This window comes from Panthera pardus, unplaced genomic scaffold, assembly GCF_024362965.1.
Source record: "Panthera pardus isolate Hobbes unplaced genomic scaffold, ASM2436296v1 HiC_scaffold_23, whole genome shotgun sequence".
Lineage (NCBI taxonomy): Eukaryota > Metazoa > Chordata > Mammalia > Carnivora > Felidae > Panthera > Panthera pardus.
Genome location: NW_026526799.1, coordinates 5,946,873 through 6,068,768, shown reverse-complemented (window position 1 = coordinate 6,068,768; position 121,896 = coordinate 5,946,873). Strand labels below are relative to the sequence as shown.

Here is a 121,896-nt window from a genome sequence, read left to right as displayed (position 1 = left end):
AGGGCCCCCCTTGCCAGATCACATTCCCTCCCCAGGGAACTGCTGGGGTGGTGTGGATTGCACAGGTGGGGTGGGTGCCAAGGCCAGCTCAGAGTCCTGGCCATGTCCACATGTGTATGTCACTGGCACTTCCATCCCCCACTCCGGGCATCCTCAGATTCCAGAACCATGGATCAAGGTCAACAACTCATTACACCAAAGCTCTGCCAGGACCCAGAGTCAGTTTCAGAAAGCTGGGCTCTCAGAGGTGCAACAGAGTGGGGGCCGAGAGGGTGCTCACAGGCCTGAGGGGAACCTATGGGGAATGTATATATGGACATCCAAAAGGACTGACAGAGGGGCGTCGAGGTGGCTCAGTTGGTAAAGCATCTGACTTTGATTTCGGCTCATGTCATGATCTCACAGTTCATGAGTTGGAGCCCTGCATTGGGCTTTGTGCTGACAGAGGAACCTGCTTGGGACTTTGTCTCACCCTCTCTCTCTGCCCCTCCCTTACGGGGGCACGCGCACACACGCGCACACACACACACACACAGTCGCTCTCTCTCTCTCTCTCTCTCAAAATAAATAAATACATATTTAAAAGGACTGACAGCTGCAGATGACAATAACAAGAAAAACTGAGTTTGGTTTGGAAGGTTACTTGGCATCATCTAACAATATTTAAAACGCACATACTCTTTTACCCAGCATGTCCTGGTTCCAGGTTATAAATTTCTCCTATAGATTATCTACACATCAGCATAAAGCATTTTGTATATAGACATTTATTGTAGCACTATTTGCAAGAGCAAAACAAAGGAAACAACCTAGAAGTCCATTATTAGGAAACTAGTGAAGTCAAAGATAGCACATCTATATCACGAAGCACTTACTGGATGGTCGTGAAAAAGAGCAAGGGGTATTTGTGATATGGATACAAAAAGATCTCTCAGATGTATTGTTACAGGATAACATCCCACAGCTGTGTGAACAAGGTGGGGAGTGTACAAAGTGGGCTTGCACACGCACAGCCTGTACCTGGAAGGATGCACAACAGACTGACAGCACAGTGCTTTTTGTGAAGGGGAACTGGAGAACTCAGTGAGGAAGACACACACCCTTTTGCAATATTTGAATTTTTAAATTGTACGTATCCATTCCCTAGATTTACCAAATACTGCCCTTTTCAAAAACAGGGCTTGAAATGAACCGTGGTCACAGAGCCCATACACACAGTCTGTCTAGGTTAGACTTCAAGGAGGTGAAAGGTCACCGTTGTCCCCCAGCACCAGGGCGCCAGCGGTCAAAAGGCGACGGAAGGGTGAACGAGCAGATGGAAGGAAGGCTAGAAGGACGCGAACGGAAAGGTGGCTGTGAGCCAGAAGGTGGCGCTACAGAGCGCAGGCCGGGGCTCAGCCTGGGAAGAGTAGCGGGTCCTCGGAAACGCGAGGCTACTCTTTACAGAAACGTACAACAGCTTTCGCACCTAATCGTTGCTCCCTTCAAAGGAGTCTGCGGAGAGCCCGGATACTCAGGGGGAGTCTCTGAGCTCAGGGCTTAAACATGGGTCACAAACTCCTGCTTACTATTGGTCTACGGATGCTGGATCTACATTTTGGAAACAAACGTCATTTGGCAACAAATCTGGTTAAAGAAGTGAGACATCGAGTCAGACAATCCTTTGGAAAAACAAAAACAAAAGGCATACAAGCAAAGCAAGCTGCTGCTCCGATGCTTCTTAAGAATAGGTTCTGACAGCTAAGCCCAAAAAAGGTGCTGGGAAGATGATGCCGCGGGAATGGGGCCCACTTGGAAGAAGTCTGCGCTCACTTGGAAGTTTGTGCTTTGTTTCTTGGCTGGAGAGCCCGCGGGGGCCTCGCCGCCGTCGGGGCCGGGGGCCGGGCGGACGGACGCGCGGGGCTCAGCTCTTCTTGCGCAGTTGGCTGTACTGCGCGCGGCCCAGGATGGGCTCCATGACGCTGGGCCGGAAGAAGCTGTCGCTGACCCTGCGCGCGGGCTTCTCGCGGGCCACCGCCGGGAAGACCGGGCGCGGCGCGGCGGGCGCGTCCGCCCTGTCCTCCTGCCCGGGGCCGGGGGGCGCCCCGGGACTACGCGCGGGCCGCAGGCTGCCGCGGGGCTGCGGGGGGCGCGCCGCGGGCTCCGGGCCCGCGGGCGGCGCCCCGGACGCCCTGCGCTCTGCCTCCCGGCGCTCGGCCTCCGCAGGCGGGTTATCGATGTCCCGGAATTCACTCTCGGGCTCCATCAGCGACAGCCTGGGGAGCTGAAGGCAGTCGTGTTAGGGCCCCGGCCTGGCCGCCGTCCCGGCGCCTCCCGCCCACCGCTTCTCTGGGACCCTCGCATCCACGCCTCCCAGGAGCGACCTTCGAGGGGGAGGGCACCGCCTGGAGTGTAGGACTGAGCCTTTAGTGCCCTGGGACACAGGCGGGGGGAAGGGGGGGCCCAGGGGAGATCAATGATGTCTTGCCCTCTCTCTCCAGTGGTCTCCACAGGCCAGACCCTTATGCAAAGCAGGCATCCCCTCCTCCAGTTTCTGGACACCTTGAGCCTCCCTCAAGGGTCCCTCGGTGGAAAGAGAGTGGCTTTCCCACCTTTCCTTGGGGCGGAGTTGTGCACTAAGCATGGCCCACACGTTGTCCCCACCGGGGTCAGGGTGCCCAGGCCTGGCCCTGTTTGGGGCCCAAGGTGAACAGGCTGGCTGCCGGGACCCCTGGCCTGCCTCTCGAAAGCAAGTGACTCAGCGACCCCTGCCCCCCAAGCCTTGCTAGCCCCGAGGGGCCCGGCGCCTGGCTGGCAGCCATGGAGCCCACACAACCTGTAACTTGCTCTGGGAAGGGGCCCCGGGGACGCCCATGCAGACAGTACTGGTGTCTCTTGGTTTTTCCTGTTGCTGCTAGGTGCTAGGATTGGGATGGGGCGGCCACTGTGCCCTGGAACGTAGCCCAGCCCCCAGGGTGCCCTGGAAACCTCCCTCCAGCCCCTTCCCAGGAAGCAGCACACCCTTGCTTGCTGAGGTGAGGGCTGGGCCACCAGCAACCCCAGGCTGATGGTCAGAAGGGGGCATGTGGGGAAAGGTCTCAGGCCAGGGTCATGGGCTCTATACTCTTGGGGCTGGCAAGGGCCCCCAGTCAAGGCCGTGGTTTGTCAAAACGTTTCTGGGGCGCTGAGGATCCGGAGGACCGCCAGGGAGATTGGGGACGGGAAGGCCACCGCAGCCGAGTCAAAGCTGCTGTGTCCGTCCTTTCCAGGCCCCTGGGGCGGGACTCACCGGCACATAGTGTACCACCGTGTCCACCACGTTGTCAGTGACACCCTTCAGGGCGTCCGACAGGGACATGGCCCTCCCCTTGGCAGAGGAGACAGCAGGGGCCCCGGGGAGGTGCAGCATCCTGGCTGCCGAGCCCAGCACAGTTGCGGGCGCCCACATCACGGCCGAGATGGTGCTCTGGAGGGCCTTCTGCATGGTGTGGGCCACGCTTCCCAGGAGGCCTTGTGGGCTGGGCAGGGCTGCTACCTGCGGGCCAGAGCTAGGTCAGCACCTCCTGCAGCGGCTCCCCTGGCCCTCCCCCTCCCCACCACCCCCAGAGCTAGAAGGGAAAGAACGGGGGACACCAAATTGAAACAGCCGTAGGCTCGTAGGCTCGGCTCTGCTCTGCCACCAGCTGTGTGGCCTTGGGCAGGTCACTTCCCCTCTCTGAACCCGCTTCTTCATTTGCAAAATGAGTCTGGCAGTCTCCCCACCTGCTGTGCCAGTCAGCTGAGGGAGGGGCACAGAGGCTGTGTGCAGGTGAGGGGAGCAGTGCAGGAGGCAGGCACTGCGTCTCTGAGCCCCGGTGGGGGGGGGTTTGGGGTGAGAGGGGGGCAGAGACCCTGTTTCACCCTGTGCCTCTGCTTCTCGTCCCCTCACTGGGCCGCGGGACCCGGAGGCATCCTGGTCCCACTCAGCTTCCAGCCCCCTTACCTCACTGAGCTTGTTCTCCTCGGTGTCTGACTCCTCCTCCTCCTCCGTCTCTCCCTCTGTGTCCGTGTGGTCCTCGTGGTCCTCCTCCTGGGCGGCCGTGAGGCTGTGCAGCCAGGGCGCCCTCGCCTCACTCTCCCGCCGGGACACCACCTGCATGGCCGCGGACGCGCCCCACTGGGCCAGACTGCTCTGAGGGACGGAAGGCCGCGGGCTGCTGGATTCAGGGGCAGACCCCCTCACCCCCAGGGTCAGGCCCCAGCAGACTGTTCCTAAAACTTGTCATTGAGGGATAACTTCCATACCTGGAGTGCGCACATCGTTCATGTGCAGCTCGGTGAGGTTTCCTGAGCACACGCCTGTGTAACTACCACAGATCAAGACACAGACCCTTTTCAACCCCCCAGTCTCCCTGTGCCACCCACGCAGGCGGGTGGGTGGCACAGGGGGACCACATTTTGACCTCTACCACCATGCCTTGGTTTTGCCCATTTTTGAACCTCATATAAATGGACTCATCCAATGTGTTTTCTTTCACGAATGGCTTTTTATTCAACATCATGTTGTGAGATTCGTCTGTGCTCTTGCGCGTTCAAAATAGCTCCTTCTCTTCCCTGTGATAAGTCCGTGTACACATGCCATAATTTACACATTCTGCTGTTGATGGACGTCTGTGTTGTTTCCAGCTCTTGGCTAAGGATAAAGCCTGATAGGAACATTTCGATGTGTCTTTTGGGGGACATAAGCTCTCATTGCTGGGTGGGTCGAATCGATGGGTCTTAGGGGGTATGTGTGTTTAGCTTTAGCAGCTACTGCTTGGAGATCTTTAAAGAGTGAAAAAATCAACAGGGCCACAGTGTCCCATGGGCGGAAACAGACTTGGGCAGGTGGGCTAGTGTCCCCTTGAGGCACAGCTTGGCTCACTCTGGACCCTAGGGAGCTCCACAAACATTTATTATTCAACTCCAGGGGACACCAGTATGTCTTATGTGAACAGGGTGCCTGAGGTTGCACGGTACAGTAGGGTCTCCCGACTACACATAAGGCTGGCGCACGGGTCCGTCTCAGTCCCCGCTGGGAAATGACCCCCCAGTACAGGGGACAGAAGGGAACTACCAGTCCTGTATCCCTACTGGAGCCACAGAAGCTGGCGCACAGCACGTTCTCAGCAAACATTAGCTTGAATGGATGATCCAGGGCTGATGAGCTTTTAAAAGTGTCACCCAAATGGTGGCTCAGAAATGGCTCTTTTGTTTGCTGACCTTTATGCTGTAATGTTGTTTGTGTTTCCTTTATTTTCCTTTATTTGGTCTTTGTTTCTTACGAAAAAATGCAGTCTATCTCTGCTAAAATACACAGAGGTGGAGGGGGGTATGGTGGGGAGATAGCCCTACGTGCACCTAGAAAAGGAGGCTTTGCCTTAGGGCCAAGTAGGATGCAAATGAGAAGCCTCTGGAAAGGAAATTTTGAAATCTGGGGCGGTCAGGGATGCAGCCTGGCCAGGGCTCTCTCCCCAACAGAAGGAGCTTGGGGCCTGGATTATTTACAGGGGACACTCCCTAGTGTCTGGATAGCAGCCGGGGGCCTCTGCTCCCTCATAGGCAGGAGGGCCCACAGCAGGAGGCCCCCTAGGAGGATGAATTTGGGGGGCGGGACTCAGAGGGACAGGGAGAGACACCCTAGCAAGGCAGGCTTGCCCTTGGTTCATGTCCTGTCCTTTCTTTCCCCTTGCAGCCAAAGGACCGGCCCTCAACGGCCTTAAGGCCTCTTGTCCTTAGACCAAAAGTCCCAGGCCAGGCTGGAGGAGGGAATGTTCTTAGGACCAGAGGTGGAGTCGGGTGGGAGGGACCCAGGCTGGGGGTCAGCCAGATCAGGGCAGACACTCACCAGAGGTGCCACACCTGGGATCCACAGGGCCAGGGCGTGGCCCTGCTTCAGCGCACGGGCTGTGGTCTGGAAGGTGTGTCGGGACAGGGTGTTGGCCAGGGCCCCAACCCTGCTCACAAGGCTCGGCTTGCCTTTGGGAGGCTTCTGGGCCTGCTGGTGTCCTGCAGCAGGGGCTGGGTTGGATTTGGGGGTAAAAGAGAGGAAAGCTGATCAGAGAGGGCTAGGGAAGCTGGGCCTCTGTCTAGGGTTGGAAAGCGGTCACCCTGGTTCCACCACAAGTCTGCTAGTGACTCGGGTCACTCACTTGCCCCACTTACAAATGGGGAGAGGAGGCTATATTAGGATGGCTCCATCTAAATATCTTGCCAGACCTTCCCTGTTCCAGAGCAGTGGCTGGGTGAGTCCTGGCTGCCTGTCGCTAATTCCCAGGCAGCATGGGTAGGCGCCTCCCTTCCCAGGGGGTGGGGGTGGGGAGGTCTGCCAGCCCCCCTAACGATAGATACCTGACTCTTCCTTGGCGGAAGGGAGGAGGTACTCTACCACCTTCTCGACGCCACCCAGGGCCAGGTCGGCCCCTCCGGAGGCCAGCCGGCCGGCTCGGGTGTTAGCAGCATACTCAGCGGTGTCTTTGGCCACCCCCCAGGCGAGCTCGCAGCTGGCCAGAGCGGCCCCCAGGACCTTGTCCGAAGTGCTGGCAATGGGAACGCTGATGCTATTCCTGGCACTGCGAAGGCGGGTTGAGATGGTGTCCTTCAGCTCAGAGGCGATCTGTGGGAAAAGGGGGGAGGGGGGGTCAGGCCTGTGGGTCTGGTAGCCCTGAGCCCAGCTCTCAGGAAGGCCTCAATTAAAGGCCCAAGCGAGGGGCGCCTGACTGGCTTAGTCGATAGAGCATCTGACTCTTGATGTCAAGCTTGTGAGTTCAAACCCCACGCTGGGCGTTGAGCTTACTTAAAAAAGAAAATAAAGGCCCCGGGGACTGGCACCAATATCTGGGCCTCTTGAATACGCTGGGCTTTAAAGGGGAAGAGCTCCAGTTCTCCCTGTGCATGGATCTCCTGGCTGCTTCCCACCCCACTTCCGCCTGTCAAGATCCTCACCATCCTTCCCCCACGGAGGCCCCCTCCTTGATGACACCCGTCTTGAGATTCTCATGCACACAAGGCACCTCCACTCCCAAACTCCTTTAATGCCTTCTCTGTTCTTCCCTCAGAACACCGCTCATATTCCCACCTGTGTTTATATTGCCTCAGAGATGTGGCTGCTCACCCTACCAGTTCTGTACCGAAATAATTGATCTTTCTCTCCTATTAGCCTGGGAGCCCTTTTGTGACAAAGGTGCCCTTTATCCGGAAAGATGTGAAGAGCACAGGCCTCCGAGCCAAGGAGACCCGCTCTCACGTGGCCTCCACTTACGGCTGTGCGGCCAGGGAAAAGTCACTAGCTTTCTCATCTGTAAAAAGGGGATCCCTGCCCTGTCCCAGAGGGCTGACAAGAGGATCAAATGGGAGGGCTCCACAAATCGTATCACGGCCCCTGGCACAGGGTAGGGCTCAGGAAATAGTTGTGGGATGAGTAGATAGTTGGTCAGTGGGAGGGAGCTTATCCCCAAAGCCCTTACCTAGCAAACGCCCAATGCACGTGTATCTAGGTAAAGTGACCTTTTCAGTCTCATGGTCCACAAAGGACTGGATCTTGAGGACATGGGACTGCAGTCCCGGGATCTGATGAGTGTGGCCCAGGATGTTAGGGGACTATAGTTAGCAAGTGGCCCAGTGTGGGTCCACCAGGTGTCATGGGGCAGGGCAGGGGGGGGTGTGGGATCGGAAGCAGTGAGACCCGCCCCAAGCTCCTGTTTGAGTTTGCCCCTGGGCGGGGCCTGCTTTCCAGGAAGGCTGCCTTCATTTGGCACCACAGGGAGAGGAGGAAGCCTGCTGTGTGGACTTAGGAGCCGGCAGCCACCCCCAAGCTGGAAAGACGCCTACCACAGAAATGAAAGACTGACAGTCATGGATCGTCACTCTGTGCCCTCTCCTCCTGAGCAGTGGGACAACGGAACACGGGGCACATTCCGGAAGAGGAAAGGGGCTCACCTTTTCAGGAGGGTACTGGAGGGCTGGGATCTTTTCCTCCAGGTGGTCCAGGCCTCGGCAGGCCAGCTCGTTGGCCGCTGTGACTGGAAGTGAAGGGCCATGGTGGGGTGAGCCGTGAGAACCTAGCAGTGGCCTCCGTGCCAGGGAAGGTGCCTCAGAGCCTTCAAAACCCCCAGCCCTGCTGCCTCCAGCGCATCTGGGAACCTGGGGCTCCCCTGCAGCCCCTCCAGTCCGCGGTAACTCCTGGAGGCCAGGCCCGTGTCTTCCCTCTGTGTAGGAACTCTGGAGTCAGGCAGGTCTGCACTCAAAGCCCAGAGCCTGCACCTGCAAAGTGTGGCCTCGGGGGAGTCACAACCTGCCCGAGCCTCCGGTTCCTCATTCGTAAGACGTGGATCCTACCTTGCAGGAGGAACTGGCAGAAACTCTGTGAATCACCAACAAATACTGGGCTCTCCCTCCCTGCCCTCCCTCCCCTCTCTGGGTGAACTCTGGGTGGGCACGAAGGAGGAGAGGGAAGGCGTGTGAGCAGGGGCAGCAGGGCCCTCCGGGGGCCTTGGTGGGAGTAGGGCGGGCACGGCTTCGTTCTGGAGGTGACCGACTCCTAGCCACGGCCAGCCCAGGCCCCAGACGGTCCTTGCCCTTCCTTCTGACCTCTAGGAGGAAGACGATCAGCAGCGGGAAGAGGGTCACAGGGAAGAGAAAGGAATTGTCCCCAGAGAGCAGGGCAAGTCCCAGGGGACGCAAATGCTTCTAGGAGATTACTGCCCAGGGGCTGCCGAAGATGTAGCCCTGCAGTCGTGACCATGGAGATGGGTTCTATCTTCTCTCACATAATCTTTCACATATGCTTTCTCCAGATAGGTGACATTTCTTCACAAAATTCTCAAGCAGCAGAGAACCCAGATGACTTGGCCATCTTCTGATTGGGCGAAATGAGACCCAGGGAAATTATTTGAAGAGTTTGTAGGCAGGGAGGCTGCTGGCCCAGGGCAGAATCCTCAGACACCCATAATTCTCTAATCAGGATGGTGGAAGGTCCTAGACTTCTTGGTGCTGCTGGGATTTCCCTCAGCCCTGTCAAGAGCCCTGCCTTGGATGTTGTGATGAGCAGCGGGTGATGTATGGAATTAGTGAATCACTATCTTGTACACCTGAAACTAACATAACAGTGTATGTTAACCATGCTGGAATAAAAACAGAGAGAGAGCAAGAGAGAGAGAGAGAGGGCGCCTTGCTTTGGAGACTGTATTTACAAATAAGGCAGGACAATTTGAACAGGGGGGGTCTGATAGCAGGGGCCACATGGACTGTCACCGGCTGGTCCCATCAGCTCCTGGGCCCGGAGAGCTTCCTGTGCCCCCGCTCCCCAGGCCCTGCCGGGCCAGCCCTAGCACCTAGGGACCCTGCCTGTGTGTCAGACTCTATGAGTTCCTGCTGCCGCCAGATTTGGGGCCAAACTGGGTGTCTGGTCTGCCACAGGCTTCACTCCCACCACGGCCCACACGGCTCTGCCCATTCCCCCTCCTGCCAACTCTCTGGCCTATCATGTGATCCCAGGAGAATGCCAACTTGGCGATAGACGAGACATGTAAGGATGAGAAGAGATGTATGTCCATATCTGTAGCTATTCTACGTCTGCATGATCTGTGTAATGGGATGTAGGTGGTAAGAAAGGCGGTCAGACAGACAAGAAGCTGCACAGACATGTCGGCAGACAGACGAGCGAGCTATCGATCGGACAGACTGACGGATGGTGGCCTGCAAGGGCCACGAAGACTCACACTGGGTGGACAGCCTGCGGACCACGGGCTCCATGCTCCAGGCCGCCAGGCTGCTGGCGCCCTGCACACCCTTCTCGTAGGCATTGCACACAGAGGCCACCAGGGGGTAGGCTTCCTTGGTGCTGGTGTAGGTCTTCTGGAAGCACTCGCAAGTGCCGCTCACCACCGGCAGCTGCAGGACCCGTTGCAGGACGTTCTCCTGCTCCTGGAAGAAGAGAAGGCAATCGCGTTGTCCCTCTGCCCTCTCGTGCCTCTCGGGAAGGCAGCCCAGGGTCACGGCGCCCACCGGTGAGGCTAGCCGGGGTCCAAGCGACCCAGGAGGAACTCAGGCCAGAGGGGGAACACAAGAGCCAGGCTGCTCCGCTCTCCTGGCCACAATCCAGGCTCTGGAGAGCTGCTGGGACGTGGCCTCCCGGCCTCTGCATGCCAGTCCCCGCCTTGGGCACTCTCCCCCTGCCCTCCCATGCCCCTTTCTGTCGGGCAAAATGCCACTCCCTCAAGACACGGCCTGAGGCTCACTGGTTCTGTGAGGCTTCTGACCCTCTTCCATCACGTCAGAAGCTTCCACTCCCTCCTGGCTTGTCTCCACACGCATCACATGGTGCTGCGATCATGTGTGTACCTGTCTCTCTCCCGGCCATCCGTCCTCTTTGCATCTCCAGTGCCTAGCCTAAAACCTGCGCAGTAATGTTGGCTGAATAAACGAATCAGCCGGGGCTGTACCTAGAAGGGGTGAGTTTAGATCGGAATCACGGAAGTTCAGATCTCCGGGAGCTTCTGCAGCAAAAATGCCTCCTTCCCATAGCCTCTCTGGCAGACTTGTCTCTAGATGTCTCCTTGGATGGGTCTTGCCCCTCCTAGAGCGGCCGTGGCCCTTGTTGGACAGCCAGTGCTGAGCTACAATGTGCCTTCACCCACTGCTCCACTCTCTGTCCTCTGGAACAACACTGAGCAAACCTATTTCATCATTCATGGGCTGGCCCTTCACATATTTGAAGGCAATATATATGTCTGCCTTTAGTGGTCCCTCCTCTGTGCTCAATAGCTCCAGATCCTAACTTAGCTTACCACCCTGGTCTGCTGGTCCCCTGCTTTCCTTCAATATATGCACTCACACTTGAAGACAGCATTTCAGATGTGGTCTGAGCACATGGGGTATAGTGAAACCGTCACTTCTTGTTATCGGGGAGCCATGTCCTTTCTAATGCGTGTCACCTACGCAGCAGTCACCTACACCGAATTAAACTGGAGGTCACCTGGGACTCTCAGTGAACAAACACAGGTGCTTGAAAGAATGTGGACTCCAGTCATGCACAAGGGAACGTCTCCTCAGTGCCATTATACCCCAGGCACGGATCAGGGTGCTTTGGTGACAAGACCTCACTGAATTCTAACAGCGACCCTCTGAGGTCTAGCACTTTGCCTGCGAGGACACAGACACTCAGAGATGTGAAGTGACTTACCCGAGATCACACAGCTAGTAAGTGGCAGAGTCAGGATTGCAACTGAGGCCTGAAATGGCCTGTGATTTGCTTCAAAATATCGCAAGGCGGAGGAGTGAGCGAGCGTGTGGATGAGGCCAGACCGGCCACGGGATTGATGAGCGGCCGTGGCAGCTAGTGAGGGGTATTCTCTGCTTCTGTCCGCTCGCAGGAATGCTCAGAAACCGCCACATAGGAAGTGAAAAGAGAAAGCTCCCCCGTCTGACTCAGGCGCAGGGGCCCTCTCTGCAGTCGGATGTGTCCCTGTTACAGGGTTCTGCTCTGGAGGAGAGGACCTGGCCTCTCTATTTGTAGGCTGAGGTAGAAGACCCAGCAAGGAGACTCAGAACAGCAGGCCACGGCATTTCAGCTTTCATTTTGCAGGTGAGTTTGAAATTTGAACTAGACAAAGATTATGACTGCAAACGAGAATATTTTAACACTTGGACAGAATCTTCGGAGGTTGTTGTAGGCAGAGCCAATCATTTTATGCCTCTGTATTCTAGGATTTATTTATTTATTTATTTATTTATTTATTTATTTATTTATTTATTTTAACATCCATTCATTTTGGAGAGACAGAGAGAGACAGGACGTGAGTGGGGGAGGGGCAGAGAGGGAGACACAGAATCTGAAGCAGGCTCCAGGCTCTGGCCTGTCAGCACAGAGCCCGACGCGGGGCTCGAACTCACGGACTAAGAGACCATGACCTGAGGTCAAGTCGGAAGCTTAATGACCTGAGCCACCCAAGTGCCCCTATATTCTATGATTTGATATAAAACTTAACGTGGTGATTCCAAGTGCAAAGGTTAGTTTAAATTAGGTCCCCTAATTGGGGACAAGATGGGCAGTATAGGGGTGCACAATTTGTAAGCTTCATTGACTCTTTGAACTGTGCCTAAATCGGAGAGGCCTTGCACGGAGGCATCAGGTACACCTGAAGGTGTCAATCCGCTCCGAGTCGCAGAGAAAACCAGCCTAGACACACAACTCTGGAAACACCGTTCCTCGGCCCCCTTCCCATACACAGCACAGGCTGTGCCGCGTGTAACTCAGAGAGGTGCCATTCGCACAGAACACACACAACGCCCCAGAGTTACAGAATACAGCGGCTCAGCGTCTCAAACGACACCCCACCTGGGTGGACAAAGCAGGGGCTTTTGCATCAGGGTTTAGAACTCAGTAAGTAGCTCCCTTCCCCTCCCTTCTTTACCTCTCAGCCAATATTTCTGTCCTTTCCTCCGAGGTGTTTAGTTTTCATTAGGCACTCACCCGCCCCCTCCTCTAAGAGCCCCCTGCAAAAGGCAGTGAGGGTGAGAATAATGAAGACATAATGGTCAATGAAAGGTGAATATAATCGAGACAGATCTTGTCCTAAATCCCCTGAACCTGTCCTCCCTCCCCCACTCAGTGGTCCCCTCCTCCCTTCTCATAAAGGCCCAAGTTACTTACGGGGAGGTCTCCATCCGGCAAGGCTGGGCCCTTGTTGATGGCCGTCATAGCTCTTCAAGCTGCAAAGCAGAGTGCCAGGTCCATGAGAAAGCTCTCAGCTTGACACTTGCAGGGTCAGTCCCCTACCTCTCATGACCACTGACGAGGCCCAGGCTGCCTAGGGGCTCCAGGTCCCTCAACAGAAGGCATCTGGTTGGAGGGTGAACGTCAAGGACTAGCGGCCCCTCCCTGGAGTCCCACTGGGAGGAGCTGCCCCACAGCCTACTTGTCAAGACTGATGTTTCTTACAAGGGTTCAGGGTAAGAAATGAGAAATAAGGGTAGCTTTACGAGGTAAGAGGTTTTAGATGAAGAGGCTCCCAGATGAAGATCAAAAAGAGACTGAAAGAATAAGTTTCAGGTTTAGTCTTTTTTTTTTTTTTTTTTGGTGAAAAAGTTCTGCATTAATTCTGTTCTTTTTAAGCAAGCATATCTGCCGGTCCTTCCCGGAATGCTCAACTAAGAAAGCAGTCACTCTTAAAACCAGCTATTTCAGCAGCGTTCTGGAAAAGCTAGTGCGCCAGGATATCTATCCTACACTCCTGGTCATTCACCTTGAGTAATCTCTCCCTCAGTGGTTTCCCTGCAGGCCTCTTCATCTTCAGTAAAATTCTCAGGACACCCTTACCCTCAGCTTCTTTCCTTTAACTCTCGGAAACAAAGCAGGTAAGGCAGATGTTCCTGGGCCCCTGCACTCACGCTAGCGGATGCTGCCTCGGTCCCACAGAGCCCAGGCTTCTGAGTGTCTCCCCAGAAGAAACCCTTCCAGCTGCTCCAGAGAAGCCTTGGGCAATGCTACTAACACCTCCCAGCTGGAGGAGGGCAGAGAGGAAGAGAACGTTGGGTCAGCCAGTTGTCATGGTTATTTGAGCCAGGGCCCCCTGAACGTACCCTAACTTCTGTAAGGAGATACGGCCAACTAGGAGGTGGACTGCAGAGCTGATGGAAATCCAGGCCGAGGCGTTATTATTCCAGAGCCACGAAAAATCCATTCTGTAACACATTTCTGGCCCCTGGTTCTCAAAACAAACAAAAAAACCACCTGTCTTCCAGAAAGAAGGTGTTGGAATATGTCATTAAACTCATGAATTCTAAAGGTCTATAGTCTTTGGTTCCTTTTTCAGAGTGTGCTGTGGGACTGTTTTCCACCCATTTCCCTCATCCCTTATTATTTACTATCAAGAGTGAATTTTGAACAGTAAGATTTAAACCTACGCAGGAACAGCGCTCACCCAAATGTACTACTCTCTCTCTGATACATTACTCTCAAGAAGAGGGCCAGAGCTGGGGGTTGACTCTTTGACAATCTAGCCCTTGAGGAAGCAGTTTCAACCTCTGTAAATTCCTAGATTTCAAGGAAGTTTATTGAACTCCACCCGGTCTAAGACGCCACCAGAATATGCCGTGGGAGAGCTAACTGGATTTTGCCGAGTCTGAAACAGTGTTGGCCAGGATCCTCTGACTTATTGAAGCATGCAAACAACCAAGAACTATCACCTCTCATCCCTTCCTTAGTACAAACCAGCCGGGGGCCCAAGTTCTAGCTCCTGGCTTCAAAGATGACAGAGTATGGTGGAAGCCAGTTTTCAGATTATCTAAGGGCCTCTTAAAATGGATATTGGTGGCGGTGGGGGGATTCCTGGCTGGCTCAGTTAGTCTTGATCTCAGGGTCCTGATTTCAACCCCCCTGTTGGGCTTAGAGCTTACTTAAAAATAATAATAAGATGAATAATGGGGGTACGAACTTATTTTCCTTATTGTTTGTCGCATTATCTCTGTCGAGGACTCTCGGCTAAGCTGTATGCTGTGGGCAACCAGAGAAGGGCAGGAGGTGAGGAGAAATGGAGCTTTCTCCATTGGTCATCAATTCTGTATCTGTGATATAATAAAGCAGGGAATGAGAGGTCAGGAAAGGGAGGAAAGAGTCACGCAGGGAGCCTCCAAAAGGAGTAATAAATATGTGGTATGTTCAGTACTTATTGATTTGACTGGGACTTCTATATTTAATTTTTTTACATCATGTTTTAAAACTTATTTTTGAGACAGAGAGCGAGAGAACACAGGGAAGGGGCAGAGAGGGAGGCAGAGGATCCAAAGCGAGTTCCGCGCTGACAGCAGACAGCCCAAAGTGGGGCTCGAACTCACGAACCGTGAGATCATGACCCGAGCTGAAGTCGAACGCTTAACCAAGAGGGCCACCCGGGAACCCTTATTTTTTATTTTTTAATGTTTATTTATTTGAGGGGGGGGAGGGGCAGAGAGAGAGGATGGGAGAGACTCCCAAGCAGGCTTTGAGCTATCAGCAGTTATCAGTGCAGAGCCTGAGGCAGGGCTCGATCTCTTGACCATGAGATCATGACCTGAGCTGAGATCAAGAGTCACTTAACCGACTGAGCCACCCAGGTGCCCCTGGACTAGAGCCTTTTAAAATAGAAGACAGTGATGGAGGAAAGGAAGCATTTAAAAATGGAAGCATTTAAAAACCTCGCCTCAAGGTTCAGGGCAATTCATCCATGAGGCTGTGTCTGGAGAGCAAACTGGGCCAAAGGGCAGTTCCAGGGCTTTGGAGCGGTGGCTCTGGGCCAGAGAGTACAGGGCTCTGTGCCTGCAAGCTCTGCTGACAAAGCTGGTCCTTTGGCCGCCTCGGCCGGGAGTGCGGAATGTGGGTGAGAGGGGAGAAGTGGTGAAAGGGCCTAGGACGGTCCCCCAGGAGCAGTCCATCTTCCAGCCACAGCTTGAAGACGCAGGTTTATTTCCTTTCCTCCCCCCACCCCCCCCACCTGCCCCCTCACCCCCCGACTTGAACACAGGGGCCTTGGTCCTCTTGTGCACAAGTGGTTCCCCAAACTAAGCATGGTATTCAGACATTCGTTGTTGAGCTAATTCTCAGGGAACAATGTTCAGTTGTTCCGTGCGTCTATTAGGAATGAATGTCTTTGGTCTTCAGAATCCCTCATGAATGTGGAGGCTTGGAGGTGGGGATGGTTAGTTAGAAGCAAGAAAAACGCAGAGAGGGAGGTTCTGGGGAACCATTCAGGTTTTCACACATTCTAGAAGAGATGGCATTTCCCAAACTCCCCATCGCTCACGCTAAAGTGCAGAGGACAAAAGCAGCAAGCAGGACGCCACTGTGACAGGCGACCACAGATTCGAGCCCCACTTCTCCAGGCAGAAGCCAGACCACCACCTGGCAGAGCTGGTCCAGAAGACCCTCTCCCGGAGGAGATCATCCTAGTGGTCTTTCAACCCAGACGTTCCAACCTAAGTCGTTCTTCACCCTCCTCCTCAGCCTGGACCTTCCAGGCGGGAGCTCCTTGTACCGGAGCCCTCTCTACCGTGTCCACTCTGATCGTCTCCGGATTGGCTTTCTTTTCGCTCTTCCTCATTCCCAGAACACATTCACAGAGTCAGGAGTCTGTTTTGTCTAGCAATTTATTAGACATAAGTAATCTATGACAGCAAAGGATCTGGACAAAGTAGAATTGGTTACTTAAACTTTTTACTTGCCCTGACCTAGCAGCTTTCATTTCTCTTAAAATTCCCCGAGTGTCTTCTCAAATCCCGTTATCTTGATCAATCACTTTAAAAATAAGAGAGCCAAGGACCTGAGTCTAGTTTTTAAGAATCTCATTCACATTCCTGGGAAATTTAGTGCACGTTTCTTTTCTCATTTCCGTTCAGGTAAGTGAAACGGCTCTACTGGCAGGACTGACACCGGCCTCCTGCCTGATGGCATCCTATTTTGCTATCTCACTGCCCTCAAATCGGAGGATCTGCAGTCACAGCTCAACACCCAAGACGGGAAATAGGACACGAATAAACGGCCTTGTCACGGGTCCCTTATTGCTCTTTCCCACCCCCCAACCTCTCCACACACAGGAGGTCTGATTTATCATAGAAAATTATGGCATTCCCACATTCAGAGTATTCCCAAAAAGTTCTTAACTGTGTACACTTTGATGACAACGTAGCAGTGCCCAAATGATTATATGGCTTTAAATACGACAATCCAGCCGATAAATCTAGCTATAGTTTTAATTTTTATGTGAACCAATGACTAACAAAGTTCGAAAAAAGCCTTTTCGCACAGGATTCTGGAGAGTCTCACACTTCCACTCACCCAGGAAGGCAATGAAATATAATGGAAAGAACCCTGGACTGGGAGTCTGAAAGCCGAAGCGCTGGCCTCACTTTTTTAGCCTCAGTTTCCTCATCTGTCACAGGCTACTACCTCCAGGCGCCCACGGTGACCTTCCATATTAAAAAAATAATTTTTTTTTTTTTTTAATTTTAGAGAGAGAGTGTGAGTGGGAGAGAAGGACAGAGGGAGAGGGAGAAAATCTTAAGCAGGCTTCATCCTCAGCATGGAGCCTGGTGCAAGGCTCGATCCCACAACCCTGGGATCATGACCTGAGCTGCAATCAAGAGTCAGATGCTCAACTGAGACACCCAGGCACCTCTCATGCACATTATTTTTTACCTCAGTCCTTTCTATGTGCTTCTGATTTTTGCTTACTCACTCACTACCTGAAGTCACAGTTTATACCACGAAGGTGGCTGATGCGTTTCTGAGCCTCCTTGTGGACAGAGGAAGGACAGGAGTGCAGTGATGCAAGGCCGTCAGCCCAGCCCCCTGCACCCTGGCATGGGGATCTATGCAGAGGCGGGGGGCGGGGCTGGTAACCGATCAGAGGAACAAGAGGCTCCTACTAGATCTGAGAGACAGCTGAGCAGCAGATCTACGGAAGTGAGGTTCTCGGCCCCAAAGTCACGGTGCATTAGTGTTCAGTGCTTTGGGCCTTTTCTAATTTTTATATATTCGGTAGACAGTAAGCTCCCGCTATGAGCACGAGAGAGGCTCAATAAATGTTAGATGAAAGGGAAATACTCGGAAATTCAGAAGTCACTCCAGCACTCTAAAAAACACGTGTAAATCTTCATGCAGTCCCCTTCTCCACTCTTGGCCCCGCCCTTGCTCACATCACTGGTCACTAAACGCTCACAAGAACCCGTCTTTAAGCACAGTCTGACATGGTCTGCGCCTCACGCAGATGTCCATCCTGAGACGGCGTCTTTTAAAGCAGGTGCCAGTCTCGAGCCCGAAACCGCTTCACTGCGTCTTCAGCTTCATGTGAGGATACGCCACAATGACGATGCCTGCTAGAGACGACACAAGGCCTCCGAGTCCAATGATGCCAGGATTGGACTTATAGATCCCCAACTGGTCCAAGGGGTTCAAGATATCGCAGAAGTTCTTCACCGTGTCCAGGAGCAAGGGAGGATGCTTCCGCAGAGACCGGAACAAGAGAAGGAGAAAGGACTGGAGCCACTCTGTCTCCTCGTCGGCCACGCTGTACCCCGGAGGGTCCTGAGGTGGTGATTTCTCCCTCTCTGCCCCGTCTCGTGCCGCCTGTTCCATCTGCAGGGAGATTTCGTACAGATCCCTGGCCAGGCTCAGCAGGAGAGAACAGCAGTAATGGCGGGCAGCCCACATTCGCCATTTCTCTTTGTTAACGTGTGAGGCGAGCCCTACGCTCCTCACCCAGAGGATGGTATCGCAGATGAAATAAACCACGCGGTTCAAGTTGGCTAACGTGAGGCAGAGGCGGGGCACCAGGGCAGTGGCGTGAATGCTCTGCTGAGTCGCCTGTATGGCATGGACCACGTTGCCCAGCCTGAACCCTGCAAGAGGAACCCGCAACAGTTAACAAATATTTAATTGGTATGTACCATGAAGGCAGAATCCCTGCCTCAGGGTGAGGGGCCAGCACTGGTGTCTTGACAGGTGGCTGCCATGTGAGGCTCAGTCTTTATTCAGGAATAAGGAAGGACTTTACAGTACACGAAGGACACGGAAAATGATTCTGGAAGGCACAGAAGACAGTGACTTTAAATTTATCACCTCCATTCCAGTGGATACCTTAACAGTGGCTTACGATATACTTTAGGCAAGGTCAATCACGAGTGTGGATTGTGACGTCTGAATATTACCAGCTGTACGTCTTTAGGAGAAAAGTACTACGATCACAGGAAGTCTAGCTGTACCATTACTGCGACTATTATTATTATTTTCACATACGAAGCTTTAATTCACTGTGGGCATTTCTCTGACCCAGATGCCAGTATTCATTTGGAGAGTCTGATGCCTCAGATTTTACTTACTTTCCAGACAAAAGATTTGCTTTTTTATAAAACGCCGTTATCATCTTGCCATCTCTGTGGTTCAAACCCTCTTCAGCTCCCTACTGTCAAGAAGACAAAGTAGAGACGGCAGGATGTAGTGGCTACGGAAAGTGTTCCTAGTCGAATGAAATCAACCACTGTGAGGCATATCCTTATCTGAGCATGTAATTCGATGAATCTGGGATGTATGTATCAATCGACAAGTATTTACCGAGCACCTGCTCAGAATGAGTTATGATCCTAAACGTTATGGACCATCCAAAAGAAGTACCTGTACCTTCATTAAAGGACTCTATCTTAGACTGAGCGAACGTTCACAAGTAGCTACCCTCAAGAGACTTACCTCAGAAGAATGCCTGGGATTACTGTGTCAACAATAACACAAAACAGAATATGTAATGAGTAATCCTGGGTTCCAGTTCTGGCTCTTGCACTAGCTAGCTGAATGACCTTGGGTAAGTCTTTCCTGCACCTCGGAGACTAGTGAGCTCTGACACACTAAAGAATCTGAGAACTTCTAATCCTACCCTTCAAAGCCATCCAGAAAAGCTCACCCTACCTTCCAACATCCCTCTGCTGGATAACTGAAGTCTTTTCTCTGTCAAACTCGTTTCTCATTGACCTTCCAATACAACAGTTTGCTCATGAACAGTTTTGAGCCTTCACGGAGGAAATCACCCTTCAAGAAGGCTCTCCTTCCCACTCTCTCTAGCCACACCTCAAGTTCCACCTCCTCCCAAACCTTTCTTTTCCTCTATCCTAGCCAATATATTTGGCACTAAATCTTACACCATTATTTACACCGTGTAATCTTAGTTCTTTCAGAAAGCTCAGAACTATACCTAAAGCAGGTGCTCCAAAATAACTGATCAACATCTGATTTCTACATTCCATTCTAACACCTCTGTCTACCTACTGTAGCAGTATCTGATTCTCATCAAACCACTAAGATTCAGCCATGCGACTGTTATTAGAAGGATGGGTTTCCCAGTACGCTTTATTATTAAAGCAAATCAGATGAGTACAAAACACGGACTTCACTTTTGCCTTGAACGTGAAACCACTCCACAAACAGTCCGAGATCCACCTTAACCGTTTCCTCTAGTAATTCCTCCAGAGAAGAAGGGAAAAGGCAAGGAAAAGGCAAGCTATTCTGTTCTAGAGAACACAAAGGCCTTCCAAGAGCCGGAAGCTCATGTCAGGGATTGCCAAAACATTGCGTAATTCTAAGAACTACAGCTGAGCTAATACACTGCATGTCTGCAGGGTGTCTGTGAATGGTCCGCAGCAAAACTTCAATCTTCTTGGCCTGTCATCTCACGAGGGCAGCCTTACTGGTCAACCTCATCAAAAAACCTGATTGATTAGTAATGAATGATCTACAGAGTATTTTGTAAATGACAAGGTCTGACGATTCGAAACCAGGAGCCACTGTCCCTCAAGAGACAGGGTACTTACATTTACGGCCAGTGCTCACACTGGACTCCAGTTTCTTGAGCTTCATTACCACGTTCTCTTTGCCAGCTTTAGGCTCTAACAAATATCTAAGCAACATGCATGTGTACTGAGTGGCTCTGAAATGGAAAACAAAAAATGAGAATGATTGATAAACCAAATAAAATTTGATTCATGAAGCAAAGAAAGGAGAAATGTGTGTTGCTAACAGCAAAGTTTCCAAGACAATTTCTCACATAAGCAGTTCTTACAAGAGCATAATTCTGCAACAGTGACCCCACAGGGCCAAAGGGTAGATAGAGCATGTGATGCAAATGTGACACAAAGGTGATGAAAGGGAACTCTGCAGTTACGGTGAGCAGCCCCCCAAAACGCCTTTTGCTGGCACAGAGAAATGGATAGAGCCAAAGTGGTGAACTGCCCAAAATCTCCCCCAGGTGAAGTCTGCAAAGATTCACATTCTTTATTTTCTCCTGTATAGTGACTTTTCAGATTCCTAAAATGAACTTTTTATCATGTAGTTAACCAAATACTTATCTAATAGGACACACACTCAAACCAGAACCAAATGAAAAGTTGTTTGCACACTGCTTAATTAAAAAAAAAAATTTTTTTAATGTTCACTTATTTTTGAGAGAGAGACAGAGAGACAGAGTGCAACTGGAGAGGGACAGAGAGAGAGGTAGATACAGAATCAGAAGCAGGCTCCAGGCTCTGAGCTGTCAGCACAGAGCCCGACACGGGGTTCAAACTCACGAACCATGAGATCAGTACCTGTGCTGAAGTCAGACGCTCAACAGCCTGAGCCACCCAGATGCCCCACATTGCTTAATTTTTTAGAAAAGGATCAAATACACACCAATACGTGAATAAGCCTAGATATATTTTTATGTTTGTCTTTCAAAACTAGTGTTTTATATATAGACTATTTAATACTAAATATTCAATAAAGTGATTATTGTTATGACTACAAATAATAATGCCTTACTAACACACGAGAAATTTTATATCACATAATCAAACATCTAAATGCATTTGGCAGCCTATTAACAAAGTAGGTGCCTGTTTCCTACAGTTCTGTAACTGCATTTGAATCCCTTTAGGCTACAAATATTATTCTCAATAAAAATGTGGCACATTTTCCAAAACGGTAAACTTGTTATTGAGGATGAAGTAAAAAGAATATCTTTCCGTCTCTCCTTTTTAAAGTAGCTTCCAGGGTGCCTGGGTGGCTCAGTCAGTTAAGTGTCTGACTTCAGCTCAGGTCATGATCTCACAGGTCGTGGGTTCGAGCCCTGCATTGGGCTCTGTGCTGACAGCTCAGAGCCTGGAGCCTGCTTCAGATTCTGCGTCTCCCTCTCCCTCTGCCCCTTCCCCACTCGTGCTCTGTCTCAAAAATAAATAGACATTAAAAAAATTTTTTTAAAGTAGCTTCCTGGCTAGAGGGCTCAAGCCAGTCACGGCAATGGGTCCCCCTTTCTCAGACCTGGTCGAAAAACAGGAATGCATCCAAAACCAAGGTAGTATTTTGTGAATGCCAGTTTGTTCACAGGAGCCATGGATCACCAAGGGCATCGGGAAATGAATACTACAGATCTCAGATCTTACAGAAAAGTACATCCGAACAATTATTTTATTAACCAACCTCACTGATAAACCTTGCAGGGCACATTCCAAGTGCACTGAAATTGAAGGCTTCTATTTTAATGAAGCTCACATACAATGCGATCATTAAAAAAGCCTATCAAATGAATTACAACAGTAGTATGGGCTGGCCGTTAAAATGGTGGGCATTGGAATCAACTGTGTGGATTTAAATCTCAGCGCTGCCACTTAGGACCTATTAACCTTCTGCTTCGGTCTCCCTGTCTGCGAAAGGGGAATAATTCAGAGTATCTACCTCTTAGAGTACTAATGAGGGTTAAATGAATGTACAGCTGTGATGCACTGAGAACAGTACCTGGCATAAAGTCAGCTTCCGAAAGTCCCAGTATTGGGGCTAGTCTTATTGGACTGTCTGTATTAGTACCTGTACACCCAGAAGAGAAGGGGATGCTGTCGAAACCTCAACCGTAACTATTCTGTTTTGTTTTTGTTTTTTTTTTTTTTTTTTGAGTAAGAATCAACCAAATTTCTAAAAGAAACATCATGACTTAATTAGGATTAAAGCACTATCTCTGCTTAGGATTTTCCGTAGCATGGCATGTATCTTAGAGGTGCTCTCCAGACTGTGCTCTGTTCCACAGTTCACAAAACTATTTCACACTCAGTGTCTTGCAGGGGCCAAGGGCAGGCTGCCCCAAAATGTGCCACTTTGCTATAATGATTATTTTAAACAATTCACTTAAGAAACAACGGTACAAGGACACTCAGCCCCTCCTCTGTCCCCCAGAAAGTAGGAAACACATCTCCCATGTGAAAAATACCCTCCTTCCCTGTACTAAGAAGTAAAAGACCTCCTCACTCAAAAAGAAGGCTTTTATATAAATGCTTTACATAGACTTTACAAAGGCATGAATTATTTCCTATTTTAGCTAAAAATCTCTTAAGGAAAAAAAAAAATCAACCTGTATTCCTTCTCTGTCCCTCAGAGTTAAGACTCTTACCGTGTCTTCAAAATGTAAACACGGCCTAAGATAGCCTGAGACCGAAGAAAAAAGCAGGGGCAACTTTTTAAAATATAAGCTGCTTTGGGGGCACCTGGGTGGTTCATAGGTTGAGTGTCTGACTTCGGCTCAGGTCATGAACTCATGGTTCATGAGTTTGAGCCCTGCATCTGGTGAGTTCGAACCTCACATCTGGCTCTCCACTGACAGCTCAGAACCTGGAGCCTACTTCAGATTCTGTGTCTTCCTCTCTCTGTCTGCCCCTCCCCTTCTTGTGTGTTCTCTCTCTCAAAAATAAACATTAATAAAATAATAATAAATAAAATATAAACTGCTTCTCAAAAATAAACATTAATAAAATAATAATAAATAAAATATAAACTGCTTCCATAAAAAATAAAAATAAAATAAATTCTAAATAAAATTAAATTTAACTAAAAATTTAAATTTAAAAGCTTAAATAAAATAAAACTTAAACATTTAAATAAAATAAAATCTGCTAAAAAGAATATTATGCTCAGGCTCTAGCAACTCTAGTAAGAGACCAGTATGTCCCAAAGAGCCCACCATAGGAGGGGCACCTGGGTGGCTCAGTTGGTTAAGCATCTGGGTCTTGATTTCGGCCCATGAGCAGCCATGATCTCGTGGTACATAAGTTCGAGCCCCACGTCAGGGTCTGTGCTGACAGTGCAGAGCCTGGTTGGGATTCTCTCTGTCTCCCTCTCTCTCTACCCCTCCCCTGCTTGCTCACTCTCTAAGATAAACTTAAATTTTAAAAAAAATCTTTAAAAAAGCCCACTTTAGAAAAAACTTGGATACCTTCTCTATGCCTCGATGATACAAATTTTCTATCCCCATCCGCTTTAGGACCTAAGACCCATTCTTTAACATACAAACTTTAGAGGTGCTGGGTAGCTCAGTCAAACATCTTAACTCTTGATTTCAGCTTAGGTCATGATCTCACAGCTCATGAGATCTCACAGTCAAGCGCTGGTCAAGTGCTGTATCAGCTACTGCACTGTCAACGCAGAGCCTGCCTGGGATTCTCTCTCTTCTACCCCTCCCCCCTTAGCACACGCTCTCTCTCAAAATAAATAAACTTTAAAAAATAAATAAAATACAGGGGCGCCTGGGTGGCTCAGTCGGTTAATCGTCCGACTTTGGCTCTGGTCATGATCTCGCAGTTTGTGAGTTTGAGCCCCGTGTCAGGCTCTGTCCTGGCACCTCGGAGCCTGGAGCCTGCTTCAGATTCTGTGTCTCCCTCTTTCTCTGCCCCTCCCCTGCCTGCACTCTCTCTCTCTCTTTCTCAAAAATAAATAAACATTAAAAAAATGTGTTAGGGGCACCTGGGTGGCTCAGTCGGTTAAGCGTCCAACTTCGGTTCAGGTCATGATCTCACAGTCCGTGAGTTCGAGCCCTGTGTCGAGCCCCGCGTCGGGCTCTGTGCTGACAGCTCAGAGCCTGGAGCCTGCTTCGGATTCTGTGTCTCCCTCTCTCTCTGCCCCTCCCCTCCTCACACTCTGTCTCTCTCTGTCTCAAAAATAAATAAAAACATTAAAAAAATTAAAAATAAATAAAAATTTAAAAAAATGTTTTAAATAATAAAAGAAACAACTTTCAAGGAAAGTAAAATGTATGTTTTTGGTAAGAAAAAGTATGAAGAACGGAAATACATTTTTGGGGGGCAAAAAAATTTTTTATCCTAAAGTGAGGCTAATCATTTAAAGAGGGAAAACTTACGACAAAAATCTGAATATTAAAAAAAAAAAAAAAAAAAAAAGGTTGTAGAAAGTTTAGGGAAAAGGAACCTTTGAAAACGAATTTTATATGTGGTCAGTACTGGCTAAGATGAAAATAAACTTATCTAACAATGAGTTTTAAGGGGCACCTGGGTGGTTCAGTTGGTTGAGTGTCCTCTGATCAGGTCATGATCTCGTTGTTTGTGAGTTCGAGCCCCAAATCGGGTTCACTGCTGTCAGTCTGTCAGCCCAGAGCCTGCTTCAGATCCTCTGTCCCCTGTCTCTCTACCCCTCTCCCACTTGCGCTCTCGCTCCAAATAAATACATATTTAAAAAAAAAATGAGTTTTAATATCAAAAGTATACTGGTGCAAAATTAGAATTTTTCTCTTTCAAAAGGTAGAAGTTTTCAGAAACAAGTGTTGAGGATGTGGAGAAAAAGGAAGTCTTCTGCACTGTTGGTGGGAATGCAATGCAAAGTGGTACAGGCACGCACTGTGGAAAATAGTATGGAGGTTCCTTAAAAAATTAAAAATAGAATTACTATATGATGCAGTAATTCCACTACTGAGTATTTACCTAAAGAATACAAACACACTAATTTGAAAAGATATATGTACTTTTATGTTTACTGCATTATTTACAATAGCTAAATTATGGAAGCAACCCAGTGCCCATCAATAGGTTAAAGGAGACACACACACACACACACACACACACACACACACACACACACAATGGAATATCACTCAGCCATAAAAAAAAAAAAAAGAAATCTTGCCATTTGCAACAACCTGGGGGGAATCTAGACAGTATGATGTTAAGTGAAATAAGCCAGAGCCAAATACCATACGATTTCACTCATATGTGGAATTTAAGAAACAAAAGAGAGAGAGAGAGACAGAGAGAGAGAGAGAGACAGAAAAGACAAACCAAAACACAGACTCTTAACTACGGAAAACAAACCGATGGTAACCAGAGGGGAGGTGGGTGGAGGGATGGGTAAAATAGATGAAGGGGATTAAGCGCACACTTATCTTGATGAGCACTCAGTAATATATGGAACCATTGAATCACTATATTGTACACCTGAAACTAACATAACACTCTATTAACTATACTGGAATTGACATGAAATGAAATAAAATGAAAGGAAGAAGTTTTCTTAGGTTATTGGTTTGCTTTTTACAAGAAATTGTAAAGAGTTTTTTACCTTTCATGTAATCTGCCTAGAAAAACAAAGATTCAATGCTTTGTCTTTATCAGATCTTTGATTATTCAAAAAAACTGAGTCTTCTTAATACCAAAAAAGCTAAGTTTTGCTTACAACTATGTAACCCTTTGTACTTGTCTTTAAAATTTTTTATTGCCTGGGTGGCTCAGTCAGTTAAGCGTCTGACTCTTGATTTCGGCTCAGGCCATGATCTCATGGTTCGTGAGATCGAGCCCTGTGTCGGGCACTTCAAGGACAGTGAGGCCTGTGTGGACTGCAGGGAGCCTGCTTGGGATTCTCTCTCTCCCTGTCTCTCTGCCCTTCCCCTGCTTGTGCTCTCTCTCAAAAATAAATAAATAAACATTAAAAAAAATTTTATTGTCACTTTAGCTAAATTGATATTGTTTCATCATGATCTGTGATCTTATTTAATCAAATGTTTTGATATTTTTTGACAAACTTCCCAACATCAAATTCTAAAATCAAGTCTACAACTTAACTGAAATGTTCCAGAGGGTCCATGGAACATTTCAAAATATTTGGTCTCCTTTTATAAAAAGGAGCTATTACATTAATTAGGTTTATTTGTTGTGTTAAATTACATGAGAAGCATTGTCAAGTAAGTGATACTAAACCCTCTTAAATTACATTTGTATAGATATATATTACTAAGATATGTGTTCTAGAAATTATATGAAACTCCTAGAAATCTGATATGTACTGGTATAGAACTATCTTGAAGTGTTAGATGTCACAGAAATAAGTTTCCTTGTCAGTTGCACTGTAATGAACTTAAAGGGGTTCATGACAGGTCCCCCCAAAATGTACCCCTTTGGCATGTGGATTATTTTGAGCTGAAGGCACTTGAGACCCTGTGGGCTCAAGGGAAACTTCTGCCCCTTCCTTAACTACGTAGAATCCAAATTGAGGTTCTTTCCCAGAATAAGGGTGATTAGCAAAGATACATTTTATCTGAATGACCCTTATCTGAATGACCCATCTGTACCGTAGGGCAAACGTCAAATTACCAAACATCTGTTCTTATCACACTGTAAAAGTACATTCCTTTCCTCTGAAGCCCCAGACCCCTATCCCTTCTCCTTAGTTCAGAATGACATATATACCTCATCTTGCCTGCCTTTGGAATTTCCATGTCTACGTGGATCCCCATTATCAAATTTGATTTTTTTCCTGTTAATCTGTCTCATGTCAATTTGATTCTAGAAGGACCTTTGAGTGGACAGGAATTCTTGCTCCCTGACAAACTCTAAGCAGATCTGTAACCATGGCCATTTTTAATTCTGTTAGCATTTACAGACAGTTAATACTTTACTTGGATGCTTCTCCAAAAGCTTCCTGCAAATGCGTTTCATCGTGAGAGATTCATAAAAAGGAATTTTGACAAATGCAGGGTTCTGATAATTTTAAGATCATAAAACTGAACTGGGTAAGAATGTCTGGAACTAAAGGAAAAACTGAATTTAAGCAGATCAAGAATAACATAAACGAACTGAGGAGGATAATTATAAGTTTAATGACATTTTTGTTTGAAATACTGACTTTTAATGTTTTGTTTTTCCAGATTTAAGAAAAGTTTTTCTCTTAAGCTATGATTCACAACAATTTATCTTTTTCTCCCTGTCTGATCCCTCTAGAATTCAAAAACTCTCATTGAATTCTTATGTTTTTTTGACAACATATTTATTTGGGTAAGTTCAATGAGAGTTTGTTCTCCTTGCACAGGACATGGTTAGAAACACTGGTTATATTACCAAGGCTTTGACTGGAATGTCACATTTGGGAGACAGGCATAAATTCAGATATGGCTAGAGAGTTTTAAGGCACTAATGGTGATCATATGGAGCCAGTAAAGCCTTTTGGAAGAAGAGCCTAATACCTTGCTTGCAGGGCTCCCAGCAGGAGCCTCTCACCAGGTGAGTAAAGGAGGTCACTTCCCGGCGGGTGCAAGAACCTCAGGGTATTTGGGGGACCTCAAGAAGAGAGCAATGAACTTTAACCTATAGGTATTACAGGTGAAGTCTGATGGCAAGTATTTGGCTTGGCTTCTGGCCTCAAGAGGCTGTTTAAAGTTCAACAGCAGATTTAAGTGTTTTTCTTCTTAATGTTTATTTTTAAGAGGGGGTGGGGGTGGGGGGGAGGGAGACACAGAATCCGAAGCAGGCGCCAGGCTCCAAGCTGTCAGAACACAGCCCAGGGTGTGGCTCAAACTCATGAACCGTGGGATCATGACCTGAGCCCAAGTTGGATGCTCAACTGACTGAGCCACCCAGCTGGCCCTGGATTTAAAAGAGCCTGTGTGATTAATCACTATTTTTGCTGTACTTATGTAAATCATCAGGCCAAGTTTATCCAAACTAGATTCACTTGGCAAAGAAATTAGTCTTAATTTGGCTATCTCTAGTAAAATGAAGGTGATTATGGGAAAAAAAACCAAAAACAAAAACGTTTCAGTAACACACCTCTGTGGATATTAGATTCAAATACAATTCATTATAAACTGGACTAGATCCTGATTTCCTTTTAGTTTCTTCCAATGCTTGGCTACAATTCTCCAAACTATTATTTTTGATATTTTCTATCTGTTTGACTTGAAATCATTTGATAACTAAGACCACCCTTTTCCCCGAAGCCCTGCAAACTGAGTATGAACAACTTGATGAGCACTTCAGAAAAAGCTCATACATAAACGATCTTCGTGCCTGGTGCTCTATGGGCCACTCGAAATGATCACCAGAGACACTCAAGTTACAAACCAAGAAACTCCACCAGATTGCCACTGCCTGCCCTCACTTTATGTAAACATGCTTTCGGCGTGACCACTAGAAACCCTCTGGACTGGCTACATTCAGGACTCAGAAACTGGTTTTACAACTTGATCCAATCACTGGTCATTATTTTTCTTTTAATTTCCAGAGAGAGGCCTTATTTATTACCCGGATAATTGAACCACAGGCCTAACTGTGAGAACACACTTGTATCGCCGCCTCCCGAAGTGAGTTTAACTAAAACGACCTATCCTCAGAACTAAGACACTGGTTCAAGCAGACGGGACAATTTATCAGCTCAACTTTTTTTTTTTTTTTTTTTTTTTAATTTTTTATTTATTTTTGAGACAGAGAGAGACAGAGCATGAACAGGGGAGGGTCAAAGAGAGGGAGACACAGAATCCGAAGCAGGCTCCAGGCTCCGAGCTGTCAGCACAGAGCCCGACACGGGGCTCGAACTCACGGACCGTGAGATCATGACCTGAGCCGAAGTCGAACGCCCAACCGACTGAGCCACCCAGGCGCCCCTCAGCTCAAGTTTTAAAGCAAGAAAACGTCCAGGGAAGTTTCAGAAAAGGGAACTGTAGAGGCCAAGGGTAGGCCACCCCAAAATGTGCCACTTTGGCATACAGATTAAATAAAAATTACTTAAGAAACAGCGGTTCAGAGACTCCTCTGTCACCCAGAAAGCCGGAAACACATCTTCCATGTGCAAAATACCCTCCCTGTACTAAGGAAGTAAAAGGACATCCTTGTCGCCAGAGATAGGGACTTCAAAACAGAGAAAGCTTCAGAAACGAACCTGGTTACTTTTTTTCTAACCCTACCAACTCAGCCTAAATTCTGTTTAGGATTCCCTCCTAACTGAAGTTTCCAAACACCTGCTTTCTTTATCCTGTCAATTCCTCATAAATGTATTGTCTCTGTGTCTCAAAAGAAGAAAAAAATCCCTGCCTTGGTCATTTCTTCAGGTCTCAATACCAGCCACTGTGCACACATCCTTGATTTTTTTGTTTTTTGATTTTTCCTCCTGTGAACCTGTTTTGTGTAAATTTAATTCTTTGGCTGGCTGAAAGACCTTGAAGGTAGAGGAAGAATTGGTCCTTCCCTACAATCTCAATGAGGTAGGCAGGACGATGATAAAAGATAAATACAATTTCTGTGTCTCCATAAGCGTTTCATGGGGTATTTGAAACCACAGCCAAGGGGTTGGCTTCCCTGGCCACAAATGCCAACCCAAAGTTCATCTTATAAAATTCCTGGTGGGGGGTGGCGGTGGGGGATGGGGAGATGGGGCAGTGCTGAGTGGCTCAGTCGGTTAACCTCCAACTTGGGACTTGAGCTCAGGTCATGATCTCAGTTTGTGGGTTCGAGCCCTGAGTTGGGGCTTTGCGTTGGCAGCCTGGAGCCTTGCAGCCTTTTTCAGATTCTTTGTTTCTCTCTCTCTCTCTGCCCCTCCTCTGCTTGTGCTCTCTTTATCTCAAAAATCAACATTAAAAAAAAAAAAAAAAAATCCTGGCGGGGACACCTGGCTGGCTCAGGTGTAGCGGTGGAGCGTGGGGCTCTTGATCCTGGGGGGTGTGAGTTCGAACCCCATGGTGGGTGTAGTGATTACTTGAAAAAAAAAAAAGAGGGCTGGGGGACTGGTCCACCACGGTGAGGGCCTCGGAGGCTGCCGGGAGGAGGCTCCGCCGGGGTCCCGCAGAGTGCCAGAGAGGGGCCGGAGAGCGGCTCCAGAAACGAACTCGGTCCCTCCTCCGGGGCCGAACCACACGGGACCAGCTCGGGTTGCGGCACCGGGAAGGAGTGAAGGCCGCGGGCTCCTGACTCACCTGAAGAGTCGGTCCCGGCCCTGGGTCTGGTTGGTGAAGCGGGTGAAGGCATCCATGACGCCCAGCCGAGGCCACGTGCCACCCGCGGCGCAGTCTCGAGTCCTCCAAGGTGTCGCCGGGTCCCCCGCGGGACAGATTGAGTCTCCCCGCCCCCGTGGGGGCGGACGCGCCTTCCGACCAGGGACTTCGCGGACTTCCGGTGGCGGCCGGAAGTGGCGGTTACTAAGGCGACGCCAAGCTGCCGGCGCAGGTGAGCGGAAGCTCGGCATTTGGGCTGGGGTTCAGCGGTTCCCCGCGTGTCCCCAGACGCCCTTTGATATCTAGGGTCTCCTAGAGGGGGGCTTTGCGGGACGGGGGGCCGTCTCCCCAGCCACCGGCTTTCCCGGAGACCCTGGGAACTCAGGAAAAACCCATGTGGCATCCTGAATGCAGATTCCCTTCAGGTTTTGCTTGGGGTCTTTGGGGCCGCATCATTTCCCACCTCTGTGCCTCGGTCTCCCTTGAGGAACAGCAGCTCCAGGTCTGGGGAAGGAAATGGTTAGAGCAGAGATAAGCCAGTTTGTGGCATGTGTTTCTAGCACGGAGAGCTGGGTAAAGTGAGAGAATTGTCTGCTAGGTTTCTTGAGTACTGTAAGAAGATGGCTACTTGAGGAAGTCCTAGAAGGGCTAACATGAACACAGTGGAGGCAGAAGTTAATTATGATGAAACTGCACCACTGAATGGCAGTTTTCTGGGGCCTGAAGATGTGAAATCCCACCCCTTCCATAGCAGTAATTTTATAATGTACCCCCTGTAATCAAAAAGTAAGGTGAGCTATTTTTGTAATCTTTATTCCCTTTGTCAGGCCTGCCCTTAACATTTGCAGGCCCCGGGGTAGGACTACAAATAGAGACCCACATACCATATGTTAATTAATTAATTAATTAATTAATATTAAAGATTTTATTTTTTTAAATTTATTTATTTAGAGAGTGGGGGAGGGGCAGAGAGAGAGAATCCCAAGTGGACTCTGTGCTGTCAGTGCAGAGCCTGATATGGGGTTTGATTTCACAAACAGTGAGATCATGGCCTGAGCTGAAATCAAGAACCTAATGCTCAACCAACTGGGCCACCCAGGTGCCCCAAAGATTTTTTTTTAACTAATCTCTGTGCCCAAAGTGGGGCTCAGACCCATGACCCCAAGATCAAGCCTCCTGTGCTCCACTGACTGAGCCAGCCAGGCGCCCCACACATTCCATATGTTTAAATATTTAAAAGTTTTAAGTCAAGGTAACCCAATTGTCACATTAGATATGTTCTGTTCTTCTATCTTGTCTTCTACCTTCTACCAGTGTCACATTCAGAAGTCTTGGGCTCCAGCAATAGCACTATTAGGAATTTATCCAAAGGATACAGGAGTACTGATTCATAGGAGCACAGGTACCCCAATGTTTATAGCAGCACTCTCAACAATAGCCAAATTATGGAAAGAGCCCAAATGTCCCTCAACTGATGAATGGATAAAGAAGATGTGGTGTGTATATATACACAATGGGATACTACTTGGCAATGAGAAAGAATGAAATCTTGCCATTTGCAACAACGTGGATGGAACTGGAGGGTAATTCTGCTAAGTGAAATAAGCCAGAGAAAGACAGATATCGTATGTTTTCACTCATATGGAATTCGGGAAACTTAACAGAAGACCACGGGGGAAAGGAAGGGGAAAAATAGTTTCAAACAGAGAGGGAGGGAGGCAAACCATAAGAGACTCTTAAATACAGAGAAAAAACAGGGTTGATGGGGGGGCAGGGTAGGTGGGAATATGGGTGATGGGCATTGAGGAGGGCATTGGTTGGGATGAGCACTGGGTGTTGTATGTAAGCGATGAATCATGGGACTCTACTCCCAAAGCCAAGAGCACACTGTATACACTGTATGTGAGCTAACGTGACAATGAATTATATTTTTAAAAAAAGGAATTCTTGGGCTGCTTGGAATACCTGGAAACACAGCTGGAATATGGTACTGTGGGGAGAGCTGGCCCCCTGGTCCTTTCCCACACCCCTTCTCTTCTCATTCCTGGCTGCCATTCACATCACTGAGAGGGGCCTTACATGCAATGTGTGGGTATTCCAAGCCACATCCAAGTTTGCCCCTGCCCCTGCCCCTGCCCCTGCCCCTGCAAATAGCCATGCCTTGGCCATCTTTCACGTCTAGGGGTGCACACATTAGCATCTGGGGCCTGCCCTCAAGAGAAAGCTGGGAAAGAAGTTTGTGCAGGCCTTGGCATCATCTGGGCAGTAAACTTCAGGGGTATAGGTACCTGAACACGGTCTAGACTCCAGAAGGGTGCATCTAGGCTCTGGGTGGGTGTAATCTCTTGGCCCCACAAATTACTCATCCTTTTCAGAGGGAAGTGCTTGGGAGAGAGACAGAAGTATCCTCTAAATTTATGTCCCAGGGTAGGGCAATACTGCAGGCAAATTTATTGAATGTTAGCCATGTCCCGACCACTGTGCTAAGCTCTCAGCCTAAGGTAAAAGGTTAATGGGGGACACGAGTAAATAGTAAACACAACACAATGATACATTAGATGATAAAGATGAGCACAGGGTGCTTCTAAACACAGATTTATATAGTCTGTTCTCCATACCTATAACTCTGCTTTTTCACAATATCAAATTGAATCATGTAGTATGTAGCTTTTTCTATCTGATTTTTTTCACTTAGCATAATCAGTAGTTTATAGCTTTTTATTGTTAACTAGTATTCCATTGTATGGACCTACCATAGTTCATTAACTCTTCACGCACTGAAGTGCGTGTTGTTTCTAGCTTGGGGCAATTATAAATAAAGGTGCTATAAATATAGCACAGCACAGATTTTCATATGAAATGTTAAGTTTTTCTTGTGTAATATGTAGGAATGGAATTCCTGAATCATAGGACGAGTATATGTTCAACTTTGTGAGAAACTGCCAGACTATTTTCCAAAGTGGCTGTGCTATTTTGTATGCCCACTAAATATGGGATGTGACTGTCTGGGAGTTTATCTGTTTGCCTATTGATAAACATTTGTTGTTTCCAGTTTGGGGCTCCTACTAATAAAGCCATGATGAGCATTCATGTAGAAGCCTATGTGTGGATGTGTTTTCAGTTCCCTTATATCATACTGAGGAGTGGGATGACTGGCTATAGTGGTAGGTAGTATGTTTAACTTTTTTTTTTTTTAATTTTTTTTTTTTTACGTTTATTTATTTTTGGGACAGAGAGAGACAGAGCATGAACAGGATGAACAGGGGAGGGGCAGAGAGAGAGGGAGACACAGAATCGGAAGCAGGCTCCAGGCTCTGAGCCGTCAGCCCAGAGCCCGACGCGGGGCTCGAACTCACGGACCACGAGATCGTGACCTGAGCCGAAGTCGGACGCTTAACCGACTGAGCCACCCAGGCGCCCCATATGTTTAACTTTTTAAGAAGTTACTAAACTGTTTTCCAAACTGATTGTACCATTTTACCTTCCCAACAGTAGTTGGAGGGATTCCGGGTCCTCCACATCCTTGACAACACTTGGTGTGATCTTTTTACCTTTAGGCATCCTAATACACATGTATTGTGCTTGTAATTGCCATTTCACTAACTAATGACATGGAACATCTCTTCGTGTGCCCATGTCCGTCGGTTATATCTTCTTTGGTTAAGTGCACAAACCTTTGGCCCATTTGAAAGAATTGAGTCATTTCTTATTACTGAGTTTTAAGAATGTGCAAAATATTCTGGACACAAGTAATTTATCATATATATGAACTGCAACCGTTTTCTCCCAGACTGTGGACTATCTTTTATTCTCTAAATGGTGGTTTTTGAAAAACATACACTTATTTCTGAAAGGTTTAAGTTACCCATTTCTTCTTTTATGGATTGTGCTTCAATGTCATATCTAAGAAATCTTTGTCTAACTGAAGATTGCACAGGTTTCCTCCATATTTTCTTCCAGAAGTTACATGGTTTAAAATTTTACATTTTGGTCTATGATCTACTTTGAGTGAATTTTTGTATATGCTGAAGGTATAGATCAGAGTTCATTTTCTTTTCCATGTGGATATTGAATTGCTGCAGCATTATTTATTGGAAAAAAAAAAACTATCCTTTTCCCACTGAATTAGCTTTGCGTCTTTGTCAAAAATAAGCTGTCTGTTCATATGTGAGTCTAATTCTGGACTTTTTATTTGGTTTCACTGATCTATTTGTGTAGCTTGATGTCAATACCACACTGTCTTGATTACTGTAGTTTTATAATAGTCTTGAACTAGGTAGTGTTGGTCCTCCAATTCTGTCCTTTTTTTTCTAAGTTATTTTGGCTATTCTAGGTACTTTGCATATCCGTATGAATTATAAAATGAGCTTCTTAATTTCTTAAAAAAAAAAAAAAGGCCAGCTGGGACTCTCATAGGGATTGTGTTGAATTTTAGATTTGGGAAGAATTGACATCTTAACAAAATTGAGTCTTCTAACCCACAAAGTATCTCAACCCATTTACTTAGGTCTCCTTTAATTTCTCTCAGCAATATTTTACAGCTTTAGGTGTACAGTTTATACAACTTTTGCCAGGTTTATCCCTATATAATACTTTTGATACTATTATAGTATTTTTTAATTTCAATTTTTGATTTTTGTTGCCAGTATATAGAAGTACAGTAGGTTTTTGTATATTGAACTTATATCCTGCAACCTTGCCAACATCATTTGTTAGTTTTAGTAGATTTTTTGGTAGATTTCATCAGATTTCCTATGTAGATAATAATACTGAATAGGAATAAAGACAGCTTTACATCTTCCTTTCCAATATGGGTAAAACAGCTTCAGCGCCCCCCCAAACCCCCCTCATGCTATCCTTTTTTTAAATAATATTCTTCCTCCACCCATAACTCCTGGCAACTACTGCTCTGTCCCCCATTACTCATTTTGTCTTTTCTAGAATGCCATATAAATAGAATCGCTGCACATAAATTTTGAGACTGGTTTCTTTCACTGAGCATAATGTCTTTGAGATTCATCCATATTTTTGTGTATGTCAGTAGTTTTTTACTTTTTATTACCAAGGAGTATTCCATTATGTGGATACACCACTGTTGATTTATCCACTTACCCGGCGAAGGCTATTTGGATTGTTTTTTTATTTTTGGCAATTGTAAGTAGAGCCACTATAAACATTTGTGTACAGGCTTGTGTGTGAGTGTAAGTATTCATACTCCTGGAGTAGATACCCAGGAGCGCACTTGCTGGGTCACAGAGTAAAATATATGTTTAACTTCATAAGAAACTGCCAAATCCTTTTCCAGGGTGGTATCATTTTGTATTCCTGCCCACTTACTCTGCATCTTTATTAGTATTGTCAATACTTTTTTTTTTATTTTAGCCATTCTAATAAGTATGTGTAGTGATCCATAAGTTATTAAGAAGCGTGTTATTTTTGAGGTTTTGCATCTTTCTAAATCTCTGTTATTGACTTCTAAAATAATTCTGAGTGGTCAGAAAACACAGTTTGTATGACTTGAGTACTTTTAAATTTATTAAGACTTGGCTTACAGACCCGGATGTGATGTGTCTTGGTAAATGTTTCATACGTACTTAAAAAAGAAGCTGAACACTGCTGTCGTTGGCTAGAGTCTTCTAGAACACTGCTTCACTGCTCTCTCACTGGTGCTTTCCTTCAGGAAATCTGCTGCTCTCCTGTATTTTGTTCCTTTATTCACGTCTTTTTTTTTTTCCCCTCTGGCTGCTTTTCAAAATTTGTCTTTATCGCATCTTTAGTTTTGATCACGATGTGCCTTGGTATAGATTTCTTCATGTTTCATTTCCTTAGGACTTGTTTTTCTTCTTGGATCTGTGAGTTTATAGTTTTTATCATATTTAGAAATATTTTGTCTATTTCTACAGATTTTTTTTGTTTCTTCCCTCCTTTGGGGATTTCAGTCATACATATTAGGGAACTTCAGGTAACTCCCACACCTCACTTCATTTTTTCTGGTTGTTTCTATTGCTGTATCTTCAAATTCACTAATCTTCTAATTTATTTTTCCCTGAAAGTTTGTGATTAATCAAACGTGTTCTTCATCTCAGACACTGTAGTTTTCATCTCCAGAAGTTCAGTTGGGGTGGGGCACCTGGGTGGCTCAGTCAGTTGAGGGTCCGACTTCGGCTCAGGTCATGATCTCGCAGCTTGTGAGTTCGAGCCCCGTGTTGGGCTCTGTGCTGACAGCTCAGAGCCTGGAGCCTGCTTCAGATTCTGTGTCTCTGTCCCTTCCCCACTCATGCCCTGTCTGTCTGTCTCTCTCAAAAATAAATAAACATTAAAAAGTTTAAAACTAAATAAATAAAAGTTCAGTTTGGGTTACTTTGTACCTTCCACATCTCTACTTGACTTTTCCTCTTCGTTTTTGAACATGTGGAATATATATATATATATATATATATATATATATATATATATATATGTGTGTGTGTGTGTGTGTGTGTGTATGTGTGTGTGTATGTGTGTGTATATATATATATATATAATGGGTGTTCTGGTTAGTTGAAGACTATACAGAAAGTCTTTTATATTCTGTTGTTATATATATAACTGTTTTTTCCCTGCTACTTCTAATAGCTGTGTTGACTATGAGTCAGCTTCAATTAATTGACTTTTCTCTTCATTATGGGTGTGTTTTCTTGCCTCTGAATGCCAGGTAGTTTTTTTATTGGATCCCAGACATTTCCTTCATTAGATGCTGGATATTTCTGTATTCCTCTAAGTATTCTTAAGCTTTGTTTTGGTATGCAGTTATTTATCAGTCGTTTGATCTCGTAACTTCTAAGACTAGATTGGCAATGCCAGAGCGGCATTTATTCGAGGGCTAATTTTCCCCGCTACTTGGCAAGACTCTTCTGAGCACTCCACCCAAAGCTTGTGAATTACGAGGCTTTCCATTCTCCCTGGTTGTTTCCACCAGGCATTACTCTTGGCCCCGTGGGAGCTCAGTTTACTGTCCCTACCAATTCTTTCAGGTGGTTCTTTTCTCTCCTATTCAGACACCTGGCTCCTCTACCCATGCGCCGGAAACATCACAGGCGTACCCTAGCAGGTGAGGAAAGATGACGGCCATGGGTTTTTACAAGACTTCCACGGCCCCCAGTGCTGACAGTGCAGGACCCCACTCTGCTACATGTTATTCACCTTAAAACAGACCCCATGTGCCACATTAAATGCCTTTATTTAACTATAATATTTGAAAGCCTTTTTTATAATATGTACAGGTTTGTACAGAAACATGATGCCCACATGCAGGCTGGAGCCAGAAAGTTGCAATATTTTTGTGAATGATGAACAGTTTTGATTTTGCGGGGGTTTTGTCTGCTTTTAGTCAATTTTCAAGTCTCAAACATTTCTGTAGCCCCTAGAAAAATCTCACAGGCCCTGGGCACTGTGCCTACAGAACTCCTGGTTAGTAGCTGTGGGCTTAGAGAGAAAGGAGCAAATGAGACAGCAAGGGTTAGAAGTGCTTAACGGCATCTGGTCGGAGGTGAAAGAAACGAAGGAGAGCAGACGTGGCTCGCCACCCAGCTGGCCTGGGCACAGCCATTTGCGGAGATGGAAGAAGCAGGAGAACGTAGCGGGTAGGCTGGCTTCTAGTTGGCACTGAGACGGACGCTCTCTTAGCAGAAGGAGAAGGGCAACAAGAATACCTAAGTCCTCTCCCTGCACCATAGTGCACACACGTCATCTTGGGCCAGCCTGGAAGATGCGACTTGTCAATACCCGTTTCTGCTGCTCTCCTTACTAATATGAAAAGCATATATCCATACTGACATGATATCCATACTAATAGGAAGGGCCCTGTGGTAAATAAGGAAAGTGCCCGTCTCTAGAATAAACAGTCCCCATGGGCCTATTTTTGTGCTAGAAGGGATGACGTGCTGTCTTCTGGTAACTTGCCCTGTTTCTCAAAGTACCTTCGCTTGCTTCCTTTATCAGCTTTTCAGAGTTTCATAGAAGTTTCCAGGGCCGGCTTCTGTGATGTCAGCCCCCGGAGGAAGTCAAGTCCGTAAGATGAGGCTCTCCAGCTTTGTACGAAAGGTGCTGCTGGAGGTGCCGTCCCCAACAGAGCAGGACTGGCCTCAGGACGATGAAAAGGATTTTGCCTTCAAAGATTCAGAACAGGAGCTGGAATCCCTGCCTCAGCCTTACCGAATGATCAACAAGATGGTGAACCTTCTGTTTGACCAGGCTTGGGAAGTGATCATGAAGAGGGATGCGCTGAGGGAAGTGGAGCACAGCCGGGTCCAGCCCACCATCTACCTTCCGCTTGTAGAAAGCAAGGTACGGAACCGCCGACCAGGAGTCCCTGTTTCCCAGCTGAGTACTAATAAATGAAAACGCCTGATCCGGGGAAGGAATTCCTCCAAGGATCCTTCATTCAATAAGACGGGGGCATTTCTGAAAGATTATAAGCATGCTGTCGTTGATTAAAATGGGTCTCGTAATTGCTCCGGGGAAATGGATATTCTGGTTAGTTGAAGACTATACAGAAAGTCTTTTATATTCTGTTGTTATTTAAAAATACTTCTGAATATATTAATCACCCTTTTGCTTGATGGTTGAGAATCTGCCAGTGCCTCAGCTATAGCTCTTTCTGCAGTGTTCTACATGAAAAAAGTACAGGGAATGGGACCACTTGTCCACTCCTCAGAGGGCTCGTGGTCAGGGTTAGTGTTGTGAATGTGTACTTGTTTTCTCTGGCTCCTTTCCCCTAAAAGTAGAATGCTATGACTGTCTTGATGCTTGGCAAGATATTTAGATGAGCACTATTTGGGGTGATGCTATATCCAGGAAGGACCCACATGCCTCTCTGAAAAGTCAGCTCATATTCTTGCAGATGGGGGCAGCTGAAAAGCATTCCTTTCTTCTTTGTTTTTGTTTTCCCAGCTCAACAAAATGCCAAATTGTATGGCTGTTTCCCAAGACTATGTGTTCATTGGAGGAGCCAAAGGGTTCTCCATCTATAATCTGTACGATGCTAAACGACTGTATATTTGGGAGAAACTTAAGGTTGATGTCACTTCCATCTGGGCCGCAGATTTGGGAAGTGAAATACTTATTGCTCCTGTGGATGAAACGGGTACTCGTTCTTTTTATTTATTTTTTAGCCTAATTTATAAGTGTCTATAGACCGTTCAACTAAATCTCCCTTCCAGGTATGGGTGAGGCCAGACATGGAGAATTCTCCCTGACCACGTAGCATTGACTAACGTCTACAGAACAGGATGGTGTGCCAAGCACTATTCTAACGTTACACATAGGTTGGCCCATTTAACCCTCACAGCAGCCCTAGGAAGTAAGTACAGTTTATTATCCCTGTTTTTCAGAAGAGGCATCTGAGGCACTGAAGTTAAATAACTCACTTGAGGTAACATAGAAGGTAAGGGGTACAGGCAGGATTTGAACCAGCCAACGTGGACCCAGAGTCCCCACCCTTTGGGTACTCAGAAATCTTGCTGCTCATAGAAACCAGGGATTGGTTCTTTTCCCTCAGCTTGAGGATGAATCAGGCCTTCATGAGGACTACTGTATATGGAACCATAGAGAGACTTGGAGGGCCCTGTTTCTACAGGAGAGTGAGTGACCTGACCAGATTGGCATTTTAGGAAGGACACCATGGTAGCAGTCTGAAAAGTCAAAATGAGAGGCAGAGATGTGGTCTTGCAGTAGTTTGCTGGTCCAGGGTTGCAATTCTCTACTATTCCCAAATAAACCCATCTTTTGCTGCTTAAAAAAAAAGAAAAAGAAAAAAAGGGCAGGGAGGGAAACCAAGAAGAAGTGTTGCATTCATCGAAGAGAGAAACTATGAAGTTCCGAACCAAGGCACAGGCTGGTAAAATGAAAAGAAAAATGGTGCTGTGTTCATGTAAGATGTTATCACGGGGGAAGTGACGTGAGCGATATATGGGAACTCAACTATTTTCGCAACTTTTCTACAAGCCTAAAATTAGTTCAAAATAAAAAGTTTAAAAAACAAAAAGGTAAACATAATGGCAAAACTCGGCCAGCAGTGGAATATGCGTATGGGGTAGGTGAGCAGGGATGTGAGTGGGGAGGTGAGAAAAATGGTCCTCCTCTCTGCCTTAGATAATGGGGTGGATGATGATGCCATTCCTTGACAGCAGTCATAGGGGAATAAGGCCTCAGCGGTCTGAGCTGACCACGCGCAGCCCTGGGGCAGCAGGAAGGGGAATGTTGATACTCAGGAGGAGTGGGGCCTAAAGATGGGATCGCATCTATCACGCTGCATGTTTACTTGCTTTCACGTCCGTGTGACCCTCAGTGCAGTGCACTTGAGGGAAGAGAGTGTCTTGGCTGTCCCTGGGACATTTGTGGTCATGGAGCAGATATCCCTCAGATGTTTAGTGGGTCGAGTTAGACCTGCTTACAGGGTGGGCCCTTTGCCTTTGCCCTTCTGGATTATGGGTATTGGGGCAAGTTATGAGTGTTTTCCAGAGGCTTCCAGGACAAGAGGATGGGCCAGCGTCGGTAGGGAGGATCCAGGAGGGAGAACAGCCTGAACATGTCATGACAGGGGTGGAGGAAAGCAGGGAGACTGAGATCAGCAGGGGCTGTGGAGGGGCCAGGAGGAGGCCTAAGGACCCATGAGCGCACGATGAGAATTCAGAAAGTCAGATATAAAATTCCGGTTCTTCTCTGACTCAATGGTCTGTCACTGATTTTTCCATTTCAGGTATCGCTAGACTGTTTTATTTTTGTAAGGATGGTCTTTTCCTAATCAAAGCCATCAATGAAGTGGTAAGTTCCTGTTCTCTTACCTGTGGCTGGGCTAAGAGCTGTAGCAGATGAAGTTTACTTTTAATATGGAGGTGACGACAGCTGTCCTAGAGTAGAAAGATAGCGACTCTCTGGACAGAGCACCTCCTCTAAGAGATCCGATTAAAAGATGCCCCGCCATCCAAGGGCACATGCTGAATGCCTTGGATTCACTTACCATGTTGTCCAGAGAAGACGCTTACTAAGGAACTCCAGTCCAGATTGAGCACCAGACCGACACATTCAACAACTACTTACAAGTCCCTGAATTTTCCAGGCTGCTTCACATCCTGTTCCCTCTGCTGGGAGTATTCTCCTTGCCTCCCTGCCTACCATGTGCGCCCGTTAAATCTCCCTCCTTCCTTACATTTCCCTCAAGACCAGCTCAAATATATCCTCTGAGATACTTTCCCTCTTATGCCCCAAGGACCCGGTCTCTCCCTCCTCTGTCTACCCCCATACGGCACGACTTTCTGTCACAGTGTTTTCTCCACCCTCCATCCTATTTGTTTGTATGACCGCTTCTTCTCTTGGACCGCTTCTTGAGGGCGGGGGACACTATTCACCCATGCCTCCCCTGCTCCTAGCACACTACCTGTATTCAGTGGGTTCTCAGAAAGTATTTTGTGACTCAATGAACCCACCGTAAAATTTTTAATTGCCTTATAAAAAATACCATTGTCTTATAAAGAATACCATTGATGGGCATCAAAGGAAGTCAGTGGGGAAGAGAAAGTATTTTCAACAAATGATGCTGGAATGCTAGAATAGTACGTGGGAGGGATGGGGCACCTGGGTGGCTCAATCGGTTGAGCGTCCGACTTTGGTTCAGGTCATGATCTCATGGTTTGTGAGTTCAAGCCCCACATCAGGCTTGCTGCTGTCAGCACAGAGCTCGCTTTTGATCCTCTGTCCCTGCCTCTTTCTCTCTGCCCCTTCCCCACTCATGCTCTCTCTCAAAAATAAAAATAAACATCAAAAAAAAAAGTGGGAGGGAAAATGAACCTCAGCCTTACTTTATACCATATATAAGAATTAATTCGAGGTGTGCCTGGGTGGTTCAGTTGGTTGAGCGTCTGACTTCAACTCTGGTCATGATCTTGTGGTTCATGGGTTCAAGCCCCGCGTCGGGCTCGGCACTGACAGCTAGAGCCTGGAGCCCGCTTCTGATTCTCTGTCTCCTTCTCTCGCTCTCTGCCCCTCCCCCACTTGTGCACCCGTGCTCGCTCTCTCTCTCTCTCTCTCTCTCTCTCACAAAATAAATAAATAAACATTTTAAAAAGAATTAATTTGAGGTGGATTATAGGTCTAAATATAAAGGGTTCTTGAAGAAAACACAAGAAAATATATTTGCTACAATATTTCTTAGGACATGAAGAGCACTGAATATAAAAGAAAAAATTGGTATTGGACTTCATCAAAGTTAAAAACTTCTTATTCTCACAACAAACACAAAAATTGAAGTGGGTCATATGTCTATATGTAAAATCTAAAATCATAAAACCTCTAGAAGAAAACGTAAGAGAAAGTCTCGTGACCTGGGGTTAGGCCAAAAGGTTTTAGCTACAACATCAAAAGCACAACATACAGGAAAAAACTGACAAATTGGACTTCATCTAAATTTAAAACTTCTGTAGATGACACTGGTAAAAGAATAAAAAGACAAGCAATAGACTGGGAGAAAATAATTGTAAATCACAGACCCGAGAAATGACTTGAATCCCGAACACGTGATGAACTCTCAAAACACAAACTCGAAAATGAAGGATTAAAAACACCCAGCTTTTAAAATGGGCAAAGGATTTGAAAAGAAAAGACAGCTGACCAAAGAAGCTATTTGGAAAGACAGTAAGATGCTCCACATCCTTAGTCATTGGTGAAATGCAAGTCAAGATCATGATGACCTACCACTGTGCATGTATTAGCCTGGCTAAAATTAAAAAGACCGACCATACCAAGTGCTGACAGGGACACAGACACAGAACAGCTGGAACTCTCGTGCACTGCTGGCGGTCGAGTATAACGGTACAATCGTTGTGGTAGGTTTTATTTTTTTAACTAATTAATTAATTAATTTAATCTCTACACCCAGCACTGGGCTGAAACTCACAACCCCGAGATCAAGGGTTGCTCACTGTACTGCCGGAGCCATTCAGGCGTCCCTTTGGCAGTTTTTTTTGAAAAGTTAAACGTACGCCTACCATACAATCCAGGCATTCCACGCCTTGATATTTACACAGGAGAAATAAGAGCATATCTCCATACAGATACGTGCACATGACTGTTTGTAAGCAGCTCTACGCGTAAGAGCCAAAACCCAGAAACGCCCAAAAGTCCATCAGCACGTGAGTGGATAAGCCAACTGCGGTATGCCCACACGATGGAATGAACTACTAATATTCAGGCACATGACGATGTGGATGCATCTTAAAATAATTACGCCGAGTGAAAGAAATCAGAAACAAAAAGTACATACTGAATGATTCCATTTATATAAAATGCTAGAAAATGCAAACTAAGGTAGTGACGGAGAGCATCAGTTTTTGCCTGGGGTGCGGTGGGAGGAAGGTGGAAGGAATGATTACCAAGGGCAGGATGAAACTTTTGGGGGTGATGGATATATTCACGGTCTTGTGATGGTTTTAAGGGATATACATATGTTGAAATGTCAAATTGTACACTTTCAACGTGTAGTTCGGGGGGTGTCTGGGTGGCTCAGTCGGTTAAGCCTCATGATCTCACAGCCCCGCGTCGGTCTCTGTGTTGACGGCTCAGAGCCTGGAGCCCGCTGCGGACTCTGTGTCTCCCTCTCTCTCTGCCCCTCCACCTCTTGCTCTTTCTCTCTCACTCAAAAATAAATAAACATGAAACGTGTAGTTAGTATATGTTATTATATTTCTAATAAAGCTGTTTGAAAAGAATTAAAACTCCTCATCAAAAGATGTTATTAGAGTTCACTCTGTAGCAGGAACTAACTGGAGCCCTGAGAGCCTTGAGCAGCCCCCCTCCCCCACCACTGCCGGCACCAGCCCAGTGACCCTCACACCCCAGGAGGAGCCACCGCTGTCACAGCTGGCCCCGGACAGCATGAGCACAATCCCGAGCAGTGAGGCGGAGGCCCCTGCCCACACCACCTGCCGTGTTGCAGGGAGCACTGGCACCTGCTGGCGGGGACAAGGAGGTCATGGCAACGATGGTTAGGGAACAGTCAGATGGTTCCACATGGAGAACAGACAGGGTTTCATCAGCAGGAAAGACACCAAGGAGGATGTATTTGGACGGCAGATTGCCATAGAGAGTAACCCCAGGAAGGGTCCTTTCGGTGTAGGAGATGGCGAGACGGTGAAGTTTGGTACTGTTGGAGAAGAAAGTGTGTGAGGCAGCAGGTGTTAAGGCCCTGGTGGAATTCAGCACAAGACAGTACATCTGTAGGGGAACACAGCCACTGTGAATGCTGTCCCCGTCTACGGCTGGACCTCCATGCAATCACCAGCAGGATCCCACCTAGTGAGAGTGGGGGAAGGAATGAGGGGTCAGAAGGTGCCCCTGAAGGTCAGGCCCCGCAGCATTGGGCCCGGTGCAGGCAACAGTCCCTACCTGTGTACAGGCAGAGACCCGCCATACCACACCGACCCTCCTGCGCAGGAAGAATGGATGGAGGGGGTTGACAAGCAGGGCGCAGAACCAGGTACACCAGTGAGAGAATCTGTATTGGGGGAAAATCAAGATGAGAGCCAAGGTCAGCAGCCACCTCAACCCCGCAACTTCTGTTACTAATGCAAACGCCCAGAAAACCTAAGCCATAAGATGGCAGAGGGACAAAAGCAGCCAAGAATTCAGGCGAGACTTCCTGGTTCCCAAGGCGGAGCAGGGCGGGGCTGAGTAAATGCAGGCTTACCTACTCTTCCACCGCCCGCTTCAGTCCTCTGACAAGACGTGATCAGGAAAAATAAACCACCTGGATTACACCAAGATAAGAGGTGCACGGTGAAGGAATGCTTCAACAAAATGACAAGGCAGCCTAGGGAATGGGAGAAGGTATCTGCAAACGATACACCTGACAAAGAGTTTGGATCCAAAATAAACAACGGACTGATACAACTCAACACCCAAAACCGAATAATCCAATGACAAACTGGGCAGAAGACACGAACAGACATTTCCCTAAAGAAGACATCTAGACGGTCAATTGACACAGGCAGAGATGCTCAACATGACTCATCATCAGGGAAATGCAAATCGAAACCACAATGAGATATTGCCTCGTACCTCTCAGAATGGCTAGACTCAAAAAGACAGTAATAACAAGTATTGGCGAGGACGTGGAAAAAAAGGAACCCTCGTGCACTGTCGGTGGGAATGCAAACTGGTGCAGCCACTCTGGAAAACAGTATGGAGGTTCCTCAGAAAATTTAAAATAGAACTACCCTATGACCCAGCAATTGCACTAGTGGGGATTTAACCAAAGAAAATGAAAACACTAATTCAAAAAGATATATGTACCTCTCTGTGTTTCCTGCAGCGTTATTTACAGTAGACAAATTATGGAAGCAACCCAAGTGTCCATCGACTGATGAATGGATACAGAAGATGAGGTATATATATACACACAATGGAATATTACTCAGCCATAAAAAGAGAATGAAATCTTGTCATTTGCAACAACATGGATGGAACTAGAGAGTATTATGCAAAGTGAACTAAGTTAGAGAAGGACAAATACCATATGATTTTGCTCATATGTGGATTTTAAGAAACAAAAACAAACAAAAAAGAGAAACAAACAGACTCTTAAATACAGAAAACTGATTGGTGGTTGCTGGAGGGGAGGGAATGGGGGGACGGGGGAAATAGAAATGATTATGAAATCCCAGCAGTTAAGGGGCAAACGAAAGATCGGAGCTGAAGACCTTGTTTTTCTACTGTTGACCAGACAACTGGAACTAGTGTCACTATTTATGCCAGCATCTGTTTTTTTTTAATGTTTATTTATTTAAAAAAGAATTTAAATGTTTATTGAGAGAGAGAGAGAGAGAGAGAGAGCGTGAATAGGGGAGGAACAGAGAGAGAGGGAGACACAGAATCAGAAGCAGGCTCCAGGCTCTGAGCTGTCAGCACAGAGCCCAATGCAGGGCTCAAACTCACAAATCCAGAGATCATGACCTGAGCCGAAGTCGGACGCTTAACCAGCTGAGCCACCCAGACACCCCTGTTTGTTTATTTATTTTGAGACAGAGTGCAGAAGCAGGAGGGGGACAGAGAGAGGGGGGAAGGGGGAAATCCCTAGCAGGTTCTGCACTGTCAGGGCAGAGCCCCATGTGGGGCTCAATCTCACCAAATGCAAGATCATGACCTAAGCAGAAATCAAGAGTTAGATGCTCAACCGACTGAGCCACCCAGGTACCCCTGATTTTTATTTTTACCTGAAGATGTCTCTTTTTGGTAATACCAAATGGGTTTTTCAAAAAGCCTTTTTTTTTTTCAATATACTTTTTTAATGGTTTTAAAATTGTTTCGTATCTAGCCAAGTTGAGATTTTTAAGCACCTCATTTTTAATTTGCAATAAAACATTACAACTTGATTTTTTTTCAAAAAGTCAACAAAATGCAAGCACCTGTTAATAAAGTTATTTTTTTTTTTTTTTAATGTTTATTCATTTTTGAGAGAGAGAGAGAAGGCAGGGGCAGAGAGAGAGGGAGGCACAGAATCTGAAGCAGGCTCCAGGCTCCAGGCTCCAAGCTGTCAGCACAGAGCCTGAATAAAGGCCTTAAAAATAATAATACTTATCTTTGGGGCGCCTGAGTGGCTCAGTCAGTTAAGCATCCAACTTCAGCTCAGATCACGATCTCACGGTTCGTGAGTTCGAGCCCCACATCGGGCTCTCTGCTGTCAGCACAGAGCCCACTTTGGATCCTCTGTCCCCTCTCTGCCCCTCCCCTGCTCATCCTCTCTCTCTCAAAATAAATAAACTTAAAATATTACTACTACTACTAATTATCTTTGTTATTATAAAGATACAATTAAGAAAATTAAAAAGCAAGTCATAGACAACCATAAACATGGAGTCTCTCACCTGGCCTGAAATTCGAGTAGATTTCATACTAGGGTTACAGTCAGTCTCTACTTGCTATGGACTAAATGTTTGTGTCCCCACAAAATCTGGGTTGAAATCCTAATCCCCATTGTGATGATAGTGGGAGGTGGGACCTTTGGGAGGTGTTTAGGTCATGAAGACAGAGCCTTCATCAAGGACAAGGGCAAGGGATTAGTGCCCTTATATGAGGCCTAGGAGAGCTCCCTCAACCCTTCTGCCATGTAAGGACACACTGGGAAGGTGGCAGGCAGGAAATCTGTGAACCAGGAAATGGGCCCTTAGCAGGCACTGCATCGGCCAGGTTCTTGAAGTCCTTGGAAATCTTAGATTTCCAGCCTCCAGGACTGTGAGAGATAAAGGTTCATCGTTTGTGAGCCATCCAGTCTATGGTATTTTGTTATAGCAGCCGGAACAGACAGAGGCACTGCTAAGGTCCAGATGGAGCCTTTCTTCAAGTGGCTGACCAGAGTTTTCAGTAGAACTTTCTTCATCTCATTTTGAATAACTGAGTGCTGGCGCAGGTCTTTAGAGTTTGCAGATATGACCAGGAGAACAGATAGTATGCAATCACCACAACCATCTGGAGTATTTAAAAAACCAGGAAATAAGTCCAAAAACGTTCAGGCAGAAAATCGAGTTCTGCTTCTTTACATACGATCTTGCCCAACTCCTGTACAAAAATGGGAAGTATGAAGCATTTCGAGACATCTTTTTTGTGTCACGAGCTTTAAAAGGACTCATGTTTCCTGGTGTGAACCCCAAGAGACCCCGAAACACACTCCCGTCTGTCCTCAGGCTGAGCTCCCTCTTTCCGCCCCTCTCTTCTTCCCAGGACGATATCAGCAAGCAAACCACCTGTCTGAAGACGGAGATCTCCCATGGAGGCGACTTCGCAGCCTTCCTCCTACAAGGCAAGATTAACCAAAGGTGGTTGAGAAGGTTCAGATGTGTAGTCTCTTGCAGACGACCACCTTTTTTCCAAACGTTTTATTTAGAAATAATTTACAGAAACGTTGCAAAGATTTACAGAAGAGCTACAAAGATAGGTACAGAGTTCCCCTGCACCCTTCGCCCAGCTTCCCCAATACCGACATTTAATGTGACCATTTGTCAAAATTAAGCAATGACATTGGTACAATACTATTAACTAAAGTTTTTTTTCCCCCCCAGATTTCGCCAGTTTTTCCACTAATAGTTCTGTTCCAAGGCTCAGTTCAGGATGTCATATTATATTTACTCATCGTGTCTTCTTAGTCTACTCCCATCTATGACAATTTCTTGGTCTTTGTTTTTCTTGACCTTGACGCTTTTTTGAAGAATACCGATTAGATACTTTGCACTATGTCTCTCAATTTCAATTTGCCTGATATTTTTCTCAGGATTCAACTGGGGTTAAGGATTTGGGGGAAATGCCACAGGGGTGAAGTGCTCTCATCACTGTATATCAGGGTGTATGTGCTAGCGACATCACCTGCCTAACAGGTGTCTGCCAGATTCCTCCATTGATAAAACACTTCCCTTCCCATACTCTGTTAGAAGCAAGTCACTATGCCTGGACCACACTCTGGGGCAGAGGATTTAAGCCTCTCTACCTCTTTGAGGTAGGAGGATCAAAGAATTTGGAGGCATATATTGAAACCGCCACAGTAATGATAAACACGAGGCAACGCACGTATCCTGGGTCCCCTTAAAGGATGGCCACCAGTTCTAGCATTCATCTTGGATCCTACCTGCTGTAATCATTACTATGGTGATAGGACATATTTTATTCAAGTGACTGTTAGCTTGATTTTTAACTTTGGGCCTCTATTTATATTCTTGCCCCGGGCCCCTCAAATGTGAAGTGCTTGAGAGAAAGCGTATACTTCATAATGTTTTATGCATCAAAGGAAGCTTTTATACTCTTTAGTAGTTCCTGGGGCTGCCCCAACCAAGCACCACAAACCGGGTGGCTCAAAACCAAAGATATTTATTCTCTCACAGGACTGGGGGGCGGAAGTCTGAAATCCACGTGTCCAGATGACTACTTTCTAGAGGAAACACTGAGCCAGGTGCCCACACCATGGGAAAGCAAGCCTTCCCAGGTTGACAGGAATTCCGGATAGGAGCTGAGTGCGTTTCTATGATGAGTTAAAGCCCCACAGTCACTTCCGTGGGTTGTGACTTCCTCTAATATCAGCCAGAAGAACGCTCTTGAGCGATCTCTCCCAACTCTAGCCCTTAGCCATGCCCCTCTCAGTTACTGAGGCTGTTTCTACCACCGTCCTCCCCAGACGGGAAAAACTGTAAGACAGAATGTCACTGGAGTTTACCATTTGGAGCCTAGAAAACATGGGGACCGGCCAGAGCAGGCAGCTTGGTTAAAAAACGGTCGTATCGGTGCTGTGAGTGGGAGGGGCCCCGTTTCCTTCAGGTGGCAGAGGCCCGTCGGGAGGGGCTCACCAGCTCTCCAGGAGCAAGGACTCACAATGACATCTCCTTCCGTTTGTCAAAGTTGCCGTTCCGAGGGCTCCAGCAGGTCTCTGGGCCAGGGGTTCTGAGACGACAGGCCATCCCTCACAGGAGACTTATCGCCTGCTCGCGATTGCTCAACGGGTCCGTGGTTTCCCAATGCAGGAGCCGGAGATATTTGGCTGGATGTGTACAGATTGCCCAAGGAGTCTTGGCTCAAGGAAGTGGAGCACCCCCAACTTGCTATAAATCCAAAGAAGAAAGTCAGACAGTTGCAACTGGTAGGAGACATCTCCCTTTCCCACGGATAGGTTTCTCCCTACCCTTGACCCACATCCAAACTAAATCCTCCTTGGAATTTCAAGATGAAGGGGGCCCTACAGAGGCTGTAGGAGAGGACAGCAGGTGCTCCGGCCCACGACTCCAAAGTCGATTTGCTTTGGTTAAAATGAGATATTAAAAAATAGAGGTGTCTTCAGCAGTGGGAGCCCCACTCTGTCTCTGGTCTGAGAGTCGCCTCTGTACCAAAGCCGCTCCCAGGCATTTCGGGGAGGGGGTCATCTTTTATCCTGACTCCTGCTTCATTGGTAATTGTTTTCCCCATCTGGGCTGAAATAATCCTTTCATGCCTTGCATTCCACTGAATTTCCCAGATTATGGTATAAACAGGTTGTTCTTGATATATGAGAATACAGTATATATATTTTTCACATTATTCTTAGAAATCAGGAGCTCTACCATTTCAGGTTATTTATTTTTATTTTTTAGTTTTTTTTAAGTAATCTCTACGTCCAGCGTAGGGCTCGAACTCACAACCCCGAGATCTTGAGTTGCATGCTCTACCAACTGAGCCAGCACAGGCCCCCACTTCAGTTTAATTATATGTGGACCTTGTGCTGTGTCTTTAAAATATAGTTCCTCAGTAAATATTATTCTGAGACCTGATCTGCTCATCCATCCAATATGCACTTACTAGTTTTTAACCAGCAACAATTATTAATTGGGTGAGCTTTTAAAACACACTGTATCAGGTGCAAAAGACTTATGAACTTATTAATATAGGAGAGGGAGTTTGAGACTCACATTCACCACTGAGTTCACTGAGTGGCTTCAAACAAATGCCTTTTCTCCCCAGTGAATGTCTTCAAAGAGGGGTGTAGTCCTGATCACTGGAAGAGTTACCAGCCCAGAGATCTTCCTCCTCTAAACTCTTACAGAATTTATTTCTTATACCTCTTTTTTGGCATTTCCCCATATACTACCTTGAATTTTAGTTATCCTTTTGTGCATGAAAGTTTTTTTTTTTTTTTAATTAACTAGATGATAATTTTCTGGACTGTTAAGAACACACCTTCTACTCCTTATTAACCAACCACACAGTATCATACTCTGTATCCAAAAGATACATTTTTTTGAGGGCTTAATTTATTATCCAACTGGGAAAACTACCTTGGAAAGGGGATGTTTCTCACCATAATTCACTCAGTTTCCATAACTGAGAACCAACCAAATATCACCAGTCCCGGGGGTAGTCCTGGTACTGTGAATTACATGTAGAGTTGGTTAAATAAAATTGCCAACATCGCCAATATATTTTGCCAATCAGGAATATTCACTTCGACTTAGATTTTTATAATGGCTTCCTGACTGATCTCCTTACCTCTGTTCATTCATTTTTCCTCGTATCATTATTTCCAGTTTCCCCTACTACATTTTAAGATCTTAGACAGTAGGGATCGTGTGTTAAATATCCTGCAGGCCAGAGGACCACACAAATATTGGTCCTCTGTTTCTTTCTACAGGTCACTACTGCCAACAGTAACAGGGGAAGAAAGAGATTCAGAGGAGGTGGGGGGACGTACATCAAGCCTATTATGAATTAATTTCTCACTTTTTTCCTCAGAATACTCCTGATTCTGTGACTTCAGATAATTTGGAAATGGTAAGGAACTTTATGTATTTTTTTAATGTTTATTTTTGAGAGAGGGAATGAGGCAGAGTGTGAGCAGGGGAGGGCCAGAGAGAGGGAGACACAGCATCTGAAGCAGGCTCCAGGCTCCAAGCTGTCAGCACAGAGCCCAACGCAGGGCTCGAACCCACAAACCGTGAGAACATGACCTGAGCCGAAGTCGGACGCCCAACCGACTGAACCACCCAGGCGCCCCAATGGTAAGGAACTTCAAAGAAAATCTCCAGGGAGACAGATTCAAGTCGCATGCTATAGATTTTTATTTTGACTTGAAATTTACTTTAAATATTAAATATACTAGTGAAATGTTCCAACAGGGTACTCTTTTCAGATACTCTGTGACTTAATCTCATGCCTCATCCATGGAGAATTGTCCCCTATCCTTGAGGATAATTGACCCAAGTCAGTTGTCCAGAGATAGATTTCCAAGAAGACACAGGGGGTTAAATTTCAGGGCCCCTCACTTGTATGGCCCCTTCCAAGGCCCTGTGAGGGGTCTGACCAATGTGTTCACATGTATTTTTTTGTGAAATTAGCAAAAGTAATATTTTAACCAGTCACTTAGGACCACTGTCTGTTTTCACTCAAACTTCCCCTGTCACATTTCCCCCCATATTGGGTGGTATTAGGGTGGCTATGGGCATTTTGTGTTGAAAATTTTGTGTTCTTTCTTTTAGAGACCCCTAAAATGTATATACTCAGGTCCCATGAAACCCAATTTGCCCCTGCCAAAATAACAGCCCATTCCACCAAGCCAAGTTTCTTGGGGGGCTTCATCTCTGTATTGGGATACCTTAGAGAATAGAGTGGCTTCCCCGGGGCGGGGGGCTTCCCAGCTCTCCCTTTGAGGCCGAGAGCATACCATGCTTTCCAGTGTGTGTGTGTGTGGGGGGGGTGCAAACTAATGGAATACTATGGCATCTCATGTAATTTTCACTGATCTCTTCATATTTTTTTATTGGCCACTGAGGTTTTCTTTGAATTGCCTGCCTGTATCACTTGCTCGTTATATATTTTCTTCCAGTTTGTTGTTTCCCTTTTTCCTTGGTTTATGTGCTTTTCTGTTGTAAAGAAGTTATAAGTTTTGATGCAGTTGGAGTTTTTTTTTTTTTATACCCATCGCACGTAAGTAGGCTTTCCCTACCTCAAGGTTATAAATAAATTCTCCTGTGGTTTCTTCTAATAATCTCAGAGTTTCATTTTTGACATTTCCCTCTTTAATTCATAGGGGAGTGTCTTTTGTGAACAGAGTGAGGAAGGAGCCAACTTTCATCTGTTTCTTTTAAGTAGCCAATTGTCACACAAATATTTTTGAGTCATCTTTTCCCATTTGTTTTGAAATGTGACCTTTTATCATTCCTATTTTATTTCTATGTTCTTTATCCTATTCCATTAAAATACTCATCTGCCTGCACCAAGACCTTAATGAACTTTGGAGCAAAACTGCCAGGATTCTAATCTCGTCAATGCCACGTGCTAGCGGGGTGACCTTATTGTGTATTTTCTGTTCTATTTTCCATATTTTTGTTGTTGTTCTACCTTTGGGGAGAGCTCATCTGCTCAGTGTCTCCACTCTCTGAGTTTTTCATTTTTGCTATCATATTTTCATTTACAAGAGCCTCCCCCTTTTTTCTTTCTTTTCTCTTTCTTTCATAAATGTTAATGACTTTCCTAAAAACATTTATGGTAATTTTTGATGTTTCTTCTCCATGTTTGGTCTATTTCCCCAAAGTTGTTTTTTTCCCTACTATTTGTTTTGGTCTCTGTCTTTCCAAACGGACACTTTCTTCACTTGGCTCTCTACTCCTATCTAAAGGTAGGGGTCACTGAGAAACTGACAGGAAGCCAGCCCTGTGGGCATGGGTGGGGCTTGTTAACTGGTTTTGCTAAAGGGTACCCCAGCTGGGCTGCAGTGTTGGGACACGCTCCTGTCTGTGTCTTGAGACTACAGGTTTCCCCTGCTGTCCTTAAGTAGAGCGTGCCTATGAAACACCTTTCTAAGCCAACATGGGGTAAAGTGAAGAAGCAATTACCACTAACTTACGTGGGACAACGTTTGAGCATTCCCAGACCCCCAAAATAACCTCTCTTAGGGTTGCTAATGTATGTACAAGATAAATCGACACGAAGCACAGATGCTCACAGACACCGGGGAAAGCTATGGTGCGCGGCGCCCACAGGCTGGGTGCGGCTCCCCGGGAAGGATGTGGGCGAGGCCTCGCTTACCGCTCAGCGCAGGTGCTACCTTTACTCTAACAACCCAGCTCTCACCTGAGTTGCAGAGGCGGTTGGGGAACATGCCTTGGGGTGTGGGAGGGGTGACCTCAACATTCAGTATGTAAACTTTAACTGCATTCTGTCTGCTACTTGCAGTTAGGGAGTCTAAGAGTTTAAAAGCGTCTTAAAGAGATTTTCAACCAATCCTGTTGAATCCAGAGACACCTGAGCTGTCATTTTCTTGAGTCTTTAGGGCCTTTGTGATGTGAATCAAGTGACTCCCAGGCTTTCTCCCCGGGTTCAGATCTTTCTTAGGTCTGCTAAATCATTTAGCCACCTGCTTCCCAAGTCCAAAATTTTCTTGCTTTTGTTTCCTTTTTATTCTCTTATTCCTTATGAGTTTATTTTTTTAATGTTTATTTTTATTTTTGAGAGGGAGAGACAGAGCACAAGCAGGGAAGGGTAGAGAGTGAGGGAGACAGAAGCAGGCTCTGAGCTGTCCGCACAGAGCCCAACGCAGGGCTCGAACCCACGAACCGTGAGATCATGACCTGAGCCGAAGTTGGACGCTTAACCGACTGAGCCACCCAGGCACCCCTATTCCTTTTTTAGAAAGCACCTTCCTGTCATTTTCATGGGGTTTCAGGAAGGAGAGGTGTTAAATGTTACCCGTTCACACTACCATCTATATTTTCTAGCTAGTTATTGCTGATCCGAAGCTGTATCAGTATTCATCAACTCATTTGCGCAAAGAAGTTGTAAGGATATCAAGTTTCAGAGAACTGGAAGGCACAAGGGAGGGTAGGCAGTGAAAACATTGTAGCCAGAACTCTACTACCACTACTCCTGACCATCACCGCCCCCCCCCCCCCCGCCCAAGAGACACAGCCACCAAAGGTGATGCTGGGCTTTCCATGATGGCTCTGTCACTGGGCTCTCAACATGGCCACCTCCACTGTGAATAATTTCTCTCCTGCTTCTGGATCTCTGTGTCACTTCCTCAAGAGTCACAGTCCCAGGCAGGAGCACACAGCTGGTTGAGCCTTGGTCATGTGCCAACACCCTAACCTCCAAGGGACAAAGAAGAATCTGGTCCCTTCAGTTCCTTAGAGGGACACAGATTCTCCCAGACTCACACCATAGGTGAGTCCCCTCAAGGTAGAAAAGATGTTGAGGGCTGGATAGCCAAAATGATGACAATGGCCACCACACTAGTACATAGGGAAGCTATCGATTTTTGTATGTTGATCTTATATTCGGCCAAGATTACGGTGAGGTCAGCAAAACATAGACACTGTTGGGGTCATGCAAGTGTGGGGGTGGGCACCTAAGAGTGAGTGCCTCCTGAAAGTGCCTCACTTCCTTTATTTACCCTAGTCTCAGGACTGTTGGCCTTTCTACTGAAGTTCTAATGGTTTGCCAGCTGACACTGCTGGATTTTCTAGCTAGACAACCATAACTATAAATACTGACAACTTTTCCTCTCTCAAGTATTTATTTCTCCTATTTATTGTTCTTGCCTTGTTCTATGTTCTAGGATCTCTAGGAAAATGCTGAATAGTCATGGTGTGATAGACTATCCAGGATGTAACAGGGGTCCTCCAACTGTTTGCCTATTATGCCCGAAGCTTACTATAGGTGTTTGAAATAAATATCCTTTATCAAGATAAGCATGTGTTCTTCTAGCCTCCGTTTGCTAGGAGTTTGTTGTTTGTTTGTTTTTTAATTAGGAATGGACATTGACCAAATACTTTCTCCTCATCTTTTGAGAAGAGCTTTCTTCCTTCATCTGCTTCATCTGCTTTCTTCCTTCATCTGCTAAATGTAGTAGGTTGCATTAATAGATTTTCTAATGTTGAAACATTCTTTGTAAAATATGTTTTAATGTTTCTTTATTTTGAGAGAGAGAGAGTGAGTGTGTGGGGGGGCGGGGAGGGGCAGAGAGAGAGCGGGACAGAGAGAAACCCAAGCACCCTCCATGCTGTTAGCACAATGCCCGGAGCGGGACTTGATCTCAAGAACCGTGAGATCATGATCTGAGCTGACATCAAAGGTTGGACACTTAACCGATTGAGCTACTCAAGTGCTCCAAAACTTTCTTACTTCCATTCTTGGGTAATCCATGCTTGATAATAATTCATTTAATTATACTTCAGTGTGTTTTGCTAATATTAAAGTCCTAAATAAAATACCAGCAAAGCAAACTGATAGTTCTGTATTCATAGATAGTATCTAAATTCAAACATGAGATTGGCCTATAGTGGTGTTTTTTTTTTTTTCTTGTGGATTTCTTAACACAATTTTGTATTAGCGTTATGCTAGCCTTGTAAAGAAAGTTGGATGTCGTTTTTTGTTTTTTGTTTTTTGACCTCTAGGTCTATAAAAATCTTATGTTTTCAATTTCTTCTATGGTTATTAGTCCATCGTTTCAAAAACTTTTGAGCCAATTTCAGTCAGAAGTCATTTATTAGTGTAGATATATAACTATAGATATATGTAAATATGTTTCTCCTATAGTATGAAAATTAAAATCTGTCTCTTACATTATTCCCCTTCCTTGTTCATAATGGATCTAGCTCACTGATTTTTGTTTTGTTTTGTTTTGATGTTATCTATTTTAAGAGCGAGAGAGACAGAGCATGAGCAAGGGAGAGGGAGAGAGAGAGGGAGACACAGAATCCAAAGCAGGCTCCAAGCTCTGAGCTGTCAGCACAGAGCCAACGCGGTGCTCGAACTCAGGGAATGTGAAATCATGACCTGAGCTCAAGTCGGACGCCTAACCGACTGAACAACCCAGGCGCCCCCTAACTCACTGATTTTAACTTGCCAATATTTTGTTAATTTTACATCTGTGTTCATGAAGGATATTTTTTGTTTTCTTTCTTTCCCTTTCTTTCTTTCTTTCTTTCTTTCTTTCTTTCTTTCTTTCTTTCTTTCTCTTTCTTTCTTTCTTTCATTTCTTTCCTTCCTTCCTTCCTTCCTTCCTTCCTTCCTTCCTTCCTTCCTTCCTTCCTTCCAGATTTTAAGTAATCTCTACACCCAGTGTGGGGCTCAAACTCGAAACCATGAGATTAAGAGTTGCACACTCTACTGACTGAGTCAGCCAGGTGCCCCAATTTTATTTTCTTCTAACATCTTTTGGTTGTAGTATCAGGATGATGCTGACCTCATATAATAAGTAGAGTGTTCCTGTTTTATTTTCTGGAAGAGTTTGTGTAGAATTGGTATTATTTCTTCCTAAAGTGTTTGATAGAATTTATCAGTAAAGCCATCTAGCCATGGAGTTTTCCTTGTGGAACTATAAATTCAGTGTCTTTAGTGACAAAGGGTCATCTCTTTCTCCTTCTTTAAGGTTTTTTTTTTTTGTTTGTTTTGTTTTTTTTACGTTTTTATTTATTATCAAGAGACAAAGAGAGACAGAGCATGAGCATGGGAGGGGCAGAGAGAGGAGGAGACACAGAATCCGAAGCAGACTCCAGGCTCTGAGTGGTCAGCACAGAGCCAGACGCGGGGCTTGAACTTATAAACCATGAGATCATGACCTGAGCCAGAGTGGGCCGTTTAATGGACTGAGCCGCCCAGGCGCCCACCTTCTTTAAGTTTTTATTTAAGTAATTGCTACTACCCCCAACATGGGGCTGCAACTCAAACCTCGAGATTAAGAGTCACACACTCTTCTGACTGAGCCAGCTAGGCGCCCTGGTTAGGTCTTTCTTCTTAAGCAAACTTTTGTATTTTGTGTCGTTTAAGGAACTTGTCCATTTTTACCTAAGTTATCAAATGTATTGACTTAAAGTGGTTAATATTCTCTTATTATCTTTTTATTATCTGTAAAACCTGTTTTGATGTCCTTTTCTTCATTTCTGATGGTGGTAATTTGTGTTTTCTCTCTTTTTTTTTCTTAATCAGCTTGGCTAGAGTTTTGTCAATTTTATTAATCTTATCAAAGAGCCAGTTTTTTATTTCTTTGTCTCCACATTTTTGTTTTGTTTTCTATCTGACCAGTTTCCAATTTGATTTTTATTATTTCCTTTCTTCTGCTTACTTTTGGTTTAAGTTTTTCCTTGCCTTCTAGTTTCTTAAGGCAGAAAGCTAGGTCATGTATTTGAGATCTTCTTTTCTGATATAGGCATTTAGTGCTATAAACTTACATCTAAGCACTGTTTTAGCTGCATTCTTTATATTTTGATGGGATGTTCTCATTTTTAAAAATACTTCAAAATACTTCCTATTTGCTTTTTTTTAAATTTCTTGTTTGACCAATGAATTATTTAGAAGTATATTAGTGTCTAAATACTGGAGATGTTCCAGATATTTTTCTTTTTTTTTGTTTCTAATTTAATTCCATTGTGACTAGACAAAATACTTCATATAATTTGAAACCTTTTAAATTTATTAAGATTTTATGCCCAGAATATGGTTTATGTTGTTGGTCAGTGTTCTGCACGCACTTGAAAAAATGTGTATTTTGCTGCTGTTAGTCAAGTTATTTATGTCTGCTTTTACTTCTATATCCTTACTATATTCTTCCTGATTATCTGTCTGTTCTATCAGTTATTGAGAGAGGAGTATTCAAATATCTAAGATTACAGATTTATCTATTTCTGCTTTCACTTCAATGAATCTTTGCTTTGTGTATTTTGAAGCTCTGTTATTAGGGGCATAAACGTTTGGAATGTTATGTCTGCTTGATGAATTGACCATTTTATCATTATTCAGTGAATTTTTATCCCTGTTAATATTCTTTTCTCTGAAATCTATTATGTCAGATATTAATATAGCCACCCCAACTTTCTTTGATTAGTTTTACAAGACGGATTTTTACTATGCTTTTAATAGATTTGGTGTCTTTGTATTTAAAATTAGTTTCTTTTTGACAACATATAATGGGGTCTTACTTTTTTTTTTTAAGTTTATTTTTGAAAGCGAGAGAGAGCAGGGGAGGGGTGGGGGGGAGGGGGGGGGCGGGGAAACAGAGGATCTGACAGCAGACAGCCCAATACAGGGCTGGCATCCATAAACCATGAGATCATGACCTGAGCTGAAGTTGGAAGCTTAACCAACTGAGCAACCCAGGCACCCTGGGTCTTACCTTTTTAGACAATCTGACAGTCTCTACCTTTTAATTGGGTAGTTAGGCCATTTATATTTAATGTGATTGTTCATACATTTGGATTGAAATAAATCACTTTGCTATTTACTTCCTATTTGTCACATCTGTTTTTCTTCCTTTCCCTCTGTTTCTGTCTTCTTTTGGGATGTGTTTTTAATGATTCTGTTATATCTCCTTTGTTGGCTTATTAGCTGTGCCTTTTCCTTCTTGTAGGATATAAACATTTGTTTTAGAGGAGACATTAAGTTGAGTCTGCCAGTTCACATAATGAAGATCAAACCACCCAAACCAGTTACAGGTTAGTATAATTCAACTAATACTCTTTTTATTTCTGATATTAATTTCTGTTTTTTTCTTTCTTTGCTTTCGTCCAAATTTCCCATCTTTTCTAGATATTAGCAGCAATATCTAAATTACAAGTATAGTTCTGAGGAGGAAATTTTTTTTAAAAGTCATAAGCTCTGGGATCTAAGGACAAAAATATAAATGTTACAAGGTAACATTTACATAGGTAACAAGTTACATAGGTAACTAACAGAATTGGAAAATCAGGAAAAACAGGCATCTAGCTGGAGTTCATCCATTTCTATATTCCTGTGTTAATGCATTCATCAGGATTTGCTGAGTGCCAGTGAAGCACCAAGCACACAGATGAGTAAGACACCTTTTCCATACTCTAAAAGCTGCTGTTCTACCAAGGGAGAATAAGAGGAAAGTGGCATTGTAGGATATGATAAGTGCAGCAATGGGGAACATTTAGGACCATGAAAACATAGAGGAAAGAGTGACCAACTCTTCCCATGGAGGAGGCAGAGGGTTTATCAAAGGAAGGGACATTTGGGAAGGTCTTTTTTTGCCGGGGGGGGGGGGGGGGGGGGGGCGGGGGCGGAGGGAGAAGGACTTGAAGGACAAGTGGGAGTAGGTCAAGAGGAGCAGAGAAGTCCATTGTAGGCAGAGGATAGAGTATATCCTCTCAATACCTGCCCAGAACCTCAAAGATATATCTATAGGAATGTTCACTGCAGCATTATTTATAGAGGTAAAAGACTAATTAAATAAAATCTGGTACACTCATCCAAAGGAATACTTTACAACTCTCAAAAACAAAGAAGAAAATTCAAAAGGCCAAGAATAGCCAATTCACTCTTGTAAAAGAACACGATGATATGATTTGCTCCATCAAGACTTATTATAAAGCTATAGTAATTAAGACACAATAGAAAAATAGATAAGTGGATAGTAGATAGATAGAAATATATATAGAGAGAATATAGAAATATAGATAGAAATAGTATACAGAATATAGTAGTAGAAAAATAGATAAACATGATAGGCCAGAACAGACCAAGGCATAAATGGACACTTGATAACTGACAGAGGTGACATTACAGAGCAGGAGAGAAAGGATGGTCATTTCAATAAATGGTGCTGGCTGTCCATATGGAAACAAAAGTGAGACTCGACTCCTGCCTCCCACCATACACAAAAATAAATTCCAGACGACCCATAGAAGCAAATATGAAAGAGAAAACAGTAAAGCTTTTAGAAAATAATATAAGACAGTATCTTTATGATTTCATAGGGAAAGACTTTTTAAACAAAACACAAAAAGCACTTACAATAAAAGAAAAATTTGACAAATTTGGCTACTAAAATTAAGGACTTCTAGTAATCCCAAGACATCATTAAAAGCATGAAGGAGCAGCCACATAGTGGGAGAAGATAGTTGCAAAACACATAAAACTTAGGAATGGTCCCTACTGAGAATATGTAAAGAATTCCTACAACTTATTAAGAAAAAGAGATAATCCAGTATAAAACAGGCAAGAGCTTATTCAAATGGCCAATAAACAGATGAATGTGTGTACTCAACATCATTAGTTATCATGGAAATGCAAATTAAAACCATAATGAGCTACCACTCCACACCCACCAGGAGGGCAACATTTAAAAGAGGCGGGCCATACCAAGTTGGTGAGGATGTATCACAAGCAGGCCTCCCGTACACTACAGTTAGCAATGAAAATCGGCACAACCACTTTGGAAAATAGTTTGGTTTGATCCAGTGATGGTGACGATAATTTATACCCTGAGACCCAGCACTTACACTCGGAGGCAGTGTGACCGACCGAACCAGCTTGCCCGGGACTGAGGGGTTGGCCTACTGGGATGTGGGGCTTTCAGAGCTAAACCTAGGGAACTCCTGAGCAAACCAGGGTGAAGTGGTCAGCCTCCTCCTAGGTATGTACCTGACAGTGTGCAAGCAAATACGTACAAGGAGACATGTACGAGAATGGTAACGGTGACATGATTCTCCATAGCCCCAATCATGAAACAACCGAAATGTCCGTCAACAAGAGAACATGTATTCACTTGATGGAATACTATCAATAAAAAGGAACAAACTGCAGCCGTCCACAACCAAATGGACAAATCTCACAATATTAAGCAAAAGAGGGCAGACACAGAGTTAACTCTTCACGATTCCATCTGTGTGTAACGGTCAGAAGCAGGCCAAGCAGAGCATTTTCCGTGTAGATGCACATTTAGACAGCAAAGGTAAAACAAACTTACTGCAGTGCTTATGGAAAAGCCAAGAGAATGGGTGCGGCTCTCGCCAGGAGGTTGTGACTGGAGACGGGCCCCTGCGAAGCTTCCAGGGAGCAGGTGATGTTCTGTCTCTGGACCTGAGTGGAGACAGACATTTGCTTTGTAATAATTTATTAAGATATATATATTTAAAAAAAATTTTTTTTAACATTTATTTATTTTTGAGACAGAGAGAGAGCATGAACGGGGGAGGGTCAGAGAAAGAGGGAGACACGGAATCCGAAACAGGCTCCAGGCTTTGAGCTGTCAGCACAGAGCCTGACGCGGGGCTCGAACCCACGGGCCGCGAGATCATGACCTGAGCCGAAGTCGGACGCTTAACCGACTGAGCCACCCAGGCGCCCCAAGATATACATTTTTTAATGCTCTTTGCTGAACGTGTTCTATTTCACAGTAAGAAAAAGGTTTAGTAAATGAAAATAAGCAACAATAAGGAAGGTCTGTAGCACTGAAAGGAAGCGATCTCCAAGCTATTTGTGAGTGGAAAATGCAAGGGGGCTGGTGTAAACTTTAGCTGGATCTGACTCAGCCGGAGAACTTGTGAAAACCCAAAATGCTGCGCCCCAGCCACACAGTTTGTGTTTCTGCAGGCTGGGGCTGGGGCCTGAGAATCTGCATTTCTAACAAGTTCCGGTTGAGCCCCTCAGATCCCTGCTCATCTTGGAACCACACTTGGGGGGTACTAGTGTATCCTGTGCTACCATTCGTTTATACAAAGGTGGTCTCCCTATAGAAACTTCTGTGAGAAATGAATAACAATGATTGCTTCCGGCCAAGGAGACCTGGGGCACTGGGGGCCTCCTGGGCACCCTCCATCTGAAAGCTGGGGTGGGAACCTAGAAAATAAATGACGCAGTTTTACTGTGGATTTAGGAACAGTTGAAAAAAGAAGGAAATGAAAGGTTTTCGGGGGGGGAAGGGGAATGGTAAGAAAAGTGACTGGCAGAGAAGGGAGATGGTTGAAGGAAGGTAGTTGGATAGACGTCAACATAGGTAGAGGCCGGGACCGTCTGTTTCTGTGGGCCCTGCAGCAGCGGCTCAGTAGTGATGGCAACTGGCACATTTGGGGCCTTGCTGGGCTGGGAAGACGGCAACGGTGATCTAAGGTCTCTAGTGACCTTGTGAACTTTTCTTTGGCCTCGTTTGGGGATCCGGGCATCTGGCAACAGGAAGTGATGGTGAGGCTGGAGGAGGAAGCGGAAGGGGGAGGGCGGTTGCCCTTAGCCTGTGCTCGCTGAGCCAAGCCGCCTGGCGAGGAAAGAGGCGGGGAGAAGACTGAACCCTGGCTTCCCGTGGATTTCTGAGGACTAGAGATTCTGCAGGAAACTGGAAAGTGTGGAGGAAGGAAGGGAAAATCAGGAAGGGGGAAGTCCCATGGTTTGACCAATTCTGGGATCTTTTCAACCTAGGTACCACATTTAAAAGCCCCCTGGAAGTCTTTGCAAAGATAGAGGACTGTTCCGGGCTGGGCTCAGGGCAGAACCACTTCATCAAGGACACTCAGTGGGAGCAGCAGGAGGCCATCTTCAAAGCCTTGTTCAAGAAGTACCTGGACGGAGAGTGCGGGGAGGAGCAGCTCAGGTGAGCAGGAAGGAGGCCCGGCTCCCTCCCCCTCCCTCGCCTCCAGCCGGAGTGGGGGGTGGGGGTTGGGCAGAGTGTCTCCTCTCAGGGCACACACAGGAATCAACCCAAGCACTTGAATTAAAAGCTGTTTCTGGTTTGGGAGATTTTCCCGAGAATTTCAGATTTTTTGAAGAGATATGTGGAGATTGTTCAAAGAGAGTTAGAACAAAGGCTGATCATGTGCATTTCAAAGAGGGAATAGACATCTATGGAGAGGAGAAGAAGTCGAGTTTGTTTTACAATCTTATGTACATCTTCTCTTTAAAAACTTTTTTCCTGATGGGGCACCTGGGTGGCTCAGTCGGTTAAGCCGCTGACTTCGGCTCCAGTCACGATCTCACAGTTTGTGAGTTCAAGCCCCACATCAGGGCCCTGTACTGGCAGCTCAGAGCCTGGAGCCTGCTTTGGATTCTGTGTCTCCCTCTCTCCCTGCCCCTCCCCCGCTCACGCTGTCTCTCTCTCTAAAATAAACATTAAAAAAATTTTTTTTTAAGTTTTTTCCTGATTATCTAGACAACACAGAAGATCCTAAAGACAGAAATAAAAGTTGCCGCTATTCACATTTTCCTCCATTCCCATCCAGTCTTTCTCAATGTAATATATTAACGAAGAATTACTAAAATACCTTACTTTGTAACCTCAGGCAGCAGATGGGCTCAGGAATCCCCTGCTGTGACTGTAAAAACGAGCCCAAGGCTTTGAAGGATCTGGTGGAGCTGGTTTTAGGAACTAGCTCTCTTCACAGCTACCGTGGAGCTCAGGAACCAGGAACATTCTTGCTTCACAGAGGAAGAGAAACCCCTCATCTTGCTGCCAAGTGCACCTTGAATTTTCTCACGTCAGGACACAAACTCCTAGGGCTACGGCCTCCTAGCAGCTACCTGAGCCCTGAACTGGGCCCCAGCGAGGTTCAGGGGCATGCTGCCTGGCTGCAGGCTCGTTGTTAACCTGCGGGTAATGTCTGTCTGTAGTGGGAGTCTATACCACAAGAAGCTACAAACTCTATATAGACCTCAGGAAATTGGTTTGTTCTTTTCTTTTCTTTTTTTTTTTTTTTTTTTCAACGTTTATTTATTTTTGGGACAGAGAGAGACAGAGCATGAACGGGGGAGGGACAGAGAGAGAGGGAGACACAGAATCGGAAACAGGCTCCAGGCTCTGAGCCATCAGCCCAGAGCCTGACGCAGGGCTCGAACTCACGGACCGTGAGATCGTGACCTGGCTGAAGTCGGACGCTTAACCGACTGCGCCACCCAGGCGCCCCTGGTTTGTTCTTTTCTTAAGGACAGATGTATCAGCACACCCTGTTGGATTGCCCCCCAGCATAAGGGAGCATTTGTTCACGGCAGCCAAGTCTGGTCACTAGGGGATCTTCCCCAAGGACAGAGAAGGTTCTTCTGGGTGCTGGGTGCCGTTCCCAGCCCGGGAGTGACTCCCGCGCCTCTGCCTGCCCTGCCCTGCCCTCACCAACTTCCCAGGTCTGTGGCCACCAGGGCCGGCACATCCCATGTGACTTAGCTCATGGCCCTGTATCCCTGGGAAGGTCCATCCTAACTACCCATTTCTGGTTTTAGTACCATGACTCTGCCAGAGTGTCTCCTTGCCAAGGAGCCTGCCATGGCTGACTCGTGTCTCTTTTTCTTCCCCCAGTATGGCCACGTTCCACTTCCTCCTTCCTGGCCGCGTCACCACCATGCCAGCGGACGTCAAGAGCCCCTCAGGTAAATGAACACGATGCAGGTGGCTGTCCTGGGCAGGTGGTCCACTCGGGGAGCACCCCAGCAACCCCTGCACAGTGGGAGGCGATGAGGCGGAGAGTAGGTCGCCGCTTAACGGTGTCTGGACGCATGGTGCCCCAGCCCAGACTCCCTGATAACGGAGGCCGTGCTGTCTTCAGGCAGTGACTCACCACAGAGGAGGGTCTGAGCACATATCCTGCCAGGCTGCTTCTGAACATGAACTCACTGTGTAGAACATGCTATTTAAAACACTGACAGCCAAGAGGACATGAATTATCTAGACGACGTGAAAGCCGCTGAGGGGCAGCGTGACCGTCCTCCTCACCGGGGAAGGCCAGCTGGCCGTGGGAACAGCCCTCCCGGGGATGCTCAGCCCTCCTCCCCGGGAGGCTCACCCCTCTGCTGGGCGCTGCCCCTTAGAACGCACCACTTTTGACTTCAAACCGACTTCCGCTTGGGCAAACACCTTCCGTACAAACCCGGGGCTACCCAGCTGCCTCACGTGACGCCCCTTTCCTCTCTTCTTTCCCAGGGGTAGCCTGTGTCCTTGGCATACACTGGACCGGAAACCACAACTTCTTCCTCTATTCACTTAACCGAACTCTGAAGGATAAAGCCGGTACTTAGCTGCTGAGATGGGAGTTGCCTGAGAACGTGTCCTTCTCCAGCTTAGCTGAGAGCACGTGACTGACACGTCACTTTAGGGGACCAGAGCTGTGCAGGCAGAAGCAGGTGGCTCAGGGCCTGTGGTGTGAGCGCAAGGCTCTGTCTCTGGGCGGTCCCGTTTCTCCAAGAGAATAGGTCGATAGGGACAAAGCCCGGTCAGGTCCACAGGGCTCCTTTGGCAGCTGAGGCAAAAAGAGGCTTGGCATCAGGGGCCGGATCCGGCCCCGGCCCAGTGAAGGCCCGCAAGCTGTGTAGCCCCAGGCCAGTCACCGCGTGCCCCCAACCCTGTTTTCTCATCTGAAACACAGAGCTCATTCATCACACCATCCATCCCTGCTGACTGCACGTGCTTGCCGTGGTTCGCAAAATCCAGAGGGTTTCTGTATGTGAAAGCTTTTTGAAATTGAAAGGCACTTAGGACCACCACTTACGTGGTCTTTTTTGGTTTTTACTAATTCTTGGAGGCAGTTACGTGAGCAGGTTCACTTTGTGGTAATTCCTTGAGCTGTACACGGATATCATTCTTTAGAATTGTACTTTAATGTTTGGGGCCCCTGGGTGGCTCAGTCGGTTAAGTGTCTGACTTCGGCTCAGGTGACGATCTCATGGTTCATGAGTCCGAGCCGTGCATCGGGCTCTGTGCTGACAGCTCGGAGCTTGGAGCCTGCTTCAGATTCTGTGTCTCCCTCTCTTTCCCGCTCCCTCACTCACGGTCTGTCTGTCTGTCTCTCTCTCTCTCAAAAATAAACATTGTTAAAAAGTTTTAAAAAGGGATTATACTTTAATGTTTAAAAGTGTACAAAGGAAGAATTTTCTCTCCTCCCAACGCCCTCTCAGGCAGTGTGGCTTCTAATCTCAACCTCTGTACTGACTGGCTCTGACCTTGGGCAGGTGACTTCTCTGCCTCAGTCTCCTCATCTGTGAAATAGGGTGCCAACAGGACTCATCTCACCAGACCCTTGCGAGAATGAACCGAAAGGGTGCACATACAGTGCTTACCACGGTGCTTAGCGCCTGGCAAGTACTCATTCAGTGTGAGCGTCAGTGCAAGAGGAGTGGGACTTGCTCTTCTGTCCTAAAGAGGTAGCATTGCAGAGAGCCCAGCGGGTACCCCTGCCCGTGTGCCAGCCGGGCAGACTAGTCCGGGCCGTGAGCTGTGCGCGTGGAGGTGGTGGGCGGGTGCAGCGGCTGGGGCAGGGGCGGCCGAGTGAGTGCCGTCCTCCCCGCTAGACCCGGAGGGCGTGTGGCCCTGTGCTGCACCCATTGCTGTCTCTCAGCTCAGCTGCTGCTGTTCCTACCTGGTGCTGGCCTGCGAGGATGGCGTGCTCACGCTGTGGGACCTGGCAGAAGGTGAGCACCCCACCCCCCCCGCCCCCCGCCTCTGCCTAACCCCTGGATTATGAGACCCCCGGGGAGCTCTGGAGTTTCCTGCAGGCTCTGGGCCTTCTGGTAGTTACTCTGTGTTCTTAAGTCAGTGTGGGGAGCCGGTCCCGCCTTCCCCTCATTCATTCAGTCCACTTATTGAACACGATAAGTGCTGACACTTCCCAATCCCCGTGCACTGGTTGAGCGCTCGCCCCGTGCCCCGCACTGGAGCGGGTCCTGGAAGTAAGACTGTTAGTTACCTCATTATCACACTCCAGGGAGGAGGTGTCTCCCAGCACAGGATGTGACGGTAGGGCAGCCCTGGCCCTCCCCCACCCGCCCCCAAGTTCTCAAACTAAGTCTTCCTGCTCTCCCACCCCCACCGCGGTCAGCAGGAAGCCCACTGCTATTGAAGCTAAGAGACCTGTACGGTGGCCAGTGCAAGACCAGTAGCCATGCTGGGTGGGTGGCACCTTGCTAGAGTCCTGGAGTCCCAGGATCCCGGGTCCAGCTCTGCAGGTGCAGAAAATCAGTGGTGTCTAGTTTCCCTAAGTCGATCGATCAGCCTCTGAGGGAAAGGCTCCCTCTGACCAAACTCTTTTAGAAGTGATGACTGAATCGCTGGGTTTTGTCATTGTACAATTGGATGGGTGTTTCCTCTGAGAGTAGAGGTGGGCAGGCTTCCCAGCCAGCACGCTGGTGAGAACCAGAGAGAGTGCCCTGTCTACTGGCCATCTCGGGGAGCCTTCTGTCAGGTCAGTGAGGTGCCTTCCTCCCTTGGCTGTTTCCATCTGAAGGATTCAGTGGTGGTTTCCGTTTAGCCGGCACTCGGCCCACATGGTGGGGAGATAAACATCCCTACGCGCCCTCTTGAATTTTGGTTCCTCACCCAGTCTTCTTACAAGAGTGAAAGATACTTAAAGGGCTGAAGAATGCTCATAATTTCACATTCACTTGCTCAATAGGTTGTTTTCATTTGTCCGGATACTGATACGTCCTGGATATCGTTTGACTACACACATATACACCCTTCTCATAAAAAAGCCCTTCTCAGAGAACCACCTTCTCTCTGGTATACCTTGACCCACCACGGTCAGCTGTGGTTCCGTGCCTGGCAGGGCACTGTCCCTTCTGTCCCAGCACTGACTCTGGCCCCCTCCCCGGGGCTCTTCCCCGTCCCCCCACCCCCCTCCATACTTAGAAGGGGGGGCTCTTCTCTCCCACTGGGCACTGGGGTTTTCTGGCTTCACTTCCAGAAGGCTCTCATTGCCGGATCTTGCCTTCACACCCCCTCATATTGCCCTGTTGGTCACAGACCCTGCGCCCAGGCTGCATCAGCCCTCCCCCTTTCACTGACCTGCCTGTGCCATTGTTTTTTCCAGGTTTCCCTCTTGGGGTCGTCGCTCTTCCCAAGGGATGTTTCCTGCCAGAGTGTTCACTTCCTCAAATACTACTTAGTCCACCAGGGACAGAACGTGTATCCTGAGGGGCCCTTGAAATCCCACATGAAATGTGTGGTGCTGTGCACAGATTCTTCTGTCCATCTGGTGACAGCCAGGGGGACCCAAGAACCCACCGTCAGTGTGCTGGTTGAGAGGTCAGTGGCTTGAGCGCAGGACGGGGCAAATGACCGGCCAGCCGAAAGTGACCAGCTCCCCAGCTGGAGTCCACTGGCTCTGTAGTCAACACCCTCCCTGTGAGCTCCCAAGTCCCCACCGTCTTTTTTATGTGCACGTGTAAAACTTGTCTCACAAAATTGTGCGACAGCACAAATGACAGCTTTCACGTCATTTGTCATTTCTGCCAAAATCGCCTTTTATCAGTTTCCTCGAGGCTTTCTTTCTTTTTTAAATTGTCTCAAGAGTCTCTTTCTGAAGTTGTGAAAATACTTCATGCATGCAAATGAGCTATACAATATATACATGTGTATATTTAGGATATAGCTATATATACGCTGTGTATAGTATATATGTATGTGTATATGTATTTGGGTGTTTATATATATACAGAGAGAGAGAGAGAGAGAGAGACAGAGAGTGGGCAGTGGGAGAGAGGGAGGGAGGGAGAAACTCCCCTGTACCCATCATGAACCTTCAGAAATAGATCATCTCCGGGGCGCCTGGGTGGCTCAGTTGGTTAAGCATCCAACTCTTGGTTTCGGCTCGGGTCATGATCTCAAGTTCATGGGTTCGAGCCCTGCATTGGGCTCTGCTTTGACAGTGCAAAGCCTGCTTGGGATTCTCTCTTCCCCCCTCTCTGCCCCTCTCTCTCTCTCTCTCTCTCTCACTCTCTCCCTCTCTCAAAAATAAACAAACATTAAAAAAAAGAAATAGATCATCTCCAATTCAGTTAAGGCTGTGTGCTTGTCCCTGGTCATACCCTTCTCTCCTCTCCAGAGGTGACCCCCTTAGTAATCGTCGCTGTATATAACAAACCATTCCACAACTTGATGGTTTCAGAAAACAAGTCAATGTGTAGCCCCTGATCTCGCAGACCAGCAATTTGGGCCAGTTCTTCCACTGGCCTTGCTTAGGCTCTGGCAGCTGGGCTGGGGGCCGGATGGTCTGGCACAGCCTCACTTGCATAGGTGGCAGTGGGGTGGCCGTTGGCCAGGACACTTGGTTCTCTTCCCTGTGGTGGCTCCTGCGGGCCGTCTCAGCCTCCATCGCCCCACAGCCTAAGGGGTCCCCTCAGCAAGCGAGGGCAACCGCAACGTACACTCTCCAAGTTTCTGCTCACGTCACAGTGGACGAAGCATGTCACGTGGCCACACCCGCAGTCAGGCAGTGGAGAAACTGACTCCACCGTTTGATGGGAGTCGCTGCCAAATATCACGGCCGATTTCTTTTTCAATCGACTGTGTCATTTTCCAAAATTCATCATCCATTCCTTCGCTTTCCTGTAAGAATTAGCCACACGCATCTCCAAGTAACGCATTGTTTAGCTGTGCCTATTTGGGAAATTCGTAAAGGGACTCCCATGCTCTGTAGCTTGTTTCTCGGGGCTGTTTATTCCGTAACTTGCTCTGCAGCCTTGTTCAGGAGAGTCGCACATGTCGGTGAATGCAGCGCCGGGTCTGTATCTTCCCGGCTCTACTGCATCCCATCGTGTAATAAATATATCACAGCAAGGCATTCTCCTACCAGCGGGTAATGCGCCTGTTCCCCGCGTCTGCTACTATGAACCATCTCTGACGTGTCTCCCGATGCTTATTCACAAGAGTGTCTCCTAGATGCGTGCCAGGAGAGGATAGCACAGCCTTAACTCCTTCCAGGACGAATGTGTATGTGTCTGGTTCCCCACAGGCCGGTAAAGTACCTGGACGAAGCCATCTGTGCAGTGGCCCCAGTCCCAGCCTTACCTGGCATGGTAGGTTCCTCACGCCCCTCACTCCTCTTCAGCAAGCGTGTTCGTTTTCCCTTCAAAGACTGTTTGCTGAAGGCCTGTCAAGCGCGAGGCACTAGACTAGCTTTGGGGCGCACAGGGACGAAAGAGCAAGCCGCCGCCCTCGCAGATCGCACGGTTCAGCTGGGAAGACAGACGAATCACCGCGCAGCTTCCCTGGAAGACGAGAGAGGCTGTGATGCGCTGGGCCCTGGATGCCACAGAACAGAGACAGGGGTCACCACCTCAGCCTGCAGAAGTCAGTGGGGGCGGGGGGCTGCTTTCGGGAGGAAGTGACAGGACGGGGCAGAGAAGGTGAGGTCGCACTCTCAGGTGTCGGAGTGTGAGGGGCGGGGAGGTGGTGTGGCAGCTGGAGGACGATTTGATCAGGCGCATCTAAGGTTCACCTACAGGGAGGAAGGAGCCAGGCAGGAGAGAGGCCGGCCTCTGAACCCGGGCCAGGAAGGGCCGTGGGATGGAGCGGGGTCTCCGAGGATGGGGAGGAAAGCATACGTGTGCAGAGGGCGGCACTGCGTCCGGCCACGTGGAGGGCCAGCTCCCGGACAGGGATGCTGGTGAGCCAGAAGAGAAGCCCGGGCAGGAGTGGGGAGCGCCACCCAGCATCAGACACGGCACCTGGAAAAAGGCCTGTTGCTGCTGGGGACACCGGAGAAGTAAACACACATGTTTCTCTGCTCCCCGAGCAAATCCGTTCTCTGTTGCTGGCCTGGATGTCCAGCTGCCTCTCTTATTCCAAACGGGGGGTGACAGAGAAGTCCCCGTTGCCATCCCTTTGCTTCCCAGGTGCTGACCTTTTCCAGGAATGGCTCTGTGCAGCTCATGGACGTGGCCAAGCCCCAGATCATCTGTGCCTTTGCTCCACCCAGAACCTACCATCTGGCAGTGCCCTGGACGCCTATGTTTGTCGTGTCTTTGCACCGCCCGTGTTTCCTGCTCCGAGGTATGGGAGGGGGGCTTTGGGGGCTGCTATTTGCCTGACCTTCTCCCTCCCTTCCCAAAGCACGGGGTGATGCCCCCAATCTCTTCCCTGCTCTTCAACCCTGCACCACAGGCCAAAAGGACACTGCTGCTTAGCCCCTCACGAGGCACTTAGCTAAAACACAGGATTCCAGAGAGACTCCTGTGACCCCCTTCAAGGGAGCCCCTCACAGCTCAGCCCTGACAGCCCAGCCTTTACCAGCAGAGAGCTGCCCCCAGCTGCCCACCCAGCCCACAGAGAAGGTCATCCCTCTACAGAACGCTGTGTTTTGTTTCATCTCAGGAGACCATCCTGACGAAATTGAATCCGATGACGCCAAGGACATCCAGAATTCTATTTTCTGTTTTAATCTCGAGGCCTACCCGTTCCTGGAAAACATCTGCAACCTTTGCACCGTTCCTCAAGCGGACATGACCGATAGCATGGCCTTCGCCCAGGTGCTGCCCTTGGAGAAAAGATGCGAGAGTTTCCTCCAGGAGAGGTAGAGTCCCGGGTCTGCTTCCCATCCCTGCTCCTGGGGTTGTCTCTGGGTTGAGGACTAGCGGAGTGTGTTCGATGGTCAGATCCGTCCGGCATTTCGACTGCCCCTTCTGTGGGGGACCCTGCCATATCGTAGCCCATGAGCCACACTCCAATTTCCCGTTTGGGTTGGCAGGAAAGGGAGCCCCAGATTCAGGCTGGTAAAGAAGGACTGCCTGCCAGTCGCTATTTTCTCCTCGTCAAGACTGTCTTGTCCTCCTGCTTTCTGGATTCTTTGGTTTTGTAAAACTGTATTTGGATGATCAGACACCAGTCTTGGGAGACAGGGGCTTAAGTCATGGGCCAGGTTCGGCCCATTTGCTATGTCTCATCATGGCTGCTTGTGTGCTACAACAGCAGACTTGAACAGTGGTGACAGAGACCACACGACCCATAAAGCCGGCCTCATTTACTATCTGGCCCTTTATACAAACTGGTCGCCAGCCCCTGGTCCAAGCCCCCTTGGCTTTAACCGTCGTCTGGACAAACGGTTTGGCCACGCATCTCTCCCCTTTCTGTGACCCCCAGGCCCGTGGGGACTCTGCCTGTGGCCCTTTCTGCTGTAAAAGCATAAGGAGCTGTGCTCTGTCTGCTCTGGAGAAGCAGGTGTCTCTTCTAATCCATCCGCCACTCATCTCGGCGGTTTGCAAATTCTTGCTGATGGTTTCTGGCATGATTGCACTTTTGGCAGGAGGAGGTTACCAGCGGAGCCCTGGATTCTCCTGGGGGTGGGGGTGGGGGGACTTCGGTGGCCCCTTCCTTCCAGGGTCTTCAGAGACTCTGTGATCTCTCCAGTCCCCACGATATCCCTTTACGACCATTTCCCCTTTTTCTATTTACTCTTGCCTCAAGAGGAAGGAAGTGGAATGGCCAGGATACTCAGGTTTGAAATCCAATGCCACCCCTTCCTAACTGAGAGACCTCGGGTGAGTGCCTTCACCTCCGAGAGCCTCAGTTTCCTCCTTTGTTCAAAACCGGTGTGTTGAACACCTGCAGTGCGCCAGGCTGGACACTTTGATGGTGCCCAGCCCTCACGTTTTGTGGGTATTCCAGAGATAATACACGTCTAGTGCTGGGCATTGGGTGGTCGCTCAGTAAATGGTAGGTTCCAGAAGGATGCTGGGTTACTTCCAGTTCATGCCTGGGGAAATTCTAAACACCACCGCAAGGTGGCGCCGTGAATCCCCAAGGCTGCATTTCCCTGCTGCTTGTGGTTCTCCGGTTGTGGGGGTTCTTGGGGGGCTTTCAATATCTCCTGGAAGGAGGCAGCCCATTCATCAGGAGAGGCAGATGGTCTGTGGGTCTCGGGGGGAGGACAGTGAAGGAGGGGTCACTGGGCATTTCCCCTGATTAAAGATTAACCAAGAGCGTTTGGCTGTTCTTTACATGGCAGTTTCTTGCTTTGACCCTTGACGGCTTGACTTATTCTGAGGAGACACAGCTGAAGAATTGAAGGGTGAGGCATCGTGATGTCTGCAGCTTACTTTGAAGCACAGACCAGGAAAACATTTAGAGAGAGGAAGAGAAAATGTTAACAACCAGTGAAACCCAGGAAAATACTCACAGAAAGAGACAGACAGACAGCCAGGCAAAATGTTCACCATCGGTAACCACAGGTGCAGGTTCACTGTACTGCTTGCAACTTTCATGTAGGTTTGAAATTTTTTTTATTTTATTTTATTTTTTAACGTTTATTTATTTTTGAGACAGAGAGAGACAGAGCATGAACGGGGGAGGGTCAGAGAGAGAGGGAGACACAGAATCCGAAACAGGCTCCAGGCTCCGAGCTGTCAGTACAGAGCCCGATGCAGGGCTTGAACTCACGGACTGCGAGATCGTGACCTGAGCCGAAGTCGGCCGCTCAACCAACTGAGCCACCCAGGCGCCCCAAAATTTTTCTTTTTAAAAAAATTTTTTTAAACGTTTACATTCATTTTTGAGAGACAGAGTGCAAGTGAGGGAGGGGCAGAGAGAGAGTGAGACACAGAATCCGAAGCAGGCACCAGGCTCCAAGCCATTAGCACAGAGCCCAACGCGGGGCTCGAACCCATGAACTGTGAGATCATGACCTGAGCTGAAGTCGGACGCTTGACCGACCGAGCCACCCAGGCGCCCCAGGTTTGAAATTTTTCCAAACAAAAGATGGAGAGAGGTTATGAAATACCGTTTACAGTATAATCCTGATTTTGAGAGAAGTCTGGAAATGTGTACACCAATATAACAGGAGTTCTATTTGGGTGATGATGTATGTGATTTTTTTTTTTTTTTGTATTTTCCCTATTTGCAGCTTTCCTACCAAAACAAAACAAAACAAAACAAAACAAAACATTCTCTTGGAAAATTTTAAAAACTGGTTAAAAAAAAAAGTCAAGAGTATGAGTTTAGGTCATAGCTATGGTGAGGTTGTACTCCTGGGTCATGGTGTAGAGTTTCCAGAGCTCTTTCCTGATGAGGCCTAGTGAACTCCGTGTTTAAGGAGACTGTTTCCATTTCTGCCTCGCAGTTTAACGCCCTCTTTTACTGGCCTGGAAAGGGTGAGGCTGGACCTACGTGTCCAGCGCCGGGCGGCTCACCTCCTGCCTGGCAGCAAGAGGCCCGGCCAACTCAGGCCGCCCTCAGTCCCTGACTGACATTTCCAACCCTCAACCAATGTATGAGTGGAGATCGGTACTCGGACACCTGCAGAGCCCCACTCAGCCCCTGAAATCTGCTTCAAGCACACTACGACCATAACGGAGCACTTCCCCGTTGTAAAAAAAAAAAAAAAGTTATTATTTCTGATAGAAGTTATACACGCACTTGTAGAAATCTGGAAAACAGGACAGCGCAGAAAAGAAAATGTAAACCACCCACGACCATCACCAAACCCTAGCCCTGCTGTTAATATGTCAGTGCATTTCCTTCTGGTTTTCCTTTTGGTGTTTTCACTAAGTTGAGGTCACGTTCCGAGTTCAACTTTTAAATCTGGCTTTCTGTCACTCCAGAATATCACTTAATTCTTTTTTAATTTTAAGAAAACCTTCCTTATAAATATGCCAATGTCATTTTCTGTGGAAAGGATGTGTCTGCAGGGCATTTCTCCACTCCCCTGTGGTCGGGCCTGCTCTGTAAAGATGGTCCTTTCCACCCTGCCCCCTCCAGTCTGTGTTCCTGTAGGAATGGGACTCACTCTACTACTTTCCCAAAGTCTTTCCTCCCTGTCGGCAGAGCTTAGCTCTCAGGTGTCATGCCTGAGCCCCTCCCTGGGGTGGCCCCCATAGCCAGGAGGGGGTGGAGAGGACTGCCCTCCCAGGGAAGCTTGTCAGGGAAGAGTGCTGGAGTCCTTGGGGCTGATCAGGTGGGGGCGGGGGGCTGAGGGTGGGGGGGTGGCCAGGGGCAGGGCCTGGGGCTGACCCAAACCATGGGAGCTTGGGAACAGAAAAGCTCAGAGAAGTTGTCACTGGGTCCTGGGACCCAGCAGGAGCTGGGAGGGGTCGCATCGTGTGGTTGGGGCCAGCCCAGCTTGAAGGAACTTTTACTTCGGCCTGATCACAGTGTTTGAATTATATCCCTTGTGGCGACCCATTTTCCAGATTGGGTCCCAGCAATAAATTGGGAAAAACTGATTTAAAGAAGGCTTTTCCTGTTCTACTTGCTCTGAGGTCTGCTATCTGGGACTTTCCCAAAAGTAGCCCTCCACCCCCCCCCCCCCCCCCCCCCCGCTCCAACACTTTATTTTGAAAATTTTCAAACATACAGCAGTTTTGAAAAAAAAAAAAGTCACTGAACATCCATATACCCACAACCTAGATTCTGCCATTAACATTTTCCTATTGTTGTTTATCCCACATATCCATACATGTCCCAAAGGTTTTAATCTCATCTTGTTTTTCCCTATTTACTCCTCGTGTCTGAAACCGCTTCCATTGGCCCTAAAACTAGGTGAAACTTCAAGGCAGTGGGTTATGTGGCAATCGATTCAGAGTTTCAAGCTTGCAATCATCTGTCCAAAATGTTTTTGCAAAACCTGCCCCTGGGACTTTTATAAATAGCCAGTGTGAAAGGGAACCTGCCTTTGGGGCTTTAAAAGGAGGCCAGCTAGCCACAAATATGCATCCCCACCCCCCACCCCAAGGCCTGGCTTCTGCTCCCGTGCAACTTGGGGCTCCAGGCACCGTTTCCACGTTCGAGTTCTGCCATCCCTGGCTAGGTCAAACTTGATCACAAGACAGAAATTTCTGGACACCAGGAAGCAGACAGAGTGTCCCTTCCTCTCTCTGTCTCTCTCTCCCTTTATTCCTTATGGAATACAAAGCCAAGCAAGATTCAGGTTCAACCACCCACCTGTCTGCCAGAAGGCGGGCTTCTGGGTCCACAGGGCACCTGGCCCTCTGGGCCAGGGGCTGGGCAGGCAGGAACTGACGGCTCATGGCTATTTTAATTAGGGAACGAAGGACACTGAGCATCTTTCTGTTATATATACTGTACATTTCCCTCACTCCTTCCCTGGCTTGCCCCGGATCTGTTTCCTATGCGTGAGTTCATTTTCTTTTGATTTTAAGAGTTCTTTGTCAATGTGCTGTGAATAATTTTTCCCGGTTTGTCTTTGGGGAGGAGTATTTGGAGTTGCTCGCCCAGCCAGACAGAAGTTTCAAGTGTCCAGTAGCTGGACTTTTCTGCCTTGTCCCTTAGGCTTCGCTGAGGGGCAGGTGTAAAGGGCCTCAAATTCGGGGTGCAAGCTCTACAGTATGACGAGGGCACAGACAGGGGGCTCTAGCTGTGCGACGGGGCGGTCCTCAGCGTCTCCGAGTGTAAAGTGGGTGACAGCTGCATCTCCGCATAGGACGTGGCCTGGCACACGCTGGAAGTGTTAACCAGGCTGAGCATCTTTACCACGAGATCATCGAGAAAGGCCTTCTCCCCGCCAGCATCATATTCTGAACGTCATCCCTGTTGTCTTGAACACACGGATGACTTTATTTTCAGGCTTCCTTTTAAAACTTGCCCTAGTTCCATCTATCCAGCTGCCTCTTGGACGGTTGCTCTTTTTTTTTTTTTTGAAGCAATCTCTATACCCAACGTGGGGCTCAAACTCACAAACCCTAGGTCGAGAAGTTACAGTCTCCAGGGCACCTGGGTGGCTCAGTCGGTTGAGCATCCAACTCTTGGTTTCTGGCTCGGATCATGATCTCACAGTTCATGGGTTCGAGCCCCGTGTTGGGGTCCAACCCGACAGTGCAGGGCCTGCTTGGGATTCTCTATCCCTCTCTCTCTTGCCTCTCGCTTGCTTGTGGTCTCCCTCTCTCTCTCTCAAAACAAATAAATAAACTTAAAAAAAGAGTCACACGTTCCACCGACTGAGCCAGCCAGGTGCCTCCCTAAAGATTTTAAGTAATCTCACACTTAATATGGGGCTTGAACTCACAACCCTGAGAGATCAAGAGTCGCACGCTCCACCACCTGAGCCAGCTGAGCGCTCCTGGATGGTCCCTTATTGAATCCCATGTTGTTTTGACCTCCTGACCCCAAAATTTCACACCCACTTATTTATCAGCAGAAATATTATTATAATTAACTTTACTGAGCACCTACTGTGTGCCAGGGCTATGCTAAGTGCTTTGCAGGCATCATCTTATTTTTTACTATTATTTCCCCACTGCACAGCCAGAAAGCTGAGGCTGATGAGGTCGTGCCACCCGCCCCGGGTCACCAACTTGTAAGCAAAGGAGCTGGGTTTGAGCACAAGCAGTGTGGGTTCAAAGCCCGAGTTTGTAACATGCACACGCTTTTCCTCCTCCCTGCCCATCGCTCTCACATGCAGGCAAAGACTTCATTGCAGCCTGGACAGCATTAGCAAAAGAGTGGAAACCCCGAGTGTCCAATAGGGGAAAAAGACTGTGGCAGATCTGGGAGTGCCTCCTGGAAGCAATTTCTGGGACACGGTTTCAGTGCAAACAGCAGGGTGCACCACAGTGCATGGCACACTTCCATTAAAAAAAAAAAGATTATACACATGTCTACGCTTGTATGTGTATACGTAATTTCCAAGGATTTACAAGGAGCCGTTAATTACCGTTGCTTTGGGAACAGAAAATAAGGATCTGAGGAGAGAAGAAAATTGCTTCTAACTGTATACCCACTTGTATTCTTCCATTTTTTTAAAAAATCAAAGTATAGAGTACTTTTTCAAGTTAAATATTTTAGGGGAGTCTGGTGGCTCAGTTGAGTTGAGCGTCCAACTTCAGCTCAGGTCACGATCTCACAACCCATGGGTTTGAGCCCCACGTCGGGCTCTGTGCTGACAGCTCGGAGCCTGGAGCCTGCTTCGCATTCTGTGTCTCCCTCTCTCTCTGCTCCTTCCCCACCTATGCTGTCTCTCTCTCTCTCTCTCTCTCTCTCTCTCTCTCAAAAATAAACAAACATTAAGAAATTTTTTTTAATAAAATAAAATACAAATGTTTTCACGCATCGAGTATCAGATACATCTCCACGTGGATGTTCCTTGGCAGGCAGAGCCTCAAAAATCCAAAGCTGCAACCATGGTCTTTCTCCCCGGAAGTAGCCCTCCTCCTGCTTGCCCTAAGTGGTTTAACATCCTCTGTGCCCTCAGGCACCCAAGGCAGAAACCCAGACAGCAGGGGCACCCCTTCCCCAGAAGGTAGGCTTCCTCCCCCCTCCCCCCCCCCCCCCCAGCGGCCATCTCCGCACAGGCAGAATGAGGGGTGAATCCTGGGCTGCCCTGCTTTTCCTGTACTGAATGCGCATTTATTTGTTACTTAAAAAAAAAAAAAATTAACATCTTGTAAAAGACCCAACTCGAGGGTCTTCTCTTTCAGGAGCTCCCCCAGGCAAGGTGGATGGATCCCTCCCGCCTCCCTCCATTCGACCTCTGTGGCACTTAAAACGCCTCAAATTACAAATGTCCTTCCCCCCTGTCACCCTGATGGAGCTGGGGTGGGGGGAAGCAGGGCTGTTTCAGCCACTTGGATCTTTCCCGCACTTGCACCCTTGCCTGTCACTAGCGTAACTAAACCAGTGGGAGTTCACTCCGTGGTGAGCCACACAGACAAACTACAGCAGGTGAATTGTGGCACAAGGGAAACTTTATTCGCAGCGGATAAGGACATCACCGGGAATAACTTTCAAAAGCCGTGACTCTCAGAGCAGGGGCGGGTGGGTTCCTGAAACTGAGGGTTAGGGAAGCCTTGTCACTGTACGCAGAGGCGGGCATGAGGTCCTGCACGCGCCCTAAGGAAACACGTCTACACATATGCTTTGTATGTCACGTAAATGAGACGAGCCCCCCCTCGGTGCAGATTTTAGTATTATGATGAGGCAAAGGTCACCGCTGGTCCCTCCCTGGGTCACTGCACGGTCCCGTGTGCGCAGGCGTGAGCCGGGGGTTAGGTTCAGACTGGTCTGGTTGGCCGGGCCTCCAGAACTCTGTCTGGGCTGTCAGTCGTTATTGCCGGCGGGGCGGTTCTGGTTTCCTTCTCGGGATGTTATGCCCTTCGGGTCTTTTGCCTGAGTTAAGAGAGAAGCTGGAAAGAAGAATTTAAGGAAGAATGTGGGACAAAGGTCGGTGAGTTTGAGCAGGTGGGCAGTCAAGGTCGGGTCTTGGGAGTCTAGCCGGTGACACTCGATGCTCTAGCGGCGTCTACTCCCTGGAGGTGTGGGCATTCGGACGTGGCTAACGGTCCACGCGCACAGGCCGTGAGTCCCCCGTGGTACCGCGCCTTCCGTGGGGCGCCTCCCGCAGCACGCAGGCCCCGTCGTCACGAGTAAAGGTGTCTCAAGTACTGGCCGTGCACCGGGTGGAGCCCCGAGGACACAGTCGTGCCGCAGACGAGCCACTCGGAGAGGCTCTGAGATTAGCACAGGGTGGTCAAGGTCTGCCCCGGGGACCTTGGAGCCGGGCGGCAGGGGGGTGACGAGGCACAAAGCGGCTTCCTCTCATCTCCACCTGTGTGGCCCACAGGTTCCAGAAGCTGGAGAAGAAGGTGAAAGAGCAGGAGCACTGGACCCGGCTTCGCAGGTACTCCCTGCTTCTCCAGAGAGAGACCTCCAGGAAGTGACCGGGCTCTCTGCAAGGTTGGCGGCAGGCAGGCTTCGCCTCAGGACGCTCCGAGGCCAAGAGACAAGGTGACAGAGGCCCCCAGGGGCCTAGACGGGCAGTCTGGGACCTCAGCAAGGGGAGAGGGATGATCTGGGGAGCCTCCAACCCTAGGCCGCTTGTCAGAGCCCTCGGGTGGGCAGATGTCACCCCAATAAACAGTGCTATTGTTTCCAGACTCCAAAGTCGCTGTGGTGTGTGTCCTTTTGTTCCCACCCAGTCCAGACCCCAGCAAGGCCCAGTCCTAGGCCGTGTGAGGGACCCTCGCTTTCTAAGCCCAGGAGAGCCACTTTGCTCAAATGACCAAGACCCCAGGCCACCCCAGCTGCTATGTGGCCCTCTTTCTCCCCACCCACTTCCTCTCCCTCTCTGAGTTGGCTCATACACAACCTTCCTGGAATTGCTTCTGAGAGGCTGAGGAGGATCAGAGGTTGGGTGACCGCCTGGGGTCACACAGGTCTGAGAGGCGAGGTGGCAGGCAGGAACTGTGGCCTGGGACCCTGGGGTGGGGGGATGCTTCAGGGTGGGGTGGCTGGGGGACAGGATGAGGTGCCTCTCTTTTCTGGAAACTGCCCTTCCCAGGAAAACCGGCTGGAGGGGTCCCCGCAGCTCAAGGCCTATGCCTGCCTCTCCGAGGACACCGTGTGGTGTCTCTGAGAACTGCAGGTGGTTGACATGTCCCAGCCTCCCCGTGGTCAACTGCACGCGGGGTTGGTGACAGGCATCTCCTTTTGTGTCCCCATCCATCTCCTCCCTTGGGACACACATGCTCCTCACTGTCCTGATCCCTCCTTCACGGCGCTGGTACTGACCGGCAGCACGTCCCTGGATGAAGAGGTTCCCACCTGAGGCGCTCCGCCCCTCACTCTCCTGCCCGTGGAAACAGAAACAGCAGCAAAAATAACCTTTACACCAACGGGTCCTGTTCCTCTAAACAGCAGGCACTGACTCCCTTTTGAGATGAGGGAGGAAAACTCAGGATGATGGACTTGGCCTCGCACACCCCCTAAATGTAACAGAGGACTAACACTGATGGGGCACCTGCTGTGATGTGTCTGCTTTACAAGTACACCTTGTGAGATGTACAGATGATCATTATCCCCGTTGTACAGAAGGAAAATGGAGGCTCAGGTCACTGCTCGGAACAGCCCGTATCAAGACCTAATGGGCTTTTCCAACATCAAGTGTCAGAGACCCAGCTCTCAAACGAACTTTAGGGTTGGCTCACGTAATGTAGAACGTAATGCTTTCTGGGGAGCCGGGTCCAGGTGCTGAGTAACAACAGGAATCTCTCTCCATCTCTGTTTTGATGCCCTTTGCTTGGGTGGCAACATGACTGCCAACAGGACCCACAGCGAGTGTCCCTTTCTTTTATTTATTTTTTACTTTTTTAAAGTTTATTTATTTTAATTTTTAAAAATGTTTTATTGTATTTATTTTTTAAATTTACATCCAAGTTAGTTAGCATATAGTGCAACAATAATTTCAGGAATAGATTCCTTTACCCATTTAGCCCATCCCCCCTCCCACACCCCCTCCAGTAACCCTCTGTTTGTTCTCCATATTTAAGTCTCTTATGTGTTGCCCCCCTCCCTGTTTTTATATTATTTTTGCTTCCCTTATGTTCATCTGTTCTGTGTCTTAAAGTCCTCATATGAGTGAAGTTCTATGATATTTGTCTTTCTCTAATTTCGCTTAGCATGATACCCTCTAGTTCCATCCACATAGTTGCAAATGGCAAGATTTCATTCTTTTTGATTGCCGAGTAATACTCCATTATATGTATATGTATATAAATTATATATATATAAATTATATATATATAAATATAAATCTTCCTTATCCATTAGTCCATCGATGGACATTTGGGCTCTTTCCATACTTTGGCTATTGTCGAAGTGCTGCTATAAATATTGGGTGCATGTGCCTCTTCAAAACAGCACCCCTGGGGGCGCCTGGGTGGCTCAGTCGGTTAAGCGTCTGACTTCAGCTCAGGTCATGATCTCACAGTTCGTGAGTTCGAGCCCCGCGTCGGGCTCTGTGCTGACAGCTCAGAGCCTGGAGCCTGCTTCACATTCTGTGTCTCCCTCTCTCTCTGCCCCTTCCCTGCTCATGCTCTGTCTCTGTCTCAAAAATAAATAAACATTAAAAAATAAAAATAAAAAAAACAGCACACCTGTATCCCTTGGATAAATGCCTAGTAGTGCAATTGCCGGGTCGTAGGGTAGTTCTATTTTTAATTTTTTGCGGAACCTCCATCCTGTTTTCCAGAGTGGCTGCACCAGCTTGCCTTCCCACCAACAATGCAAAAGGGATCATCTTTCTCCACATCCTCGCCAACATCTGTTGTTGCCTGAGTTGTTCATGTTAGCCATTCTGACAGGTGTCAGGTGGTATCTCATTGTGCTTTTGACTTGTATTTCCCTGATGATGAGTGATGTTGAGCATTTTTTCATGTGTCGGTTGACCATCTGGATGTCTTCTTTGGAGAAGTGTCTATTCATGTCTTTTGCCCATTTCTTCCCTGGATTACTTGTTTTTTGGGTGTGGAGTTTGATAGGTTCTTTATACATTTTGGATACTAACCCTTTATCTGATATGTCATTTGCAAATATCTTCTCCCATTCCGTTGGTTGCCTTTTAGTTTTGCTGATTGTTTCCTTCACTGTGCAGAAGCTAGTTTTGCTGATTGTTTCCTTCACTGTGCAGAAGCTTTTTATCTCGATAAAAAGTTCCAATAGTTCATTTTTGCTTTTGTTTCCCTTGCCTCCAGAGATGTGTTGAGTAAGAAGTTGCTGTGGCTGAGGTCAAAGAGGTTTTTGCCTGCTTTCTCCTTGAGGATTTTGATGGTTTCCCATCTTACATTGAGGTCTTTCATCTATTTTGAGTTTATTTTTGTGTATGGTATAAGAAAGTGGTCCAGGTTCATTCTTCTGCATGTCACTGCCCAGTTTTCCCAGCACCACTTGAAGAGACTGTCTTTACTCCATTGGATATTCTTTCCTGCTTTGTCAAAGATTAGTTGGCAATACATCTGCGGGTCCATTTCTGTGTTCTCTATTCTGTTCCTTTGATCTGAGTGTCTGTTTTTGTGCCGGTACCGTACTGTCTTGATGATTACAGCTTTGTAATACAGCTTGAGGGGCGCCTGGGTAGCTCAGTCGGTTAAGCGTCGACTTTGGCTCAGGTCATTATCTCCCGGTTCATGAGTTCAAGCCCCGCATCAGGCTCTGTGCTGACAGCTCAGAGCCTGGAGCCTGATTCATATTCTCTCCCTCCCTCTCTCTCTCTCTGCCTCTACCCTGCTCACACTCTGTCAAAAATAAATAAACAATTTAAAAAAAGTGTCATACAGCTTGAAGTCTGGGATTGTGATGCCTCCTTTTTTGGTTTTCTTTTTCCAGATTGCTTTGGCTATTCAGGGTCTTTTCTGGTTCCACACAAACTTCAGGATTGTTCTAGCACTGTGAAGAATGCTGGTATTATTTTGATAGGGATTGCATTGAATATGTAGATTGCTTTGGGTAGTACTGACATTTTAACAATATTTGTTCTTCCTATCCAGGAGCATGGAATATTTTTTCCTTTGTGTGTGTGTGTCTTCTTCAATTGCTTTCATAAGCTTTCTATAGTTTTCAGTGTATAGATTTTTCACCTGTTTGGTTAGATTTATTCTTAGGTATTTTACAGGTGTTGGTGCAATTATAAATGGGATTGATTCCTTGATTTCTCTTTCAGTTGCTTCATTGTTGGTGTATAGGAATGCAACTGATTTCTGTGCATTGGTTTTATATCCTGCAACTTTGCTGAATTCATGGATCAGTTCTAGCAGTTTTTTGGTGGAATCTTTAGGGTTTTCCATATAGAGTATCATGTCATCTGCCAAGAGTGAAAGTTTGACTTCCTCCTGACTGATTTGGATGCCTTTTATTCCTTTGTGTTGTCTGATTGTTGAGCCTAAGACTTCCAATACTACGTAGAATAACAGTGGTGAGAGTGGACATCCCTGTGTTGTTCCTGACCTTAGGGGGAAAGCTCTCAGTTTTTCCCCATTGAGGATGATATTAGTGTTGGGTCTTTCATATATGGCTTTTATGATCTTGGGGTATGATCCTTCTCTCCCTACTTTCTTGAGGGTTTTTATCAAGAAAGGATGCTGTATTTTGTCAAATGCTTTCTCTGCATCTATTGAGAGGATCATGTGGTTCTTGTCCTTTCTTTTATTGATGTGATGAATCACGCTAATTGTTTTGCAGATATTAAACCAGCCCTGCATCCCAGGTATAAGTCCCACCTGGTCGTGGTAATTTTTTTAATGTATTGTTTGATCTGGTTGGCTAATACCTTGTTGAAGATTTTTGCATCCATGTTCATCAGGGAAATTGGTCTATAGTTCTCCTTTTTCGTGGGGTCTTTGTCTGGTTTTGGAATCAAGATAATGCTGATTTTATAGAAAGAGTTCGGAAGTTTTCCCTCCATTTCTATTTTTTGGAACAGCTTCAAGAGAATAGGTGTTAACTCTTTCTTAAATGCTTGGTAGAATTCCCCTGGAAAGCCATCTGGTCCTGGACTCTTGTTTTTTGGGAAATTTTTGATTACTAATTCAATTTCTTTACTGGTTATGGGTCTGTCCAAATTTTCTATCCCTGTTTCAGTTTTGGTAGTGTATAGGTTTCTAGGAATTTGTCCATTTCTTCCAGATTGCCCATTTTATTGTCATATAATTGCTCACCATATTCTCTTATTATTGTTTGTATTTCTGCAGTGTTGGTTGTGATCTCTCTTCTTTCATTCTTCATTTTATTTATTTGGGTCCCTTCCTTTTTCTTTTTGATCAATCTGGCTAGGGGGTGATTTTTCGTTAATTCTTTCAAAGAACCAACTTCTGGTTTCATTGATCTGTTCTACTGGGTTTTTTGGTTTCAATAGCATTGATTTCTGCTCTAATCTTTATTATTTACTGTCTTCTGCTGGTTTGGGGTTTATTTGCTGTTCTTTTTCCAGCTCTTTAAGGTGTAAGGTTAGGTTGTATATCTGAGACCTTTCTTCCTTCTTTAGGAAGGCCTGGATTGCTATATACTTCCCTCTTATGACTGCCTTTGCTGTGTCCCAGAGGTTTTGGGCCGTGGTGTTGTCATTCTCATTGGTTTCCATGTACTTTTTAATTTCCTCTTTAACTTCTGGGTTAGCCCATTTGTTCTTTAGTAGGATGTTCTTTAGTCTCCAAGTACTTGTTATCTTTCCAAATTTTTTCCTGTGGTTGATTTCGAGTTTCACAGCGTTGTGGTCTGAAAATATGCACGGTATGATCTCGATCTTTTTGTACTTGTTGAGGGCTGATTTGTGTCCCAGTATGTGATCTATTCTGGAGAACGTTCCATATGAACTGGAGAAGAATGTATATTCGCAAATGTCCCTTTCTCGATGGTTCCAGCAAAGTCCGGAGCCTGCTTCTCACTGGCCCGAATGTGGTCTCATGCCTGAACCACTCGGTGCTGACTGTGCGGGCCTGTGTCACATGCCCATCCCTGGAGCAATGCAGAGGGGGTGCCCACTGAAGCTAAGGAGGGGAGAGCACTGTCTGAAGAAAGAAAAATGCCAGACCTCAGGGGAAGAAGGCAGGAGGGGTGCTAAGCTTGGCCAAGACCTCAGAGGTGGCCCTGTCCACTCTCTCCAAAGTCACGTGTTGCCAACACCAGGCCACCTCCCCATCTCCTAGTGTGTGTGGGGAGGGCAGGAAGGGGAGAGGGGAGCTGGGGCATTCGAAAGAAGCCTCACAGGCCAGGTCCAAGGGAGGGAGGAGGGGGAAGAGAGGAGGGTGGAGGGCAGAGGGCCTGGCAAGGCTCCGGGGAATGGGTGGAAGGGGCCTGAGCCGCGCTGAGCTGGGGACCCACGGCTCTAGCCCCACTCGGGGCTGGTGCGCCAGCGGTCCCCAAAGAGGAGCTTGCCCACTGGGCAAAGGGACCCCTCAGAAGCACCAAGAAACCTGGGTCTCCTCAGGGGAGGCTGGAACCAGTGTGAGTGGAAGGAGCACCCAAGGCGCAACATTTGGGAGGCAGGGCCCTTAGGGTTGTGCAAATGCAGGGATGACATGTGGGGGTCAGGGTGGGCTCCTGGCCTCACTCCGGGGCAAGCGGGGCTTAGCGGTTAGGGCTAGCTTCCCTCCTCAGCCTGGGGCCACCTGGTTCTCCAGATCCAGGCCCTTGCAAAATCCTGGCACATCCACATGCCCTTTGGATGGACCTGCTTATTTGGTACCGCGTGGCCAGAGGGACACCGGGCTGGCCCTCCTCCAGACGCACCAGCCACCCACCCAAGGCAGGGGACCCCCCCTCAGTCCTATGCCTAGGACCTTAGGACGGGCCCATGCAGACAACTCATGACCACCTCCCCCTTTCCACACTGTGACCCCTGCAGCCTGTCCTTGAATCAATGTCTTGAATACAGGGCCTTCCGCTTAGCTGCCCCGCCTTAGAACCTGGCCCAACCAGCACCTACACAGTACAGTTTCCCCAGCGGGAGCAACATCTAGGCTCAGTAGGCAGAATGTTCGCTGCTGGCAATGGCACTGGTGGCCACGGTGCAGTGGGGCCTTATTTTACACCCCCAGCCCCTCCGCCCCCCAACACACACGCTTGCCCGCCAGGACTGTTCCAAACACCTGACTGGTCAACTGCCGCCCACCGATGTCCCCGTCCCAACGGCCAGGTACTAGCTTTGTGAAAAATGCCCTGTTTTCTGTGCTTTAGTGTCCCGATCTATTAAATAGGTATAAGCGCACACACCTGCCCGCCTCACCTGCGGCGACTTGAGGTTAGACGGTGAAATGAAAGCCTTTAACACAGAGCCCGGCTCGGGTAACCAACCGCTCTGCCCATCCGACCCGGCCGGCCGGGACAGCAGCTCTTCCGAAGGACGCAGCGCCGCGGGCCAGCGGCCCGGTGGGGCACCCCGTGCCCACGCCACGCTCCGGCTCCCGCCTTCCAGCAGGCACGCGCCCCCGCCGCGCCAGGCCAGGGCACCCTGGCAGGGCCCCGGGTGAGGTGCCACCACCTAGCCTCCGTCCCAGAGACAGGCCGGCGTTCAGCTGTCGCCTAAACCGTGCGCCCCGGGGGAGGCACACAGGCGCCGCACTCACATCCGGGTCCCCAGCCAAAGCGGCCACCCACCCTCCGCTCCGGCGCGTCGGCTAGCCTCTCCCTTCCTTAACTCTCCCACCAACTGGCCACTTGTCACAGGTGCTGAGAACCGAGCGAGCGCACGCTGTCACCTACCTGGACGGTGCTCACTGACGTAGGCCTTGGGACGCGTACACAGGGCCTCCTCCCGGGGGCGGGCGGCGCCGGCCCAGCGAGGGGGCTCGGGCGCAGGCGCAGGAGAGGTGGGAGGAGCCCCCTTCCCATCCGCCGTCCTCCGTCTTATTAGCAGAGACGTGTTAATGAAAATTCACACCGAGGTGCTGATAAACAGTGGGCCTCGCCGGCTCCGAGAGGGAGGAGAATGCTCTCCGCAGGGGAGGGCGCTGGCCGATGAGCCCCACTTATCTGTGAAAAGACTTGCTAATAACTTTAATTCCCCATCCGAAACCGCAGGGCCTTTGCCATGCAAACAGATTTTCTAAACTGGGTAGGGCCCCTGGAAAAGACTTCTCGCTCTGCTCCAGTTAGGGTCCTGGGAGGGGAGAGCAAGATGAGGGGCGAGGTGTGGGAAAGGGGGGTGATCAGCGGAGGTGTGAGGTCAGCCCCCCTGCAGGGCCTCCGCTTTTGGATCCCGCTCTGTGCGGCCAAATGCCGGCCAGGGTGCGTGCGCCTGGACGCCTGAACGTCACAGCGGTGCCCCCGGCCACGCCGAATTCCTGCCCCTCCCGGCCTGGGCCCGAGCACTGGAACTGATCTCTGAGGTGGTTTCAAAACAAACCTATCCGTACCGACGGATAAACAGATAAACCGTGGTATATCCGTGCAATGGAGTTCACTGGGCAATAAAAAGAAACGGAATACTGATGCACCTAGGCCACACGGATAAACCCGGAAAACGTTAAATGAAAGAAGCAGGGCACAAAAGGCCTCTATTGTGTGATTCCAGTTACACAAAATGTCCGGAACCGGCCAATCTATGGAGACAGAGGTAGATGCCTGGGCTGGAGAGGGGTGGGGGGTGGAGGGATGGGTGGGGTCAAGGGGAGCACCTGCTAACGGGCACAGGGTTTCTTTCCCCGGTGATGAAAATGTTCTCGATTTAGACAGTGGTGATGGTTGCATTACTACGAATATACTAAAGTCACTGAATTATAAGGTTGAATTTCATGGTATGTAAACTATATCTCAATAAAGCTACTATAAAAAACAAATGCTAAGGCCTGTGTTTCAAAGTTGCTTGGCAGGGAGGGGAGAACTTGGTATCCATAGAGGGCTGGGGGACCCTTGGGCAGAGGCTACATCCCCTAGCCTCACCTCAACTCCCCCACAAGGCTTGACTGCTTACCAGACCCCTTGAGCCAAGCCAGGCCCCTTCTGGGTCAAGGCTTCCTTCTTCCCCATACACCGCATCCCTGATCTGAACCCAGCGATGCAGACACGAGTGTGGTTCCAGGTTAGCTATGTGGATTTGGAGGCAACCCCATGAGCCTCTCCACTCTAGCTAGGCCTCTGGGAGGTCACAGTTAACTCGGGACTGACTCATAAAATGTTAATGTCCCTAGCCCACCTGGAAGAGAAAGCAGAGTGAAGGGAGATAAGAAAATCCCAAGGTCCAGGCCACAAAGCTCCAGTACAGGGGAATAAGGACTTGGGATGCATGGACTGAGTCCTTGGAGCTGGTGTCCTCTCAGACCCCAGAGCTGGCAAAACCTGACCAGGGAGAACTTGGGATTCTGAATTCATACCGACCCTGAGTGCTGACCCTCAGTAAAATCGTTATTTGGGTATAAAATGTGTAAAGGACCTGATGATGCACAGTAAGTACTAAGAAAACGTATTTTCTACACAGATACTTTGCTTTTAATGCACCTCCCACCAGGTTCAAGGAAAAGGGGGACAGGCTCCACTGCTACCACTTTCTCACATACAGCATCTTCCCGCTCCAGGCTGGCCTTCCTGGAATAGGACAGGCTAAGCCAGGGCAAAGGGGAAAGTGTCTGGGCCTTTGTGCTTTGAGGGCTGAAGACTGCCAGAAACTCTCTTAATTCTCCTAGGTTCTTCTTTGGAGAAGGGGAGGGAGCTTTGTGTCCATGCGAAGGAAGAAGAAACGGTCAACTGACACCAGCACAGTTTATTCACAAATAAATAAATACATAGTAGGCAGGCGCCCCCTGCCTGCCTCCAAGGGTCAACCTGTGGGTCCCTCCATTGCCGGAGGGGCTGGGGAGAGTTGTCTTGGGTGGGGACGGGCTCTTGCTCTCAGGAATGCCCATGCCAGTATCGCAGGTGCCCTCTCCTAGGAAAGGGAGTCTGGAGAGGGACCGTTTTGAAGGTGCTGAAAGCCAAAAGGGCCTCGATGCTCACAGGGCGCCAATTGTACGTCGTCACTTCGACTCAGGCCGGCGGCCACTCCAGGGGCGAGAGGGGCATCCAGGTCTCCAGCAGGGACAGCACGTCGCCGGGAAAGAGCTGGGGGGAGAGGGTATAGAGTTACCTTCAGCGCTGGCCGCCACGCGTGGGTGTCCGCGCTCGTAGGTTCCACTCGGGCACAAGAGCCTGTCCCCTGCGTGTCCTCTCCCTCCCCTCGCCGCTTGAGCGCCCCAGGCACACTAGCTACGGTGCTCGGGACAGCAAGCAGACACGGCCAGGCTGCCGGCGGGGATGCCGCAGGAGGCCTGTGAGCGGCGGACGCGGACGACAGGTAGCAGCACCCACGATGGCCCCGTGGGTGGGGGGAGAGAGTCCCGCGCGGGGAAGGAAGTACTAACCGGAGACGAGGGGCTCCGCTCTATTGCCTGCGATTCCGAACCCGCCGCCTCGTCATGAAGCACTGTCGGGTCGCGCGGCTGCGGCGCCGCTAGTTCTCCGAGACAGGCCGGCGGGGACCCCCAGGACGCGGAGGGGCTGGCGGCTGAGCCCAGAAGCTGGGCGCGCGCCTCCACCTGCACCTGCGTCTGCGAGGGGCCGCCGTCGGGACAGAGCGGGCAGCCCCGAGGCACCGCCGCGTCGCTGCGCCGCCGCCGCCGGCGCTGCAGGCCCTCCTCGCTGAGGCCCAGCACCGCCGACAGGTGGCCGATGTAGCGGATGGCCAGGCGCAGCGTCTCGATCTTGGTGAGGCTCTGGCCGGCGGGCGCCACGGACGGCGGCAGAAAGCGGCGCAGCTCGTGCAGGGCGCGGGCGAGCGTGCGCATGCGCAGCTTCTCGCGCTCGCTGGCGCTCTGCCGCTGCCCGGAGCCCAGGCGGCTGCTGCGCGCGCCGCGCCTCCCTGCGCTCCGGGCTCCGGCGGCCGCGTGGGTGCCGGGCCGTCCGGGGCTCAGCTCGGGGCTGCCGGCCGGGACGCTGCCCCAGGAGTCCGGGGACGAGGCGGGGGAGCAGCCGCAGTCCCTGTCGGAGGGCGGCAGAGGCCGAGGCGGGCCCCAACCCGGGAAGAGGAGCCAGGACTCGGAGAGCGGCGGGCACAGGGGACTGGGCCATGGCGGCGGCGGCGCATCTGCGGACCGGCGCCCGGCGCCCGGCGCCCGCTTTATCCCGAGCCCGAGGTGTGAAGTGGCCCCTTCCAAGCCGCATCAGCACTTCAAAGCGGGCTCGGGGCCTGGAGGGGGCGGGGCCGTACCCTTTGAACCAACGGGGGGTGCTGAAGGTGCGGGCCCCTTGGCCGCCCCGGGTCGGCCCCACCTGGGCCCTCGCATGGGCACCGGAGCCAGCCACTGGGGCCTCTTGCCCGCGCTGCCTGGCGTGTTGGGCCAGCCCAGCAGGTCAGAGGAAGCGCGGTCCGGGGAACTGGAAGTACAGTACCTGGGCTTGGGGCTGCCTTCACCTGTTGGGACCTTATGCAAATTCTTACGCTTTCTTGCAAATTCGTTCCCAGTTTGTATAACGGGAGCCTTGAGGCATACTGCAGCCAGGTCTGCAGAATGAATAGGATGGGGACCCGGAGTGGGGCCCTGATCCCTGCTAGAGGTGAAAGGAGCAGTAATCCGTTTCTCCTCTGAGGCAGACCGGTCCTGGACATGGCCTTACCTGGTGGTGGTGATCGGGGGTGGGGGGACGGAGGGAGCACTATGAGGAAACTATCCCAGGCAAATCCAACAAGCTGGCCAAGTATGGCCACGTTGCTGGACCATGTGAGCTGAGGGAGGGGAAGCCTCAGGCCCTCTAGGGCACCTTCTCCCTGGCAGGATCAAGGGCTTGGCAAGCTGCCACCACTGGCCACCAGTTGGCGTCCTACCATTTGGGGGCAGGTATATCAGGTTTTGCCATCGAAACGTGAGTGGACACGACATAGAAAAATGCACATAACAAAATTCATACCCCTCCGTAATAAAACTTCTCAGCCAACTAGCAATAGAGAGGAACCGTCTCAACCTGATAAAAGGCATCCACAAAGAGCCCACAGCTAATATCATAGTAAATAGTGGAAGAGTGAATGCTTTTCCATAATGTTGAGAACCAGGAGGGGATGTCTGCTCCTCCCCAGGCCTATTCGACAGTGCGCTGGAGGGCCTGGCTGTGCAAAAACAGAAAAGCATACAGATTGGAAAGGAAGAGACTAAACCGTCTCCACTTGCAACAAGACTGTCTACGTAGGAAATCTCAAGGAACCGATACTGCCTGCCTGATCCCTCAGGAGTTTGAGTTTATACACCTTGTCATGATAGCTACTTCATGCACAGATGTCTGTTGTTCACCTAGACTGTGAAGTACCTGGTCCATAGCATGTCTTCAAGAGAAGCGGTACATAGGGTCTCTTCCAGTGTGAGGGGTCTAACATTTTGCATCCCCAATGCCTTCCAGCCCTGTGACTGCCGGGTGAGCTGGTCTGTAGCAAAGAAGGCCAAGTGGTTTAGTGGCTTCTCCCTGGGCATCTCTGCCCCCCACCGTCCCCTGCCCTCGACTTGTTTATCTTCTCCTGCCCTCAGCTTCTTCCAGCACCTTCTACACCCCCTTCCTCTGCAGTCTGTCCCAGCAGCCCCAGAATGCTTACGCCCACGGTCACATCCAGGAGATGCAGTCCCAACCCACCCCTGGGGAGAAGGGGAGCTGCCGTAGGACCCATTCCCAAGGAGAGTCTGGTCCAGGAGAGCCCTCCTCAGCTTGAAGCTGTCAGTAGGGTCTGCTCCTTTTGGACCCTGCTCGATGGATGCCCTCCTGGGGCTCCAGATCCAAGCTAAGAAGCTGGTATTGCAGCCCAGTGGCTGGGCTCTTTTGATCCCACCGGACCCAAGGGGACAAACAGTTGGGACTTGGTAGAGTATGTTGTGCACTCAGGCGAGGGGCGGGGGTGGGGGGGGGGTGGGGTGCAGAATAAAAACCCGTCAAGCAGGAGGGATGGCATCTGAGAGGGCTCAGAGCCTCTGCTGCCAACCTTCTGAATGTCAAAAAAAAAAAAAAAAAATCCCTCCAATCCCCACAGAATTCTGATTTTCATTTTGTAGCTAATTGAGGAAACTCAGCACAACCCAAAACTCCTAGGCAATCAGCCACCCTTTTGCTTTACTCTCATCTCTGAAAATACAGTATGTGTGTGTGACCGGAAAGTCAAAAGCTCAACAGGTAATGAAGGGTATAACAAAGTTCATTACTATCCCCGCCTCTGAGGCCTGCCATTCTGTGTCCAGAGGAAACCACCGGTGCCGGTTTGTTATTGTAAAAGCACAAAATCAACCAGACATGTTTTGGACAACAGGCCGTATGTGTGGGAGGCAGACTGTTTCTCCTGAAAAAACGCAGCTCTGTCTCCTGAGGATTCTCACATCTGGGACCTGAGGTTTGACATCCCTCGGGCACCTGCCCGGGAACCACCAAGAGGTCTGGAGGAGGGGAGGACACCGTGAGCGGTGCATGGCAGGCTGAAGGAGGGCTAAAAAGGTCCCGGGGCCAGTGTGGAGTCAAAGAGCCCACAAAAAGGGCATGAGAGAGGTGGGGCAGATGGCAGGGTTCCACCCCCGACCCCAACCTTGGCGTCTTCAGCCCTAAAGGCTGCCACCTGGGAGTCCCTCCCTCTCCTGCTGCCCTTGGGGTGTCCAGGCCCAGTTTGTACAAGGGCCACGGCCAGTGGGCCTGATGGAGCTAAGCTGGGGAAGAGGAGGGACCCCCCCCCCCAACCTGGGGCCTGGGCTCCACCACCTCCTGTCAGTCGCCTCCCTTTTTCCTCTCCCCCCATCACCTTTGATCTCCTTATCGCCAGCCTCTCCTGTGGGTTCATTTGGGAGCTGCCCCCGTTAATGAGTTCTCCGGGCTGCAGGGCCCACACGCCCTCCTGCTGGGGTGAGGACTTCACACCTCTGGGGCCTGTGTTTTGACAAGTGCCGGTGCCAGTGGCTCCCGCTCCCCTGGCCCGAGCCTGCCTTTGCCTGCCAACGTGTAAGGCTGGGAAATGAGGCCTCGGGGCAGCCCCACTGAGCAGAGGTGAGAGTTCAGTTGCGGTCCTTGGCCCGGGTGGGGGCGGGCAGAGCAGGGCGGCATCCTCCCGGGCGGGGGGCCGGGGTCTCTCAGCCTTCCCGCTAGGAACCAGCCCGCTCCTCAGGCCCGGCCTGGGTCCTGGACACCGCCCCCACCCCCCCAGCCTCAATGCCCTCATTTCCCGGCCAGCCCTTCTGACACAGGAGTGCTAATCAAAGGTGCTATGTCAATAGCCCCTTGGAGCCCCTAATCCCTGGCCCGCCGGAGCCAGAGGCCCCAGGAGAAGGAAGCAGCCCCCTGTACCGCCAGCCTGCTTAGCATCAGCAGGCGCATCTCCTGGGAAGCTCCTAATTCAGGTGCCCCTGCTTGCTGAGATCTTCCCACCACACCCCAGCACCCACCGGAGGCAGCCCCTTCATTGTTAAGGAGCTGCCACCTCCAGGCAGCCTAGAACACCCCTCTGGAGTGTGGCCAGTGTGGGTCAGAATAGAGTCCCCGTCCTGCCATGTAGCACCTGTGTCATGTGGGTAACTCACTCTCCATCTCGGGGCCCACACAGCTTCTGCCTCTGGGCCAGGGGGTAATGCCTGCTGTGCTGACATATTGTAAGGATCGGATCAGAGTATACGGACAGGGCTTTGGGCAACACCCACGGGCACACTTGCTGCCGTCACTGGGGCCTGGCGCTGTGCTGGGGCCTGGCTGGGTCACAGCTGACAACCACATGGCGATGTGGGGGTCTCTGCCTCCCTTTGTATGTGAGGGAATGGGCGTAGGGAGGTTGTTCTAGGTCACGTGGCTAGCAGGGGCAGAGCTGGGGCCCGTTTGCCTGTGTGTGGGGCCAAAGCCCGGGTTCTCTCCTCCCCACCACCTCTCCTGTCTCTTCTGGAAGACGTGGGGGCCCCCTACCTCCCAGAGGCAGCCCCAAGAGTGAGGGTGCTGGCGTGGGAGGAGATTCCCCCAGAGACCTCAAGTGCCCACAACATCTTGTCACAAGTCACAGGGACCATGGGAGATGTAAAAATAAAAAGGTTTCCACACCCACTCTGGACCTGCTGCACCAGAGCTGGAGAATCTGGGTATGAAAAGTACCATGTCCGGGGTGCCTGGGGGGCTCTGTCGGTTAAGCGTCCGACGGGCTCAGGTCATGATCTCACAGTTCGTGGGTTCTAGCCCTGTGTCAGGCTCTGTGCTGACCGCTCAGAGCCTGGAGCCTGCTTCAGATTCTGTGTCTCCCTCTCTCTCTGGCCCTCTCCTGCTCGTGCTCTATCTCCCTCTGTCAAAAATAAACAAACACTAAAAAGGAAAGAAAGAAAAGTACCACCTCCCCCAGAATTATGAAGCTCAGCCACTTTTGAGAAGCAGTGCCCTATAGTGGCGTGGCCACCCCCACCCCAATCCAGAGAGTGGAGAAAGCACTGGGAGTGTCCAGCCCCCCATCATGGTTCCTAAACCCCCGTGGGTCATGGGTGGATGTGGCTGCGGCCACCTGGAGCCCCAAAGCAGTCAGGGGGCTCAGCAGAAAGGCCCCCAACTTCTCCGCCACCTCCCTCCTTCCCCAGCAGCCTCCCAGCTGAGGCCCCAAGGCTCCCAGGGAGACCCTTCCAACTAAGATCACCCCCTGTCCTCACACCTTTAGCTCCCGGAGCCTCAGAGTTGGCAAGCCATATGGAATAGATTATTCCGGACCTGAGATAATCTGATTATCTTGGTCATGGATCAGCTGGATGCTCAGCCAGTGGAAGTCACAGGAGGCAAAGGGGTGATGAGGAGGGAGGGGGGTGGCAAGAAAGGAGAGAGATTTGGCGGATTCCAGGAGAGACTCAAGGGGAAGTGGCAGAATCCGCAGTTCTGGGAGTGGGGCTGAGGGCGCAGGGGGAGCAGACAGTGCCTCCCTCGTAGGGGAGTCACATTTATGCTTCTTTGCTTCCTCTGGGAAAGCGGAGGAAGATGGCAGCTTTCTAGGATAATGTGGGGAAACCAAGGCATAAAGGGGTTAAGGAGGGGAACCGGCCCAAAGCAGAGATGCAGACACGTGGGTGTGGGGAAGCCTGTCACATGACACCTTGGTTTCCCCAACTGTAAAATGGAGCCAGGACTCTCCACTGCCTGCCCTGGTTGGAAGGTTCCCTTCCCAGGCCAGAGAGTTGACGTCTGGGTGGACAGTTGTGGACCAGTGTCCTCAAATTCCCAGCCACTGCCAGCAGAGGGCACTGCCCAGCCGCCTGGGATTTGGGGATCTGAGCAGGGCGGACCTGCCTGTAACAAGCCTTTGTTCTAGGGCCAGGGTCAGGCACCAGGAACCAGAGATGCAGGGGCTGACTTAAGAAGTGGGTGAAGCCAGCTCAATGCCAGTGTGATGGGCTGTGGGACTCCCAGATATGCCACTTGCCCTCTCTGGAGCCCTGCCTGCTCATCTGGTCACTGGGAAAAACATACAAGTGTGCAGAGAAGCAGAGGGACAGAGCCCAGAGGAGTGAAGAGAAGGGGGACGGGCCAGGAGGGAAGGGCCCAGGCAGGGCTCGGGTCCCCCGGCCTTCCCTATACGCTCCTGGGAGCAAAGGCTGAAAAAAGACCACAAGCCGCTGGAAACTCTAGGCCTCGGATGCCTTGGGCTCAGTGCCCTTGCTGAGTCCCCGATAAGGATTTGCAGGTCTAGCTCAGCTGCTGACTGAGGCCATGTCCAACACCAGCCCCTCCAGGAAGCACAAGATAGACCTCCCTCCAGGCAGGATGGACAGTTCTGGGGTTCCTTGTAACCCCACCCCTACCCTTGCTGACCACTCACAACAGTGTGGTGAGGTGTCAGGACTGCGACGAGCCCCCCACCAGGTCACCGGGCGGCTCGGGCCCTCAGCCAACTCAGCAGGAGAAGGAGGGTACCCCCCCCCGAGGCATCTGACATCAGGCCCAATAAAAAGCAGAGGGGAGGGGGGCGCTTGGGTGGTTCAGCCGGCTAAGCCTCCGGCTCTTGATTCTGGCTCAGGTCACGATCTCATGGTCTGTGAGTTGGAGCCCCATGTCGGGCTCTGCGCGGACGTTGCAGAACCTGCTTGGGATTCTCTCTCCCGCTTTTTCTGCCCCTCCCCATTGCAGGCACGTTCCCTCTTGCTCTCAAAATAAACTTAAAAAAAAAAAAAAAAAGAAAAACAGAGTGGGGGCTCCTAGGACTGAACTGAACACCTGGCCAGCACCTGGGGGAGTGAGCCGACTCCGGGCAGAGGATTCTTTGCCAGAGGCGGGGGGGGGGGGGGGGGGGGGGGACAGGGACGTCCCTGGACAGAATGGAGAACATCTAGGGGGAGGGGACAGAGCTTAAAGCGACCAGATAACTAAATCACACAGAAGGGTCTTACCTGGTCAGTACAGAGGACATGCTAAAGACTGAAGGAAAGGATGAACTCAGTCCTCTGTTCTCGAGGCTCCCTCAGCAAGAGAAATCCAAGATCAGCCCCTGGCCTGAGCCGAGGGAACCTCCTTCCCCCCTGGAGATGGTGCCCCAGCCCGGGAATGCACTCGCAATGCCCGGCACGGCATGGCACAGGTGGCCGGGCTAGCTGGGGCCCCCAGCCGGGCCGGCTGCCCAAAACCACGTTGGCCTCGACAGCCCACCTCTGGGGCCTCTCCGAGGCCAGCCTGCAACTTCAGAACAGCCTCAGCACACCCTCCACCAGGCGGTTTCCCTGGCGGGCATTCATTCTGGTTAGAAAAGGCTGCAAGGCACCCATGAAGACCCGCCGCTGGGTGGCAGAACCAAGTTCCAGAAAAATCCATCCAGTAGGACGCCACCACCGATCCACGCAAAAACAAGAGAGAACACAGATCTAAAAAACAACCCCTGCACAGAAAGTCATCGAACGATACCGTGCGTGTTCGAAGGGTCTACTGTGCGCACGTGTGTACGTGCACAGACAAGTCTCACACAGTAGGAGTCTCAGCCAATCTGTGGGTGACTACGGGACTTACTCGGTGGGCGGGCGAGGACAGGTCTGGGTTCTGGGAGGTGGTCAAGGGAGACTTTCATCTCATCTGGAATGCTTAATTTTTTCACAAGGAGTTTGCATTCGTTTATTACACGTGCAACTTATCTTTCTTAAAAAATTTTTTAAAATGTTTTTATTTATTTTTGAGAGAGAGCCAGAGTGCAAGTAGGGGAGGGGCAGAGAGAGAGGGAGACACAGAATCCAAAGCAGGCTCCAGGCTCTGAGCCGTCAGCACGGAGCCCGACGCGGGGCTCAAAGCCACGAACCGCGAGATCATGACCTGAGCCGAAGGTGGACACTTAACTGAGCCACCCAGGCGCCCCTTACACATGCAACCTAAAAATAATTTTTAAAATCTAGGTATCAGGATGTCCCTGTGTGGAAAACTGTAAGGCATCTCAGTGTGCACCAGGGAACTTCTCGGCTAACCTGCTACCACCACATCATGGGAGCACTAGGCGTGCCCTAAACATCTCATCGCAGAAATACATCTACTGACGATACAGAGAATGTGGATACGTTAGTGAGAAGAGTCGGTCACAAAACCACAGGCTCTCTTCATACCCAAAGAACTTGGAAGCGGGCACTAGAACAGGGATTCGGACACCAACTTTTGTAGGAGCATTAAGGCACAAGAGCCAAAAGGTGGAAACGACCCAAATGTCCAGCAACGGATGAATGGAGAAACAGAATGTGGTCTGTACGTGCAATGGAGTATGTTTCAACCGCGAACAGGAATGAAGTTCAGGCACACGCTAACCCATGGACAAACCCTGAAGGCATGAAAGGAAGCCATATGCGGGGCACCTGGGTGGCTCAGTCGGCTAAGTGTCCAATTCTTGGTTTCGGCTCAGGTCATGATCTCGCGGTTCGTGAGTTCGAGCCCCGGGCCGGGCTCCTCACTGACAGTGTGGAACCTGCTTGGGATTCTCTCTCTCTCTCTCTCTCTCTCTCAAAATAAATTAACTTTTAAGAAGTAAAGTAAGTCAGGCACAAAGAAAAAGTACTGTATGATTCCACTTCTGCGAGGCACCTAGAACAGACAGATTCATAGAGACAGGAAGTGGTTGAGAGGTTACCAGGGACTGGGGGTAAAGAGAGTTCTTCCTTGCTGGGTCCAGAGCTTCTACGTGAGGTGATGAAAACTTGTGGAAAGTGACGGCTGCCGAACACTATGACTATAATGAACGGCACTGAATTGCACACTTGAAAATGATTAAGATGGCAAATTTTATGGTAAATATATTTTACCCCAATTAAAACAATTTTAAGTACTATACACACAGAACTGTTGACTTATACACTTTACACAGGTCAACGTATGATGTGTGAATCAAATCCCAATAAAGCTGGTATGAAAAAGAAAACATATACCAGAAGCTTCAAAAAATGGAAAAACTAAAACAGAAAAAACCCCGACACGCTTTCTCTTGATGCGTCTATGTCTATGTTCACGTACTTGCAGGGAAGCCTGGAAAAGGACAGGATGCAGGTGCAGGGTCTGTGCTAACCTGGGGCCAACCTAGTGTTAACCTGGTTCTCTCTGGCAGGATGCAACCAGGGGCCTTTTAAAATTCCCTTCTTTTTGGGATGCCTCGGTGGCTCAGCCGGTGAAGCGACCTATGAGGCTTGATTTCAGCTCAGGCCACGACCTCACAGTTCACGAGTTCAAGCCCCAAGTCGGGCTCTGCACTGACAGCACGGAGCCTGCTTGGGATTCTCTCTCTCCTTCTCTCTTTGCCCCTCTCCTGGTCTCTCTTTGTCTCTCAAAATAAATAAATAAACCTGAAAATAGAATAAAATTCCCTTCTTTTTGATTGTCTGCATTTTCTCACTTTCCTGAAATGAGAATGCATTGCTTTGATAATTAAAGAAAAGGAAGGAAGGAAGGAAGGGAGGGAGGGAGCAGAGGGAGGAAGGGAGGAAGGAAGGGAGGGAGCAAGGAAGGAATGCTTTGATAATTAAATGAAAGAAAAGGAAGGAAAGAGGGAGGGAGGGAGCAGAGGGAGGGAGGAAGGAAAGGGAGGGAGCAAGGAAGGAATGAAGGAAGGAAGCAGAGGGAGGAAGGGAGGGAGGGAGGAAGGAAGGAAGGGAGGGAGCAAGGAAGGAATGAAGGAAGGAAGCAGAGGGAGGAAGGAAGGGAGGGAGGGAGGAAGGAAGGGAGGGAGGGAGGGAGGGAGCAGAGGGAAAGAGGGAGGAAGGAAGGAAGGAAGGAAGGAAGGAAGGAAGGCAGGTGGGCAGGGAGGGAGGGAGGGAGGGAGGGAGGGAGGGAGGGAGGGATGGAGACAGGGAGGGAGGGAATAGAGGGAGGGACGGAGCAGAGGGAGGGAGGAAAAGACTTTGCAGAACCACCCAAACCTGTTTGCATTCCAGCAGGTGGGTCTGAGCCCCCTTATGGCTTTGGGGGCCAGGAGGCTGGGTCTTCCCTCCCAGGGACCGGGCGGCAGGACTGTGCACCACTCACTCTCCCACACTGTCCTTCCCCAGAGCTGCGGGACCCCAGGTGACCGCTTCCCCCCAGCAGGGCAGGCAGGCGAGACTTCTCCAGTCCCACATGCTGAGTGCATGTCCCAGCAAGGACACCCATTTCACAGATGAGGAGACTGAGGCTCAGGTGGGGACCAGAGCCCAGGCACGGCGGGAACCTAGGCCTGAGCCGCCTCCGGGACCAAACCAGGCAGTTCTGGGGCTGCCACAGGCCCTTCCACACCAGCCTCCGTGGCCTGGCCTTCTTGTTGGAGGAAGAGTGGCAGGCCCACCCCTGTGCCCCTGGCCTGCTGGGCAGCCCTCCAGCCCTCCCGTGCTTCCCCTAGCCAACGGGGCCGCGTCCTCCCCGCCAACCTCCACATTCTCTGCCACTGGCGCCTGGGCCCAAAGGCCGCAGCTCCAGTCAGCCCTCACCCCGCCTGACTGCTGTCGCCCGACTGGCTTCCTGCCTCCGCCTCTTCACCCTCCCCCTCCTCAGGACTTCTGTCCAAACTCCCCACTCGGGAGGCCTTTTCAATCCTGGCCAGCTCCTCCCACCGCTCCCCTCGGGGCTCCAGCCCACTTTCACGGTCCACACCAGTGCTGCCTTTCCCCTCCCAGGCCTGGGCTCACACCTGGTCCCTCGGTTAGGATCCTGGCACCTCCACCTGGAGAAAACCCACGACTTCAGGTCCCTCCCTTCCTCCTGGGACCTGCCCTGATCACCTGGCCACATAGTGCCTCTCCGTGGCCCCGGGGTACCCGCACCCAGGCCACCACAGACTCGGAATTTGCCTTTCGCCTCCTCCAACCTCTGAATCCCGGAGGGCACGTCCCTCCCTGGAGCCTCGCTGATGGCACAGTGTGTGCCCTCTGCTGGTCCGAATCCTGACTCTGGGGACTGAGGCAAAGGAACTGATCTCTCCGGCCCGGCCCATCTAAGCAAGGGGAGAACAGCAGGCCGACAAAATTATGGGGTTTAAGCCCTGAATGGGTCCCTCACTGCAGGCACAGTGTTGGGCACTGGACAGTGTGTGGTGCTCAGAAGACCAGGCGGTTCTAAGGTCCGGTCAGGGTGCCCTTGCCCTGGTGGCTTCAGTCTTGGGCCTCCCGGTGACACCGATGGCACTCTGCCTGGCAGGCCGCGTCAGGCACCAGCCCCCGGAGCTAGGGGAGAGGACTATCTGGGCAGGTGGACTCAGAGCTCATGTCTTCCCCCCTCCCTCTCTCCCCCTCTCAGGGACCTAGGCCCCGCCTTTCCCTGGGCCTCCCAGGGTGGGGACCTGCAGCCCCTGCCCCCAGCCCATAAGGGGTTTCGGGGTTGCTGAGAGGACCGCTGCCAGGCTGTTTTGGAGGCCCCTGAACACCCTTGTTCCCAAGTCGACACCTTCTGCCCTGGGGGAGGCGGCCTTGTGTCAACAGGCAGAGAGGAGGTGTGAAGGCAGCCACGGTGGCCGAGGGAGAGGCCGGGCTGGTAATGAGAATACCACACTGTGGCTACAGGCCCCACGAGCCCTGCCTGCGTCCTTCCCTCCCACGTTCCCACAGCCTGGACACCCCCAGGGCCCGGAAAGGACTCGAGGGGGAGGAAGGGAAAGGAGACCCATAGAGTCCAGGCCTTCCCCGGGCTCCGCTCTGGGTCCCTGGGTCTGCTCCTGGGGGCCCTGCGCTGCCTGTCTGGGGAGAAAGAGCAGGTGCAGAGCTTCCAGGAGCAGGGCCGGGGGTGAACAAACGGTGAGGCCCGCGCGAGGCCACCAAGAGCAGGCTGGACCACAGTCACTGCCCCCGCCCCAAGGCCGTGAGCAGGGCCAGAGCTGAGTGAGCGCGTTTGGTCAGGCCTGGGCCGCGGCCCTCCTCATCTGACCGGTGGCCCGGGGCAAAGCCCTGGGAAGTCCACCGGGGAGGATGGGACGGAGGCCTCAGTTTCCTCACCTGCGTAATAAGATCATTGACACGGACACCGCCTGCCTCAGAGCGTCAACCTGGCCGGGGCCATGCTGGCCTTGTGGTGCCGGCCCAAGACGGGGCCCGGCTGAGCCAAGGCTTCAGGCCCAGAGAACAGGGGTGAGAGCATCCGGACTACCGAGGCACCTGGGAGGCCTCGTTCTGTGCCTGAAGGGGCCCCTACGGCTGCCCCCACACAGCCCAGAGTCCTGAGGCAGCGGCCCCATCTCCTCCCTGATTCCCGGCCCCAGCTCCTGAAGTGCCTCAGGGATTATCCCATCGAACCCCGTTTAGTGGGGCTGGTCAGTGTCGGCAGAGGCAAGAACAGCCATCCACTCCAGCTCCTGCATGCGCCCAGCACGTACTCGGCTGGCTTCTCCTTGATCACCTCCACCAACCGGCCGCTCACTCCCTCATAAGACAGCAGCTCTGATCTTAGAAAGTTCTTCAATCTCCCTGGAGTATTCCCCCTGCAGGCACCTGGGGACAACCATCACGTCCCTGAGTGGTTTTTTTTTTTCTTTTTGGACAAAACATCACTGAGTCCTTCAACCCCCCCCCCCCCCCCCCACCGGCTTTAATCCCCCTCGCTAATCTTGGCCCAATTACTCTGGCTAGGGCCCATCCTGCACAGAAAATAGGAGGCCATCGCCTCCTTGGTTGAAGACCTCTGTTTCTTGCAAATGCAAATGGGATCACATTTGCTTCTGGTGCCCTTGATGCCTGGAAGGCAGTGACTACGATGCCCTTTCCACGTGTGCCGCTGGTCACACGACGCCGCCTGGCCCTGAACGGGGACGGAGGACACGTGGAGCCCTGTGGATCCCTCCTTATTAGATCCAGCCTGTCAGCGTCTCTTCATTACCTAGTTCACTTGCTGCACTTGCCCCAAATTAGATCAGTTCATATCTTCATTCAAGATCATAGCGTTGCCCTTGACGAGGCTGGGAACAGAGTCGGTGGCACATCGCTGGAGACCTTCCTCCAGGTGGTCACCCATCCTTCATCTGTGGGAACACTGAATCTGTTGTGAATTCGCTTAACTCTCATCCAGCTCACATGGCCCCATTTGTTGTTGACAAGGATATCCCAGGCACTTCTTTCTCATGTGCACAGGAATTATGCGTGGCTGTTCATACACGGCCAAATGTGAACAGCTTAAGACAGGCTGGTGATTTGTTTTCTCTCACAGTAAAGAAATTTAGGGATAGACAGTTCTGGGCCGGTATAGTGTTTCTGTGTGATCATCAATGCCTCAGGCTTCTTTCTGCTCCATCATCCTTACTGTATGACTTCTGTCCCTGGGATTGCTTCAGTGTCACGAAATGGTTGCTGAACCTCCAGTCATCACATTTTCCACGAAGAAAATATAAGCGGGTAGAAATGTAGGAGTGTACCTCTCTACTTTAAAGAGCTTTCCTAGAAGCCCCATTTAATATTTCTACTAACATCTCATCGGCCATTCCATGAATACGGGAGGCTGGGAAATGTAGTTTCTTACCGGGCACATTGCCACCCTCAACAATACACAGTCCTCTTATTAAAAATATATATAAGGATGCACCTGGGTGGCTCAGTTGGCTAAGCATCCAACTCTTGGTTTCAGCTCAGGTCGTGATCTTACGGTTCATGAGATCAAGCCCCACCTTGGGTTCTGTGCTGACAGCGTGGAGCCTACTTCAGATTCTCTCTCTCCCTCTCTCTCTGCCGCTCCCCCCGCTCTCTCTTCTAAGTAAATAAACATTTTTAAAAAGATACAAGAATAGAGGCTGTACCAGACGTTGTGTGTACAACTAGAAGTGTCTACAATACTAGGGAACACTACTGACCATGTTTCCCTGATCTAGCCGCCACCTCCTCCTATCAGGAGGGGCTGAACCCGGGGCCAGTAGCCCACTGAGGCCCAGAAGGTAATCGCCTTATCTAAGAGCGTACAGCTTTAGACGTCCCTCCTTTTAACATGAGAGTCAGATGAGGAAGACAGAAACAGAGCTGGCTCAATGGGAGGACGCCGTGGAGCACGGCCCAGACCCAGCTTGTTCGCCGAGCACCTGGGGCAGGCTCCTGCACAGAGCGGGGATGCTCGAGGGTCCCAGAGGCAAGCTGGACAGACACCTGGGCCAGGACCCAGCCACCAGGAGGAACAGGTTCAGATGCTCCGTTTCCTAGCTTTAGGGGGGCTGGTTGGCTCCAGCTCCAGGCATCTGAGCTCTCCCGTTCCCTCTGTACTACAGCTGTGGTGACCCCTGCCACAGGCCAGGAGCTGGAGTGCCCTGCTGAGGATGACCCCCACACTAGGTCCACGGAGAAAGGCTGGAGAGGGAGGAGGGGGACGGGGTGGGATGCACTCGGCCTGGTGCAAGAGAGAGTCTCAGGAATGGAAGGAATCACCTTCTTCTAGGGTTAAGACTAAAAGATATCCTTACCCACACCCCGACCTAGTCCTTTGCCTACTTCCTTCTGTTGCCCCTGAACTTGCTATAAGCAAGATTTATAAACGTAGGCTCTGTGATAAGCTCTATGACACGCATTATGTTTATTTATCTCAACAATCGCTCTGGAGATCAGAATCCCCACTTCCCAGATGAGAAAACTGAGGCTGAGTAAATCACCCAAGTTCTCCCGGCTTATAAGGGGTGAAGCTGGGACTCTAAGCCAGGTCAGTCTGATTCCACAGCCTGGCATCCTAACTATTAGGCTACATTGCCTCCCTGTGCTTAGGTGGAGGCCCAGTGCATGGGGTGGTGGGGATCCCCCCACTTTGGCATCCCCCCTGGGAGTGGGGCTGGCACACAGTGTGTCCCTGTGCTTCCAGAGCCTGGCTGAGGGGCCTGGTGAAGAGCCAGGGCCCCGTCTTCTAGAACTTACGCTCTGACATCCCAGTCAGCCTGAAGCCTGGGCTCTGGGGCTAGCTCAAACCAAGACAGGAGGCCAGGCTACCCTACAGAGGAAAGGATAGTAAGCAGGGCTCTGTGCTGGCAGTGGATTCTCATTATTCACCAAATCCTTTCATAGGAAATGCCTCTGGGCTGGCTCTAAGGGGGTGGGGGGAGGAGGACTCTGGATATCCAGAACCTTCCAGGAGCTCACAAGGCTAATCCACCTCTCCACATCTACCTGCCTGAGCAAAAGGGCAGTGCTATTTGGCAAAAACTAAAAACACTTGACTAAAAGGGCACCTGGGTGGCTCAGTCGGTTAAGCATCAGACTCTTGATTTCAGCTCAGGTTATGATTTCACAGTTTGTGAGTTTAAGCCCGCACAGGGCTCTACGCTGATGGTGTGGAGCCTGCTAGGGATATTCTTTCTCTCTCTCTCTCTCTCTCTCTCTCTCTCTCTCTGCCTGGTCTCTCAAAGTAAATAAATAAATAAATATAAAAATAAAAATAAAAACACACTAAAGATGCATCGATAAGGGCCTGGCTGGTGCATACATGCCATTGAGTATTATAGAAATGTTAAAAGGAGTGAGTCAGAAAGCTCAGTATCAACAGCACATTAACCTGAAAAACTTCAGAGTCTGGATCAAGAAATATACATGAAACCATATGAATTTTGTTTACAACCGTCAACCACATGCATATCAATTCCTTGATAGTATACTCTGACAAGCTTTTTTTAGTACTGTGCAGGCTTGGATGAATAACGACTTATTCTAAATGATTTGCCATTATTTCGACCTAGAAAGTGTAGAACTGGCTGTTTTCTAAGTCTCCGCTGCCCTTAGGAAAAAGTATTATCATTTTTTTTTTTAACTTGGTTTAAATCCTCTTGAGTCATGAAATATTGCATAACTGCCTGCTTCTTTCCAAAGAAAGCCCGTGTGGATTCAAAGCCACTGTTAAGTGATTCAGCTTCTTCCTGTGCTATGGATGAATTAAAATTTTCCTTTCCTCCTTCACAGCAGCTAGAATAAACGAAACACGAGTTGCCTTGACCAACGTTATTCAATGTCAATTACTATTTCATCATCATGTTGCATAGATTGGTAATTTCGGCCTATTTTCCCTAATATTTAATGTTTATTTTTGAGGGAGGGAGGGAGGGAGGGAGGGAGGGAGGGAGAGAGAGAGAGAGAGAGAGAGAGAGAGAGAGAGAGAGAGAGAGAACGTGAGAACATGAAGGGCAGGGGCAGAGAGACAGGGAGACACAGAATCGGAAGCAGGCTCCAAGCTCTGAGCTGTCAGCACAGAGCCCGAGGTAGGGCTCGAACCCATGAACCATGAGATCATGACCTGAGCCAAAGTTGGATGCTTAACTGACTGAGCCTCCCAGGTGCCCCAATTTTCTCTAATATCAAAAAAATAGTAAGTTTTGGGGCACCTGGGTGGCTCAGTTGGTTAAGCATCCGACTTCAGCTCAGGTCATGATCTCACACTCCATGAGTTCAAGCCCCGCGTCGGGCTCTGTGCTGACAGCTCAGAGCCTGGAGCCTGCTTCCGATTCTGTGTCTCCCTGTCTCTCTGCCCCTCCCCTGCTCATGCTCTGTCTCTCTCTGTATCAAAAATAAATTTAAAAAAATAAAAATAAAAAATAAAAAAATAGTAAGTTCTGAGCAGAAAGTAATGTAATGTCATCATTGAAGGTTTATCTGCACCTCCTGTCTTTTTACATTTTTCCCCAGTTAAAATTACCCACTCTAATGTTCATATGACATTTAAAATTTTTTTTTAACATTTATTCATTTTTGAGAGACAGAGAGAGACAGAGCACGAGCGGGGGAGGAGCAGAGAGAGAGGGAGACACAGAATCCGAACCAGGCTCCAGGCTCTGAGCTGTCAAAACAGAGCCTGACGTGGGGCTCGAACTCACCGACCAGACCGCGAGATCATGACCTGAGCCAAAGTGGGACATCCAGGCACCCTTGTAGGATGTTTAAATATTCACCCATTTAAATCAAACTATGACAGTCTATGCATCAGCTACAATATCCTGACAGGCATTGCTCTAAGACACACTGTTGAATGATAGAAAGCAAGTTACAGAAAGCCTGCTACAATGTTACCTTGTTTATATATGTCAGTGTGAATGCCTGGGCCGGGACTGGAAAGGCACCAGACGACTTAACAGCCGCTGCCTCTAGTGAGGGGTAATAGGGACTCCAGCTTTATCTGCAAAGTCCCGTTGCTCACAAAGAGAATGTATTAGTTATGTAATTTGTGTAACTAAATATTTACTTTTAGGAACAGCCACAAATAGTACAAGGCCGTTTACTATTTCCAGCTGGTCCAGGCCAATCTATTCCAGAAACTTCATCATGCTGACCTTTAGCTATCGATTACCGAATTTTTTTTCATGTCATACTTCTGCTACGAAGTCCATTTGGCTCCCCAATTTCTTAGCCCGGCCCCAGGCACGGTGTGCTCGAGCTCTCCACACCACCCTGCTTGCACACTGCTCTAGAATTTTCCAGAAGCACCTTGGCAAGTCCCACTGCCAGGTTTTGCTTATGCAGTTCCCACGGCCAGAATGCCCCCTACCTGTCTCTCTCCTCACCCAAGTCCTACTCATGGTTCAGGGCCCAGCTGTGACCTCTCCAGCTCTGTGGCCAGAGCCCTACCGTCCCTGCCCCTCATGTGGCCCTTAGCCTCTGAGTTCAGCCCTTTCTCCGCAGATCACAAAGGACACTGATGCCTCCTTTAAACTGTAATCACTGCTGAGGAGTGAGAGCTTTACTCTTGGAGTCTCGGCGTTTATCCTCAGAGACTACAACAGTCCTCTGAGTAGATACTATAACGACATTATCCCTGTTTAATGGAGCAGACGCTGAAGCTCAAGTTAAGAGCCCTGCCCAAGGGCACACAGCTAGTTAGTGGTGGACCTACTCAATGTATAATGGCCTGTTCACCTGTCTCTCCCACAAGGCTGAAATGTCACGAGAGCAGAGACCGCAACTAGCCTGTTCACCCTGGGGTGCCTGACATTTACCAGTGGCTAACAAAAATATGAATTAAATGAGCAATGCCTCCAGCATCTTGAAATGGAAGTACCTTGCCTATAAAATGATAGCAGCAAACATTCAGCCCACTTTCCAGGCCTATACTAAGTGGTTCCACAGACGGTTCCACTAAGTACCAGCAGCCATCCTAGGCGGTGGGGATATGGGATTATTACTGCTAGGAGACTGAGGAAGCTTGAGCCTCCGAGGAGTTCAGGGACTTGCCCCAGGTCACACAGCAAATAGCTTCAGGCCTGCCTGGGGGCCCACCTCCCTCCATGTTCCTCACCCACTGCACCCGATTCCTCTTCTCATCTCAGGCTGCTCTGTTTGATTTTTCAGGGACAGAAACTATCTGTGGATAGTGAGATGACTTTCTTCATGTCATTCGGCAAACCGGCAAGTGCAGGTTCCGGGGGTGGGGGTGGGGCAACCCAGGAAGGATCCACCTGTATGGCCCCCTATTTGCACCCCACCCCACATACTATGGGCAAACCCCTCTGGGCTAGTGGGGAGTTACTGGGCTAAGGCCCCCCGCCCCCCCCCCCCCCCCCCCCCCCCGCCACGGGGCTGGTGATGAGACAGGCGCCCGGGTCCGCTCTTCACACGAGGGGCAGCCCGGTCGCCCCCAGACGATGGCACTGCCCACCACTGTCGGGCCCCTGCGCACTCACCGCGCCACGAGCCCGGGTGGGTGGGAACTCGGTAAGAAGCTTAGCAGCTCCATCCAGATGCGAATTGTCCCTCCCACACTTCCCGGGCTGCAGGGGCCTCCATTAGAGCCCCGGAGGAGTCAGAATCCACACCTCCGCAAATGGGCCCGCTTTCCCAAGGCCCCCCCCCTGCCCAGGCCTTCCCTGGGCTCTGTGGGTTTTGACACCTCTCTGCAACCTGGCAGGGGGGCACCTCTCACCTTTGGTCCGGATAAAAGCTCAGGCCTGGAGGTGGCCGGCCCAGCCTCCCAGAGCCCGCAGCAGCCTCGGCCATGGCCCAGTCCCCTCCTCTGCACAGCCTCCTGGGCCAAGACCACTGGATCTTCCCCCAGGGTTGGGGCTGGGCCGGCCACCCGGACTCCACGTCCCCTGCCTCCTCCTCGGACTCGTCGGGCTCCTGCCCCTGCGACGGCTCCCGCGGCCCCTCGCAGCCCGCGCCCCAGGCCCGCGGCGCCCGCGCCGCAGAGGCCGCCCCGACGGCGCCCGGACGAGCCCGCAGCGGAGCCGCCGCCGGGCAGCGGCAGAGCGCCAGCGAGCGCGAGAAGCTGCGCATGCGCACGCTCGCCCGCGCCCTGCACGAGCTGCGCCGCTTTCTGCCGCCGTCCGTGGCGCCCGCCGGCCAGAGCCTCACCAAGATCGAGACGCTGCGCCTGGCCATCCGCTACATCGGCCACCTGTCGGCGGTGCTGGGCCTCAGCGAGGAGGGCCTGCAGCGCCGGCGCCGGCGGCGCAGCGACGCGGCGGTGCCTCGGGGCTGCCCGCTCTGCCCCGACGGCGGCCCCGCGCAGACGCAGACGCAGACGCAGGTGCAGGCGCGCGCCCCGGCGCTGGGCTCAGCCGCCAGCCCCTCCGCGTCCTGGGGGTCCCCGCCGGCGTGTCCCGAAGCACTAGCGGCCCCCGAGCGCCTGGGGAGCAGGATACCTGACATGGGTCCCTGGGTTACACCCCCTTACCACCCTGGGATGCAGTCGCCCCCGCAACTGTCCCGAGGGAGAGGCCCCGACGGGGCCCTTTGGACACCGCCCCAGGGCTGTTCAGGAACGCAGACGTCCCCAGAGTCCAGGAATCAGGCTACACCCTGGACGCCTTCCCCCGCGGCCCCTGAGCTGGCTGTAATATACCAGGTACGCACCCAGGCCCCGCTGCTTCCCCTGGGGATGGTCCCCAGGTTCGTTTGGGGGTGGAGACGGTGAGTTGGCTCTCATCTGCAGAGAATTTCATACTTTTCAGATCCCCGTTTATCTAATCCAACCCAGGCGGGGGTAGAGAGGAGCCGAAGGGAGTATGGAGAGGACCCTAACCTCCTTGGGGAAAGAGGTAGGGCCCCGGGTCATTAAGGCCACCACCACCGCAGCCACGTGGAAGAGGGGCAATCTTCGGACTTGCTCCAGAGGCAGGATGGAAGGTAGCAAGGGCCGCTGGCAAGAAAGTCGCCCCAGGTGCTCCAGTGGTTGGCCCCGGGGGTAGGGACTTCCGGAGTCGAGGGGCTTGGAGCTGGTGACCTTCCCGTTTTCTTCAAGCTTCATTTGTTCTTGAGGCCCACAAATGAATGAATCATGGTCCACGAAAGAGCATGTTAATAAGCGAAAGTGATTGCTTGCTCACTGCCCGACACCATTCTTGGCACTGTACGTGTACATGTGCCTACTCAGTCAGCCCTCCAGCAGCTCCATGGAGTAAGTAACTGTTACCATCATCCCCATTTCACAGATGAGAAAACAGAATGAAAGAGGTCGAGTTCTTACAGCTAGTTAGTAGCAGAGGTGGGATTCGAACCCCGGGCAGTGTATCTCCAGAGCCAGTGCTGTTCACCACTTGGCTTCACTGCACCCGTGGCACCAGGGCTGTCCAGAAGCTGCCGGCCACACTCCAGGGAGCATCCAGGTTCAAGGTCTCAAGCTATCTCAGCGCAGTGGCCCACTAACCAGCTGCTTTTGTCTCTCTTGCAGGGTATCTCTGTGTCTCCAGAGTCCTGTCTGTTGCCGGAAACGCCACCCCTCCTGTCCCGCCCAGCATGCCAGAGACTCCAGCCTCAGACCGAGTGGGGTGGCTGGAGCCACAGCGCAGAGATGCTCCCCGGTTCAGAAGACCAGGGACCAGGCCCTGCCTTCCAGCTCGGTGATGAGAGCCCTTCCCAGAGCTCAGGCGCGCAGCTCAGTGGCTGCCCTGAACTTTGGCAAGAAGATTTGGAGGGGGCCCACCTGGGCATCTTCTACTAAAGGCCTTGCGCTGTCCCCTTGTCGGCCAGGAGTCAGGCCTCCAGGGTGGGCTGCCCTCCATCTGCTGCCTCTGAGGTCTTCAAGGTTTTTTTGTTTTTGCTTTTTTTTTTAAACCAAGCATCTCTTTTCCAAGGAATGTCTTTTATGGAAGCAGTGTTTGAAACAGGTCGTGGGTGGCTTCCCTGGCTGGAGTCAGGGCTGGGGCAGGGCCCTCCATTCCTAGAACCCCCCCCTCCCCCCAGAATGCCCAGTGCTCTACAGAGCACCGCCTGACCTACAGGAAGGTGGTAGCTGCTTGAGCACAGACTCAGCCAGCTGGGACTGGTGGGGGAGTGGGTTGTGGCTGGGGGTGGGGTTGGGGGGGGGGTGGGAGAAGCCTGTATGCTTAGATTTTGTGCTTCTTAAAAAAACAACACAAATTTTGGTGTGGTCTCTTTTTCTTCTGTCAACCTGGGTTCTTATTGCCTTATTGGGAAAAGGAAGAATGTTCCCATCCTGCGGGGAGCAGTCATTCTGTTCTTCCCCTCCCCGGTTCTAGGCCTCCTGAGGTTGATGTGTGCCCTCACTTGCCACTTGGACAGTCTTTACTGTGCAAGGGCTCCACCTGGCCTGCTGTGCAAGGTGACACGGGCGGGTTAACGTTTGGGCCCGTTCACCTGCCTCAGCCCCACAGCTGTCACCTTTGCCATTCTCCTGGGTGTCCTCCTGCTGACCCAGAGGGCTCCTTCACAGTTATATGAAAGTGTTTTTAAAGGATGCATGGTGGGGCGCCTGGGTGGCTCAGTTGGTTAAGTGTCCAACTTCGGTTCAGGTCATGATCTCACGGCTCGTGAGTTCCAGCCCCGCGTCGGGCTCTGCTGACAGCTCGGAGCCCGGAGCCTGCTTCCGATTCTGTGTCTCCCTCTCCCTCTGTCTCTCCCCTGCTCGTGCTCTCTCTGTCTCTGTCAAAAATAAATAAACATTAAAAAAAAAAAAATTAAAGGCTGCATGATGGTTAGCTCCCACCAGCGAGGCCCAGTGTATCTGGGGCTGCCATAAGAAAAGATCACCAATCAGGTGGCTTAAACAGTATCTTTTCTCACAGTTCGGGAGGCTAGAAGTCCAAGGGCTGTGTCAGCAGGTTTGGTTTCTACTGAGGCCCCTCTCCTTGGCTTGCAGACGGCCACCTTCTCACTGTGTCCTCACATAATTACCCTGCGGCCTATGTGTCTGTCGGTCTCTTCCTGTAAGGACACCAGTCATACAGGGTTAGGGCCCACCTATATGGCCTTATTTTACCTTAATTACCTCTTTATAGGCGCCATCTCTGAATGCATTCCTGTTCTGAGGTCCTGGGGGTTAGAACTCTGCCATGTTAGAACACAGTTCAGTCCATAATAGCCAATGTTAGACGCCAGGGAGAAAACATTCCTCAACTAACAAAGCGAATTACAGGCAAGTAAGCGGTCAAAGACCAGGTCAAGGATGGGAGTTTATATAATAAAGGAGCTTAGGGACCAGAGGGGATGTGACAGCCTGGTGGAAGATGGGGCTGACGACAGTTTCTTTCTTGAGTTACCTGATTGGTTAATGCCGCTGCGTTGATTTATGCTGCCTGGAGTAAAGAATCTTGAGGAATCTGTGATCCATTAGCAAAAGCTGCCATGGGCTGGGGAGCCAGCAGCTGTGGTGACGTCGTTCTGTATCTGCTGACCCGGGTGGAGGAGAATTGCAGGATGTTGGGGGGGAGGGGGTTTGAAGGATGTGCAGGAGTGAGTGGAGAGTGACCAAGAGGAGTGAGTGGAGAGTGACCTAGGCAGAAGAAACTGAGTCCAGAACTGGCAGGCAAAGGTGAAGATGAGAATTGGAAAAGGGGCTCAGAGACCAGGTTGTGGGGACCCCTCCCCCATATGGCCTCTTTCCTGGCTAATGGGGAGGCATTGAAGGTAGGGAAAGGGAGATGAGTCTGTTACAGGCACATCTGGTCCCTTTGGGTGCTTGGCAGAAATGGAGCCGGGCAGGGAGGCCACTGTAACAGTGCAGGGCAAGAGCAGGGGAGGGTGGAAGACCAGAGCACAATCTCACCCTGCACGGTGACCCATGACCTGCCCATGTGCCTGATGATGTCAGACAAGTCACTCCCTCTCTGTGCCTCAGTTTCCCCATCTCCTAAAAGGGGAATGGGTTTAGGCGACCACTGAGGTGGCTCCTTCCCCTAACCTTCTAGGGTTCTGGTTCTTACCCTGGGGTCTTGTGTCCTTAGGGGGCTGCCAGCCACACCCGGAAGGATGAGAAAACCTCTCACGAGGTCATGAACAGCTAGGAGACGGATACAGGGCGCTGCTGACCCGGGTGCACATTCCATTCAGCTCTTACCCACTGTATGGCTGTGGGCAAACTGAGAAACCTCCCTGAGCCTCAATTTTCTCAGCTGTGAAAAGGAGACCATGATAGACCCTATCTATTCCTTAGGGTCCTTAGGCTTGACACGTAGTAATTGCTGAACGGCCTAAGAGACGACGCAGTCCAGAGGTTCCCTAACCTGATTGCGTGTTGAGGCATCTGGTCCTAGGGTCCCACCCTGAGGGCATGATCCAGTGCCTTGAGCTGGGGCTTAGGAACCCGGGGCTTTAAGAATGTCCTTCCCAGGGATTCTGGGGGCTCAACCAGGTTTGGGTTCGATGGTTATTCTTCACCCTTTCGTTTTATAGCTGGGGAAACCAGCCCGGGGAAGAGGAGCAACTTTCCCTAGCACCCCAGCTAGGTAGGGATGTCAGGCCCCTGACTCCCTGTTCAGTGCTCTCTCCTTCCCTAGAAGGCCCGAGGTCTTGGTTCCACAGTCTTGCAGCAACTTCACCAAAAGCAGAGCTAAAGAGCTGCCCTCTTTCCTTTGGCTCCCACAGATCTGGGGTTAGTCCTTATAGGGACAGAGAGAGATATGCCCTGGTCCGGTCACTGATGGCCATGCTCCTCCAGCTCCAAAGCCCGAGCCCGAGAGAGTACTGGCTTTCTCCAGCAGCAGCCAGAGCTGGGCGTCTTCTGGAATTTGGTAACCTGTTCCCAGCTCACTGCAAGAGGTACCTCTTCCAGGAGATGCAAAGGCAGAGGCGAGAGGCCGCCAGCTAGAGTTGCTGAGATGCGGCTGGACCCAGGGGCAGGGCCCGGGGGGCTTCAGCGACCTTCCCACCCCTGTCCTCAGCCTCTGCGAGGGAAGGCTCAGGCCTGCCTCTCAGGAGCAGTAGCCCCTGGCTCCACCCTGGGCTTGCTGTTCCTGACTGCGGCTGGAGTCAAGAGACTGGACATTCTTTCAATGCCTGTAGGGGACATGCCTCCCGGAGAGCCTCCTGGGTGGGGGGAGGTGGGAGACATACCCCCCCCCCCCCACCCCGCTGCTTCTTGCCCCTCCCCAGGGGCTGCCTTCCCTGCTGGCCCCACCGCAGGGTGCCCGGAAGGCAAGGACAGCCTGAGTTCTAGTCGGCCCCTGCACTGTGTGCGACCTTGTGCAGGGTTCTGCAGGCAGGTGTCCGGCTGTGTGAGCCCTGACGGCGTTCCCGAGGAACTGATTTTCTGCAGCCACTGAGGGCGTTCTGAATGCCAGCCTCGTACGCCATGAGGTGGTGGGAGCACGTAACGTGGGGATGCCACGGACCCTGCCACAGATGGCTTCCCTTCTGCACAGGCTTTACAGCCCGCATCTCCTTCTAGCTCTACTGACTTAACCTCCCTGAGCCTCAGTTTCCTTATCTGCAAAACTGAGACAAAAACAATCCTTATCTCCTGGGACTGTTGAGGCCCAAATGAGATAATGCGCATAAACACTTTGCCCAGTGCCAGGCACAGAGGCTAGGATCCCTGCTGACTCTTCTCCCAGGAGGCCAGTTCTCTCCCAGGGACCCTGTGAGGCTGGGCCCTCCCCCAGCGGGACCTCCTGAGGGGGCCTGCCCTCTGATCCCCAGAAGGTTAAGTGCCAGCCAGGGCTGCTGGGCACTGGCGACAGGAAGGGCTGGCCCACAGGGGCTGGGCTGAGGGAAGCCTCCCGATTGGTGGAGAGACCCCACCCCATAACCTGGGCGGGCCTCACCCCTCCAGCCGCCCCACCTTTGATGTAGGGACTGCAGGGGCCGGCTGGGGAGCCTTCGGTCCCAGACCCCACCCCCACTGCTCCCAAGGGGGAATAGAGGCTGTGAGGGAAGAGGGCAGGCCAGGAGACGGGGCTAAGGATAACAATACCCAAATCTCCTCCTGTGTCAGGCAGTGCCCCACATACGTGAATCTCCTTAGATGCACACCCCGACCCTGGGATCCACTGCCTTTAGGTGTAGGTGCGAAAACTGGAGCCCGAGCTGTGATCTGAAGCCAGGCCCCCTGGTCTCCCAGACTCCAGCCCCAGTGGCTCACTGGGAGGAAACCCCCAAAGAGCCCTGTGGTCTATTACCTTCCTCTTTCTTTCCACCAGACTGTGATGCTCCACTGGGTCCTGTGGGGCTGGGGCTGAGGCTGAGATGAGCTTCCCAAACCCTGGCTCCATTTGCTAAGAAACGTCCACCAAGGCCAATGTGAGCCGTGGAGCCGCGTGGGTCCCAGACTCCTCAGAATAGGCTCTGACCTCGGGCTGCCCCAGGTGGTCTGGAGGGGCGCCTGTCTTTTTCCGCACGCTGCTTTTGAAAACAACCACCTTACGAATTGAGATCACCTTCCACCATGAATCCTGGAGAAGGGGCGGGACATGGCCTTGGCCAGTGGGTGGTCAGACCAGGCCTGGGTCCCAGGGCTTGCCGTCCTCACCGCAAGCCCCCTTCACTGTCCCAGGTGTCCCCGGGATGCTGGCTGCATGCAAGAAGAGAAGCCCAGTCAGCATCCTGCTCCCTTAACCTCGCGGTAGGGCAGGTGAGGATCATAGTGTCTGAAACTACGGAAGCTTCTTTCTGAAAAAGACTCCCTCCACTGTCAGGACCTGCTCTGCGCCTGGCACCAAGCCCCAGCTCCCTCCACTCCATCATGAGAATCGCTGGGTCTGCTAGCATCCACCTCCTCACGGTTTCCGGCACCCGGCATCTCCTGCCTGCCACGGGAATTCGGATGAAATGAACACCGCAGGCCGACCCCACAGGACACCCAGGTGTTCTGTAGGAAGGGCCAGCAGGCTGGGCACTTCTCCCCTCCTGTGCTCCGTTGGGGTCCCCTACACCCCGGGGTCCCTCCGTCCCTCCCAGGCTTCCCGGCTCTTGTGCAAACCTACTCACTCCCACTCTAGTGTAGTAACGAGTCTAGGCATTGATCTAGAAATCCTTTATTTACATTTTCTCTTAGAAAAAAAATATATAGATCTGGTGCCCTGTTGATTCCTCAGGTTCAGGAAATTTATGGGAAGGTGAGAGAGGGCACAGGGCCGCCCCCTAAGGCCATCCATCGTCCATCAAGGGCTTCTGCTCATCTGACCAGCGCTGGGCTTCCCTGAGATCAGCCCCAGGGCCCCGGGTGACAGACACCATGCCAGGCCTGGGGTGGAGTTGGCAGGAGGGGCAGGGACTGAGAGGTGTTGGGGCAGTCTGGCCATCAGGAACTGGATTGGCCCCATGGGCAGAGTGGAGAAAACACGGGCCAGAGACTTTGTCCTGGGGTGAGGACGCCATTGCCTCAGGCTCCAGGGAGGGGTCCTGCCGTGGGCCACTGGGACAGACACGTAATAGGCATCTCACATGGGGGCCAGGTGACTGCAAGGACCGAGGACCATTAGCTGTTTTCTGTGAACCACCTGAGCACCACATCCTTGTTTTCCTTCACCCACTTGATGTTGGCTTTGGTCTTCTCCAGGGCTTGCTCCAGAGCTCTGGTGGCTGAGCCGAAGCCTGTGTCCATGTTGTTCTTCTTGAACTGCTCCAGCTGCCAGGGAAATGAAGATTCTCAGCCTCAGGCTGGGTCTCTCACACAGCCTTGAGGGGAGGGCGGCCTAGTCCTCTGTCCTCCCTGTCCACATTAGGGCCCTTGCAAATGGAGAAGCCACAGCCCGTTCTCCAGGAGAGAAAGGGCTGGCCCTTCTCTGTCCCTGGGATAAAGTCCTTATCTAGGGCAGAGGTGAAAATAAGCACAGCCTCGGGGCTCCTGGGTGGCTCAGTCAGTTAAGCCCCCGACTTTGGCTCAGGTCATGATTTCATGGTCCATGAGTTCGAGCCCCACAGCGGACTCTGGGCTGACAGCTCAGAGCCTGGAGCCTGCTTCAGATTCGGGGTCTCCCTTTCTCTCTGCCCCTCTCCCACTCATGCTCTGTCTCTCTCTGTCTCTCAAAAAGTGAATAAACATTTAAAAAATTTAAATAATAATAAAATAAATAATAAAATAATAAATAAATAAATAAGTCACAGATTAAAAGATATATTAGTATAGGAGGTTGTAGCCGGGGCAATTAGGCAAGAAAATGAAATAAAAGGCACCCAGAAAGGAAGAGGTACAACTATCTCTATAAGCAGATGACATGATTTTTGTATTCAGAAAATCCTAAGGAATCTACCAAAAACAAAAAAAACCCAAAAAACTATTAAAACTAACAAATTCTGCAAGGTTTCAGATGAGCAACATACAAGATCATACTACATTTCTACACACTAGCAATGAGACATACGAAAATGAAATTAAAACAGTCCCATTTACAATAGCATTAAGAAGAATAAAAGACTGAGGAATAAATTTGACAAAAGACATACAAGACTGGTAATGCTGAAAACTACAAAACACTGTTGGAAGAAATTAAGAAGGACTGAATAAAAGGAAACAATACCCAAATCGACCCAAATCTGTGTTAATGGAGTGGAAGATTTATTATTAACATGGCAACGGTTCCTAAATTGATCTACAGATTCAACGCAATCCACATCAAAATTCCAACTGCCTTTTTTTGCAGAAATGGACAAGCTGATCCTAAAATTCATAAGGAAATTCAAGGGACTCAGAATAGCCAAACACTCTTGAACAAAGCTGGAGGGCTGACATTCCTAAACTCACTACAAAGCTACAGTAATCAAGACAGTGTGGTATTGGCTGAAGGACAGACAGATCAATGAAATACAATTAAGAGTCCAGAAATAAGCCCTCGCATTTACAGTCAATTGATTTTCAACAAGAGTGCCAAGACCATTCAGTGGGGGAAAGAATAGTCTGCTCAACAAATAGTAGTGAGACAATCGGATAGCCACATGCAAAGGAATGAAGTTGGACCCCCACCTCACACCATATACAAAAATTCAGCCAAAATTGATCAAAGTCCTAAATGTAAGAGCTCAAATAGTGAGACTTTTAGTAAAAAGCATGTATAAATCTTCATGACCTTGGATTAAGCGATCGTTTCTTAGATATGCCTAAACACAAGCCATAAAAGAAAAATTAGAAAGCTGGACTTCATCAAAATAAAAAAAAAAATGTTAATGTATGGAAAGACACTATTGAGAAAGTAAAAAGGCAATCCACAGAATGGAAGAAAACATTTGCAGATCAGGTATCTAATAAGGGTCTAGTATCCAGAATATATAAAGAACTCTTACAACTCAAAAATGAAGAGACAAATATCCCAATTAAAAAATTGGGCAAAGGTTTTGAACAGACATTTCTCCAAAGAAGACATATGAATGGCCAATAAGCACATGAAAAGATGTGCAACATCATTAGTCATTAGAGAAATGCAATTCATACTATCTCACATCCACAGAATGGCTATAATTTAAAAGGAAGGAAGGAAGGAAGGGAGGAAGGAAGGAAGGAAGGAAAGAGGGAGGGAAGGAGGGAAGGAAGGAAGCAGAGGGAGGGAGGGAGGGAGGAATGAAGGAACAAAGGAACGAAGGAAGAAAAGAAACGTAAGTGTCCAAAGACATACAGCTGTGGAAAGTACATTGGTGCAATTACTTAGGAAAACATTTTGGCAATTTCTCAAAGAGTTAAACATAAAGTTACCAAATGATCCATCGATTCCCCTCCCAGGTGTATACCCAAAAGAACCAAACACATATGTTCACTCAAAACTTTGTACATGAACATTCATAACAGCGTTATTCATAATAGTCAAAAAGTGGAAACAATCCAATGTCGATCGACTGATCGATGGATAAACAGATGTGTTGTATCCATACAATGGAATATTATTCAGCCATAAAAAGGAGTGGTACCCTACCACATGGATGAAACTTCCACAAAAGGCCTCATATTATATGATTCCATCTCATGAAATATCCAGAATATGCACATCCATAGAGACGGAAAGTAGATTAGTGGTTGCCAGGGGCTGACAACAGAGGACTGGGGAGCGACTGCCACAGTTTCTTTTCGGGGGTAATGAGAATGTTCTGGAAGTAGATGGTGGTTATGGTTCTACAAGCTTGTAAATACCCTGAAAGCCACTTAACATGGCGAGTTTTATAGTACATTAATTATATCTCAATTAAAAAAAAGATAATATCAACCTAATACAATGAGTTAACTTTAGCTTCTGATTCAAACATGCATATCGCTGCAAAATGAGTTTTAAAAGAAACAACCTAGAAGGTTTAAAATGGGCCAGATAGAGGGACACATGGGTGGCTCAGTCGGCTGAACATCCAACTTCAGCCTCACGGTTCGTGAGTTCAAGCCCCACCTCGGGCTCTCTGCTGTCAGCACAGGGCCCTCTGCAGATCCTCTGTCTCCCCCTCTCTCTGCCCCTCCCCTGCTCTCTCTCTCCCTCAAAAATAAAAACAAAACAAACAAACAAAAATGGGCCAGGCAGAAAATGATACGTAAAGAATTGTTCCTTTTCTTGGCTTTGCTAATAACATTGAGATTATCTTTTAAAAATTCCTTTAAATAGGACTAAATCATAGACAGGTGAACTGTATGATATTAGTGATCCCTGCTTGAAAATTCTCCACCCCCAAAATAGAACCAGCAAAACGCTGATAACTGTTCAATCTGGGTAATGGGTAGGTACGTGGAGGTTCATTTATATTATTGTCTTTACTTTTTGCCTATATGAGAGTTCCAAGATGAAGTTTTCTGATTGAATCGTCACCATTTAAAAAGCCTGGATACTGGGTTCTACTCCTGAAACAAATACTACACTGTGTGTTCACTAACTACATATTTATTTAATAGTTAAATAAATAATAAATATTTATTTAATATAGAAAGAAATTAATTTAAAAAAAAACAAAATAAATAAATAAAAAGCCTGAATACCCAGCTTCCCCTGCAGGTGAGGAAGGCCTGGCAACGTGGAGCCCGGGCTCTCCTTGACCACACCCAGGGGGTGCCGGCTGAATGGTGGTCCTTTTAGACTCGCGATGGACCTCTGGATGCCGCCCCAGGGTCCCGGGCTTCTTACCTGCTGCAGCTCGAACTCAGTGGAGAATCGTCGGGTCACTGCCTGGATGAGGTTGGAGAAGGAGAAGGAACCAGTGCCATAGCTGTGGGGACAGGAGAGAGAAGACACCGTGAGGGGCGGAAGAAGCAATGCTCCGTGACTGGCAGGTGCCATTATACCCTCACGTCTGCTCTGCGACTGTCCCCATCTTGGAGGTGAGATGAAATGACACACCCAAGGTGATACCCCGAGGGACACGACCGCAGGTTTGATCTCAGTATCCTTGCTCCCCTGTCTCCAGAGAAACAGACTTTCTTTGCCCCAAGTGGGAGAAAGGACAGCCCATACCCTGCCTCGTCTTTCCATGTTGGCCCTCCCTGCCCTCCCCCGCGCCTGACCGCAAGCTGGGTTAATTTTTCAGCACTCCTAGGCGGTGTCCACAGCCCCCCACCATGCTCCAGCCCTGCAGTGTCCCATGCACACAGACACACGGACCCTTCCCTCCGGCCCCGGACACCCAGCCTTGACGGGCACTTCTCCCAGCAGGCTCCCCCAGACTCACTCCTGAAAGAGTTTCTTCCAGTTGCTCTGGACAAAGTCCCAAGCCAGGGTTTGCCCGACGACGTTGCTGGAGATGCTGCTGAGAGTGCTGGTGACATCTTGTTTCCGGATGAGGTTAGGGTCCAGGGTATAACTCAGGAACCTGTGAGGGAAGGATGCTGGGTTAGTGACCACTTCCAGTGACTTCTGTAGTCAGATGATACGAGACAGAGAACCCAGGAAGGCAAAGGATCCCCTCCCCCGCCCCCGACACCTCTCCGGCATCCTCCTAATGTCCCTTCAGTCTACTGAGGGTTGAAGACCTCTTCGTCCTACCTCCCTCTCACAGGTGGGACACTGAGTCTCCCAGGCAGGGTCACTGGCCCTGCCTGACACGGACCTGGTGCCCGATGGATATGTGATGACTGATGATGAATGAATGAAGACAGGAAGGAGTACCAGAGCCGGGAGCCCTGTCCCAGGCACGGCAGCCACCTTTGTCTTTGACACTGAGGGAGGCTCTTCTTTACTGGGGTCCGGGAGATGACATGCAGGTGGCCGGTGGGAGCCAGGAGCTTGGGGCGTGCCCCGCCGGACGTCCAAAAGGACCCAGGCCCAGCTGCAACAGAGCCCTTGGCCGAGAGGAAAACTGAGCTTCTGTCAACTGCCGTCCAAGAAGCCAAAGCGGTTAAAAGTGTGGGACAGAGACCCAGACGTGGGTTCAGATCTTGGCTCCACCACTTACGAAAGCTTCTGGACTTTGGGCAAGTTGTTTTCGCTTCTCTGAGCCCCAGTGTCCTCCTCTGCGACATGGGGGCCCCACCGCCCCGGTTTGTGAGGATGCCGTGAATGAGAGGCCCGGCTGGTTCTTGCTCTCCCACGTGGGGTCCCCCGTGGGGAGGGGAACTCACGCGGCCCCATTGGGCCCCGGTCCTCACCTGTTCAGGATCCAGACCTGGTTGCTGCAGGCCAGGGCTCCGCGGAGTTTGTCAGCCTCGTTCACCAGTTCGGCCTTTAGGAACTGCTCCCACACGAAGTTCCACTCCTCCTCGCCGCCCTGGGCGATGGCA

General features: G+C 49.6%; 6 protein-coding genes and 1 long non-coding RNA gene across 12 annotated transcripts in view; 2 read left to right on the top strand and 5 right to left on the bottom strand.

Annotated features, from left to right (window-relative positions):
* Window positions 1–749: 749 nt before the first annotated feature.
* Window positions 750–13,503, bottom strand: PLIN1 (perilipin 1). Of its 4 annotated transcripts, none has more exons than XM_019460249.2 (9): window positions 13,387–13,503; window positions 12,650–12,708; window positions 9,717–9,921; window positions 7,936–8,018; window positions 6,349–6,613; window positions 5,846–6,018; window positions 3,962–4,150; window positions 3,269–3,514; window positions 750–2,263 (listed from the first exon to the last, which is right to left on the bottom strand). In XM_019460249.2, exons 2-9 carry the CDS (start codon window positions 12,695–12,697, stop codon window positions 1,904–1,906), a joined length of 1,569 nt encoding a protein of 522 aa, XP_019315794.2. In that variant the 5' UTR covers window positions 12,698–12,708; window positions 13,387–13,503; the 3' UTR covers window positions 750–1,903. The 4 variants fall into 4 exon arrangements, with proteins under 4 accessions (XP_019315794.2, XP_019315793.2, XP_019315795.2 ...); XM_019460248.2 differs by having other exon boundaries at window positions 13,316–13,444; XM_019460250.2 differs by lacking the exon at window positions 13,387–13,503 and adding an exon at window positions 13,242–13,341.
* Window positions 13,504–16,101: 2,598 nt separating this feature from the next.
* Window positions 16,102–30,718, bottom strand: PEX11A (peroxisomal biogenesis factor 11 alpha). Of its 2 annotated transcripts, XM_019460252.2 has the most exons (3): window positions 30,501–30,718; window positions 20,329–20,444; window positions 16,102–18,369 (listed from the first exon to the last, which is right to left on the bottom strand). In XM_019460252.2, exons 1-3 carry the CDS (start codon window positions 30,554–30,556, stop codon window positions 17,798–17,800), a joined length of 744 nt encoding a protein of 247 aa, XP_019315797.2. In that variant the 5' UTR covers window positions 30,557–30,718; the 3' UTR covers window positions 16,102–17,797. The 2 variants fall into 2 exon arrangements, with proteins under 2 accessions (XP_019315797.2, XP_019315798.2); XM_019460253.2 differs by lacking the exon at window positions 20,329–20,444 and having other exon boundaries at window positions 30,501–30,606.
* A 2,651-nt stretch (window positions 30,719–33,369) lies between these two features.
* On the top strand, window positions 33,370–80,367 carry WDR93 (WD repeat domain 93). The gene is given in 18 exon segments (XM_053888674.1): window positions 33,370–33,682; window positions 38,499–38,843; window positions 39,450–39,642; window positions 41,257–41,321; window positions 48,267–48,345; window positions 50,051–50,166; window positions 51,789–51,827; window positions 59,398–59,482; window positions 63,204–63,375; window positions 65,068–65,138; window positions 65,689–65,775; window positions 67,053–67,172; window positions 68,570–68,610; window positions 68,612–68,784; window positions 70,493–70,556; window positions 71,376–71,532; window positions 71,854–72,052; window positions 80,048–80,367. Coding segments are annotated over 17 exon segments (2,061 nt in total). The 5' UTR covers window positions 33,370–33,682; window positions 38,499–38,540; the 3' UTR covers window positions 80,145–80,367.
* LOC109273440 (uncharacterized) lies at window positions 49,383–87,564 on the bottom strand. Its single transcript, XR_002083047.2, has 3 exons — window positions 87,457–87,564; window positions 61,759–61,871; window positions 49,383–50,128 (listed from the first exon to the last, which is right to left on the bottom strand). It is a non-coding gene; the product is annotated as an uncharacterized LOC109273440 (long non-coding RNA).
* A 1,873-nt stretch (window positions 87,565–89,437) lies between these two features.
* MESP1 (mesoderm posterior bHLH transcription factor 1) lies at window positions 89,438–90,887 on the bottom strand (the record flags this gene model as incomplete). Its single annotated transcript, XM_053888583.1, has 2 exons — window positions 89,438–89,790; window positions 90,090–90,887. Coding segments are annotated over 2 exons (873 nt in total), but the record flags the coding sequence as incomplete, so codon positions are not given.
* Window positions 90,888–109,038: 18,151 nt separating this feature from the next.
* Window positions 109,039–111,248, top strand: MESP2 (mesoderm posterior bHLH transcription factor 2). The gene is made up of 2 exons (XM_019460254.2): window positions 109,039–109,890; window positions 110,716–111,248. Exons 1-2 carry the CDS (start codon window positions 109,039–109,041, stop codon window positions 110,983–110,985), a joined length of 1,122 nt encoding a protein of 373 aa, XP_019315799.2. The 3' UTR covers window positions 110,986–111,248.
* A 4,990-nt stretch (window positions 111,249–116,238) lies between these two features.
* The window catches only part of ANPEP (alanyl aminopeptidase, membrane), an 18,938-nt gene continuing 13,280 nt past the window's right edge, over window positions 116,239–121,896 (bottom strand). For both annotated transcript variants that reach the window (XM_053888672.1, XM_053888673.1), the window contains 4 exons: window positions 121,765–121,896; window positions 120,849–120,989; window positions 120,308–120,389; window positions 116,239–116,847 (listed from right to left, as the gene is read on the bottom strand). The exon at window positions 121,765–121,896 is cut by the window's right edge and continues 36 nt beyond it. In XM_053888672.1, coding sequence (XP_053744647.1) covers window positions 116,698–116,847; window positions 120,308–120,389; window positions 120,849–120,989; window positions 121,765–121,896 — 505 coding nt within the window. In that variant the 3' untranslated portion in view covers window positions 116,239–116,697. The remainder of the gene's footprint in view (window positions 116,848–120,307; window positions 120,390–120,848; window positions 120,990–121,764) is intronic.

Coding starts and splice junctions, on each gene's coding strand:
- MESP2 (XM_019460254.2), top strand. CDS start 109,039: ATGGCCCAGTCCCCTCCTCTGCACAGCCTCCTGGGCCAAGACCACTGG. Junction 109,891..110,715: donor AGCTGGCTGTAATATACCAG/GTACGCACCCAG, acceptor TCTCTCTTGCAG/GGTATCTCTGTGTCTCCAGA.
- PLIN1 (XM_019460249.2), bottom strand. CDS start 12,697: ATGACGGCCATCAACAAGGGCCCAGCCTTGCCGGATGGAGACCTCCCC. Junction 9,922..12,649: donor TGCCGGATGGAGACCTCCCC/GTAAGTAACTTG, acceptor CTCTTCTTCCAG/GAGCAGGAGAACGTCCTGCA. Junction 6,019..6,348: donor TTCCGCCAAGGAAGAGTCAG/GTATCTATCGTT, acceptor AATCCAACCCAG/CCCCTGCTGCAGGACACCAG.
- PEX11A (XM_019460252.2), bottom strand. CDS start 30,556: ATGGATGCCTTCACCCGCTTCACCAACCAGACCCAGGGCCGGGACCGA. Junction 20,445..30,500: donor GGCCGGGACCGACTCTTCAG/GTGAGTCAGGAG, acceptor TTTCCATTTCAG/AGCCACTCAGTACACATGCA. Junction 18,370..20,328: donor TGTGAGCACTGGCCGTAAAT/GTAAGTACCCTG, acceptor TTCCTCTTGCAG/GGTTCAGGCTGGGCAACGTG.